Source organism: Trematomus bernacchii, unplaced genomic scaffold (assembly GCF_902827165.1).
Source record: "Trematomus bernacchii unplaced genomic scaffold, fTreBer1.1, whole genome shotgun sequence".
Taxonomy (NCBI): Eukaryota; Metazoa; Chordata; class Actinopteri; order Perciformes; family Nototheniidae; genus Trematomus; species Trematomus bernacchii.
The window spans coordinates 1,581,825-1,706,246 of NW_022987577.1; the positions used below are offsets into that span (position 1 = coordinate 1,581,825).

The 124,422-nt window shown below is 41.1% G+C and overlaps 6 protein-coding genes across 9 annotated transcripts in view; 2 read left to right on the forward strand and 4 right to left on the reverse strand.

The window, feature by feature from the left end:
- LOC117479786 (E3 ubiquitin-protein ligase TRIM39-like) overlaps positions 1-6,257 on the reverse strand; it is a 7,515-nt gene extending 1,258 nt beyond the window's left edge. Inside the window, exons 1-2 of the mRNA XM_034126868.1 lie at positions 6,175-6,257; positions 1-664 (exon numbers count right to left, since the gene is read on the reverse strand). The exon at positions 1-664 is cut by the window's left edge and continues 1,258 nt beyond it. Of these exons, the coding sequence (XP_033982759.1) occupies positions 1-655 (655 nt within the window). The 5' untranslated portion in view covers positions 656-664; positions 6,175-6,257. The remainder of the gene's footprint in view (positions 665-6,174) is intronic.
- A 4,172-nt stretch (positions 6,258-10,429) lies between these two features.
- LOC117479783 (E3 ubiquitin-protein ligase TRIM39-like) lies at positions 10,430-23,991 on the reverse strand. Its single transcript, XM_034126864.1, has 2 exons — positions 23,875-23,991; positions 10,430-12,980 (listed from the first exon to the last, which is right to left on the reverse strand). The coding sequence occupies exons 1-2, from the start codon at positions 23,941-23,943 to the stop codon at positions 11,304-11,306; spliced, it is 1,746 nt and encodes a 581-aa protein (XP_033982755.1). The 5' UTR covers positions 23,944-23,991; the 3' UTR covers positions 10,430-11,303.
- An 18,941-nt stretch (positions 23,992-42,932) lies between these two features.
- Positions 42,933-59,951, reverse strand: LOC117479784 (zinc finger protein RFP-like). Of its 3 annotated transcripts, none has more exons than XM_034126865.1 (3): positions 59,835-59,951; positions 55,693-55,849; positions 42,933-45,659 (listed from the first exon to the last, which is right to left on the reverse strand). In XM_034126865.1, the coding sequence occupies exon 3, from the start codon at positions 45,648-45,650 to the stop codon at positions 43,989-43,991; it is 1,662 nt and encodes a 553-aa protein (XP_033982756.1). In that variant the 5' UTR covers positions 45,651-45,659; positions 55,693-55,849; positions 59,835-59,951; the 3' UTR covers positions 42,933-43,988. The 3 variants fall into 3 exon arrangements, with proteins under 3 accessions (XP_033982756.1, XP_033982757.1, XP_033982758.1); XM_034126866.1 differs by having other exon boundaries at positions 55,693-55,861; XM_034126867.1 differs by lacking the exon at positions 55,693-55,849.
- A 14,124-nt stretch (positions 59,952-74,075) lies between these two features.
- Positions 74,076-79,055, reverse strand: LOC117479765 (E3 ubiquitin-protein ligase TRIM47-like). 2 transcript variants are annotated; one of them, XM_034126844.1, is made up of 3 exons: positions 78,927-79,055; positions 78,692-78,767; positions 74,076-76,493 (listed from the first exon to the last, which is right to left on the reverse strand). In XM_034126844.1, the coding sequence occupies exon 3, from the start codon at positions 76,482-76,484 to the stop codon at positions 75,318-75,320; it is 1,167 nt and encodes a 388-aa protein (XP_033982735.1). In that variant the 5' UTR covers positions 76,485-76,493; positions 78,692-78,767; positions 78,927-79,055; the 3' UTR covers positions 74,076-75,317. The 2 variants fall into 2 exon arrangements, with proteins under 2 accessions (XP_033982735.1, XP_033982734.1); XM_034126843.1 differs by lacking the exon at positions 78,692-78,767 and having other exon boundaries at positions 74,077-76,493; positions 78,927-79,054.
- A 2,830-nt stretch (positions 79,056-81,885) lies between these two features.
- slc7a10b (solute carrier family 7 member 10b) lies at positions 81,886-107,134 on the forward strand. The gene is made up of 11 exons (XM_034126948.1): positions 81,886-82,149; positions 89,930-90,134; positions 92,508-92,659; positions 95,995-96,120; positions 97,355-97,508; positions 98,854-98,977; positions 99,812-99,915; positions 101,115-101,211; positions 101,353-101,502; positions 104,103-104,280; positions 106,589-107,134. Exons 1-11 carry the CDS (start codon positions 81,939-81,941, stop codon positions 106,717-106,719), a joined length of 1,632 nt encoding a protein of 543 aa, XP_033982839.1. The 5' UTR covers positions 81,886-81,938; the 3' UTR covers positions 106,720-107,134.
- A 4,151-nt stretch (positions 107,135-111,285) lies between these two features.
- LOC117479849 (tRNA-dihydrouridine(20) synthase [NAD(P)+]-like) lies at positions 111,286-121,621 on the forward strand (the record flags this gene model as incomplete). The annotated part of the gene is given in 10 exon segments (XM_034126949.1): positions 111,286-111,404; positions 112,386-112,539; positions 115,812-115,857; positions 116,677-116,768; positions 118,701-118,744; positions 119,099-119,159; positions 119,258-119,305; positions 119,452-119,517; positions 120,450-120,520; positions 121,535-121,621. Coding segments are annotated over 9 exon segments (629 nt in total), but the record flags the coding sequence as incomplete, so codon positions are not given.
- Between the last annotated feature and the right edge of the window lie 2,801 nt (positions 121,622-124,422).

Below are 124,422 nucleotides of genomic sequence, written 5' to 3' on the forward strand. Positions count from 1 at the left end.
GAATCTTCAGTCGTCTCTTCTGGATCATCAGCTGAATTTCAGCATCTGTCTTCCCCAGCTCAGCCTTCTTTCCTTCATATCCTTCTTTCAGAGGAACAACATCATGTGTCTTGTGGTCTGAATAGGTGCAGAGCATGCAGACACACACCTGGTCGGTCTTACAGAACAGCTCCAGCAGTTTATCGTGCTTCACACACATCCTGCCTTCCAGGTTCTCTACAGGGTCGATCAGCTGATGTTTCTTCAGGCCTGCCCTTGTCAGGTGAGGCTCCAGGTGAGTCTCACAGTAGGACTCCAGACACACCAGGCAGGACTTCAGGGCCTTCAGTCTGGTTCCAGTGCAGGCGTCACAGGGAACTTCTCCTGGTTTGACAACTTGTTGCTCTGAGCTGCTGCTGCTGGCTTTCTGTTGAGCTGACTGTCTGAACTGAGCAACCATCTCAGAGATGAAAGTGTTCACCAGCAGTTCAGGTCTTGTGTGGAATAACTTTTTACAGTTGGGACACTGATAGGGGACTTTAGAATCCCAGTGTTGAGTGATGCAGGCTTTACAGAAGTTGTGTCCACATGGTGTGCTGACTGGATCAGTGAACACATCCAGACAGATGGAGCACAGAAACTGATGTTCAGTCAGCAGACAGCTGGCAGCAGACATGTCTACAATCTGAGGACAAAAAGGAAATATTTGATTATCTGTTTCCTGAAAAGTATGACAAGTTAATACAAAACAAATGACTGTGATTTATTCAGCCAGGGCTTGGCTATTGTTGAAGTAGTACGACAAAGGTCCAAAGCTTAATTCATGTAGGCTATGGACGTAATGTGCCTTTCTGTGTGCAAAATAAAATGGTTCACAAATATTGATATTCAATGTTTTAATATGCTATAACTAATGGTATAGTCAAATGTTCTGGACAAACAGGGCAGGATTTAGGATTCAAGATAACGCCTCGTAATCTCTGACTGCCAAAAATGTTCATCTGGAAACCCGACAATAAGCAGTGACGTAAAAACAGGGGGGTATAGCATTAAACAGGAAACTACCTGAATTAAACTTAAGACTTTGGTTAGGTTGGCTAACCATAGCTAGCGACTATTATGTTGTTTTCAAACTACTGTTATTGCTAGTTGAATTCATCATTTTTGCATTTTGAGCTATTTTCCAAAATCCTATGGAGAAATCCCGTTGACTGAGACGAGGGAACCCGTAGTGGTAAAATGCTATCTCACTTCCGGGCTTCAGGACTCATCACTGCACCACTCTATTGTGCAGCTCGTTAAGGGTTAGAGTGTGTGATGTCACAGCTAGAGTGGAGGAGAGCTTGAAATTTGCCTTCAATCTTTTTCGTCAACCTGCCATAACTCCCAAACCCTACACTCCTTGGACATCATTGTTCATGAAAAACTTAGGAAAACCTCTCTTACGCAAAACAATTCAACAAAATGCCTAAAAAGTAATTGCAATGCATTTGAGCAGTAACAATTTTGATTAAAATCATTTCACTTTTCTTCCTTTCTCCGCTAAGTTCAGCAACACACTCACTTGGTTTCTGTAGCTAAAAGCAGCTACAGAGACCATTCATAAAATATTCAGCTTTTTCAACATTTTCAGCTAAATTCAGCAACAAATGTGCACAGTTTACAGCATTCACACGCATTTTCAGCAGGAAATGAATTTTCCCATTACAATGCAATAAAAAGAGGTGTGTCCTATTCAGCCAGTGTAGTTATTTGATCTATATCTGATTTTGAGTGATTAGGTCACATGACCTGGAAGTTATTGAAGAAATATGCTAGTTTTCCCATAAAAAATATCAATAGAAAAATATTTAAAGGGGACCTATCATGCAAAATGCACTTTTGTACGTCTTTTATACATGAATATGTGTCCCCGGTGTTCCAGGGAACTCACCAAGTGTCAGAAAACACAACCCTCTCTATTTTCCTCCATACCCAAATCTCTAAAAAAGGGGCTGCAACGGATCTGATAAAAACTGATCCAGATTTGAACACTGTCCTGACGTCAGCGCTACGGCTATTGGGCCAACTCCACCAATCAGGAGGAGACAGCCACGGCCATTGCCGTTCGAAAGCGCTGGAGACGCTGTAGTACATATGCCAGGCCTCTAGGTGGTGCTGTTCTCACTGAATCTGCCCTTGCTAAAACAGAGCTAAAAAATGTCAAATTGAGCAAAATGAGGCATGGCTAAAATGCATGATCTGTTTGGTATTTTGAAAAAAAAAAAGTATAAATATGCCTTATATAGGTATGGTCCTACACTATATTATTCAAATATAGCATGATAGGTCCACTTTAAAGTATTCAAATGCAAAATAATTGGTGTGTTCAACAAATGTATGCTCTAGAGTGGATTTGTTTCATATTCACACGATCGGGGAGCTGTCGATTTATTAAAAAGAACATTGTTCTTGTGTAATTGAAAAGTCATTTGTTGATTGTCCCTAAATGAAAGCCTTGTTTCGCGGAGAAGATCTCGCCGTCGTAATACAGCCAAGAGCAGGGGAAACTGACGCTGCTGGCGGGTCCGCAAATGTCGATTATCCAACCTAAAACTAACTTCACCGCGGTGGACAAAGAGTGTAACATCCCGTCATGTCTGTTGATTTATTCATGTCATGTTAAGTTAGTTAAAGGAAACCTATCATGCTATATTTAAATGATATATTGTAGGGCCATACCTATATAAGGTATATTTATACGTTTCTGTTTTCAAAATACCAAACAGATCATGCATTTTAGCCATGCCTCATTTCGCTCTATTTGCTGTTTGCTGTCTACGGGTCTGATTCTGCTGACCACGCCCCCCTGCAGGAGAGGGGAGCCGTGCTCTGATCAGCTGCTGGGCTGTCAGAAGAGGGGGAGAAAAAGAGATCTCCGTCCTCCGTGTTTTATTATATAGAGTCGTTATTCATTTGTTTTAAAGCTCAATAAATAACAAAGAAGACCTTTGACCGGCACTTTTCTAATTTTGTCCGGAAGATTTAAACTTTAACGGACATCTTGACCGGCGAAAGAAACTGAAACTGAAACTCTAACGCACGGTCCCCTCGTTCCTTGGAAGAGGCGGAGAGGTGGGTGTTTGTCATCTGCTGGTGGACTAACCGGAGAGAATTACAGTGCTTGCCTCGACGGGGAGGGATTGCATTGAATTAAAGCAGCGGGAGCAAACGCTTGCCTCGGGGAGGGAGAAAGAAAGCCACAGCGGAGAATAAACAGAAAGGTAACCATGGTAACTATGGGCGGGAAGTCTTCTTCGCTGCTTTTGTGGCAGACTACAGCGCCACTTACAGGCCTGGCATATGTACTACAGCGTCTCCAGCGCTTTCGAACGGCAATGGCCGTGGCTGTCTCCTCCTGATTGGTGGAGTTGGCCCAATAGCCGTAGCGCCACCGTCCTGACGTCAGGACAGTGTTCAAATCTGGATCAGTTTTTATCAGATCCGTTGCAGCCCCTTTTTTAGAGATTTGGGTATGGAGGAAAATAGAGAGGGTTGTGTTTTCTGACACTTGGTGAGTTCCCTGGAACACCGGGGACACATATTCATGTATAAAAGACGTACAAAAGTGCATTTTGCATGATAGGTCCCCTTTAATCAGGTTCATGTTATTTGTTTCATGTTTAGTTCATAGGCTATGAACATAGCCCAGGGTAGATTTATGTTTAGGCAAGTCTCTTTGTTCACCTGTCTAGTCCTGTCACTGCACTTCTTGTTTTATTTTGGTTCTTACTTTCTCTCTCTTTTCAGAGCTCTCCTGCCCTTGTGGGTCTTCCTCCCCGTGTGACTTTCAGTAGTGATGGGCAAATGAAGCTTTGAATGAAGCATCGAACCACTTGGACAATTGTTTCGAAAATAGGTTAATTTCTCGAAGCTTCAGTTACAGCGACCTCTCCTGGCGAAGTGCAAGGCTGCAGTGGGTTAACGTATCTTAACCTTGAAAAATATTCGATGCACACACACACTAAGACTGAATATCATGTTCTTATTGCAATTAAAGATTGATAATTGTGTGTATTGGGTTATTGAGAAGAGAGTGCTGGACAATGTGGCATTGGTTGGGTGTGCTTGTGTAATTATGGCAGGGGGTGATTATTTGGGATGGGGAACACTCAAAGATCTTTATTGAGGTAGTCTACATTATTCTTTTTATTTTGTATTTTTCTAAAGGCATTTTTTTGGGGGCCTTTTATCAGTTATAGTATTAAAGTTGAAAAGGGGACATTGATTTAAGTTCATCCAGTCCAGGATTTGAACCAGTTGAGCGGAGGTCTTCGCCGCATGCGGGCCGCCGGCTCTATCCACTGGGCTATCTATTCTTTAAACTATAAAAACATTTTTTTAATACTGATAATCGTCTTTTTGTTCACAACTTCTCCACATTTTGAAGTGTTTCCCGAGCCAGAACGACCTATCTTTCTTCCTGGCTTGCTCTATAATGATCCAATACAAATGCAATACCAACAACAACTCAACAGCAACAACGCAAACTACGACAACAACCCACACATTGCGCATTGTTTAGAGTGGTTATAAAGTGTTGAAGCGCTCAAATTCGAAACTGTTTCAACCTGTCACCTGTCAGAATCGAGACGAGGCAGTGCATTGAATCGCGTGATTGGACCGCGAACCAGTCAAGTGATTCATTCAGGAAATGAAGCAGTTGCTGCTTCAGACTTCATATGTCACGTGATTTGAAGCAAGCTTCAAGTGCCGTGGTTCATTGTTTATTAATGTGTTTCAGCATTTACCGACCGCTGCAGTGCTGCTCTTATTCTCCCGTTAGCTCCGGGTTAGCTCACACGGCAGCGTCCGCTGTAAAGTATTCACTGTCCGACTGTCACAAGCAGCAGATACATAAGTGAATGTGTTTCAGTATGAATTGACGCTGTTTGGCATCACAACGCTGTTATGGAAGTTTCTCTGGTATAAAATGGGTGATGTTAGCATAGCAACCGAAGCTAAACTGACTATCTTGACTACTTGTTGTTGCTATCCTATTGTGGCACATTTTACCGGCATATTTTTCATTATGATTCTACTTGTGATAGTCGGACATGACAACCTGTGCAGCCCATGTATTGATTCCATCCGATAGCTGCTATAATACAAAACGTCTGCCTGCTCTCCACAATGATCAATAACAGCGAACGGATGGTCAAAGTAAGGTACAAATAAACAGAATCACACGAAGCCTGGTTAGTGTTGCCTGACTTTATAAAGTGTGTTTTTTTTAACAAGTGTGTGGTTGCGTTCTAGTCACTTTCTCAGCACTACTGCTTGTTACAACTTTTATTTGCCGTACTCTCCATTAACTGTTGGCTCAGGTTAATCTCGCCCCCCTCCGACGTAAGCGCGACGTATGCGGTTCTTGCTTCTAGGCCGACCATTTTTTGGTGCTTGAAACTAACTGGATTCTGGAGCTTCGAGGCGGCTCCGCTGCGGTGTGAACAGGAAGAAACGGTGCTTTTCAGGCTCTAGCTCCGAACCGGCCCTGAAACCGCGTTGGTGTGAAAGGGGCAGAACTGTCAGCCACCTGTGTCCCAATACCTATTGTATATATAGTCCTCGTCTCCCTTTGTCCTGTGCCAGTTCATCTTGTCTCACCAAGAGAGCCAGCTTTTCATAACAAGAGACTTTTGTAGCAAGTTTTCATCGTCAAGTTTATTTAGTTCCCATGTTTGAAGTTTGCTTTTCTACGTTTTGACTCATGAGTGAGTTTTTGTTTGTACCTTGTCTTTATCCAAGTCAAGACCTTTTAGAACAGCAAACTTATTTTTGAGTCGTGCATTTGAGTCCAAGTGTCTGTGTCACGTTCCTAACAGAGAGGAAGGAAAATCAGAGAGAGGGAGACAGCAGAGAATCAAACACATACGCAGAAGAAAATGTGAACGCTAATACCAGGAAACCCCCACAGCAAACCTCAGTTAAAGAGAGGAACTTCCTGTCTGACGTTGAGAGCAAATACTGGTTGTTGAAACGCAGTAAATATCCTCAGCTGTGCTGCCGTACAAAGACAAACTGAGAAACTCTGACAGAAAGCATGTGAGGCCTGTTAGCTTTAGCATGAGTTCATCTGGAGTCACTGTTCTCTGGATATAGTTGAAACTAAATGTTGAGCAGATATTCAGTTGGTGGTCTCGTCTCTGTACTCACCGGGGTTTGGCAGAGATCCTGCTGTGGTGTTCAAGATTAGTTTAATGTTCCTTTAAGGAGAAATAGAGAGCCTTGTCTCGACGGCAGCTCTGCTCTCGATCAGAAATACTTTCATTCAGGAAGTGCCACATTGCAGCATTCCTCTCACTGTGGCTCTCTGGGGGGAAATCTAAAATCAGTAAAACATACTCTTTATTCAAAGTCCTCTGTGGGCAGGGCTGGGAAAAGTATTCAGATTGTTTACTTGAGTAAAAGTGGTAATGCCACACTGTACAAAGACTCAATTTCAAGTCAAAGTACTGCATCAAGAATGGTACTGAAGTTAAAGTATTTAAGTACCATTAGGAACATGTACCGGAAGTTTTTCCTTGTACGATGTGAGGGTCTAAGGACAGAGGGTCTAAGGACAGAGGGTCTAAGGACAGAGGGTGTCGTATTGTCATACTGATATTCTGTACAAACTGTGAAGTCCACTGAGACATAACATTTGTGATATTGGGCTGTATATAAATAAACATTGATTGATGTAGTAGTAATAGTAAAAGTACTCATAGCAGAATAAACTAATATTCCCATATTTAATTATGCATGTATTCATTAATTCTCCTTGTATTTATTTATTCCTGTATTTATTTGGATGATTATTTATTATTTTATAATTGTATTCCTGTTTTTATTCATACATTAATTTATTATTTCTTTATTTATATATTTTTTATATTTAAAGTACCTCTAAAGTGTACTTAAGTACAGAGTAAATCTACTTAGTTACTTCCCACGTCTGGTATTAATTTACACCAAAAATAGACTGCTATAAGTTTTGTTATACCAAGGTGTACTTATCAGCTTTTTGTTTTGACTGTGTTTGTCTTCTTAGTGTCGTGGCTTCCTTCCTTGTTTTTCTTTCAAGCCACTAGACGCCTTCAACAGACATTTCTAACTCGTTTTCTTTCCTTTATATTACTTAGAGTTGAAGAGTTGCTTGGCCTCCGATGGTTTGGATGATATTGTGCGATGTGTTTGTTCAAAATAAAATAACAAACTCCACTACATGTATTGAATACCTTTAGTTACTTCACAGATGTGGATGAATGATGTGAAATATAATCAAGTGTTAAATCAGACTTTAGTTCCACCTGGAGTAAATCCACAAGCTACCCTGCAGTATACAAAGTCATTCAAACTAGCTGCACCTTTACCAGCTTTGAGAACACTTTCATGATCAATCATTATGTGAGGAAGCACACACACTCCCTCACTAACATTTGGCTTAACTATTTGTTTGTTAAGAAAGGTAGTACATGTTTCTTCAGAGTTGACTTTATTTCAGTTAAAGTTATAAAAACAGTTTACATAGACAAATCAATCAAATGCATCTAAATTAATTTTTCAGTCTTTAAAACAGACAAGTAAGGGATAATGTGCAGCGACGCGGTCATTATGGGGAAAAGAACACCGACAGGCTGATCAGGAGCCCGACACGAAGCGGAGGGATCTAGATCTGCTAAGGTGTTAATAATAATAATAATAAATTCTATTTATATAGCGCTTTTCTAAACCCAAAGACGCTTTACATTTGGGGAAGGGTAGACAGACAAGGACAGGCAACAAAACAACAACAAAACAAAAACAAAACAGAGAAAACAAAAAAACAAAAAAAAAAACAGAAAGCAGTCAGGAGGAAGTGGGGGGTGGGGGGGTGGGCTTATGGGTATACAGATTTGAAGAGATGGGTTTTGAGGCGGGACTGGAACAGGGTGAGGGACTAAGACTCACGGAGGTCTTGGGGGAGGGAGTTCCAGAGCTTCGGGGCTGCCACAGAGAATGCTCTGTCCCCAAAGCTCCGGAGTTCTTCATAATGACCAAGTCGCTGCACATTATCCCGCTTATTACATGGCCACATTCTCAACAAAGTAATGATATGACTCCCACTATTAATTGAAATGCTTTTATGGATTTAGAAAATGATTTTATTGATTTAAAAAATAGTTGTATGTATTGATTTAAATTGACATGCATCCGCTAAGGAAAATAGTCCGTTGTTACCGTTTGAAAAACGTAGCAACGGCAGGAAGGCGGAGCTTTTTGATTACAGATTTGAAAACATCGTTGCTTGCTTTAAAAGTAGCACAATTCATTATGTCAAACCTTGGGAAGTATCTAGATATCCCTGCCCTAATGCCAAAGTCACTGCACACTGAATATGTGTCGCCGTTTGATGTCTATGTCTGGACCGCTGCGTAAAAAGGAGAGTTTCTGCCCGTTACTTCTCCGCTGTTTCCTTGTCGCTCTTGTCTTGTCAGTTAGAAAAGCAAATGCAGTTTGCTTTTCGGCCAAACTGTATCCACAGTTAAATCGAACAGACTTCTTTGTGCAGATGTGAGCGTCCTTAACAACGGTCAATAAGTCCTTGACAGCGGTCTGTCTGTTCTGGATTAACAACGTGTCACGTGTTCTGAATTGACCAATCAGAATCGAGTATTCAACTAAGCCATGTAATAATCACAAAGTAATCAGTGATTACTTTGTTCAGTCCTGGAAGCCATCTTGTGCCAGGGCTTGGACGTGATTGGTCAGGAAATGTGTGATTGTATGAGTGTCAATTAGGTTAAAAACTATCCGTTTTAAGCAGACCTTGTTGTTTTTGAAGGAATAATATTTATGTTGATGAAATTATGAATTACTTGTAGACAACAGTGTTTAATTCTGTATGTAGTGCCGAGAGATGGGAGTTGGAGGCGGTGCATCGAAGGTGCAAAAGGTAGCTTTATTGTGCAGCAGAAACACACATGTTGTCGGGTCGGAGCAGAAGAGAAGGGAAGAAGAGAAAGGAGGGCACACAGTAGGTACACAGGAGGTACAGTCACATATATGTCCATGCGGAACAATACCCCCAACCTGTAGTTCCATGAGTGAATTATGTATCAATCAGTGATCACTACACAAGCCCCCCCAGAATTCAACCATGGACACAATCCTCGCGTCCGAGAGGAAGCATCACAGGGGCCGAGGAGGGTGGGGCCGCAGGCGAGGGCCGGGCCATGGAACGGGCCGTCGGAAGGAGAGGGCAGGAGAGGGCAGGAGCCCCAACGAGGGCGAGGGCATCCCCACCGGGGGGTGGGGGGCGGGCAGGAACGGGCCGTCGTAAGGGGGCCGTCGTAAGGGTGCCGCAGTAGGCGTCGTGGCGAATGAAGAAAACATCCGCCAGCCATAGAAAGCTGGGTCGCTGTGCTGCGACGTAGGGACGGGCGTGAATATCCCGGAGGTCCCCAGAAGGGAGGAGCGCTGCCCGGCCGCAGGCGAGGGCACAGCGGCGGCGGGCACGAAGTCCTCGGGAGGAAGGAGCCATGGATAGGGGAAAGGCCAGACGGGGTCCAGAAGTGCGCCACCCAGGCGCCGATGACAGCGTGGGCGACGTCCGAAGCCGCCGTCGAGGTGAACCGTGAGCCGCGGTTAGAGGAGAGGCCAGGCAGGGTCCCGAAGCGCACCACCCATGGGCCGATGAAAGCATGGGCGACGTCCGAAACTGCCGAGGCGAGGGAAGAGGCCGGACAGGGTCCCGGAGTGCGCCACCCACGGGCCGATGAAGGCATGGGCGACGTCCGGAACCGTCGAGGCGAGGGAAGAGGGGAGACGGGGTCCAGAAGTGCGCCACCCAGGCGTTGTCGAAAGCGTGGGCGACGGCCGAAACCGCCGTCGAGGTGGTGAAACAGCGAGAGTGTCCACACGAGGTCAACCGTCTGGTCGAACCTCCTCTCAGGCACCAGAAAAAGCTCAAAAGGGTCGTCCTGTTCACGATCAAAAACAGGTAGGTGAAATAGTGAGAGGATCCACACGAGGTCAACCAGGCTTGGTCGAACCTCCTCTCCTTCATTTAGCTGACGCTTTTATCCAAAGCGACTTACAATGACCAATTACAGGGACATTCTCCCTGGAGTAACTAAGGGCTAAGTGCTTTACTCAAGGGCACACTAGTGGTGGCGTTCCAGGCGGGATTTGAACTCACGACCTTCCGATCTTCAGCCCACCTCACTATCCATTAGACCAGGGGTTCCCAACCTTTTTTCCCAAGAGCCCCCCAAAATTACTCCTGTTGGAAGTTGCGTAGTTCAAAGTATAATGAAGTCACAACAATCGTAAGTAAAGCCATTGGATGTCTCAACAAATCAAGTAATGCTTTATAGTTTCAGCCATTGTTAAGCTTTGATATCTACTATATCTATGATGTCTATGTCTGAATGAAACACAATAAACACTTTGCTTTGCTTTCATTTTTTTTATTTAGATTATTATGATCCCCATTAGCAGAAGCATGATCATTTGCACTCCTTCCTACGTCCATTAACATACTTTAAAGTCATTGATTCCACTCTAAAAACACAGATTTACAGCCTTATCAACACCTCATCCCGTCATAACAACAATAAATCAAAGATAAACATTATTATCATTATCAACCATGAACAACATTTTAATCAAAACCATTCTTAATAATTAATAACAGACATGTTCATGCTAGTAAAAAGTAATTCATAAAAAAATACATCCTTTTCTAAATGGCCTTGACTTTTAAAATGTCAATGATATTCTTTCAATTCCAAGAAAATAGAGTTTTAAAGAATAACTCTGTTATTATATGGTTCCTTACACCATAAGTGATATGGTGTAATATTACCAATATTCCATATTCTTCTGAACAATGTGCACCGGCAATTAATGCCCCCCCCCCCCCAATGCTCTGAGCATGACTGTTCCTTTGAGTAATGAGTGCCGCTGATCAACTCTTGTGATGTATTCAAGGATCAGACAGGTGAAGGCTTTGCCCTCGGCACCATGGACATTTAGGGAACTTTTTATGCTTCTAATTTCTAAGAACATATAGTTTTATGATAATTTAACAGTCTTAAGAAAGGTAATCAATCATTAGATTAATGAGACTGTATTGAATAATATAGATCAGTGCGCTGTCCTTGGTTATAAGTAGTAGGACATATGAAACATCAAAGACATGTTAACAGAAAGAAAATAAGCATCTGATAGATCAATGAAAACCCTTTACATCACCAGTTAATACACATTTCTTAAATTAAATCATAACTAATCCCTCTGTGGAAAATCCACAGTTTTTTTTACTCTGTGTGATGGACAGGAGTGATGATCAGACGGTCAATCTTTATATTCCCTAAGATGCACCCTACCAGGACTAAGACAGTTTTCCGAGTAATGAAGCATGGGTAGAGTTTCTCTTTGAAGCGGCAGCCAGTGAAGGAGTAGATCAGAGCTGCAGAACCAACATCATAAAAGGAGACCAGACCCTCCTCATAATCCACAAACACCCCCACCTTCTTAGGTGGAGACTTCAGAGAGAGACGGACTGCAGGGTCAGCGCAAGCGTAGAACTTGTTGAAATTACTCAAACCTATGGTCCAGAAACCATTCTCAGGGATCAGTGTGATCTTTCCCTTCCTGTTGATCGACTCTCTGGCCACTCCTAAAGTCCAGACAGACACACTTTGAACCTGAACCTCGTAATAAAATCTTGGTGAAGAGAAACTCTGCTTTCCTAACACAGAGTAACTATCATCAAATCTCTTTGGATTGTTTGGGAAATTCTTCTTCACTTCACCATGTTTAACTTGTTTTCCATCATCAGACAGGATGAGTGCAGGATGTGCTGTATCAGGATCAAGAGTCACCTCCACCTCATACTGCTGGACCCTCTTCAGCTCCACCTCGAGCAGCTTCTTCATCTGTTTACTGAGCGTCTCCTCCAGCTGAGTCACAGCTCTCCTCATAGTCCCCTCATATGAAGGTGGACGGACCCTGACTTCTGTCCAGTTCTTGGTGGGTGGAGCAGTGTTCAGGGACGTGAAGCTTTGGAGGAGGTGGAGCTGGTCTTCAGAGCGTGAGAGCTGCTCCACCTCAGAGCTTCTCTTCCTCAGCTCAGAGATTTCCTGTTCCAGCTCTTTGATGAAGCCTTCAGCCTGTTCCTCTGTCTCTCTCTGCTTCTCTTTGATGGTGTCGATGAGCTCGGCCTGGCTTCTCTCAACAGACTCCTTCAGAGCGGTGAAGACCTGAACACCATCTGCTATCTCTCTGTCTGCTCCTTCCTTACTGAGCTCCACTGAGCGATTCATCTCCTGAATCTTCAGTCGTCTCTTCTGGATCATCTGCTGAATGTCAGCCTCTGTCTTCCCCAGCTCAGCCTTCTTTCCTTCATATCCTTCTTTCAGAGGAACAACATCATGTGTCTTGTGGTCTAAAACAGTGCAGAGCATGCAGACACACACCTGGTCGGTCTTACAGAACAGCTCCAGCAGTTTATCGTGCTTCACACACATCCTGCCTTCCAGGTTCTCCACAGGGTCGATCAGCTGATGTCTTTTTAAGCCTTTCTTTGTCAGGTGAGGCTCCAGGTGAGTCTCACAGTAGGACTCCAGACACTCCAGGCAGGACTTCAGGGCCTTCAGTCTGGTTCCAGTGCAGGCGTCACAGGGAACTTCTCCTGGTTTGACAACGTGTTGCTCTGAGCTGCTGCTGCTGGCTTTCTGTTGAGCTGACTGTCTGAACTGAGCAGCCATCTCAGAGATGAAAGTGTTGACGCGTAGTACAGGTCTTCTGTCGAAATCCTCTTTACAGTTGGGACACTGACACTGGACATTTCTATCCCAGTGTTCAGAGATGCAGGCTTTACAGAAGTTGTGTCCACATGGTATGGCGACTGGATCAGTGAACACATCCAGACAGATGGAGCACAGAAACTGATCTTCAGTCAGCTGACAGCTGGCAGCAGACATGTCTACACTCTGGGGATAAAAAGGAAATTGTAATTACATATATTTTGATTATCTGTTTCCTGAAAAAGTATGACAGGTTAAAACAAAACAAATTGCTGTGATATATTCAGTCAGTGCTTGGCTATTGTTGAAGTAGTACGACAAAGGTCCATGTTAATTTGATCAAAGCTCAATTCATGTAGGCTATGGACATAAAGGGCCTTTCTGTTTGCAAAAGAAAATGGTTCACAAATATTTATATGCAATGTTTTAATATGCAATAACGAATGGTCTAGTCAAATGTTCTGGACAAACAGGGCAGGATTTAGAATTCCAGACAACGCCTGGAAACCCGACAATAAGCAGTGACGTAAAAACGGGGGGTATTGTAGCGTTAAACAGGAAACTACCTGAACTAAACTTAAGACTTTGGTTAGGTTGGCTAACCACAGCTAGCAACTCTTACGTGGTTTTCAAATTACTGTTATTGCTAGTTTAATTCATAATTTTTGCATAGTTTAGCTGTTTTTGTTGTGCTAATGTTAGCTAATGCTAATGTTTGTTTGCTCAAATGGGCCAATCTAGCTAGCATTAATTAACATTAGCAAATGTATTCACCTTGTGCTTTGCCAGCTGTAGTGCGCTTCCAAATAGCCTTATAATGCCAGCTTTACTGTTATTAATTATAACACTTATGCAGGCTAGAAAATAACCATTTAGATTAGGATATGTGATTAGTACGGTGGCTGAGAGGTGCAATCGACAATTACAAAGTGTGAAACACTTTAACAAAGCTTGAGACAAATTTACATTTTATAAAACAAAATTACATTAACAAAACACTTTTACCAAAGAAAAAACTATTTAACATTAACAAAAACAAATTAACAAGATACGAAACACTTTTACAAAGCTAGAGACAAATTTACAAGTGTTGAAACACTTTAACATTTCCCGAAACACTTTAACAAACTAGAGAATCAAACCGGAAAGGGAATGCCCATCATACCAGAAGTGACGTGCAAGTGATTGACACAAACTTACGTTTGTTTTGGTGGATAGACCGCCGGTATGGACGGTACGAGTGTGTTTATGGTCGTTAAACATATTTTGTCCGTTCTGTGGAAACCACCTGGGCCAAGTGACATGGTTTTGCTCATCACAATACACTTTCTCTTACGCAAGAGATACGTTCTCGTGCACACAAGAAAGTTACAGGTTCGCCAAGTAGGAAGTGGAGCTGTGAACTGCCCGATTATTACGCCTTATTATTCTATTTATGAAGGAGATGTCCGGTCACCAGGGTGTGTGTGTGTGTGTGTGTGTGTGTGTGTGTGTGTGTGTGTGTGTGTGTGTGTGTGTGTGTGTGTGTGTGTGTGTGTGTGTGTGTGTGTGTGACACTGGCATTTGTTTTCAGAAGATATTAAGGTCGCATTCACCCCAGCCTTTTATAGTCCGGTTGAATTGAACCCTGGTGCGTTTACCCGCTTGGTGCGGTTCTTTGGGTCGGTGTGAACGCAGTCCGAGACCTCTGAAGTGAACTAAACAACCGGACTCTGGTTCGTCTAAAAGAGGTGGTCTCGGACCGCTTGCTAGTGAACTCTGGAGCGGTTCATCGCTGGTGTGAACGCAGTCCGCACCAAAACATAGGAAGCGTAGTATTTATGAGTCACAAGAACGCGGGTGTCTTCAAAATCCTTAGCGAAAGAGTGAACCAGAATGAAGTGTTGAACAGTGTCGTGTAAAGTAAAAACAACTATCAAACTAAAAACTATACATAAAAGTCAGAGCCACCTGCCGTCGGTGAAACCCCCTCCTTACTGCAGAACGTCTCTCATTATATGTGTTATAATGTTTTGTATCGCACGTTGTCTGATTATATAATCATATGCGCCGTTGCTGTAGATATGCTCTCCAGATAAACAACAGCATGAAAATGACCTGCCGATGCTCCATGGCGGAGGCTCCGGTAGAAATTGCCGGGATTTGCGTTTGTACCCCCGTAATGTCTGATCAATCGTTGAACAGCATTTCCGTGCACATGACTTGTGTTTAAAGTTTATAGTCCGTTTGAATTGTGCCCGTGTGAACGCAAACCGAACCTTCTGAAAAATGAAACAATGTAACAAACGGTCGTCTGGTGCGCACCAGAGAAGCGGACTATTAGGTGTGAATGCGACCTAAGATACTGTCGTCCGTTCCGGTACTGCGGTCAACTCAGCCGTCTCTCGCGTTTGCTTGGTCAAATCAGCAGCTTTTCATTTTTGAGTGCGCAATTAATCGGGCCTTTACGGTAATCCCCGAGAAGCGGCACATAAGTTCTTAATAAAACTGACACTGTTTGACTCAGTCCTAGTTTGACTGCTACCAACAATAAAATGAACTACTTTTAACGTGTACTTTTTGGGTGATACTCTCTCAAAGTCCCCTCCTGAGAACAAAATCATGCCACTTCTGCTATATTTGATGAGAGATCAAATGATTTTTAGCCATAAGTTCTGAATAAAATTGGTACTGTTGGACTCAGTACTTGTTAGACTACAACCACAAATACAATGAAGTACTTTTACTGTGTACTTTTTGAGTAATACTCTGCCCCCACAGGGCTCAGTGCTGGGGCCGATCCTGTTTTTAATCTATTTATTACCTCTGGGTCATATCATCAGACAACATAACATCAACTTCCACTGCTATGCCAGGGACGCGGGAAGTCAGTCAGAGCTGGGTGTGCGGGGGGCGGGGGGATTTCACACACGAAATGCAGCAGGTTTTTTTCTAATCAGAAGACGATTTATTGTTGATTGAGACGCAGCCGGGTAGCAATAACAACGCACTTGAACTTTATAGTTTTACCAGATTGTATAACAATAACAGATGTAGAGTTAACAGAGATTAAACAGATTAAAACGGAATAGGCCTACATGAATAATCATAGGTTTCTTACAGTGGCAATTTACACATTTTACACAATTGCACATTTTTGTGAATTCGGCTGTGCGATATGCTCGAAAAGCGCTAAATGAACGTATTTATTTATTTTATTTAAGTGAACACAGAGCAACCATCCGAAAATATCAATAACGAGTAACTCTGAACTTCTCTCTGACTCTCTCTTCGCGCACACAGCATAGGCTACAGAACACCGAAGGTGGTCTTGCGCTCAGGGGTGGTGGAAATATGTCACAGTCTGTGCAGTCATTTGTTCCTTAGCAACAGCTTGTGAGAGCAGCGCATTAATTGGTGTTCGTTTTAATGCTGCCAGTTTGTTGACGGCCTGTGTGTTGATGGGACTTCTCATGCTCCCTAAATGTTTCCCCTGCCTTTCGCCAGTTGTTAATCCCTCCTTTAACAAAACTCCCATCCCTGTTCTTGTCTGCACTGACGAGCTTCTTTTCTATTGCAGAGCAACAGAAGAAGCACACCGCATTATCATTTTATTTTATATAGTGAAACCATGTCCACTGTTTAAACCAGCCTGAATTGAAGGATCGGGTGAATGTTTCTTGGGCTGGCAAGGCTCTTCATCGAGGGCAACTGAGTTGTTGTTAGCTACTGGACGGGGGACAACGTCGTTAACAAGAGCCGCGGCCGCGGGTGTTCTCTCCTCCGGGTTGCTGGAGTGACAGTTGTCTGTGTCCACCTGCAGGGACTCCGAGTCGATAGGGTTTTTTGGTTGTTTGGCTTTGGGGCCATTAAAGAAATCTAATATTTGTTTTTGAGACATACAGATGGAGCATCTTATTTCAGACTCCAGCATACAGCTTCCTGCCTACTACCAGCCAGTTACCTGCCTAAGACCTGCCAAAGACCAGTATCTGGGAATGTTAAGCCCTCCCACTATTTTCCAAGAGCGCGTTGCCAGATTTTCAATTTCAGGATTTAACCAGGAGATGGCGCTATATATTAAATAACTATGGCCAAACTAAGACTTAGTTTTTCACAAGAGAAAATGCAGATATTATATAAAAAACTAAAGTTAAAATCTTGTTTTTAATGCCCCAAGAGCAATAAAAACACTTGTTAAAAAGGTCCTGAGTGAGGCTTTCATAAATTGCATTTAGCTGACGCTTTTATCCAAAGCGACTTACTATTTAATAAATGATAAATGATTATTCATAACAAATATGAGTGATGTGTGATTATTATTCATGCTATATACTGATATAGGGCTAAGTAAGCAATCAATCCTGCAAATTAACCCTTAGTTGTTCAATATATTTATTCAGACAATGTGAGTAGAAATACAGAAATTCTGCTCCCACCTAAGGCCAACGTTGCAATATTACAAAATTTCCCTAAAAACGTACCAAAACGTAAACATTTTTAAAACTCATTTCTGCTCCAGAGGCCAGGGGTTAAATTGGGATTTGATATGTGGGGGGGCTCTATTAGAAGGTGCGACGGGGGAGGGGGGAGAGAGTTAGACGCTCGTGAATTGTCAACGGGGGGGGTTGACAACAGAGCATCGTCCTATGGGCTTAGCCCCGGACAGGTACAACAGGTATTCACTCAGAGGGGGGTAGGTACTGCTGGAAAAAGCTGTGTGTGAAAGTTTAAATCTTCCTTATTGAGCTTTAAAACAAATGAATAACGACTATATATAATAATAAATAAACACCGGCTGTTGTTATGCCTGCTGTAACGTTAAATTACTCCGTTCTCCGCTTAAGTAATTATGCCGTTACAAGCTTCATAGTTGTATTTATCATCTAAATTTGCCGAAACAAGTTTAATATTCTGAAAGCCAAGACTTTGTTTATTTGAAATCAGAAGAAAACAAACTGTAACGGACCCTGCCGTGTTATCTTGATATTTCCGGGCACAGACCCTTTCATACCGGCAATGCGCGATAGAAACAACAGGAACTGCGACAGCATAAATATGCGAACACAAACCTACAGACTGCTGGAGAAGAGATATCACAGGGGGGGGGTTGGGACACACACATTCCGATGGCCAATTAGTTTTAAACAAAGAGTATAGCCTACTCAACATAGGGGGGTGGGGGCTGGTGAACGGTATGGTCAATGTTTGTAAACACTGTGACATTTTGACTTTATTTGATCATTTCAGTTAAAAACTAACGTTCATATTTCTCTTTTTGAGAAGATAAATATGAATATGTTAGTGGCTGACCCAGCCCCATGGTCTGTCACAGTAGTGCGGGAAAGAGAAGTGCACTGTTTTGCCTGGCTGGACCTGTAATTTACAGGAAAGGAGTGCACGCTACTAAAGAGACACGCTACCATGGAAACCAAACAATGGTGTTGCTGTATTGAAGTCCGAGTGGAAACAGTCATATTTTGAGCGTTATGTTAGAATGAAACAGCCAGGTCGTGACTCACAAAAAAAAAGTGTTACTTCACTAACTGTAAGCTTGTCACTCATGCCCCTTTCACATCGGCGCTTTTCCAGCTCCTGCTCGAAGCTGGAGCTGGAAAAGCGCCGGTTTTTCCTGTTCACACCGCAGCGGCGGCGCGTCATAGCTCCGGAATGCGGTTCACTTCCAGCTCCAAAAAATTGTCGGTCCAGAGGCAAGAGCTTCGGAGCTATGACGCGGCGTCTCTTACGTCGAGGCGTGCAGGAAAACTTACTTTGACCATCCGTTCGCTGTTATTGATCATTGTGGAGAGCAGGCAGACGTTTTGTTTGTTATTATAGCAGCTATCGGATGGAATTAATACATGGGCTGTACAGGTTGTCATGTCTGACTATCACAAGTAGAATCATAAGGAAAATACGCCGGTAAAATGTGCCTGTAGAAAACGGCTTAGCAAGTAGTCAGTTTAGCTTCGGTTGCTATGCTAACATCACCCATGTTATACCAGAGAAACTTTCATAACAGCGTTGTGATGCCAAACAGCGTCAATTCAGACTGACACACATTCACTTAAGGGGAACTGGGGATATGTATCAGCTGCTTGTGTGACAGTCAGACAGTGAATACCTTAGAGCCGTGTGAGCTAACCCGGAGCTAACGGGAGAATAAACTCCCGTGGAAGAGCAGCCAGCACTGCAGGGGTCGGTAAATGCCGCTGAAACACATTAATAAACAATGAACCACGGCACTCTGGAGAAAAGTATAAGGTTGGAGAAGTCGTTATTTAATTTAATCTGGCTTCGTATGATTAAAAGCAACACGATCATCGACCCGACGCAGTCCCCGGCCCGTTGTTGTTGTGGGAGAAAATCAGCGACGTAAACGGTGACGTCATGACGCAGCAGCGGCAGCTCTGGGCGGTGTGAACAGAGCGGGAGCTGAAAAGGGAAACCGGAGCTGAACCAGAAAAGCTCTCGCTAGGAGCTAGAAAGGGAAAAGCGCTGGTGTGAAAGCCGCATCAGAGTAACCTACAGTTAACTTAACTGTTGGAAAAGAAAGATCAGGGGGGGGAGAGAGAGCTGTGGGTGATGGGCCATTAGGTGTGTAAACACACCGCTGAGAGCTGCTGTTTCATTCTGACTGTTTAAAAAACGGTAACAACGGACTATTTTTCTTGGCGGATGCATGTCAATTTAAATCAATACATACAACTATTTTTTAAATCAATAAAAACATTTTCTAAATCCATAAAAGCATTTCAATTAATATTGGGAGTCATGTCGTTACTTTGTTGAGAATGTGGCCATGTAATAAGCGGGATAATTTGCAGCGACTTGGTCATTATGGGGAAAAATAACACCCAGGGATCAAGATCCCTCCGATCTTGATCTGCCTGACAAGGCTCCATTAAAATATAAATATTTTTAGTGAATTACTGAGTTTAGGCACGTTAATAACATTTTAATGAAGTTGAATACAGTATATTCATATTTGTCAGTGATTTCATGTCAATTCGGCGAACATAAACATAAATGATCGTGGTGAAGATGATGATTAAATTAGGATTAAAAATCGAGAGCCGGCTGCATTTCCTCTTGTTCGTTTTTTTCGACTAAACAACATTATTTTGTTAAATAACAACATGGTGATGTTTTGTAAATGATTACATGTCTTATTTAGCACAGACTATGATCCTATCCGTGACATATGGATCTTAACAAAGATCTGCTATACATTAGTACCAGACATACTGTACATTGTGGTGATTGACATTATTCACCCACGGATCTATGGGTTGGGGTATTGTTCCGCACGGACATTTTAGTGAACCAGACCAGCTGTTTCCGCCGGTCTTCGCTTCCCGGGCATGAAGTTGTTTACATGTGTGTTCAGATGCTAAATAAAAGTTTAGCTTGTACTTTTGATACCCCACCTCCGACTCCCGTCTCTCGGCACCACAACATCCAGTTTACTGTATCGAAGTTGATTTCACATGAGCGATGTCGAACATTGAAAAGTCCTTATAAAATTACATAAAACATTTTCCATAAAAAAGTTGATTCAAGAACAAATCTCTGTTATTAGATCAGTACTTTTCTTATATGACTATTATTGCTAAATTTGAAAGGTCTTTACCAGCTTTGGAATTATATATATATATATATATATATATATATATATATATATATATATATATATATATATATATAGCACCTTCTGCCATCCCATCTCTACTGACAATCATTAACACTTAGATTTTATGATATCGTAAGCATCGTCAGTGATTGACTTGAACACTGAGAATGTATTTATTAACTTCAGACATTTGAAATATTTAAAATCAGATGAAAACAAACTGTAACGGACCCTGCCGTGTTATCTATGATTACTATGCCTTACTGTACATTCATAATTTCAGCCGGAGGGAGGTGGGCGGCGCTGCGGAGGAGCAGATTGCGAGTGAGGTGCCTGTTCTAAACGAACTATTACAGCTGTTATAAAGCATTAAATAAAAAGTCATGAAAGAGATAAGGAGGAGAAAAGGTTTAAGGAAGTAAGCAAGGAATACAGAATGTCGAAATCCTCTGTTTCACGCGATGTCGAACATTGAAGACAGAGGACGGCGGTCCCCCAATCTACACAGCGGGAGAAAGAATATCATAAAGCAGATCGGAGGAGACATCACGATCTTCCCACATTAGTGCAATTCACCTATACTTAACCCCAAATAAAAGAACCCAATAAAAACAGTTGTTAAATAATAGTGAAGTCACGTTGTAATAATAACATCTCTCGGTTTGAGTGTTCTTTTTCTGCTTTGCCTAAAGCCACTGTGTCAAGTGTCTAGTGACTATTTCTCTTAGCGGATGCATGTCAATTTAAATCAATACATACAACTATTTTTTAAATCAATAAAAACATTTTCTAAATCCATAAAAGCATTTCAATTAATATTGGGAGTCATGTCGTTACTTTGTTGAGAATGTGGCCATGTAATAAACGGGATAATTTGCAGCGACTTGGTCATTGTGGGGAAAAATAACACCCATCCTGATCGTTTCAATGAAGTTGAATACAGAATATTCATATTTGTCAGTGATTTCATGTCAATTCGGCGAACATAAACATAAATGATCGTGGTGAAGATGATGATTAAATTAGGATTAAAAATCGAGAGCCGGCTGCATTTCCTCTCGTTCGTTTTTTTTCGACTAAACAACATTATTTTGTTAAATAACAACATGGTGATGTTTTGTAAATGATTACATGTCTTATTTAGCACAGACTATGATCCTATCCGTGACATATGGATCTTAACAAAGATCCGCTATACAGTAGTACCAGACATACTGTACATCCAGCTTACTGTGTCGAAGTTGATTTCACATGACTCCAGTGTGGAACCCCACTGCACCCCCTGGTGGATCAATGATCCATTGCAGCTGGCTTCACAATAATTAAATGTATTTATCACGGGGGCGGTATCAAGTCAGACTGGGGGCCGGCTCTTCATCATGGGCCGATCACGGGCCGATCACGGACCAATCACAGACCAATCACGACCCTCGCGTTTCAAACTGTCCAAAATAAGACGCTCCATCTGTAGTTGTAGCAATACTAGTAGCAGACTATTACTTGTCAATCCAACCTCCTCAACCGGGATTTTTCGGAAAATATCATAACAAAAAACGTTGGGCGCAAAAAAATCACAGTTGAGGAGGTTGAATTGACCAGCAGTAATAGTAGTCTGCTACTTATTAATGATATTTTCTATATATCAACCATTTAAAAAACAACCATGTTTTATAGACTGCTTACACTAAAATGCTAACTCAAAATAAAACTTTTGTATTGATTTGTTTAGTGAACTTTTTGGCGTTGCAGTTACAACTCTCCGCCAACAGATGGGGGTGCTGCAGCCCCCTCAGCACCCCCCCTTCCCGCGTCCCTGTGCTATGCTGACGACACCCAGGTCTATATCAAAACACAACCCAATACCACCAATACTATCCAAACACTAAACACCTGCCTGGAAGACATTCGCTCCTGGATGACCACCAACTACCTCCAGCTCAACAGCAGCAAGATGGAGGCAATCCTGATAGGCATCACCGACCAGCTTGCCAAGGCCGCCAACATCAGCCCCTCCCTTGATGGTCATCTCATTTCTCTCTCCTCCGTTGTCACCAACCTCGGTGTAAGTACAATCAAGTATTTTTACTCTGTACTTTTTGAGTAATACTTGGTTAAACTCCTGTCCTGAGTAAAATAATTCATAGTTCATATACAATACAGGAATTATTGTACTCATGACGGGAGTTTGACCGAGTATTAATCAAAAAGTTAGTGTTAGTCCAAGTAGTACTTAGTACTGACTGAGTCCAACAGTATCAATTTCATGTAGAATTTTTTGCAAAAAATCATTTTATCCCTCATCAAATATAGCAGAATACATGAATTACCAGTACCAATTCTATTAAGAACTTATGGCTAAAAATCATTTGATCTCTCATCAAATATAGCAGAAGTGGCATGATTTTGTTCTCAGGAGGGGACTTTGAGAGAGTTTCACCCAAAAAGTACACGTTAAAAGTAGTTCATTTTATTGTTGGTAGCAGTCAAACTAGGACTGAGTCAAACAGTGTCAGTTTTATTAAGAACTTATGGTACAAATTATTTGTATCGCAAATAAAGCAGAAAAAACATGCATTATTTTACTCTTGTAACCGCAGTACCGGAACGGACGACAGTATCTTAATATCTTCTGAAAACAAATGCCAGTGTCACACACCCACACATCCACACACACACACACACACACACACACACACACACACCACACACACACACACACACACACACACACACACACACACACACACACACACACACACACACACACACACACACACACACACACACACACACACACACACCACACACACCCACACACACCACACACACACACACACACACACACACACACACACACACACACACACACACACACACACACACACACACACACACACACACACACACACACACACACACACCACACACACACACACACACACACACACACACACACACCACACACACACACACACCCACACACACACACACACACACACACACACACCACCAGACATCTCCTTCATAAATAGAGTGTGTGTGTAAAAGGCACAGCTCCACTTCCTACTTGGCGAACCTGTAACTTTCTTGTGTGCACGAGAACGTATCTCTTGTGCAAGAGAAAGTATATTGTGATGAGCAAAACCATGTCACTTGGCCCAGGTGGTTTCCACAGAACGGACAAAATATGTTTAACGACCATAAACACACTCGTACCGTCCATAGGTACCGGCGGTCGATCCACCAAAACAAACATAGGCCCAATCCCAAACCACACCCTACACCCTACCCCTATACACTACCCCTCCGTTTGCGCGGAGGGTCCGCCACATTAAGTGCTGTTCCAAACCAACGAGTGTGGAGCGGTGTGGAGGGGGAGTGGGTTATCAAGCCGTCAAACAGCGAGTCTGCATCGGTGCTGACTGGGGACCGGTCACCATAGATATGTATAAAGGCTAGATGACTCACCCGCGCTGCTGGCCAATGGAGACCGACGTTGCCACATGGCGGCCATCTTGCAACAGGCAGCTCGCTCATTCATAACATTGGGTGTTTCTCAATGTCGAGTACGCTTGCTTGGTAGCACATGTCTTCCGAGCGTCTTGCTTCAGAAGCTAGGCAAGAATACTTCCTGGCATTCGGAAAACAAAGAGTGGAACAGGCTAGCAAGTGTGCAGGTGTGCGTCATATGAGAGGCCCCGCCTCTTACATCTTCTGCCACAGATTTGGGGAAATTGGTCCGTGCGCAAAGCATTCTGGGGATTTTAAGACTGCGGAGTCTACACATGTGCAGCCTCGAAATTTCTCCAAACGAAGTACGCCGGGCTCGGTAGATTTCCAAGTATGCTGGAGATTGGAACAGTCCTTCGGCGGCACTCGATGACGTAGTATGCTTGAAATAGTGGCTCTGGAGCAGCTTTACTCGACATTGAGGAACACCCAGTATGTCTATGGTGCACTATTGAAACAACCATAGCTTGCTCAATTTCCAACCAATTTTCAAACAGTTTGGTTTGTTATAAACATCAAAGATGTAGTTATGATACTGCATACTTATAATTATAATCATGGACTTTCATATAAAAATAACATTAAGCAGATAGCTATACACAAACACAAGGTATTTATATAAAATATTTAACGGTATATATATATATATATATATTTACATTTATTTTATTATATTGTTAATATTTAAAATATATTTATATTTTATACAAATCGGTCTCATGTTGCCACTCTGTAAGCCAAGAGTTGTTAATTTAGCAATGCCTTAGCTTGAAGAACAGGGACACAACTAATGACAATAGCAAATGGTGGTATATTATTTAGATATTCACACCTTTATCAGAAGAACCAAACCAACATAAAATGATCTCACAGACAGTAGGTCCTGGCCAGTTCTGTCTCATTTATCACAATTATTTTGACATGAAATCTTCATATCGCCCAGTTTTGTATTTACGTTACCACTTCACAGTACGGTGCGCTGAGTTCTTGTAGTCGAAAAAAGCCCAAGAAGAACAACTTGGTGTGGTGTGGAGGGGATGTAGGAAGCAGGGGCAGTTGGGGAGAGATGGGGCTTCAAGGTTCAAGGTTATTTTATTTTGTTTTAAATGCCAATGATACACATACCCTTTGAAGATGAGCTGGGAAGTTGAATATTGTTGGCATAACACCATCTTTAAGCCGGACAGTCTGCTCCGTCCTGTCAAAGTCCTCACTCCTGAAGTGCTCACTGCAGAGCAGTGTCCTGCCAGAGGAGACAATACCGTCCCTTCTTATGGCAACTTCCCACTGCCTCCTCCTCTCTCCGGTTTTGGGAAACCTTAAAAACATGAGAAAGGTAGCCAGATATATCAATTATTGTCAACATTTTCCACCCTTCTTTCCTTTAACATTAAGGGTAAGAACAAAAATACACACCGAAATTATCATATTTTTGGGGTAATTTTATGTATGTATGTATGAAATGTATGTATACTTTAAGAATAAGACAACCACACTAAGAGTTATAAAAAAGGTGTCCAAAAGAAACATTAAATAATTGTGTAAACAAATGGTAACAACATATTCTAAAAAGCCTGGGTCAACAACAATCTTGCAATACTATTATCTCACATAGCCCCGCTGTTTCTGTGTAGCAGGACTTGTATTGTACATACATCCACTAAGTAATTAACGATTATCCTAATTATAGTCATAATATTGTCATATCTCACAGGTGAAAGGTGATCCCACGGGTTCTTGTTTCGAGACTACGGCGATTAGAGCATCCGTAGGCTGCACAAAAGTCAGGCATCTTCACTGATAGGCGTACTTCTGTAAACACAAAGGCATATATATATATGTATATATGTATATGTATATGTATATGTGTGTGTGTGTGTGTGTGTGTGTGTGTGTGTGTGTGTGTGTGTGTGTGTGTGTGTGTGTGTGTGTGTGTGTGTGTGTGTGTGTGTGTGTGTGTGTAGCCTGTTATTGTCTCATTATACCGCACTGTCAATGAATTAAAGTAAATCTATAAGTGGTCATGAACACATCTGTCCATCAGACTGAGGGCTGCTGTGCCTCCTGTCATCATTAATGGACGTCTCTTTAAAATGACCGCTCAGAGGAGAGGAGTTCTCATTTCTCTAACCGCCTGCTGCTTCCCCTCCTCTCTCCTCGGCTCCCCTCCTCGGCTCCTCCGCTCGCATCTCCTGTGGGTGGGACTTAAGTCTCGAGGAGGGGAGTCGAGGAGGGGAATTTGAAGACATGAGAACGGCCCCAAGTGTCTGTGTCATGTTCCTAACAAAGAGGAAGTAAAGGAAAATGAGAGAGAGGGAGACAGCAGATAATCAAACACATACGCAGAAGAAAATATGAAAGCTAATACCAGGAAACCCCCACAGCAAACCTCAGTTAAAGAGAGGAACTTCCTGTCTGAAGTTGAGAGCAAATACTGGTTGTTGAAACGCAGTAAATATCCTCAGCTGTGCTGCCGTACAAAGACAAACTGAGAAACTCTGACAGAAAGCATGTGAGGCCTGTTAGCTTTAGCATGAGTTCATCTGGAGTCACTGTTCTCTTGATATAGTTGAAACTAAATGTTGAGCAGATATTCAGTTGGTGGTCTCGTCCAGGGGCGGACTGGGACTAAAATTCAGCCCTGGAAACTGACCCAGTCCGGCCACATGAAATGTCAAATGTTAGAAATCCGCTGTTTATTATTTAAAGTTTGACGTCCGATTCGCTCTTTTTTTCCTCTCTCTACACAGCTCCAGTTTGGGCATTGGCCTGTCATCAGATTTAATTTTTAGTTGCTGCTGTAGCGGAAGTTTAGTAAAATTATTTTTGATGAAACCCTCCATAATTGCACTTGCTTCAGTTGCTTGCTACTTTATAAGGGCGGTGATGACAGTTACAGTACGAACTGAAGTTGAGGCAAGGGAAGCCAGCCGCCTCTGGATTGGCCTTAGCATGGCCCTGACCAATCACAGCTTGGCAGGGGCATGACGTGAGCCTCATCTGATTGGTCAATCCCTACATTTTTTCAAGGTAAGCCAATTTCGGCTAGCCTCCTCTCGCAACAGAGTGCAATCTACTGTTTCACCATAACATTTAGAGGGGTGCTGTTTCACTCTTTTTAAAATACTCAATGAGAATGGGGGAGAGATGGGCCGGCAGCAACACACAGCACAGAATAATTACCGAAACTAAACGAAGTGTTTTTATTCATGTATTAAAATTATAATTACAATCCAAAAAAACAGGGGAAGCCTGGCTTCCCTTGGCCTCCAGGAGAAAACGCCACTGAGTTCAAGAGATAATTCTCACCCACCTCTTGCTCTTGCCCTGCACTTGTATGTGCCAGTTGAGCTGGTTCTTCCACCAGCTCAACTCTCTGTCCCTCATCATGAACACAGGAGGCTGCTGTATATCTGAACTCGCCCTCATCATTCTCTTCATCATCTTGCACTTGTTCTAAGCTGCTGATAGTGCTTGTAGCAGCGCTGCTGCCAAAAAGGTCTGTCAATTTGCATCATTTATATGCTTCACCTGCGAGTGACTTCACCTTTTTTTCTCTTGCCTTCTCAGCCCCACCTTTTTCTTTTCGTTTTCTTAGATTTGTATCCATGTTTTTTCATTCTCCCTGTCTGCCGCGGCGTCTAATCCCTTCTCTTCGTGTGGCCGGTCTTTTTTCTTCTTCGTGTGTGATTATTTGACAGATAAGAATCACACAACTGCATTAGCGGCCGCTGTCGCCCTCTGTCGGCCGTCAGCGCAACTTAAATGATGACGTTAAACAATTTTATTTTAAAGGGCCGGCCGGCCGTCAACGGCCCTTGACGACCGGCCGTTCTGTGGTTCTCCAGATTCTACAGATGGCCAGTCCGCCCCTGGTCTCGTCTCTGTACTCACCGGGGTTTGGCAGAGATCCTGCTGTGGTGTTCAGGATTAGTTTAATGTTCCTTTAGGGAGAAATAGAGAGCCTTGTCTCGACGGCAGCTCTGCTCTCGATCAGAAATACTTTCACTTTCATTCAGGAAGTGCCACATTGCAGCTTTCCTCTCACTGTGGCTCTCTGGGGAGAAATCTAAAATCAGTAAAACATACTCTTTATTCAAAGTCCTCTGTGGGCAGGGCTGGAAAAAGTTTTCAGATTGTTTACTTGAGTAAAAGTACTAATACCACACTGTAAAAATACTCCATTTCAAGTTAAAGTACTGCATCAAGAATGGTACTGAAGATAAAGTTTGTCAGTACAATTAGGAAAATGTACTTAGCAGTAAAAGTAGGCTACTCATTGCAGAATAAACTCCAAAAATATAGGGTTTATTTTATTTTAATATTGCCATATTTAATTATGCATGTATTAATTAATTGTCCATGTATTTATATATTCCTGTATTTATTTGCACGATTATTTATTATTTTATAATTGTATTCCTGTTTTTATTCATACATTAATTTATGCATTTCTTTATTTATACTTATGTTCCTATTCATCATATTTCACATAATTAATCCGTACAGCAGGGGTGGGGAACCTCCGGTCCCCGGGCCGTATACGCCCGCGAGATCATTTGGTACGGCTCTCGAGGTAATTTATAAACACACGCAAAAAAGAAAAAAATGAAAGAAATCTAGACCGCAAAATAATTAAACATGCGAGTGCCTGTTTTTCCTGGCCAAGTTCAGGGTCCTTGAACACAACACGAGCCTAACACGTGGTGTATGTCTCGTCTGATAGGGGTGCAGTTCTGACGGAGAGCACCAGAACGCGGCTCCAACACTTCACAAATGTCAGTACCCATAAGGAGCCGTACACAGTTTGTGCGTGGCTGTGTCTTTAGTTGAAAGCCCAGTGGCGATCTGTTCATCTGTCATACCAACACACTCTCACTCCCTAAGCGTCCAGGAGCGACGCTTGGTCAGGGTCCCGTGGCGTCCAGTTGTGACGCGCCGAGGCTCCTTCAGCTTCATAAACGGACGCAAAGAGCTTTCAACTGATTGCAATGTATTCCCATCTGCAGCGATATTTGACGCTCAGGGAAGCACGGCATTCGTTTGTGTCGGAGGCTGTTAAAGGCAATGTGAGCGTCCATTCCCATTGGATAACGGAGAATTGTACACCCGGAAGTAAGTATTCTCCTTACTGTCGATTGATTTGACAGTGATATCTCCACTACTCATCAACTCAAAAACACCAGATTATCCTTGTTAATTAAACGACATTGATAGGTTTTAGTGTGCAATGCTTTTGCCACGTTTTCCCCTTCAATTCTGAGAAACAAGTCGTTTTCTATGAGTTTTGGATGGCCGAAGACATTACATTACCCAAAATCCTCTGTAGCAACCATAGACTATAAAAAAATTAAATAATACATTATTCCGAGTGTGCTTGCTTTTCTCTTTGAAAGTCATCACATAACGGCATTGTAATACACGTTTCGGCTGCATTAAATATGACATATCTTCTGTAGTTAACTCTATGTATAGAGCCCTGATGACAAGACTTCTAGACAAACAGGAACTGCCGCCAAAACTGAAAACTTGACGTGGATCTTAAATATATAAGCAATTAAACAACATCTTACATTTCTTTTCACACAATACGTCTCCTTGCAGTATCAACACTAATTCGGCTGACTTTTATATTTGATCCAATTGGTAGATAGGCTGTATTTATGTCATAACGGTGCACAGCTGATAGAAAGGGACACCTACTGGTTAAAGCACGTTATTGCATTTTATAATCGAGCCTCGGCGCGTCACAACTGGACGCCATGGGACCCTGACCAAGCGTCGCTCCTGGACGCTTAGGGAGTGAGAGTGTGTTGGTCATACTGATCATACAGTCAATAACTTTGTTGTTATTAGCATCTGGTTAGCTAACTATGCTAACGAATATAAGAAGCTTTTTCTCCAACCAGTGAGGTAAAGGCACATCTTTATATGATCATTATAGTTATAAAAAAACAGGAGAATAAAGTAAACAGGTATAAAATACTATATGACAGTAAAAAAAAGTTGTTATTAATAAACAAGAATACAGTTTGAAAGGGGAGTGATTTGTAAAATATCTATAGAGAAAAAGAAATCTGCTTCCAGTTCTGTTTCATATGGGTGTTGAGAGATGTTTCCATAGATCTCTTAATGTTGCTCTCAAAGTGCACCAGATTGATGCTTTGAAGTTCAACATTTTAAAAAAAATCTTCCCGGGGGAACATGCCCCCGGACCCCCCTAGAGGAGGTTAGGTCCACCCCCCACTTAAATCATGTCCACATGGATAGGAAACTAAATACATTTGCACACATCTTGTGTCCATATCTTTCTGTTGTGGTGGTCATGCCACACCGTGCACGTACATGCGCGAGTCATGGTAAGATATCTGGATTAAGAGGTTGCTTTTTCTTTGCACAGCATGAAAGAAAGGCCAAATGAATGGGCTGTGATTTTAGTATTTTTAAGCAGAGGTCAATAATTTGTACGGCCCTCGGAGGATGTTGGAAAAATTGCCCTTGAGAGCAAAAAGGTTCCCCACCCTTGCTGTACACAGTAACTAAAGGTATTAAATACATGTTGTTGAGTAAAAATACACCATTTACCTCTGAACTGTAGTGGAGTAGAAGAACAAAGTAGCATAACTTGGAAATACTCAAGTAAAGTACAAGTACCTCTAAAGTGTTCTTAAGTACAGAGAGTAAATCTACTTAGTTACTTGCCTCCTCTAGTATTCATTTACACCAAAAAATATACTGCTATATGTTTTTTTATACCAAGGTGTACTTATCAGCTATTTGTGTTACTGTGGCCGTTTCTCAATGTCGAGTATACCTGCTGCAGAGCCACTATTTCAAGTATACTGCGTCTTTGAGTGGCGCCGAAGGACTGTTTAAATGCATGTTAAATGCCCAGCATTCGGCGCCACTCGATGATGTAGTATACTTGAAATAGTGGCTCTGCAGCAGGTATACTCGACATTGAGAAACGGCCCCTGTTTGTATTCTTATTGTCGTGGCTTCCTTCCTTGTTTTTCTTTCAAGCCACTAGACGCCTTAAACAGACATGTTTAACTTGTTTTCTTTCCTTTATATTACTTACAGTTGAAGAGTTGCTTGGCCTCCGATGGTTTGGATGATATTGTGCGATGTGTTTGTTCAAAGTAAAATAGAAAGCTCCACTACATGTATTTAATACCTTTAGTTACTTTACAGATGTGGATGAATGATGTGAAATATAATCAAGTGTTAAATCAGACTTTAGTTCCACCTGGAGTAAATCCTCAAGCTACCCTGCAGTATACAAAGTCATTCAAACTAGCTGCACCTTTACCAGCTTTGAGAACACTTTCATGATCAATCATTATAAAACATATCATATATATTATTCTGAAATGGACCAATCTGCACAATGACTACTTTTACTGTCGCTACTTTAACTATATTTTAATGATAATACTTTTGTACCACATTTGTATGTAATTTATTAAAATAACGACTCCTTACTAAATTACAGTGCTCTTTATTTAACATGTTAAAGATTTAGTAAAAATGTGTGATTTCAATGAATTTAGAGCAGATTATTACATGTATGTAGTAAAATAAAATTCTGCTGGTATTAAGCTGTTTATTTGTGTTTTATTCTCCCTCATGGCATGGCCAATGTTATGTTTTATCATTGAGTCTCTTAAAGTTCATATCTTCAGAATAACCCAAACTCTTTTTAAATAACACTTTTCTTTAATGTTCTTAACAGATATGAATGAAACCCATATAGGCTGCAGTTTGTAATGAACTCCACCAGAGGGCGTCATCAGATATCAAATCAAATCAAGTTTTATTTATAAAGCACATTTAAAAGCGATTTTTGGTCGAGCCAAAGTGCTGTACATGTAATAAAAACACATTACTACAATCACAATAAAAGACAATAATTTACAACTGAAATATAAAAAACAAAAACACAAGGAAAAGTCAGGAGTCGTGCTCCGCTCTGACTAGAAGGCCAGAGAGAAGAAGTGTGTTTTTAGTGTAGATTTAAAAACCCCTAGGGTCTGGGCCGACCTCACATGGAGGGGCAGAGTGTTCCAGAGCCTGGGGCCAGCTGCTGCGAAGGCTCGGTGCCCTCGGGTTTTGAGCCTGGTCTTGGGCACTACCAGCAGCAGCTGGTCAGCAGACCTTAAAGCTCTGGCTGGGGTGTAGCGCTGGAGGAGTTCAGCTATATAGGCCGGAGCCAGCCCATTTAGGCCTTTAAAAACAAATAAAAGGATTTTAAAATCAATTCTGAACCGAACTGGAAGCCAGTGCAGTGAGGCCAGAATTGGGGTGATGTGGTCACGCTTTTTGTGGCCAGTCAGCAAACGTGCAGCTGCGTTTTGGACTAGCTGCAGGCGTTTAATTGAGGCCTGATCCATACCCACGTACAGAGCGTTGCAATAGTCCAGTCTTGAGGTTACAAAGGCGTTAATAACCCTTTCTAAGTCTTTAAAAGATAAAAAGACTTGGTTTTGGCCAATAGTCTTATTTAAAAAAAGCAGGATTTGACTACGGTGCTGACCTTTATTTAACCAGATAAAAACATTGAGATAAAATCTCATTTTCAATGCTGACCTGGCCAAGAAGGCAGCAACATTACACATAACACATAACACAAACATATAAAATACAGAGAACATAACTAAGAAAACAAAAGACGAAAAAGCAGTCACTACATTGTGCACATTAGGACAGTAAGAAAAGTACACTACCTGTTACTGCAAGAGCAGCTGGTGGTGAGGACTTCAGACAACTTCAATTTAAAACATGAAATAGAGACAAGTGCCCTCAGTTTAAGGCGTGATTGAAGGTCATTCCAAGACCAAGGACCATAATAAGAAAGACTCCTTTTTCCAGCCTCAGTCCGCACAGTAGGAACCTGGACCCGTATCCAGGCACTGGATCTGAGGTTGTAAGAGTCGCAAACTGGGGCAAATCTGACACATATGTAGAGTGGAAGCTTACCTAAAATGGCTTTATACATTAATAAAAACCAGTGCTGCATCCTACGCATAGTAAGTGAGGACCATCCAGTTAGGCTATACAGTGTGCAATGATGAGTCCTATAGGGTGCATTTGAATTGACCTGCTTGTCGAATTTAAAAGTGCTAGTGAAGGTCACTCCAAGGTTCATGACAGAGGGGAGGATGTTTTCATCGAGAGAGCCCAGAATATCAACCGGAGAGGCTGGAGGTTGGGGTCCAAAAAAGATGACCTCGGTCTTGCTCTCGTTGAGGTTAACGAAGTTTTTGCTCAGCCAGGATTGTATCTCTATCAAGCAGTCCATCAACTGCTGTAGTGAGCAGTGGCGCCCGGTCCATAGGGGCGCTAGGGCCCCTCCTCTTCCCATATTAAAAAAAAAAAAAAAATATATATATTTTTTTTTTTATTTTTTTTTTTAATGAACAAGGTAAATATTATATAATTGGTATCAGTAAAATGTATAATCTACAATAAAATCTCGTTTAAAATTGTGTTACGATGTCTAAAGTTACTGATAAGTCACATGTTTCCTGCCTGGCCTTGCCCGTGTACCTTCTCTCGTCTGGGCGCTAAGAGAGGAGCCCTCAACCAGTGCAGCAGCAGCCACTAGCAGCTGACTGTTGCTATCTGTAACGTGTAAACTATGCCGCGAAAACATAATTTCAGCCAATCAGCGTCGTCAAATATGATGGTCACAGGGCTCCTACGTGAGCGCCCGGTGCAGTCTGTGAGTTGTTTGGACTCGTATCCAAGGAGACAAAACAGGAAGCTGTCATACACTCTGGAAGCTACAGCTAATGAAAACTCCGTTTTTGACATAAAAATGGAATTATGGATCATCAATCATTTTTCAAAGTGACAGACACATTGGATTAACCTATGGATTAACCTTCAGCTGCGTTTTTCTCGTTTTTGATCAGAATTGTTATTCTGCAAAAGGTGAGCATATCTCCATGTTTTGCTACCTAAAGCTACGTCGTGTGATGTCTGTATTTGCTTCCCCTGTCGCGAGTTCTGATCGCTCAGTGATGATACTTATATTTCTAGAATATGTGGAATCTCAGCTTGTTTTGTGAGAATTGAGCCTTGGGGCAGTGTACAGTAAAAAGAGGATGGGGCCCAGAATCGAGCCTTGGGGAACCCCACAGGTAAGAGGGGCTTTGGCAGAGGAGAAGGCACCTAGCTGCACTGAGAAGCTACGGTCTGTCAGGTAGGACCTGAACCATGCAAGGGCAGAGCCTGTGATGCCAGCGGACTGTTCAAGCCGTGACAACAGGATGCTATGGTCCACAGTGTCAAAGGCAGCTGTCAGGTCTAACAGCACCAAGACAGCTGGGCTACCTGAGTCGGCGGCTAGGAGCAGATCATTAAAAACTCTTCAAAGGGCTGTTTCAGTGCTGTGCATGAGTTTGAAGCCAGACTGAAACTTTTCATGGATTCCATGGATGGTTAAAAAAGACTGCAGCTGGGCGTAGACTACTCGCTCCAGGACTTTAGATAAAAAAGGTAGCTGGGAGATGGGCCTAAAATTTGCGAGAATGGAAGGGTCGAGATTTTTCTTTTTAAGTAGTGGCTGCACCACGGCATGTTTGAAGGCAGCTGGGACACATCCTGAGCTAAGAGAGGTGTTTATAAGTAATAAAATACTTGCTCCAACTGAATCGAAAACGTCTCTGAGAAGGCGAGAGGGAATGCTGTCTGAGGTGCAGTTTGTCGGCCGCAGGTGCTTGACTACATCCGAGAGAGAAGAGAGGGATACAGGCTCAAAGTGGTCGAGGACAGCAGGGCACAGAAAAGGAGCAGGATCTAGTAGCACTAGTGTGGGCTAGCCTAAGAGCAGATACCTTTTCAATAAAAAATGTAAGAAATTTATCACAGAGAGTAGTCGATGGCACAATTATCACTTTTAATCTTCAAACTTTTGCACTAAGTCAATTAAATGGGTTTTTGTATATGTTGTTTTGTATTAACCTGTATGTGTACATTATTAAATGATGTGGCAATAATGGTTATGGGTTTGCAAGCCCGTTTCAATAAAGCATCCACAGTAAGAACATTAATTAGCTTGCATTAAATGTCACTTTTTGATGATAACTAATTCAAAGTATAATGAAGTCACAACAATCCAGCCTGTCCTCCTCCAAATAGGTCGATTGTTCAGCAGCTTATTATGACCTATAGTCACGTTTTAAAGTTTAGCACCTCTAGTGGTCATGTAAGAAACAACAATTTGCAGCATATGGGCTGATGCACCCGTTGACTGCAAATGTTCTGGAGGGTCGTTATTCACAAATAACCCTCTCTGGAAAATCCTAAATTGTAGGATAGTTTGGCCATTAAAATGCTTTTTGATTAGATTTCTAGCGAGAAGTGTATATTGTACTTTTAGAATCTACGTCCAGTGGATGTGTAGGATCTATAGTTTGATAGATATTACGAAGATGATTTGAGGTCTCGCCAGGAGAACGTGTATATACTACGTCTTTCCCCCTATTCATTTCTATTGACGGCAGCGTCCATGTAAAGTTAGCGTCAACCCTCACGGGGTGAAAACAGTATTTACGGTCTCAAAGTTTTCATAATAAAACCGGAAGTATTCCCCTCACTGTCAAATGATTTTAGTGATATCTGAAGTACTCTTCCACTAAAAAACATCAGTTTATCCTTGTTAATTACACAACATTGATTGATTAAATGGTGTACAATGCTTTTGTGTTTTTAACCTTCGATTCGGAGAAACAAATAGTTTTTAGGATGGCCGAAGACACTACCCCAGCTAGAAATGTTTGGTTCTAAAAACATTCTGAGAATGTTACCATTCACTGTTCTAGGAATGTTTTCAGCGGGAAGTTTTCTTTTGGTTCCCAGAATGTTCTTCTGAAAGGTAGGATAACGTTCTCTAAAAACATTCTCAAAATGTTTAGTGATAACCAGTGGTGTAGTGGGGATTTTTTTACTGGGGGGACGCTATTTTAATTAGGTCATCCCAAACAATGCCACACAAGTGCGCACGCGCGCTGTGCACTCACAAAACGGGCAGACAGATCCACAGAAACTACCGGTATGCTTACTCCTACTTTCGTTACTGTACTGCAAAAAGCAGACGGCGCTGCGCTCAACACACACACAAAACCATGGACACACTGGTACATAAATTACATAAACAATTTATAGGCCTAAATTCAGACAGACAGCGCTGCTTCTCTCTCTCTCTCTCTCTCTCTCTCTATCTCCACTTTCAAAATCTATTTAAAACTCATAACAAACAAACAAAATTCCCAAAGTTATCCTGAAATTAACTTATTAAATAAACGAAACGAAAAATATAGCCTACTTATGCAAACAACATTGAATCTGGACTTGAAATTATTCTGATTAGGCCTAGCCTACATTGCAAATACTGTAAGCAGACAGCGCTGCCACACACACACACACACACACACACACACACACACACACACACACACACACACACACACACACACACACACACACACACACACACACACACACACACACACACAGATTGAAGACTGATAAATCCAAAATGGATGAACAAACTTTGCAGCCCAGTTTCCCAGCTTTGCAGTCTATCCACGGGTATGCCTCGTTTCCTCCGCCACATCTCCTCCGTCCATACCTCTGGGAAAGGTGAGCTTGAGCTAGCCAGGGGAACGTTGCTAGCGCAGCGAACGTTAACGTTAGTGCTAGCATTATCCACATCTTTAGGCGGCTCCTCTGATGATGTAGTACTAGTAGCAGCTTCACTTGTAGCTTCGGTGCTGCTAGCCTCTTTCTTCTTGTGAATTATATTCTTTTTAGAAAAGAAGTCAAGTAAAAAATGTTTGCCTGCCATTATAGAGCTTTTTCGTTAGCGTTCTTGAGGGAAAGAGCTGCCGCAAAATCGGCGGGTGGCGAACTGGCTCGCCGTGGGTGTGTCACTGACCCCCATAATGTATTATGTTTTTGTCATTATTACAACAAATACACACTTGCAACTGATAACACTGGCAATGATTTTATATTTTTTAGACTATTGAAAAAAAGATCATGCTCCAAATAAGTGGGGGTACGGCGTACCCCCGCGTCCAACGCCCACTACACCACTGGTGATAACCATCTTAAGATGGTTTTGATAACCTTAAGATGTTTTTGATAACATTGTTAGAACATTATGCCCTACTGTTCTTAAACCGTTTTCAGCGGGACGTTTTATTTTGGTTCCCAGAATGTGTCACGGTTTTGGGTTGTTTTCATTTTCCACCTTTTTATTTTGAAATGTTTTCCTCCTTGTGTCTTCTCTGTTCCTTCTTCCTGTGTTTGCCTTCCTGTCGTTAGTTTCCCTGGTGTGTCTGATTGTCTGATTGTGTTCACCTGTTGCCCTTGTGTTTCTGCCTCCCTTACCCCAGCTGTGTCTTGTCTTGTGATTACCCCTCTCTGTATTTAGTCTTGTCGGTTCATTGTCTCTCCTGTCTCCCTCCATGTTGGTCACGATCAGTTTTTGTGCTACCTATGTGTTTCATGCCATGTTTTTGTTCAGCTTTTAAAATAAAGCTTGCTTTTTGATTTCTGGAGGTGCCAGCATGGACCGTGTTGTTAGCATCTGGTTAGCTAGCTGCGCTAACGGACATAAGGAGCTGTTTGTTCCACAAGAAGCTGGAGGAGAGTCCTCTCCTCTCAGACTGAGAGACTCAGGTGAGCTAAAGGACTCTCTGAGTGTTTAGATACATAACTTTAGTCTAAGTTATCTCAGTTGGTCTCAAACGGTTTGGTCACAAATTATTCAAAAGATTATTTCCGCGGCACACCTTCATATGATCATTATAGTTATTAAAAAAAAAAGAATAAAGGAAAAACAGTTATGAAATACTATATGGCAGTAAAACAAGAATAGAGTTTAAAAGGGGAGTGATTAGTAAAATATCCATAAAGAAAAAGTACATCTTATTACAGTTCTGCTTCATATGGGTGTTGAGAGAGGTATCCATAGATCTCTTCATTTTGCTCTCAAAGTGCACCAGATTGATGCTTTTAACTTCAATATTTAAAAAAAAATCTTCCCGGGGGAGCATCCCCCCGGACCCCCCTAGAGGAGGTGAGCCCCCCACTCATAAAAAATACCACTTTACCCCTGCCTATATGCCGTAAGCTGATTATCGAGCCTTCATTGTAACAGTCGCGGGTGTACTGTGTGTGTGCGTGTGGGGAGTGTTGCAGTAAAAAATGCCACTGTAGTGCTGCCGCCACTGTGGGCTAAGCCCCGAATGTTTTCAGGTCCAGGCGACGCCCCTGGTCAGGACCTCGACACAAACTGATGAACCCAAATGCACGACCCAGAGACAAAGTCTTGAATGTACTAACATTTTTTATTTATTTTCACAGGTCAGGTAATCCCTCTTAACAGAGTAGGTGGTGGAAAAAACAAAGCGCTCACAAGGAGGGAAAAACTAGCGTAACAAAAAGAGGACTTAATAAAAACTTTAAGCAAACGAAAATAAACAAACATAACAAAACCTGACATGAGTGAAAAGCGATCCTTTCAGAGCTGAGGCTTGGCACGACCAATCGGGGAAACAAACGAGACGAACTGACACAGGACAGGGGAGAGACAGGACTATTTAAACATGAGGTGAGTGGGAACAGGTGGAAACAATCAGGGGCGGGGCAGACGCTGATGATGGTGGGAAAAACACACAGGGGGAGGAAGAAACAGGGCCTGAAATGAAAGACAAGAGGTAAGTACAGAATAAAACAGGAAATGACAGACAAAATACATAAACATAACTAACACATTTGACGAGACACAACAAACACACAAATGGTGTTCGTTTTACTACCATGTCTGAATTAATCTATAGATTTAAAGCTAATCTGAATTTAAACATAACATTTCAGGGGAAAAAACTGACTTGACGTAAGTAACTATCTGGGGAAGTTGTGAGGTGCTATGTTTTTTATCCTTTTCACCTGCAATGCCTTGGTAAATGCATGCAAATTAGCACATTTTAATTAGGCCTAGTTAACGCCTAATTTGCATATCAATGTGGCGATTGTGATGACGTTATTAGATACACATTTTATTGTATTCACCTTTAGTGTCTCCGCTTAAGTACAGTAGGCTACATTAGCCTGTTTGCCCATGATACATTGCCTTAGCTAAACCTTGAGCTAACTTATCCATTAGCTAGTAGCCTACCTTAGTTGCCTATATTTGTTTTTGTCATTTAGCTAATTAGCTGTAAACTTGAGGCACTGGCAGTTTAGTAATTAATCACCACTCACCTTCAGAATAAGCCAAGAAAAGCCGGCATAACATGGGACAGTAAAGTGGGAGGTGCTGCTACCTGTCTGTCTGAAGTGACTGCCGATGTTCGCACCGCTGTGTGCGAGACGTGGAGGGAGGGAGGAGGGAGGGTATAGAGAGCTACGGAACTTCACAGTCTAATCTCCCGACCTGATATTTTTATTTTGTATTTAATCAATATATTTTTGGAAAGAGAAACTGCGCAAACGGCAGTAGATATATATTAATTTATTAAAAAATAAAAAAGGGGGAAAAAAGGGCACTTTCTCTGGAGGAAGAAAAAGGGCAGGGGCTCAAGCCCACTTTGATGTGTATGTGTGCACATGCCTGCCCCCCCGTGTCAGCGCGACACGTTAGTGGCGAGTTCAGACCCGACGGGTAATAATGGATTATGACGGACATTTTACGATCCTGTCCGTCATTAGGGTTAGGGTTAGGGACAACGAAAAAGTCTAACGCCACCTCTGTGGGACAGAGAGATATGCTTTGGCCATGGGTGACAGCAGTGGGTAAAACTGTGCATTGTCTCTCCACCACTTCAAAAACAATACAGTTTTTGCCAAGAAGGTGAGGCTTATTGACAGGGCGAGATATAAATATACAGTTGGTACTTGTCAATGTCTCTAGGTATGTAAATGTATCCCTGTAAATACGATGTCCTTTTGTGTTATCTGTTGTTTTATGTTCATGTTGTAACCTACTTGCTGCCATGTTGGACAGGTCTCCCTTGAAAAAGAGATCAATGATCTCAATGGGACCACGATATACCGCGATATTTAACCAGTAGGTGGTGCGGGTTAAAAAACTGTCAAGTTTACAGTGTTAATACAATAAATGATACTTTCCAGTATAAGTTTACAGTTTAGTTTATGACGGATGTTTTGATATAACACCAAAACCGACTGAGATAGTCTCTGCAAAGCTGCATTCTTAACATGACCCAGTGGTCTAGTTAATAAAACATAATAATATCGAACATAATATTACTATTAACTTTATTGTGAAATTAAAACGGTAAAGAAAAATACAGTTTCAGTCTCTCAATTTGAAGCTTATGCATTGTACCATGAATCTGTATAGACCTGTAACAGTCAACTGGTGAGGAGTTGGAAAGGTAGTTTCTGAAGATGTTACAAATAACACACAGCATACAATAGCTGCTTTCACACCAAGTACTTTGCCGTACTTAGTGCCGGCACTTAGTGCCCCGTACCAATCGCGTTCACACCGGAATAAGTTCCCTGAGGGAAGATTACGCAAATGAGCCGCTGACGTCACTTCGTCTTCTTCTGCTTTGGGTTTACTGGCAGGCCGCAAACAACTTCACGGTGTATACTGCCACCCGGAGTCCCCGGAGTTGGGGACTGGCTTCAGTAGAAGCTGCTGGGAGTCCCAGCAGCTTCTACTGAAGCTTTCCGAGTAAATCGCCAGAAAGCCGACACCTTTTTTTTTTTGTGTTGCCATAAGTTATTCTCTCTCCGTTGGTGCGTGGGGCTAATGCTAATGCTAATGCTAATAATGCTAATGCCACAAATACAATGGCGGCTTCACAAAACTTTTCAGAGTTTTACGGGGCGTGGTTTGCAATTCGCCCAGCCAATAGAAATTGGTACTTTTTTGGTACTTTTTTGGTACCACCTCTCTAGCAGGCACTAAAAATGGGGGTAAAAGTTCCCGGCACTAAGTACTCTTTTTGGTGTGAACGCAACATAAGGGGTACCAACGGAACTAAACGGGAAAAGTACGGGGAAAAGTACTCCGGTGTGAACGCGCCTAATGCCATAATAACTTTCTATTATTAGTGTAGGACACTTATGTATGTATAACATCTGAAGATGTGTAGTTTTATTCATGTTATCACATTATTTTACAGGATATTGCTATATTATTTCACATATTGTAGTTCTACACATTAATATCTGATTCTGGCTGCCTTACACTGGCTCCCTATAGAACACAGGATAGCATTTAAAATGATTATTCTCGCCTACAAAGCCCTTAATGGGCAGGCGCCATCTTACCTTAAATAAGTCATTATAGCCTACTGTCCTACTAGGGTATTGCGTTCCAAGAATGCAGGGCTGTTGGTTGTTCCTAGAGTTTTTAAAAGTACAATGGGAGCCAGAGCCTTTTCTTATCAAGCTCCACTTTTGTGGAATCAGCTTCCAGTTTGTGTTCAGGCGGCAGACACCCTATCCGTTTTTAAGAGTGCGCTTAAGACCTTCCTTTTTGATAAAGCTTATAGTTAGGGCTGATTAGATTCAGCCCCTAGTTTTGCTGCTACAGGCTTAGACTGTCGGGGGACACCTTACTTCTTCCTTCTCTCTGTCTGTACCTGTGTACTCTCATGTTCCGAATAACCCAGCTTCCCCCAAATGTCTTTTTGGTGTCTATCTACGCTGGGATCCTGAGTCGTGATCTGAGTCCTGGACTTCGAGTCGTGGCTGAACCTGTCACTGTGGTCCTGCCTGACTCTCATCATACTGCTTCCCTGATGGCTCCCACAGGATTGTTGACATCCTCGTGGATTCATCTTCTTATTATAGACACATGCATTTCCAAACATTTGGTCTACCTATGTTGTAAATGTGTTATTTTTTCGATTTACACACGGCATCTATTGCACGTCTGTCCGTCCTGGGAGAGGGATCCCTCCTCTGTTGCTCTCCCTGAGGTTTCTCCCATTTTCCCCTTTAAACTGTGGGGTTTTCCTTCTTTGGAAGTTTTTCATAAGTGATATGGTGTAATATTCTTCTGAACAATGTGCACCGGCAATTACCGCCCAAAGCTCTGAGCATGACTGTTCCTTTGAGTAATGAGTGCCGCTGATCAACTCTTGTGATGTATTCAAGGATCAGACAGGTGAAGGCTTTGCCCTCGGCACCATGGACATTTAGGGAACTTTTTATGCTTCTAATTTCTAAGAACATATTGTTTTATGATAATTTAACAGTCTTAAGAAAGGTAATCAATCATTAGATTAATGCGACTGTATTGAATAATATAGATCAGTGAGCTGTCCTTGGTTATAAGTAGTATGACATATGTTAAACATCAAAGACATGTTAACAGAAAGAAAATAAGCATCTGATAGATCAATGAAAACCCTTTACATCACCAGTTAATACACATTTCTTAAATTAAATCATAACTAATCCCTCTGTGGCAAATCCACAGTTTTTTTTACTCTGTGTGATGGACAGGAGTGATGATCAGAGGGTCCATCTTTATATTCCCTAAGATGCACCCAACCAGGACTAAGACAGTTTTCCGAGTACTGAATTATGGGTAGAGTTTCTCTTTGAAGCAGCAGCCAGTGAAGGAGTAGATCAGAGCTGCAGAACCAACATCATATAGATTGAAGGTTACACTGAAAAAACTGAGACAAAAATATTAGGTTCAACTTAATATTATTGCTTTCAACTAACTTAGTTTTCAACTAACCCTGTCAACTAACCTTTATTTGTGCAATTGGTTGACATAATATATTTAATTGAAGTCAACATTTATTTTTTTTCAGTGCACACTGGCCAAATATGTGCATGTCTCCACAAAATGAGGCGTTACAATATACCAAAATGATATAATAGTAAAAAAACAATGAAGCACCTTGAAGATTGTCCAGTATAATCTTGATAACAGAAATCATTATTTAACATTATGTGTAGTTTCAGTTGTTCTGATATCTATATCTTGATAATAAAAAAAAACACACTTTAATTTTTCTTACCTTTATTGTGCATTTACAGGAAAAAGAAGAAACATGCTAAATGATTTTGTCATGTTCATACGATAGTGCTCTTACATTTACTTTATTATGATCCCCATCAGCAGTAGCATGAGCAATGGCTATTCTTCCTGGGGCCAACACAAACTGTAAAGTCAAACACACATTTACACACTATAGCCTTATAATTACAACTCAACACAATAAACCAAGCAGGTATTGGACACAATAAATCGACTTTGAAAAAGAAACAGAATTATAGTTTTTACAATCATTATTAAGCCAAAGACATCTTTTTACATCCTTGATCTTAATTTGTATAATTATCAACCCTTCGCTTTCACACATTTCGCCCCAATAAAACAGGGCTTTAAAAGAGAACTCTGTTTACATTTGGTTTCTTACACCATAGTCCCATGTATACAAACACCAATATTACCAATATTTCATATTCTTCGGAACAATGTGCACCGGCAATTAATGCCCCGCCCAAAGCTCTGTGCATGACTGTTTCTTTCAGTAATGAGTGCCGCTGATCAACTCTTGTGAGTTATTCAAGGATCAGACAGGTTCTAATTTCTAAGAACATATTGTTTTCTGATGATTTAACAGTCTTAAGGAAGGTAATTGGGTAGTGGTGGTCTAATGGATAGTGAGGTGGGCTGAAGATCGGAAGGTTGTGAGTTCAAATCCCGCCTGGAACACCACCACTAGTGTGCCCTTGAGTAAGGGGGGCACTAGTGATTGGTGCCAATTACCAATTGGTCCCTGTAATTGGTTATTGTAAGTCGCTTTGGATAAAAGCGTCAGCTAAATGAAATGTAATATAATCAATCATTAGAATAATGAGACTGTATTGGATAATATAGATCAGTGTGCTGGCCTTGATTCTAAGTAGTAGGACATATGTGAAACATCAAAGACATTTGAACAGAAAGAAAAGAAGCATCTGATAGATCAATGAAAACCCTGTACATCACCAGTAAATATATATGTATTATATTAAATCATAATGAATCCCTCTGTGGAAAATCCACATTTCTTTTACTCAGTGTGATCGACAGGAGTGATGATCAGAGGGTCAATATTTATATTAGATAAGGAGAACAGGTCAACGAGATTTTCCGGAATACTGAAGCATGGGTAGAGTTTCTCTTTGAAGCAGCAGCCAGTGAAGGAGTAGATCAGAGCTGCAGCATCAACATCATAAAAGGAGACCAGACCCTCCTCATAATCCACAAACACCCCCACCTTCTGAGGCTGAGACTTCAGAGAGAGACGGATATCAGGGTCAGCACAAGCTTCGTACTTATTGTCATCCCTCAAATCGATGGTCCAGAAACCATTCTCAGGGGTCTTTGTGATCTTTCCCTTCCTGTTGATCGACTCTCTGGTCACTCCTAAAGTCCAGTCAGACACACCTTTAACCTGAACCTCGTAATAAAATCTTCGTGAAGAGAAACTCTGCTTTGCTAACACAGAGTAACTATCATCAAATCTCTCTGGGTTGCCTGGGAGATTCTTCTTCACATCACCACAGTTTACTTGTTTTCCATCATCAGACAGGATGAGATAGGGATGTGCTGTATCAGGATCAAGAGTCACCTCCACCTCATACCGCTGGACCCTCTTCAGCTCGACCTCAAGCAGCTTCTTCATCTGTTTACTGAGCGTCTCCTCCAGCTGAGTCACAGCTCTCACCACAGTCCCCTCATATGAAGGTGGACGGACCCTGACTTCTGTCCAGTTCTTGGTGGGTGGAGCAGCGTTCAGGGACGTGAAGCTTTGGAGGAGGTGGAGCTGGTCTTCAGAGCGTGAGAGCTGCTCCACCTCAGAGCTTCTCTTCCTCAGTTCAGAGATTTCCTGTTCCAGCTCTTTGATGAAGCCTTCAGCCTGTTCCTCTGTCTCTCTCTGCTTCTCTTTGATGGTGTCGATGAGCTCGGCCTGGCTTCTCTCAACAGACTCCTTCAGAGCGGTGAAGACCTGAACACCATCTGCTATCTCTCTGTCTGCTCCTTCCTTACTGAGCTCCACTGAGCGATTCATCTCCTGAATCTTCAGTCGTCTCTTCTGGATCATCTGCTGAATGTCAGCCTCTGTCTTCCCCAGCTCAGCCTTCTTTCCTTCATATCCTTCTTTCAGAGGAACAACATCATGTGTCTTGTGGTCTGAAACAGTGCAGAGCATGCAGACACACACCTGGTCAGTCTTACAGAACAGCTCCAGCAGTTTATCGTGCTTCACACACATCCTGCCTTCCAGGTTCTCCACAGGGTCGATCAGCTGATGTTTCTTCAGGCCTGCCCTTGTCAGGTGAGGCTCCAGGTGAGTCTCACAGTAGGACTCCAGACACACCAGGCAGGACTTCAGGGCCTTCAGTCTGGTTCCAGTGCAGGCGTCACAGGGAACTTCTCCTGGTTTGACAACTTGTTGCTCTGAGCTGCTGCTGCTGGCTTCCTGTTGAGCTGACTGTCTGAACTGAGCAGCCATCTCAGAGATGAAAGTGTTGACGCGTAGTACAGGTCTTCTGTCGAAATCCTCTTTACAGTTGGGACACTGACACTGGACATTTCTATCCCAGTGTTCAGAGATGCAGGCTTTACAGAAGTTGTGTCCACATGGTATGGCGACTGGATCAGTGAACACATCCAGACAGATGGAGCACAGAAACTGATCTTCAGTCAGCAGACAGCTGGCAGCAGACATATCTACACTCTGGGGATAAAAAGGAAATTATAATTACATATCTTTTGATTATCTGTTTCCTGAAAAGTATGACAGGTTAAAACAAAACAAATTACTGTGATATATTCAGTCAGTGCTTGGCTATTGTTGAAGTAGTACGACAAGGGTCCATGTTAATTTGATCAAAGCTCAATTAATGTAGGCTATGGACATAAAGGGCCTTTCTGTGTACAAAATAAAATGGTTCACAAATATTGGTATTCAATGTTTTAATATGCAATAACTATTGGTCTAGTCAAATGTTCTGGACAAACAGGGCAGGATTTAGGATTCCAGACAACGCCTCGTAATCCCCGACTGCCCAAAATGTTCCATGATGTCTGGAAACCCGACAATAAGCAGTGACGTAAAAACAGGGGGTATTGTAGCATTAAACAGGAAACTACCTGAACTAAACTTAAGACTTTGGTTAGGTTGGCTAACCATAGCTAGCAACTCTTATGTGGTTTTCAAACTACTGTTATTGCTAGTTGAATTCATCATTTTTGCATAGTTTAGCTGTTTTTGTTGTGCTAATGTTAGCTAATGCTAATGTTTGTTTGTTAAAATGGGCCAATCTAGCTAGCATTCACTAACATTAGCAAATGTATTCACCTTGTGCTTTGCCAGCTGTAGTGCGCTTCCAAATAGCCTTATAATGCCAGCTTTACTGTTTTTAATTATAACACTTATGCAGGCTTGAAAATAACCATTTAGATTAGGATATGTGAATTTACCGCTGTATGAAGAGGCCAGTCAGCTTTAAAAAAGCATGTCAACAATGTTCTTATAATTAATCTCACTGCCAGCTCGATAGTTAAACCATATGATGTTAAATAATGTTTATATTTTAAAAACAAGAGCTAACAAGTTGGCGAAAGCTAGCTAGCTAGCTTGTAACATGGGTAGCTATTGCTATAGATAGATAGATAGATAGATAGATAGATAGATAGATAGATAGATAGATAGATAGATAGATAGATAGATGGATAGATGGATAGATAGATAGATAGATAGATAGATAGATAGATAGATAGATAGATAGATAGATAGATAGTTAGTAGGGGTGTAACGGTATACGTATTCGTACCGAAAATATTCGGTATGGGCCCTTCGGTTCGGTACACGTGTGTACCGAAGTGTATGGAACGAATATAACCATCCATCTTCTCCCGCTTATCCGTGGTCGGGTCGCGGGGGTAGCAGTTCGAATATAACAGAGACGACAGAGGAGAGTTGCAGGAAACAGTATAGGAGGAGGAGAGGACGCTGGCGCTTGTTTGTTCGCCGCTTCTCCTACGCCTCAGAGTTTTTATCTGCTTTTAAGCTATAGTTATATGGCTAAACTTTGAGTCTGTTTAACAAGTGCTTTTATATCTTAAACCTTGTGATTATTGACGGTTTTGGACCTGACAGCTGTCGGGACTCACCTGCTGTATCGCCCAAATTCACCGACTATCTCCGGCTGACTGCTTGCCTCTCTCCCGCTACTACTGTGATAGCAGGCGGACTCCCAATCCTCTGTTTCATTCCCAGACGTGAGGTATACTAACGGCATAGCCTTCCAGCTGTCTCGTTGCTGTTAGCCCTCGCTGCTAAGCACCTTTTTCCAGTCCCCACTCAGCATGCCCAAACGCCAAATCCGCTTCAGGAACCTGAGGAACATCAACCCGGACACCATGACCCTGGACCTCCAGCATCTTTCTTCCGCCAACTTCTCATCAGTAAATGAGTCAGTTGCATATTACAACCAGTCCCTTAACAGTCTCCTTGATCTGCACGCCCCCCTCAAAACCAGGATGGTCACCTTCTCGCGCTCAGCCCCTTGGTACACCGGCGAGCTGCGGAGAATGAAGACAGCTGGGCGTATCCTTGAGCGGCGGCTCAAGGCCTCAGGACTCACTGTTCACCGGTTAGCCTATCGTGAACACCAGAAGGCCTACGCACAGTCCCTCAGAGATGCACGGTCCCAGTACTACTCCTCCCTCATCAACAACAGTAATGGAAACTCCAAGCAACTCTTCTCCACCATAAACCACCTCCTCAAACCCCAAAGTCCTCTACACTCCGACTCCACTGAGAAGCAGTGTAGCAACTTCGCCACCTTCTTCACAAACAAAGTTGACACCATCCGCTCCCTCCTCTCTAGCCCCTCTGCACCTCCAGTTCCAACTGCTGACCCACAGCTTGGGACAACTCAGCCTCTTCGCTGTTTCACGGACATCTCTCAGCGAGAGGTTGAGGGCATCGTTAGGAGGATGAAGCCCTCCACCTGTGTCCTGGACCCCCTTCCGTCAGCTCTTGCGAAATCGTACATCTGTACCATGAGCCCCATGATCACTAAGATCGTAAACCTCTCTCTCCAGGCTGGCCATGTCCCCTCTGCCCTAAAAACCGCTGTCATCAAACCTCGTCTCAAAAAACCCTCCCTTGACCCGGGAGTCCTGGCCAACTACAGACCCATTTCCAACCTTCCTTTCCTATCAAAGGTGCTGGAAAAACTAGTTGCTGCTCAGCTCCAGGACCACCTAAACTCCAACAACCTATTTGAGAAGTTCCAGTCTGGTTTCCGCTCAGGCCACAGCACAGAAACTGCCCTGGTCAGGGTCACCAACGACCTGCTGATGACGGCTGATGCTGGCTCTCCCTCTCTCCTCATCCTCCTCGATCTCACTGCAGCTTTTGACACCGTCGATCACGGCATCTTCCTCCATCGTCTGCACTCCACCATCGGACTCTCTGACTCTCCCCTTGACTGGTTCAGATCTTACCTCACCGGGAGAACAGAGTACGTCTCCTTGGGCGAGGCAGAGTCGGGTACCCACAACGTCACCTGTGGTGTCCCTCAAGGATCAGTTCTCGGCCCCACCCTCTTCACACTCTACATGCTCCCCCTTGGCTCTATCATCAGCCGACATGGAGTATCATTCCATTGCTACGCTGATGACACCCAACTGTACCTCAGGATCAACCCTACCTCCTCTGCAGCCCTGCCTTCACCCACACTCACTGCCTGCCTGGAGGAGATACAGGCGTGGATGAAGCAAAACTTCCTGAAACTCAACAGCTCCAAGACCGAAGCCATTATAGTTGGCACCCCACACCAGGTTCGGTCATCCACCATCACCACCATCACCTTCTCCGGCCAGGACATTACCCTCTCCTCAATAGTCACCAACCTGGGTGTTAAAATGGACGCCCATCTGACCTTTGAGGCCCACATTAAACAGCTGTGCAAGAACTCCTTTTATCACCTCAGGAACATCGCCAAACTCCGCCCCACACTCACTCTGTCTGACGCCGAAAAGCTGGTCCACGCCTTTGTCTCCTCCAGGCTGGACTACTGCAATGCACTCCTCATCGGGATCCCTAACAAAAGCATCCAGAAGCTCCAGTACATTCAGAACAGCGCTGCTAGGATCCTGATGAGGGTGCGCAAATATGATCACATCACCCCCATCCTTAAATCACTACACTGGCTCCCCGTGGAACTGAGGATCGAATTCAAGGTCTCCGTCCTCACCCACCAGTGTGTCCATGGAACTGCCCCTCCCTACCTCAAGGAACTCCTCACCACCCATACCTCCTTGCGGACCACCCGCTCCAGCAACTCCAACTTGCTCAAACCCCCAGGACTAAGCTCCGTACCATGGGAGACCGGGCCTTCTGCTCGGCTGCCCCCAGTCTGTGGAACGCTCTCCCCGACCACATGAGAGCACCACAGAGCGTGGAGGCTTTTAAAAAAGGCCTCAAAACCCATCTATTCAATAGAGCCTTTGCCTAGACCTTTTTACCACCCTTTTATTTTTATTTTATTTCTATTGTTTGTTTTTTATTGCTTTTTATTAATTCTACCGTGTTGTGTAATGTTTATTTATACTGTTCATGCTCACTGCTTGTAGCACTTCGGGATTTGAAATAAAATATGAAGTGCTTTATAAATGAAACCCATTATTATTATTATTATTAATATAACGTTAAACGTAAAAAATTGAGAATGTGAACAACTTTTTGGAAGTAATCTCTGGTGCTGCGTCGCAGCATTCAGTGTAATTTGCTCACATTGGGTTCAACGCGTCATAGAGCGACCAAGTCATTTCATTGGACGAGAGGCATACTATGAGAGCTGGTCATAGGGATGCATTCAAATTTAGTCAGTAATTTGAGGAACTGTCGAAATGGCGAACACAGATAAAGTTGAGCTCGAAAATCCTCCAGCATCATTGAAGTCTCCGGTTTGGGAACATTTTGGTTTTGCAGTTACGTACAAGGATGACGGACAAAGACAGGTGGACCGAACCAAAGCTGTTTGTCGGCATTGTTCAACTAAAATTGGTTACGTGGCTGGCAATACATCAAACTTGCACACTAATTTGAAAAGGCATCTCCCGAACGTGAATATCACCGGTACCAAAAGGAAAATGACTGAAGTGCAAACCCAACTCCCACTAGCATTAAGCCTCCACCACTCGCAAAAAGTTCAGACCGAGCCAAAGCTATTACAAACGCCAAATATCTTTATGTTGCCATGTTAGCAAAGCGCTACCTGGCTGCATCTGCTACCTCTGTCCCTAGAGAGAGGGTGTTCTCCACAGCAGGAGACATTGTTAGTGCCAGAAGATCTGCCCTTTCGGCAAGCAATGTGGACAAGTTCATCTTAAAAAAAAACATGAAAATACAATGACAAGCAAGCAAGTCCTAATGTCAAACTAGTACAGTACAGTTCAAGTACAGATTATTTACGTTCATCGAAATGCTGCACCTTAATGTTTATTTTATTATATTTTGTATTTATTTGAGTGAATATTCACAGTTTAATAATAATTAAAAAAAATATATATATATTTTATGTTTTGTGATCATTTTTTCTGCTGTACCGAAAACGTACCGAACCGTGACCTAAAAACCAAGGTACGTACCCTACCGAAATGTTTGTGAACCGTTACACCCCTACTCATTACTGAAAGAAACACTCATGCACAGAGCTTTGGGCAGGGGGGGGGGATTAATTGCCGGTGCACATTGTTCAGAAGAATATGGAATATTGGTAATATTACACCATATCACTTATGGTGTAAGGAACCAGAGGTAAACAGAATTATTTTTTAAAACTCTATTTTCTTGGAATTGAAAGAATATAATTGACATTTTAAAAGTCAAGGCCATTTAGAAAAGGATGTATTTTTTTATGAATGACTTTTTACTAGCATGAACATGTCTGTTATTAATTATTAAGAATGGTTTTGATTAAAATGTTGTTCATGGTTGATAATGATAATAATGTTTATCTTTGATTTATTGTTATTATTAAGTAAGTAAGTAAAACTTTATTTATATAGCACCCTTCTCAACACGGATGTACAAAGTGCTTTACAGTACACAGGACACAATTCAAAGTACAACTATAACATGTAGAATAAAAGGCATAAAACAGCAGCAGGTAATACATAGGATAAAACACTAATAAAAGACAGCCACTAACTCACCTCCTCCGATGCCCCAAAGGCCTGTCGGAAAAGGTGGGTCTTTAACTGCCCCTTAAAAATCTCTATTGAGGCAGAGGCTCTTAGTTTCTGGGGGAGTTTGTTCCAAAGCCTTGGGGCCACCGCCTGGTTCGGGGCACCCTTAGGAGGCCTTGCTCAGAGGACCTCAGATAGACAGATAGATAGATAGATAGATAGATTGATTGATTGATTGATTGATTGATTGATTGATTGATTGATTGATTGATTGATAGATAGATAGATAGATAGATAGACAGATTGATTGATTGATTGATTGATAGATAGACAGATAGATAGACAGATAGTTAATGTTTGATAGCTAAATAGCACACTTACAGGTTAATTGATTATTTTGGGACAGTTTCATATGTCTTCCTGCAGTCACTAACAGAGGATGGATGATGTAAAACCATTTGATCACGCAGTGTAGCTGAGAATGAAACTCATTGTTTACAATGCTGCTTGTGCTAGACCGGAAGAACTAACACATATGCATATGCACATAGGAAGTATGGAAAAGGGGCTTGGCTACTACTAATTACTTTCTGCAAAACATTACATTCCCAGACTATATATAGAATAAGTTACAGTAATATCGAAATATTCAATTTCCACCCTAACACTGACGTTGTAACGCAATTTTTTTTTTATTGGGGATTATCATTCGGTGTACATTTGATTTTCAATGTTGTCCTGTGTCTACGTATTTAACACAGAATCTGTTTAGGGAGATTGTCATACCATGAAAATCATATACCGTTTCAACCCTATTTAACATAAGTGTCTGCAAAACAGAAGAAACACAGCGCTCTGTTCAAAGACTTTAAGTGTCAGCTTGGACAAAGAGTGTAACATCCCGTCATCAGTGGCGGCCGGTCCATAGGGGCGCTAGGGGCGCCGCCCCACCTCTTCCCATATTGAAAAAAAAAATAAAAATAAAATTAAAATAAAAAAAAAAAAGAATGTTTAAAAAAAATATATATATTTTTATTTTTATTTTTAATGAACAAGGTAAATATTATATAATTGGTATCAGTAAAATGTATAATCTACAATAAAATCTCGTTTAAAATTGTGTTACGATGTCTAAAGTTACTGATAAGTCACATGTTTCCTGCCTGGCCTTGCCCATGCACCTTCTCTCGTCTGGGCGCTAAGAGAGGAGCCTTCAACCAGTGCAGCAGCAGCCACCAGCAGCTGACTGTTGCTATCTGTAACGTGTAAACTATGCCGCGAAAATATAATTTCAGCCAATCAGCGTCGTCAAAGATGACGGTCACCGGGCGCCAATGTCAGCGCCCAGTGCAGTCTGTGAGTAGTTTGGACAGTGACTCGTATCCGGTTGACGCAGTAGTTGATGAGGATGGCTTCGTGTGCAGGTGGAGTCTCCGGACCTCGGTCCCCGCCTAATTCTGTTCAAGAGCTAATCTCCAATCCTTTCGAAAGGAGAAGTTTGGCAGATAAATTGTTGCTTAAAGACCTTGGACCGGACCAACCCGATTTGAATATATCGCAGCAATCTCGTGAAAAAGACAAAACTTATACACGAGGCTTCGCAAGTAGCTGGTACACAAAAAAGGCTTGGCTAGCTGGATGCAAACAGGTAAATGCTGTCTTTTGTTTCCCATGCTTGGATATCACTTTATATGTAGAGAGGAGGTTTCCCATGGTTGTTAGAAGTTTATTAATAAGTGGGCATTTATCACAGAAGTGATTGTTCTGTCTCCACGTTTGTTGCATTGTCTGTGATGTATTTTCCAACGGTTATAGCTCCTGTCCTGTCCCAGCAACACTACACGGTTTGCAGCTCCACCACATTTTTGGTTTATCTTCGGTGTCGCTTAAAATCTGCTTCCCATCGGACTAAAACCTCCACGTAATCTGAAGACAGATACTTGAAGTTATTTAAACCTTTTGCAAACTTTATGTTCTTTCTTGCTCTAGCCTTGCCAGTTACATTGTACATAACACATATATTATCATTATGCTAAGTGGTTGTTCGTGTTAGACGATGTAGCTTTTTCATTTCTGAGTTATTGCTATATGTAAATAAGCCTGTTTGTAAATAATCCTCAGAGAAACAAAGAAAAAACACAATTTATGACATTTTGTGCTGTGGTTATTTTTTTAAATTGCATTTATTCACAGTTCAGTTTGAAATGCTGTAGTGACTTGTATTGAACCACTTAAATATTTATAATTAATGCTACTGTAAAGATGCTATTAATTTTATATCTCACATGCAGTTCACTGTAAAGCTACTTGGTGGAGGTGTTGGTTCATAAAACATGAACAGTTTTAAGAAAGAAAAAAACAGACTAGTTCTGAGAACACAAATTCCTGGTAAAGTAGTAGATGTTCAGGTTGATAAATAATATTTTCCACACTGAAGATTATGGAGGTATTGATCAGTCTTCTCATATTTTTAAGCCTCGATTTCTCCTTTCCCCCCCCCTCTAACATCACCAGAAGTCATCATTTAAGGGGTCATTTCTCGAAAAAAAATTCCGGGGGGAAACCCCCCGGACCCCTCGGGTAGGTCACTTACGGTACGTCAAGAGCCCCACCAAAAAAAAAGACCACCGGCCGCCACTGCCCGTCATGTCTGTTGATTTATTCATGTTTTGTTCAGTTAGTTAATCAGGTTCATGTTATTTGTTTCATGTTTAGTTCATAGCCCAGGGTAGATTTATGTTTAGTCAAGTCTCTTTGTTCACCTGTCTAATCCTGTCACTGCACTTCTTGTTTTATTTTGGTACTTACTTTCTATCTCTTTCAGAGCTCTCCTGCCCTTGTGGGTCTTCCTCCCCGTGTGACTGTCAGCCCCTCCCTTGATTGTTGCCACCTGTGTCCCAATACCTCTTGTATATATAGTCCTCGGTTGCGTTCGAATACTCCAAAAAATCAGCTCCTAAGTTCTAACCCTATCGTCTATCCCTTGACCTCTGAGTGAAAGGTCACGGGGTTAAGGGATAGTGGATAGGAGAATTCAAAAGGACTTCGGAGAAGAGACTGCGGTACTTTAGAGAATCGACTGCACTTCCACTATCCGACGTGTTTATGATGCGCCAGCGGAGGTCATAAATGTGCGTCTGCTGCTGTGGGGAAACTATGGAAACTACAGTTTTCTATACAGCGGACTACAACATGGATGTTTAATAAGAACGAGGGACTACTGTAAACTCATCTAGAGACTCTGCACCGTGCTCTGATGCTGTTGTGCTTTATGAACGGGGACAACAGAGAAACATATTCTTCATGACCAAAGTTGGAATTGAAATAAAAAAGGAAAGTGAAACTTATGCTCGTCACCCTCTCCCTCCGGTCCACATTAATACAAATGATCCCAATACGTATGATTGTATGAAAATATCTTAAAATCAATACAAATGTATTTATTATAAACGTTAGTCCTTAACATCTATCACTGTGTATATCACCATTCAAACATATTTTAAAAGTTGAACAAACCCCACACAGCTCAGTAAAGACTGTGAAATGTTGACTTTATTTGATCATTTCAGTAAAAACTAACGTTCATATTTCTCTTTTTGATTATAATACTGATGAACGTTCAAAACAAAGCACTTTGGCAACTTACCACATACGTTTTAAAATGCTTAATAAGCACCGTAACTTTTATGATATCATTTCACGGTCATAATCGGTTGTTTCCGTGAACGGCCGACTGTTGTGTGACGGCAAATGCTGCGGCCGCAAGGCATTGTGGGGCAGCATTTTCTCCTCTCCTTTCGGTTAGGGAGGTCCAGTGGTTCCTAAGCTAAAGGAGGTTAAAAGGAAGTTTGAAACCTCCTTTCCTTTCATTTAGAGAATTCGAACGGCACTTATCATGGCTGCCACTGAGGGACTTCCGGGTCATTTCACTCCGTTAGGAAGGTTCCTAAGCTAAATGGACTATTGGACCGCAACCCCGGTCTCCCTTTGTCCTGTGCCAGTTCGTCTTCTCTCACCAAGAGAGCCAGCTTTTCATAACAAGAGACTTTTGTAGCAAGTTTTCATCGTCAAGTTTATTTAGTTCCCATGTTTGAAGTTTGCTTTTCTACGTTTTGACTCATGAGTGAGTTTTTGTTTGTACCTTGTCTTTATCCAAGTCAAGACCTTTTTGAACAGCAAACTTATTTTTGAGTCGTGCATTTGAGTCCAAGTGTCTGTGTCACGTTCCTAACAGAGAGGAAGGAAAATCAGAGAGAGGGAGACAGCAGAGAATCAAACACATACGCAGAAGAAAATATGAACGCTAATACCAGGAAACCCCCACAGCAAACCTCAGTTAAAGAGAGGAACTTCCTGTCTGAAGTTGAGAGCAAATACTGGTTGTTGAAACGCAGTAAATATCCTCAGCTGTGCTGCCGTACAAAGACAAACTGAGAAACTCTGACAGAAAGCATGTGAGGCCTGTTAGCTTTAGCATGAGTTCATCTGGAGTCACTGTTCTCTGGATATAGTTGAAACTAAATGTTGAGCAGATATTCAGTTGGTGGTCTCGTCTCTGTACTCACCGGGGTTTGGCAGAGATCCTGCTGTGGTGTTCAGGATTAGTTTAATGTTCCTTTAGGGAGAAATAGAGAGGATTGTCTCGACGGCAGCTCTGCTCTCCATCAGAAATACTTTCATTCAGGAAGTGCCACATTGCAGCATTCCTCTCACTGTGGCTCTCTGGGGGGAAATCTAAAATCAGTAAAACATACTCTTTATTCAAAGTCCTCTGTGGGCAGGGCTGGAAAAAGTATTCAGATTGTTTACTTGAGTAAAAGTACTAATACCACACTGTAAAAATACTCCATTTCAAGTCAAAGTACTGCATCAAGAATGGTACTGAAGTTAAAGTATTTAAGTACAATTAGGAAAATGTACTTAGTAGTAAAAGTACTCATTGCAGAATAAACTAATATTCCCATATTTAATTAAGCATTTATTCATTAATTGTCCTTGTATTTATTTATTCCTGTATTTATTTGCACGATTATTTATTATTTTATAATTGTATTCTTATTTTTATTCATACATTAATTTATGCATTTCTTTATTTATATATTATGTCATGTTCCTATTCATCATATTTCACATCATTGATCCAGATCTGTACAGTAAGTAAAGGTATTAAATACATGTAGTGGAGTAAAAGTACACCTTTTACCTCTGAACTGTAGAGGAGTAGAAGTACACAGTAGCATAACATGGAAATACTCAAGTAAAGTACAAGTACCTCTAATAAGTGTACTTAAGTACAGAGTAAATCTACTTGGCTACTTCCCACCTCTGGTATTAATTTACACCAAAAATAGACTGCTATAAGTTTTGTTATACCAAGGTGTACTTAGCAGCTATTTGTTTGTACAGTGTTTGTATTCTTATTGTCGTGGCTTCCTTCCTTGTTTTTCTTTCAAGCCACTAGACGCCTTCAACAGACATTTTTAACTTTCCTTTATATTACTTAGAGTTGAAGAGTTGCTTGGCCTCCGATGGTTTGGATGATATTGTGCGATGTGTTTGCTCAAAATAAAATAACAAACTCCACTACATGTATGTAATACCTTTAGTTACTTTACAGATCTGGATGAATGATGTGAAATATAATCAAGTGTTAAATCAGACTTTAGTTCCACCTGGAGTAAATCCACAAGCTACCCTGCAGTATACAAAGTCATTCAAACTAGCTGCACCTTTACCAGCTTTGAGAACACTTTCATGATCAATCATTATAAAACATATCATATATATTATTCTGAAATGGACCAATCTGCACAATGACTACTTTTACTGTCGCTACTTTCACTATATTTTGATGATCATACTTTTCTACTTTTACTTGAGGAACATTTTGAATGCAGGACTTTTACTGTAACAGAGTATTCCTACACTCTGGTACTTCTCCTTTTACTGAAGTACAAGATCGGCGTACTTCTACTTTTACTCAAGTACAAGATCGGCGTACTTCTACTTTTACTCAAGTACAAGATCTGAGTACTTCTACTTGTACTCAAGTACAAGATCTGAGTACTTCTACGTTTACTCAAGTACAAGATCTGAGTACTTCTTCTTTTACTCAAGTACAAGATCTGAGTACTTCTATGTTTACTCAAGTACAAGATCTGAGTACTTCTACGTTTACTCAAGTACAAGATCTGAGTACTTCTACGTTTACTCAAGTACAAGATCTGAGTACTTCTACTTGTACTCAAGTACAAGATCTGAGTACTTCTTCTTTTACTCAAGTACAAGATCTGAGTACTTCTACTTTTACTCAAGTACAAGATCTGAGTACTTCTACGTTTACTCAAGTACAAGATCTGAATACTTCTACTTTTACTCAAGTACAAGATCTGAGTACTTCTTCTTTTACTCAAGTACAAGATCTGAGTACTACTACTTTTACTCAAGTACAAGATCTGAATACTTCTACATTTACTCAAGTACAAGATCTGAGTACTTCTTCTTTTACTCAAGTACAAGATCTGAGTACTTCTACTTTTACTCAAGTACAAGATCTGAATACTTCTACTTTTACTCAAGAACTAGATCTGAGTACTTCTACTTTTACTCAAGTACAAGACCTGAGTACTTCTTCTTTTACTCAAGTACAAGATCTGAGTACTTCTACTTTTACTCAAGTACAAGATCTGAATACTTCTACTTTTACTCAAGTACAAGATCTGAATACTTCTACTTTTACTCAAGTACAAGATCTGAGTACTTCTTCTTTTACTCAAGTACAAGATCTGAGTACTACTACTTTTACTCAAGTACAAGATCTGAATACTTCTACTTTTACTCAAGTACAAGATCTGAGTACTTCTTCTTTTACTCAAGTACAAGATCTGAGTACTTCTACTTTTACTCAAGTACAAGATCTGAGTACTTCTACGTTTACTCAAGTACAAGATCTGAGTACTTCTTCTTTTACTCAAGTACAAGATCTGAGTACTACTACTTTTACTCAAGTACAAGATCTGAGTACTTCTACTTTTACTCAAGTACAAGATCTGAGTACTTCTACGTTTACTCAAGTACAAGATCTGAGTGCTTCTACTTTTACTCAAGTACAAGATCTGAGTACTACTACTTTTACTCAAGTACAAGATCTGAGTACTTCTACATTTACTCAAGTACAAGATCTGAGTACTTCTTCTTCTACTCAAGTACAAGATCTGAGTACTTCTACGTTTACTCAAGTACAAGATCTGAGTACTTCTTCTTTTACTCAAGTACAAGATCTGAGTACTTCTACATTTACTCAAGTACAAGATCTGAGTACTTCTTCTTTTACTCAAGTACAAGATCTGAGTACTACTACTTTTACTCAAGTACAAGATCTGAGTGCTTCTACTTTTACTCAAGTACAAGATCTGAGTACTACTACTTTTACTCAAGTACAAGATCTGAGTACTTCTACATTTACTCAAGTACAAGATCTGAGTACTTCTTCTTTTACTCAAGTACAAGATCTGAGTACTACTACTTTTACTCAAGTACAAGATCTGAGTACTTCTTCTTTTACTCAAGTACAAGATCTGAGTACTTCTACTTTTACTCAAGTACAAGATCTGAGTACTTTTACTTTTATTCAAGTACAAGACCTGAGTACTTCTTCTTTTACTCAAGTACAAGATCTGAGTACTTCTACTTTTACTCAAGTACAAGATCTGAATACTTCTACTTTTACTCAAGTACAAGATCTGAGTACTTCTACTTTTACTCAAGTACAAGATCTGAGTACTTCTTCTTTTACTCAAGTACAAGATCTGAGTACTTCTACTTTTACTCAAGTACAAGATCTGAGTACTTCTACTTTTACTCTAGTACAAGATCTGAGTACTTCTACTTTTACTCGAGATCTGCGTACTTCTACTTTTACTCAAGTACAAGATATAAAAATATAGTTTATAATTTCTCATTTGGCGTGCATCTCTTTTTCTGGGGCCAACAAACCGGTTGTAACCATGGTAACCAGCATTTAAATGTATTTCCCTTTGAAACATGTGGGTGAACGGGTCCGACTGGTCTGCAGTGTGAGCTTGTTGATTCACAGATAAAAACAGCGTTCAGTTTTAAAATACATCTGAAAGCTTTTCATTTAGTTTAGCAAGAGTCAACGAGCTCTCAGTTTCCTGTCAACGCCATTTCTGAATATTTCCAAAGATTTGACTCAGTTTTTTAATAGTATAAAGTTTAATAGAGATGTTTTGAGACTAAAAAATAGTAGTTTGATCACTCTTCTCTCTCTGTAGTTTTACATCGTTCATTAAGGCTGTCTGACTGATCCCTAACTGCTGAAAGTCACTTTTAAAACTAACGTTTGTATTCCAGCTGCTTGTTGGTTATTAAACTAATAGTAACAACGCATTTAGGCTAAACTTAACTAATCATATGCCTTTTTGCAGTAATATCATCTGGAGCTTGATGGTTCTTGTTAACATCACAATTGTGTACATGTGTAAGATCCTAAATAAATTCAATAGAAAACCATTAAAAACACAATGTGTCCATCTCCATTACTGTCACATCATACATTTATTCATAATATAAAAATACCATGCTGCTTATTTTGCTATTAGAGTCAAATCATATTTAAAGAAGGCTAAATATTTTTAAATGCCACTTTAATGTGTAGTGAGTCGTTGTGTTTCTGCAGTGCACTCACCAGTGTTTGCAGAGGTTCTGCTGTGTTGTTGAGAAGAAGCTGCTGGATTCAGTTGTTTCTTCAGAGAAACAGAGACGCTGTCTGGACTGAAGCTCTGCTCACACTAACTTTACCTTTCCATTTCTGTGAAGTTATAACTCTCGTGTTTCAGTGTTGCTCCTCCTCTCAGTGGCCCGTCGCAAAGAGGAAGTGGAGGGGGAAATATTCAAATAATTTCATGAAGCTCAGCTCAAGTTCAAGCAGGAAGACTGGGAATGCATTCATCCACTCCACAGCTGCATGTCGTTAGCTCATTATTGGCATCATCTTTGAACCAATTACATTTCACCTCAATCTCCAGCAGCCAATCATCATGCTGCAGTCAAACTTTAAAATGGTTCTCCTGCAGTCAGCTGTGATTTCAGGCATTTATACTGCGGCCCACCTCCACCCCATCCACCTCCACCCCATCCACCTCCACCCCATCCACCTCCATCACATCCAGTGCCAGGAGAGCTAATCCAAAAACCACACCTCCTCAAATCCAGATCTTCAGCCTCCTCTTCATCACACCTCCTCATCAAATCCAAATATCCAGCATCCTCTTCATCCCTCCTCCTCTTCAAATCCAGAGCATCCTCTTCATCCCTCCTCCTCATCAAATCCAAATATACAGCATCCTCTTCATCCCTCCTCCTCATCAAATCCAGATCTCCAGCATCCTCTTCATCCCACCTCCCCAAATCCAAATCTTCAGCATCCTCTTCATCCCACCTCCTCATCAAATCCAAATCTTGAGCATCCTCTTCATCCCACCTCTTCATCAAATCCAAATCTTCAGCATCCTCTTCATCCCACCTCCCCAAATCCAAATCTTCAGCATCCTCTTCATCCCACCTCCTCATCAAATCCAAATCTTCAGCATCCTCTTCATCCCACCTCTTCATCAAATCCAAATCTTCAGCATCCTCTTCATCCCACCTCCCCAAATCCAAATATTCAGCATCCTCTTCATCCCACCTCCCCAAATCCAAATCTTCAGCATCCTCTTCATCCCACCTCCTCATCAAATCCAAATCTTCAGCATCCTCTTCATCCCACCTCCTCACCAAATCCAGATCTTAAACATCCCCACCAGTCTCTAGACCCCGGGGGGGGGCGTTTTCTTATTTTACTCACGGCTGCATTTCCCCCTTAAAATATACGATATCAGGGTCGGGGTCTAATAACCAAAGACAATAACCCTTCCTATCATTTGGCGCATGTGTCAATAAATGTTCTTTAAACCAAAAAATGAAGTCTTTCCTGATTGAAATTAAGTAAAAGATCTAATACCATACTGAAAATACTCCAGGACAAGTCACAGTTTGGCACTATTAGTAAAATCAAATCAAATCAAATCAAATCAAGTTTTATTTATATAGCACAGTTTTAAACGATTTTTGGTCGAGCCAAAGTGCTGTACATATAATAAAAATACCCTACAGTAAAGACACCAGCACAGAAAAAAAAAAATACACTTCATCAAATCTAAAAGTAATTTATCGTGCAGTAAAAAGTTGAGTCAGTGCTTTACTGTTTTAATCTGAAGAGTAACTCAAGCTAGTGGAGTAGAAGTATGAGGTTGTATAGAAAATGGAAAAAGCAAGGTACAAGTAACTCAAATGTATACTTGAATAGCAATTGATGGGCTCTGCTGATCATAACTGTGTGCATCTATTGCCCATATACAAAACAGTTTTGAAGCGAGAGAAAACATTGACAAAGGACATAAATGTCTGGACAGAAGAATCTGTAGCCTGTTTGCTGGAATGTTATGACTGCACTGATTGGGATATGTTTAAAGAGTCTTGTGGTGCCGACTTGGATGAACTTGTTGATGTAACATGCTCATATACTGTACTGTACATGATTATTCCGTGTAAGCAAGTCAAAATATACCCAAATAACAAACCATGGGTGACCAAGGCGGTTAAGTCAGCATTCAGAAAAAGAAACAAGCTTTTAAACAGGGAAGTGCCTCTGATCTGCATAATGCTAATAGGGAACTTAAAATAGAAATTCTGAAAGCTAAACAGAATTTTAAATCTGATCTACAAAACAAAATGGCTGCAAACAACCTTGGCTCAGTCTGGAGTAGCATGAAAACCATAACAGGCCTCCGGGAAACAAAGAATAGCTGCCATGTGACTCTGGATGGCTTTAATTCAGATGTTGAGTTTGCAAATGCCCTACATTTTTTCTCGATTTGACACATTTGATTTCAGTAATAATATATCTGAACTGAAGCTTAAACTTGAAGACAACAAGCATTTTAACATAGATCAGAGGGAAGTGGAAAAGGCCTTCCGTTTAGTAAAAATAAATAAGAGTCATGGACCTGACAACATCTGCGGTCGTCTACTTAAACTTTGCGCAAAAGAACTTAGCCCTGTGTTCCACTACATTTTTAATATGTCTTTACCATAGACTGTATATATAAATGGACGTAGGGTCCGTGACGTCACCCATAGGATTCTGCAGAGTTGCCGAGAAGCCCTTAGTAGGCGGAGTCGGCCAATAACGGCTCGACAGTGACGTCAGAGTTCCACTCCAGCCTGCTCCAAATAAGGGCAAAGAGGCGGAGCCGAGGCGGGACCTGCTGCCTCCGAGCTAGAAGTAACAGAGCTAGCTCAAGCTACCAAGCTAAGCTAACATGCTCCCCATCTGCACACTGCCGTCGCATTGTACGTTTCTAAGGTAAGCGGACATGAGACTATTCAGCAAAACTATAAATAATAATCTAAGTTATTGAGTTTTTAGCATAATACTTCAGAATCTTAAAATCCCTTAACGTTTCTATGCAATGTGCTAAATGCAACACTGGAATCAAGCAAATATTAATATGTTTGCCTGACATTAGTTATTAATATTTTGATATCACTTAATTATATACGTTTAAAGGTAGGGTAGGTAAGTTTGAGAAACCGGCTGGAGATACACTTTTTGTTATATTCCATGGAATGCTCTTAACATCCCGATAGCAATGAATATCTGAAGTGCTTTGACAAAAAATCCATAAAAACATTTCATCAGTGGAAGCCGTGGTACTGTAAAAAGCACGACCAATCATTTTAGCCGGCCCGGCTAAAATAACTGGATGGCCTACCTGCCTGTCAGCCTTCCATCTGTGCACAAACTGATCTCGTGCCCTCATTGGTCATGTGCGCGTACGTGTGTGTTGGAGGAGGGGCTCTATAAGGAAGTGGCAGATTTTCTCCGGTTGTGTATTTTCAAATTCTAGCGATCTCGAGCCGGTTTCTCAAACTTACCTACCCTACATTTAATACATTTAAGTCAAGCTAAGGTACATGTGATGGTAGCTAGTTCAACCCGGTATCACGGCAAGACGTGAACATGTGACGATCTACCATGCTGGGAGACGTGAATATGTCACGGTTTCGTCTCTTCAAACGTGACAGTTACACGGTATTGTTAACATGGCCCAACCAGTGGAGAATTACCCGGAAGTGCTAAGCAAATGGTCTACCGCGCCTATTGGTCGGTTTTTATTGTCAAAATTAGATGTTTTTAATTTATTTTTTAATCGTCACACTTGATTTCGCCGATTTTCTTGTTGCCCTAGCTGGTCGACACCTCTTTTAGCAGAAACAAAGGCTACATTAATGTATTAAATCGATGTTAATCCATGTGTGTGGATCATAGACTGGTGTGGATGTGGAATTAACGGACGTGACGTTGTGCGATTGCGTTGCCAGGCAACGCAATTTACAAACTCTTCAACTACAACCCTAATTATATTTAAAAACATTTTAGAAGGCCTCACGAAATACTTTAATGTAAATTCAAATGTAAATGTGAAGGGGTGTGTGTAATGTATGTGGTGATTGACATTATTCACCCACGGATCTATGGGTTGGGAGTATTGTTCCGCACGGACATTTTAGTTAACCGGACTTACTGTTGATGTGAAATCCGGAAAAAAATACGTTATACACCATAACGGTGCACAGCTGATATAAAAGGACTTGTCGTTTTTAAAGATATTACTGGTTTTCTTTGAATATAAGAATGTAAATACTGAGTTGAGAGAATAGTCAGGGGATTTGGGTGATGGGAGACACATCTATGGATTCAGAATTGCAATAGCTTACTGTTAAATGACGGATATACCTTTCTGTCTGTGATGTTTTACAAATCAGATATTAGAAGTAAAACATGTGAAATAGTATAGCAATATCCTGTACAATTATGTGAAAACATGAATAAAACTACACATCTTCAGATGTTATACATACACAAGTGTCCTACACTAATAATACAAAGTTATTATGGCTGTGTGTACCTTGTGTGCACCGCCTAGTGGTTAAAGCACGTTATTGAATTAGTTGTGTATATGATATGTCAATGAACCTTAGAACTTCTTGAAATCTTGAAAGGGATGTGCAAAATAGCCATTATATACAGTCTTTAATTAACTATTAGTAGAGAATAACGAGTAATGAATATACTTTATAGGGATCTGCAGATAAATGTTTAGTCTTCTCAAGCAGCAACTATCAAATATCTCTCCTGATTGTTGGCACTTGACAATCACCTTTCCCTGAATTTTACTCAGGTGTAACTAAAGTCTGATTTAAGGGTTGTTTATATTTCACATCATTAATCAGAATCTGCAAAGTAACTAAAATAAATGTAGTGGAGTAAAAATACCAGGTTAACCTCTGAATTGTAGTGGAGTAGAATTGCTGTTTTGTTTAGTAATGGATATTGAATATGGAATAAAGGTTTTGACAAGACCTGGTGTAACAATAATCAAAAAGGACATTAAAAGAGCTCCAGATGTCAATGATCTAAACAAAACAGCACACCTGAAATGTATTAAATACTTTATTAAGGGCAGTGAATTAGTTTTTTCTGTATGTTTTTCAAATCAGTGTTAGACAGTAAGTGTCATAGACAGTGTTACATTGCTATTATTATCCTTAAAATATATATAAAACAAAACCACTTATGATCTTTTTTGTTGGGTGGTTTACTAATGACAGTTAATTCTGTTTCTGCTATTGATGGTTTCATTTTTGTGAAAAATAATAAAATAATCAAATGCAATAACGTGCTTTAACCACTAGATGTGCCTTTCTATCAGCTGTGCACCGTTATGGTGTAAATACAGCCTATCTACCAATTGGATCAAATATAAAAGTCAGCCGAATTAGTATTGATACTGCAAGGAGACGTATTGTGTGAAAAGAAATGTAAGATGTTGTTTAATTGCTGATATATTTATGATCCACGTCACGTTTTCAGTTTTGGCGGCAGTTCTTCCTGTTTGTCCAGAAGTCTTCTCATCAGGGCTCTATAAATACAGAACTACGGCAGATATGTAATATTTAATGCAGCCGAACCGTGTATTACAATGCCGTTATGTGATGACTTTCAAAGAGAAAAGCAAGCAAACTCGGAATAAAGTATTATTTTATTTTTAATTTTTTTCTTCGGATTTCACATCAACAGTAAGTCCGGTTAACTAAAATGTCCGTGCGGAACAATACCCCCAACCCATAGATCCGTGGGTGAATAATGTCAATCACCACATTACACACACCCCTTCACATTTACATTTTACATTAAAGTATTTCGTGAGGCCTTCTAAAATGTTTTTAAATATAATTAGGGTTGTAGTTGAAGAGTTTGTAAATTGCGTTGCCTGGCAACGCAATCGCACAACGTCACATCCGTTAATTCCACATCCACGTCTATGATCCACACACATGGATTAACATCGATTTAATACATTAATGTAGCCTTTGTTTCTGCTAAAAGAGGTGTCGACCAGCTAGGGAAACAAGAAAATCGGCGAAATCAAGTGTGACGATTAAAAAATAAATTAAAAACATCTAATTTTGACAATAAAAACCGACCGGCGCGGTAGACCATTTGCTTGGCACTTCCGGGTATTTCTCCACTGGTTGGGCCATGTTAACAATACCGTGTAACTGTCACGTTTGAAGAGACGAAACCGTGACATATTCACGTCTCCCAGCATGGTAGATCGTCACATGTTCACGTCTTGCCGTGATACCGGGTTGAACTAGTTTGTGCTCTTACCTGTGAGGCCTCCTCCAAACAGCATTATAACCAGACTGTACCATTAAAACTATAAGTACCAGTTCTAGATCCTTGACTTTAGACAAACAATTCAAAAGACAAAATGTATTTAAAGACCAATCTTTATTTGAAGGTGCCTCTTAACCTGAGATATTAGTTATACAGTAATAGTATTGACAATCTAAAAAAACTGAGCAACTCAACAGTCAACTTTATATTTTTAATTGTCTAAAGCATTAATTATTTTCATTTTCCCCTCTCATATTCAGTGTGGACGGATTGAGACAGCGTGGTGTCCAGAGAGCTGCAGAGACTTCAAGGAGAAACCTCCGTGTGATGGACGTCCTGCCTGTTGGTTTGGCCGGAGAGGACTGAGGGTCTTTCCTCAGCGAGGAGGACCAGGCCTGATGGAGGAGCCCATGCTGGGCATAGGTGATACCACCTGATCAGGCCTAGTCCGTCACTTTATTTGACTAAATGTGTTTACTTATACATTTAATAGGTTTACACCTTCTGTCCATATGTGCTTTTTATTTAAAACATGTTTGATTAACTTTTGGTTCAGATTTCAATAAATTGAATTTGTATTTGCACTCCTTTTGTCCATTATTCTTACTGAAAATGTTAGATTACACATTCACATCTGACTGAAGATTGGCCCCATTTATTTGTGACGTTGCAAACATACACGTTGTACAGGTACATGTTGTGAAGCTCATGAAGTGAGGCAAATAGAAATAATCAGCTGATGGAGTGTAGATGTGGAAATAGGTGCATCCGATCAGCTGACTTCACAATAAAAGTAGTTTCTTAGTGAATGTCCTGTACTGGTCTTCACATCTCATAACATCAGCTTTTAATTTTCCTCTTGGATGTTCTTCTTGACCCTCAGAGAAAGAGGAGATGCTGAATCGTGTCTTTCAGGCATGTCCTTTCCTAACAAAAATTACAGGAAACATAAAACATATTATTGCAGAACAAGTGTGTTATTTATGAAAGAGGTGTGCTTGTGTTTAGGGGCTGTAGATATAATTATTTTGTAATTGTAATGTTTTTTTTTTTATTTCAACAGTGAGCTACAAAGACAATCAGATTATGAATGAACAGTATGACATTCATCAACATTGAAATGTTATTATCAAAATAATATTGAACTGTTATTAAAACTTAGTGCAACTGTAGAAGCTTGCTCTGTTCTCTCACTGAAAGAATCACTTTTACCACGTTTTTACAGACAATATTGAGAGATAAATAGCAGTTCTCACTATGTGTTAAATAGCTTTGCCTTCAATACATTAAATTAGAATTAATTAGTAATATTGCTTGTTAACATCTAAATGTAACCCTTTGCATGGAAAAAACCCTCAACTTCACTGATGTGTAGGTGATCTAGTATTTAGTATTGTTTAATGGAATGTATAGCAGTGTATTAAAGTCAATACTTCATTTATTTAAACCAATATCTTTCTTGATTAGTTGTACAGTATGAAAAAAGAGTATTTGTACCTGTGCTGAAGTTCACTGCTGTGAGGAGTCCAGTTCTGTCTCTCACTCTCTGGTCCAGCCTGTCTGCATCACCTGGACACTTTAAACAAACAGATATATATGTAAAGAACCATGTGTACAAACAATATAACTTATTCTCTTCTGTTGAACATGTTGAACCAACCATATTGTAATATCTAAGTAATCATCTTGAAATATGACATTAATAATTGTAATATACACACATCTTATTGTGAGGTTGATTTCACATACACTACTTCGACGTTAGCTTGTCTACATACTTGAGCATAGCCAATTTAAATTAACTTTAGCGATGCATACAGTTCCTACCTACATAATAAAATATCTCTAAGTTACAAGGATGACCTTATTTTATCAACCTCAAACAGAAGCCGTTTGTTCTACAGTATTATCCCACTTAACGCTTAACACTTGTCTATTTCGTTTGAACCTTTATATATACAGTCTATGGTTTTAACTTGGAGGCTACGATTAGCATCGTTAGCACCGATGTAGCTACCACTCGTTTACACGCTAACACATCCATTACGTAGCTGATTAAAATCATAAACACATAAATAAAGTACTCGAATTTCACTTACCGCAAAACCGCATTCATGCACCGTCTGTTTTAACCGCAGAGCGAGTCACAATAGTCCGATATATAAGCATGAAGAACAAACAAACACGGCCGGGGTCAAGTTGTGTTCCCTGGATGAACTGAGCAGGCAGAGTCCCTGCTGCTTCACGGAGCAGCTAGCAGAGAGACAAGAAGCTAACAGCAGCAGTCACTTGACAGAGCTGTCACTCAATGTGACCACGCCCTAATTTATGCAAAAACTTTAAGACCTAATATAAATAAAAGGGTCATGTTAGAAAACAATTCACTCACAGATCCATAATCATGAAGGTGGAATCTAACTATATACATAATAATATTTATTGGATCCATGGGTAGAAACATGTTTTTTTAGGCTGTGAAATTGGGCATTTTAACATGGGGGTCTATGGAAATTGCTCCTTTCTGCAGTCATCGCCTATCGGCCAATATATGAACTGCAGTTTGTGGCACTTCCGTATTGGCGTCCCGGTTCTTCCCCAGAGTTTGCCGCTTGGGTAAAACGCATACGCAAACGCAATCACAATCGCAAAAAAGGCTTCCGTACACATGCAATAGACACCGGAAAGTGCCTGTTCACACGAGACAGCTCCGTTTAGCTCCAACCGCTGGAAAAGCTGCAGTACATATGCCGAGCCTGTACGTGGCGCTGTAACTTCCTCCACAAAAGCAGCAACTTCCTCCACAAAAGCAGCGAAGAAGAATGGTTGTCATGGTTGCACTTCTGTTTATTCTCCTTGGTGGGGGCCGAGGGAACCGGGCAGAGTTTTTCGCCGGTCAACGTGTGTTAAAGCTTAAATCTTCCGGACAAAATTATAAAAGTGCCGGTCAAAGGTCTTCTTTGTTATTTATTGAGCTTTAAAACAAATGAATAACGACTCTATATAATAATAACATAATAAAATACACGGAGCCTCTCTTTTTCCTCTCTTCTGACAGCGTCAGCGTCTGTCTCATGCAGCAGCTGATCCAGTAATGAGTGACCCGACAGTAAAAATAAACATATTTATAACTAGTTTAGGTAGTTTGAGAGGTAATTAAAATAGCTAAGGGTGGTGATCTGACTTGAAGTGTGTGTTTTGCTCCCGCTGCATCACAGCGGGAGGAGCTGCGTGTCTCCGTCCTGTCAGATTAGACTTCACTCGCGTTTATGTCAATATCGAGAGAAAGATAAATAATCTGAATTCAGTGTGCAGTGTACTTTGACGCGGGGGTGAGCAGCAGAGGTGGGGAGAGGCGGGGCTATTGCGTCATCATTATCAGAAAATGATCGTATAGGGCGTAATAACGGAGCCGTTGGACCCATAGATATGGTTGGACCCCCCAGAGCGTTGCGTATGCCGTTCTATCCACCTCGGGACCCGTTATCGTTACCGTAGTCGTTTACTGCCATATTCTGTCGTCAGGGTTGGGAGGGTTACTTTGTAAATGTAATCAGTTACTGATTACTGAATACATGGCTCTGAAAGTAATCCGAATACAGTTACAGTTACGTGTCTTAAAAAACGTAATCAGATTACTTTTAGATTACTTTTGGATTACTTTCTTTTTCCATCACAGATGGGTATGTTTTGGTGAACACAAAAAGCAAAAGGAAACTGAACGTGTTTTGACTGTTTTAATGGCTTATCAAGAGCACAACTGAAACATAACATCTGAAACGATGTAACAACATAATACACTTTTTGGGGATGCAGCTTGGGATGTGAGGAGTGAGGGACACGGCTTAGAACGAGCGTGTCGCCTTCTGTCCTGCCAGTGTTGGCAGGACATGAATTAAAATGTCGAACTTGGACTTCATTTTAAGGACATTTCGGCCAGGGGTGTTGAGCTATATTTGTTTAAGCACCGGATTGGGAAAACAGGAGAGTGTGTGCACTGTGCACCACTCTGCCTTGATCTATGAATTAATGTCCGTGACACTCACAGTATCTGCTGCCCACAGCTGTTTTATAGAAGGAAAACCTCCTTCACTTCATGAAATCTCTGCAGCACCAGGAGGCAGCGGGAGGGTTAACTCAGCCTCTGAGAAGAGGAGCGCGCAGTGCCTTTCACGCACCGCCTTTCACGCACCGCCTTCACTGTGTTTACCTTCAGAAAGAATCATTAGAAAGGCTAAAGAGCGACCGCAGGCTGATGTGTTTTAACCACACACACCTCTACACACACACACACGATTTAAATGCAGACTTTTGTTCCTCCATGTTTCGTTGTTATTGTTTCACTGAGCGGACCCGCACATTTTTTTCAAACGCTCCCTTTTTTTGGTCCATCTGCGGCGGTAATAGGTTTTGTGCGCTGTGATGATTCGGCTGTACCTTTAGTAATGAATATTAAATGTTGTGAGGAAATCTTTTCACCAATAATTCCAATAAGTAATCCAAAATGTATTCACTTCAGGTTTACGAAAGTAACTGTAATCAGATTACTCGTTTTTCAAATGTAACGCGAGCTGAATACAGTTACTTGATTTTTGTATTCTGATTACGTAACACCGTTACATGTATTCCGTTACAACCCAACCCTGTCTGTCGTCCTAGTATGGCCGAACGGTCTATATGACACAAAACTCTAACGGAAACTACCGTATGCGTCCCCGTGGGGCCTGGGCCTCAGAGCTCTCCTGCCCTTGTGTGTCTTCCTCCCTGTGTGACTGTCAGCCCCTCCCTTGATTGTTGCCACCTGTGTCCCAATACCTCTTGTATATATAGTCCTCGTCTCCCTTTGTCCTGTGCCAGTTCGTCTTGTCTCACCAAGAGAGCCAGCTTTTCATAACAAGAGACTTTTGTAGCAAGTTTTCATCGTCAAGTTTATTTAGTTCCCATGTTTGAAGTTTGCTTTTCTACGGGAAATCAAAAATCAGTAAAACATCAGTAAAACGTTAAAAGTCCTCTGTGGGCAGGGCTGGGGAAAGTATTCAGATTGTTTACTTGAGTAAAAGTACTAATACCACACTGTACAAAGACTCAATTTCAAGTCAAAGTACTGCATCAAGAATGGTACTGAAGTTAAAGTATTTAAGTACCATTAGGAACATGTACCGGAAGTTTTTCCTTGTACAATGTGAGGGTCTAAGGACAGAGGGTCTAAGGACAGAGGGTCTAAGGACAGAGGGTGTCGTATTGTCACTGATATTCTGTACAAACTGTGAAGTCCACTGAGACAAATGTAACATTTGTGATATTGGGCAATATAAATAAACATTGATTGATTGATTGATTGATTGATGTAGTAGTAGTAAAAGTACTCATAGCAGAATAAACTAATATTCCCATATTTAATTATGCATGTATTCATTAATTCTCCTTGTATTTATTTATTCCTGTATTTATTTGGATGATTATTTATTATTTTATAATTGTATTCCTGTTTTTATTCATACATTAATTTATTATTTCTTTATTTATATTTTTTTTATATTTAAAGTACCTCTAAAGTGTACTTAAGTACAGAGTAAATCTACTTAGTTACTTCCCACGTCTGGTATTAATTTACACCAAAAATAGACTGCTATAAGTTTTGTTATACCAAGGTGTACTTATCAGCTATTTGTTTTTGACTGTGTTTGTCTTCTTAGTGTCGTGGCTTCCTTCCTTGTTTTTCTTTCAAGCCACTAGACGCCTTCAACAGACATTTCTAACTCGTTTTCTTTCCTTTATATTACTTAGAGTTGAAGAGTTGCTTGGCCTCCGATGGTTTGGATGATATTGTGCGATGTGTTTGTTCAAAATAAAATAACAAACTCCACTACATGTATTGAATACCTTTAGTTACTTCACAGATGTGGATGAATGATGTGAAATATAATCAAGTGTTAAATCAGACTTTAGTTCCACCTGGAGTAAATCCACAAGCTACCCTGCAGTATACAAAGTCATTCAAACTAGCTGCACCTTTACCAGCTTTGAGAACACTTTCATGATCAATCATTATGTGAGGAAGCACACACACTCCCTCACTAACATTTGGCTTAACTATTTGTTTGTTAAGAAAGGTAGTACATGTTTCTTCAGAGTTGACTTTATTTCAGTTAAAGTTATAAAAACAGTTTACATAGATAAATTAATAAAATGCATCTAAATTAATTTTTCAGTCTTTAAAACAGACAATCACAAAGTAATCACCATTTCCTTTGTTCAGTCCTGGAAGCCATCTTGTGCCAGGGCTTGGACGTGATTGGTCAGGAAATGTGTGATTGTATGAGTGTCAATTCGGTTAAAAACTATCCGTTTTAAGCAGACCTTGTTGTTTTTGAAGGTACAATATTTATGTTGATGCAATTATGAATTACTTATAGACAACAGTGTTTAATTTTGTATTTAACCCTTCACTCCGCTTTCAGAACCATGACCTGATTGGCCAGGTTGGATTGGGAAGGCGGGCAGTCTCCTATAAATGTGGTTGGGAAGAGAGGGGGGGGGGGGCATGTGTGTTTGTTCCTTGCTGGTGAACGCAGCACCAGCATGCAGTTTGTGTTTCTGAGGATTAATGTTGAAGGCTAAGAAATAAAACGCCTGTTTATTTAGCAAGAAAACCCTCTCTCCACGTATTGTTTTTTCACCTGCACCTCACATTGTAACACATTATAAAACACATCATATATATTATTCTGAAATGGACCAATCTGCACAATTACTACTTTTACTGTCGCTACTTTAACTATATTTTGATGAGAATACTTTTGTACTTATAAAGGCCTCATTTTTATGTCATTCAGTCAGATAAGGACTCCTTACTAAATGACAAAGTGGCTCTTTATTTAACGTGATTTTGTAAAAATTAGTGATTTCAATGAATGTAGAGCAGATTATTCCATGTATGGACTTAAATACAAGTCTGCTGGTATTAAGCTGTTTATTTGTGTTTTATTCTCCCTCATGTTATGTTTTATCATTGAGTCTCTTAAAGTTCATATCTTCAGAATAACCCAAACTGTTTTTAAATAACACTTTTCTTTAATGTTCTTAACAGATATGAATGAAACCCATATAGGCCGCCGTTTGTAATGAACTCCACCAGAGGGCGTCATCAGATATCACTTTTAATCTTCAATCTTTTGCACTGATTCAATTAAACCATGGGTTTGTTGTTTTGTATTAACCTGTATGTGTACATTATTACATGATGTGGCAATAATGGTTATGGGTTTGCAAGCCCGTTTCAATAAAGCATCCACGGTAAGAACATTAATTAGCTTGCATTAAATGTCACTTTTTGATGACAACTAATTCAAAGTATAATGAAGTCACAACAATCGTAACTAAAGCCATTGGATGTCTCAACAAATCAAGTAATGCTTTATAGTTTTAGCCATTGTTAAGCTTTGATATCTACTATATCTATGATGTCTATGTCTTAATGAAACACAATAAACACTTTGCTTTGCTTTCATTTTTTTTATTTAGATTATTATGATCCCCATTAGCAGAAGCATGATCATTTGCACTCCTTCCTACGTCCATTAACATACTTTAAAGTCATTGATTCCACTCTAAAAACACAGATTTACAGCCTTATCAACATCTCATCCCGTCATAACAACAATAAATCAAAGATAAACATTATTATCATTATCAACCATGAACAACATTTAAAGTGGACCTATCATGCTATATTTGAATAATATAGTGTAGGACCATACCTAAAAGGCATATTTATACTTTTTTTTTTTCAAAATACCAAACAGATCATGCATTTTAGCCATGCCTCATTTTGCTCAATTTGACATTTTTTAGCTCTGTTTTAGCAAGGGCTGATTCTGTGAGAACAGCACCATCTAGAGGCCTGGCATATGTACTACAGCGTCTCCAGCGCTTTCGAACGGCAATGGCCGTGGCTGTCTCCTCCTGATTGGTGGAGTTGGCCCAATAGCCGTAGCGCCACCGTCCTGACGTCAGGACAGTGTTCAAATCTGGATCAGTTTTTATCAGATCCGTTGCAGCCCCTTTTTTAGAGATTTGGGTATGGAGGAAAATAGAGAGGGTTGTGTTTTGTGACACTTGGTGAGTTCCCTGGAACACCGGGGACACATATTCATGTAGAAAAGACGTACACAAGTGCATTTTGCATGATAGGTCCCCTTTAAATATTAAATTAATTAATGATTAATAACAGACATGTTCATGCTAGTAAAAAGTCATTCATAAAAAAATACATCCTTTCTAAATGGCCTTGACTTTTAAAATGTCAATTATATTCTTTCAATTCCAAGAAAATAGAGTTTTAAAGAATAACTCTGTTATTATATGGTTCCTTACACCATAAGTGATATGGTGTAATATTACCAGTATTTCATCTTCTGAACAATGTGCACCGGAAATTAATGCCCCAAAGCTCTGTGCATGACTGTTTCTTTCAGTATTGAGTGCCGCTGATCAACTCTTGTGATGTATTCAAGGATCAGACAGGTGAAGGCTTTGCCCTCGGCACCATGGACATTTAGGGAACTTTTTATGCTTCTAATTTCTAAGAACATATTGTTTTCTGATGATCTAACAGTCTTAAGGAAGGTAATCAATCATTAGATTAATGAGACTGTATTGAATAATATAGATCAGTGAGCTGACCTTGGTTATAAGTAGTATGACATATGTTAAACATCATAGATATGTTAACAGAAAGAAAATAAGCATCTGATAGATCAATGAAAACCCTGTACATCACCAGTATATATATATATATATATATATATATATATATATATATATATATATATATATATATATATTATATTAAATCATAACGAATCCCTCTGTGGAAAATCCACATTTTTTTACTCTGTGTGATCGACAGGAGTGATGATCAGAGGGTTATTACTATCCCTTTTGCAATTGAACCCCAAAAAGACATTGTCCCGAGTAGTGAAGTATGGGTAGAGTTTCTCTTTGAAGCAGCAGCCAGTGAAGGAGTAGATCAGAGCTGCAGCATCAACATCATAAAAGGAGACCAGACCCTCCTCATAATCCACAAACACCCCCCACCTTCTCAGGCTGAGACTTCAGAGAGAGAAGGATATCAGGGTCAGCGCAAGCGTAGAACTTGTTGACATCCCTCAAACCTATGGTCCAGAAACCATTCTCAGGGGTCTTTGTGATCTTTCCCTTCCTGTTGATCGACTCTCTGGCCACTCCTAAAGTCCAGACAGACACACTTTGAACCTGAACCTCGTAATAACATCTTCGTGAAGAGAAACTCTGCTTTGCTAACACAGAGTAACTAGCATCAAATCTCTCTGGGTTGCCTGGGAGATTTTCTTCACGTCACCATTTTTAAACTTGTTTTCCATCATCAGACAGGATGAGTGCAGGATGTGCTGTATCAGGATCAAGAGTCACCTCCACCTCATACCGCTGGACCCTCTTCAGCTTGACCTCAAGCCGCTTCTTCATCTGTTTACTGAGCGTCTCCTCCAGCTGAGTCACAGCTCTCCTCACAGTCCCCTCATATGAAGGTGGACGGACCCTGACTTCTGTCCAGTTCTTGGTGGGTGGAGCAGCTTTCAGGGACGTGAAGCTTTGGAGGAGGTGGAGCTGGTCTTCAGAGCGTGAGAGCTGCTCCACCTCAGAGCTTCTCTTCCTCAGCTCAGAGATTTCCTGTTCCAGCTCTTTGATGAAGCCTTCAGCCTGTTCCTCTGTCTCTCTCTGCTTCTCTTTGATCGTGTTGATGAGCTTGGCCTGGCTTCTCTCAGCAGACTCCTTCAGAGAGGTGAAGACCTGAACACCATCTGCTATCTCTCTGTCTGCTCCTTCCTTACTGAGCTCCACTGAGCGATTCATCTCCTGAATCTTCAGTCGTCTCTTCTGGATCATCAGCTGAATTTCAGCCTCTGTCTTCCCCAGCTCAGCCTTCTTTCCTTCATATCCTTCTTTCAGAGGAACAACATCATGTGTCTTGTGGTCTAAAACAGTGCAGAGCATGCAGACACACACCTGGTCAGTCTTACAGAACAGCTCCAGCTGTTTATCGTGCTTCACACACATCCTGCCTTCCAGGTTCTCCTCAGGGTCGATCAGCTGATGTTTCTTCAGGCCTGCCCTTGTCAGGTGAGGCTCCAGGTGAGTCTCACAGTAGGACTCCAGACACACCAGGCAGGACTTCAGGGCCTTCAGTCTGGTTCCAGTGCAGGCGTCACAGGGAACTTCTCCTGGTTTGACAACTTGTTGCTCTGAGCTGCTGCTGCTGGCTTTCTGTTGAGCTGACTGTCTGAACTGAGCAGCCATCTCAGAGATGAACGTGTTTACGCGTAGTTCAGGTCTTCTGTCGAAATCCTCTTTACAGATAGGACACTGACACTGGACATCAACATCCCAGTGTTCAGAGATGCAGCCTTTACAGAAGTTGTGTCCACATGGTATGGTGACTGGATCAGTGAACACATCCAGACAGATGGAGCACAGAAACTGATCTTCAGTCAGCAGACAGCTGGCAGCAGACATATCTACACTCTGAGGACAAAAAGGAAAATGTAATTACATATCTTTTGTTTATCTGTTTCCTGAAAAGTATGACAGGTTAAAACAAAACAAATTACTGTGATATATTCAGTCAGTGCTTGGCTATTGTTGAAGTAGTACGACAAGGGTCCATGTTAATTTGATCAAAGCTCAATTAATGTAGGCTATGGACATAAAGGGCCTTTCTGTGTGCAAAAGAAAATGGTTCACAAATATTGGTATTCAATGTTTTGTCTAGTCCAGGGGTCGGCAAGTAAGTTTGGATTCTACAGTTGGCCAGTCCGCCCCTGCTCACAAACTTCTTAAGATCCAAAGCTTTAGTGCGTTTTGAATCAATGCTGACAGTCTCTTCTCGGTCATTGTAGACCGAATGCTTCTCGTTTTGTGCCGTCCCATTCAAATGAAAATCACATTTCCATGCTCGCGCCAGGGCCGGGGGGGAGGGGTTACAAGGCTCGCGTCTTGTGCTGCATTCACTTGCACTCGGACATTAGGGATTTTCTCTCATAAATGTCCGATCAGCCAAAACCTTTCTTTCAAAACAAAGCTAATTTTCCGGGCCAAATATTATTGCTGGAGGGCCAACAATGGCCCGTGAGCCGCCTGTTGCCGACCCATGGTCTAGTCAAATGTTCTGGACAAACAGGGCAGGATTTAGGATTCCAGACAACGACTCGTAATCCCTGACTGCCCAAAATGTTCCGTGGCGTCTGGAAACCCGACAATAAGCAGTGACGTAAAAACGGGGGGTATTGTGGCGTTAAACAGGAAACTACCTGAACTAAACTTAAGACTTTGGTTAGGTTGGCTAACCATAGCTAGCAACTCTTATGTGGTTTTCAAACTACTATTATTGCTAGTTGAATTATTAATTAATACATTTTGCATAGTTTAGCTGTTTTTGTGTTACTAATGTTAGCTAATGCTAATGTTTGTTTGCTCAAATGGACCAATCTAGCTAGCATTCATTAACATAAGCAAATGTATTCACCTTGTGCTTTGCCAGCTGTAGTGCGCTGCCAAATAGCCTTATAATTCCAACATTACTGTTATTAATTATAACATGTATGCAGGCTTGAAAATAACCATTTAGATTAGGATATGTGTTTAGTTTACCAATATCATTTTGAGAATTTACGGCTGTATGAAGAGGCCAGTCAGCTTTAAAAAAGCACGTCAACAATGTTTTTATAATTAATCTCACAGCTCGATAGTTAAACCATATGGTGTTAAATAATATAGAAAAATAGATAGATAGATAGAGAGAGAGAGAGAGAGAGAGAGAGAGAGAGAGAGAGAGAGAGAGAGAGAGAGAGAGATAGATAGATAGATAGATAGATAGATAGATAGATAGATAGATAGATAGATAGATAGATAGATAGATAGATAGATAGATAGATAGATAGATAGATAGATAGATAGATACATACATACATACATACATACATACATACATACATACATACATACATACATACATACATACATACATACATACATACATAGAATCAGATAGTTAATGTTTGATAGCTAGGCCTAAATAGCACACTGACAGGTTAATTGATTATTTTGGAAAGTTTCATATGTCTTCCTGCAGTCACTAACAGGATGGATGATTTAAAACCATGTGATCACGGCAGTGTAGCTGAGAATCATCTCTAATGAAACTCATTGTGAATAAAGCCCCTTTGTATTGTATTGTTTACAATGCTGCTTGTGTTTGGGAAGAACTAAGAACATATGCTTTCGAACCGGAAGTAGGAAAAAGGGGCGTGGCTACTACACATTATTATCACCAGACTATATATAAAATAAGTTACAGTAATTTTGAAATATTCAATTTCCACCCTAACACTGACGTTGTAACACTGATTTTATAAATTGAGGATTATCATTCGGTGTACATTTGATTTTCAATTTCGTCCTGTCTACATATTTTACACAGAATCTGTTTAGGGAGATTGTCATACCATGAAAATCATATACCGTTTCAACCCTATTTAACATAAGTGTTAAAAAAAAAAAAATCCACCACGAGTTCTGGCAAAACAGAAGAAACACAGCTAAATAAAAAGTGCTCTGTTCAAAGAGGAAGTAAAGGGAAATCAGAGAGAGGGAGACAGCAGAGAATCAAACACATACGCAGAAGAAAATATGAAAGCTAATACCAGGAAACCCCCACAACAAACCTCAGTTAAAGAGAGGAACTTCCTGTCTGAAGTTGAGAGCAAATACTGGTTGTTGAAACGCAGTAAATATCCTCCGCTGTGCTGCCGTACAAAGACAAACTGAGAAACTCTGACAGAAAGCATGTGAGGCCTGTTAGCTTTAGCATGAGTTCATCTGGAGTCACTGTTCTCTGGATATAGTTGAAACTAAATGTTGAGCAGATATTCAGTTGGTGGGTCTTGTCTCTGTACTCACCGGGGTTTGGCAGAGATCCTGCTGTGGTGTTCAAGATTAGTTTAATGTTCCTTTAGGGAGAAATAGAGAGGATTGTCGCGACGGCAGCTCTGCTCTCGATCAGAAATACTTTAACTTTCATTCAGGAAGTGCCACGTTGCAGCTCTCCTCTCGTTGTGACTCTCTGGGGGGAAATCTAAAATCAACTAGAGAATGCAATTCCTGAAGAAATTGCTTGTGGGAATGCTTTATGCTGAAAACTTGACGCTGAATTGCTATGCTGAAATATAATGTGTAAGAAGAAAGTGAAGAATTTAGATTGAAATGATACATGAACACTGGGGGCTTGAATGTGTGATAAGAGAAGAAAAGAAAGTAAAAAAGCTTGGAAAAGCAGCAGAATATTTGAACCGTGTTTGATGGTGAGCATTGTGTTGCCATGGCAACGGCATTTGAAGAAATCTCAAAACTGTCCCGTAGATGTCTACCCGGCTGGACTGTTAGCACACATGTGAAGTTTAAGCACTTTTTGACAATTTTCATAGGAGTTATAGCAATATCGTGTTTTATTGCAAGAGATGCGTTGCCATGGCAACAGCTTTTGAGGAAAACTCACTAATGGAAGATAGACATGTTGAGGGCTGGACCATTAACTGTCATCTGAAGTCTGGTGGTGTTTTGACCATTTTCATATCAGTTACGACAACATCGTGTTTTTTGGCGAGGGATGCGTTTCCATGGAAACAGCCTATGGTGAGATCTCAGATTTGGCGTAGAGCTGTTGAGGCATGGACCGGTGATATACAATCGAAGTTTGGGGACGATCGGACCATGTCCATTGGAGTTACAGCGACATCGTGTTTCATGGCGAGTGATGCGTTTCCATGGAAACGGCATATAATGACACCCTATAATTGACATAGAGTTGTTGAGGGCCGGACCATTAACCATTATCTGAAGTCTGGTGCTGTTTTAGGCCATTTGCATAGGTATCACGACAACATCGTGTTTTATGGCGAGGGATGCGTTTCCATGGCAACAGCCTATGGTGAGATCTCAGATTTGGCGTAGAGCTGTTGAGGCATGGACCAGTGATATACAAGCAAAGTTTGGGGGACGATCGGACCGTGTCCATTGGAGTTACAGCGACATCGTGTTTTATGGCGAGTTTCCATGGAAACGGCATATGATGACACCCCATAATTGACGTAGAGCTGTTGAGGGCAGGACCATTAACCATTATCAGAAGTCTGCTGCTCTGAGCATGTCAGTTGGAGTTATGACATCATCGTGTTCCATGACACAGGTGTTTATATTTGAGCTAACGAGGTGTCCAGAGATCAAAGGTTTCCATGGTGATCAATGAGAGGAAAGCATGTTTATTGTTCTGAATGAGAGATAAACCTCTTACATGTGAACGTTTTGTTGAAGAACCGTAACAGATATCGGTGAAATTTCAAAGTGTGAAGCATGTCAAGGAAGTTGAGCATCTGAAGTGTACTTTTTGTGTACTTTCGGGTTAATAATGTGGCCTTTTTGGCAGATTAACTAAAGGTGTGCGGCTGCTGTGGTGGGGAAAGATGAGGCTGAACTTACAATGGAGTTTAATGGAGACATGTTGAAAGTTTTTGTCACTTCATGCCCTCAAGAGGCATTTTGTTTAATTATTTTGTTTAATTAAATTTTATCTTTCAAGCTACGTTTCTCATGAAAAATGATGTCTCAGGAATGTAGGGTTTGGGAATTATGGCAGGGTTAAAAGAAAATATGAAGGCAAAATTAAATCTGTCCTCCACTCTAGCTGTGACATCACACTCTCTAAAATCTGAAGAAGGCCTCTTTACCAAGGTCTGAACAATGTTTAATATCTCTAAAAGTAAGAATCAGATTTAAAAGTTGTGTTACACGAATAATGTCAGAAAGATGTGTAACATTTTAAAGTTGGAATGAGGTTTCTGAGTGAAAGTATGAATGAACAGTTAGCAGTTGAAGTTGCATGAAGATTGTTGAAGTCTGAAGAGTTCTCCATTGACTTCCATGTTAAAAATGTGATGAATTATGGGATGAATCTCTGGAATTATGAAAGTTATGAATGAGAAAAGTAATAGCCATCGATTACCGACCGAGCTGAACGTTTTGATGTTTGAACGGAGTTTCTGCAATGTTCAATGTGGGAGAAGAAGAGGTGCAAAATAACTCGGCGGAATAATAAAGAATTTCGTGCGTAGCATAACAGATAGTTGGAATGCTGTGTCAAAAATAAAACATACTCTTTATTCAAAGTCCTCTGTGGGCAGGGCTGGAAGAAGTATTCAGATTGTTTACTTGAGTAAAAGTACTAATACCACACTGTACAAATACTCAATTTCAAGTCAAAGTACTGCATCAAGAATGGTACTGAAGTTAAAGTATTTCAGTACAATTAGGAAAATGTACTTAGTAGTAAAAGTACTCATTGCAGAATAAACTAATATTCCCATATTTAATTATGCATTTATTCATTAATTCTCCTTGTATTTATTTATTCCTGTATTTATTTGCACGGTTATTTATTATTTTACAATTGTATTCCTGTTTTTATTCATACATTAATTCATGCATTTCTTTATTTATATATTATGTCATGTCTGTACAGTAAGTAAAGGTATTAAATACATGTAATGGAGTAAACGTACACCTTTTATCTCTGAACTGTAGTGGAGTACAAAGTAGCATAAAATGGAAATACTCAAGTCAAGTACAACAAGTACCTCTAAAGTGTACTTAAGTACAGAGTAAATCTACTTAGCTACTTCCCACCTCTGGTATTAATTTACACCAAAGATATACTGCTATAAGTTTTTTGTATACCAAGGTGTACTTATCAGCTATTTGTTTGTACAGTGTTTGTATTCTTATAATTGTTTTGGAGCTGTAAAAACACAGCGGGGAGAGAAGGGGGGGAGAGCAGGTTCCTCCCGGTGTCCCTGAACGCCTCACGGAGAGTGCAGGGTATTTAACATTCTGCCCCGGACAGCAAGCAGGTTGTTGCGCATGCGCAGCCCATTGACCGTGCATGAATACGGAGCGAGGAGAGGACAGCAGCACAGGGAGGACCAGGAGGACATGGAGGGACCCATCTGCACCCCCGGGGAGAAGAAGAAGAAGAAACATGAGGAAGAGGAGGAGGAGAAGAAGAAGATCCCGGACAGGGTGACTCTGAAGAAGGAGATTGGGCTGCTGAGTGCATGCACCATCATCATAGGTGAGAACAAACATTATAGGAAGAGGAGGGGGTGGGCTGGGGGGGGTGGGGGCTTTACTCTGAAGAAAAAACAGAGATCACTTTATTCTGAAGAACTTTAAAAAAACACATCTTTGTTTCTGCAGAACTCATATATTACAAACTGGTGTTGACAAAATATTGGACTTGAGTAAAAGTATAAGTACTCAGATCTTGTACTTAAGTAAAAGTAGAAGTACTCAGATCTTGTACTTGAGTAAAAGTAGAAGTACTCGGATCTTGTACTTGAGTAAAAGTAGAAGTACTCAGATATTGTACTTGAGTAAAAGTAGAAGTACTCAGATCTTGTACTTAAGTAAAAGTAGAAGTACTCAGGCCTTGTACTTGAGTAAAAGTAGAAGTACTCAGATCGTGTACTTGAGTAAAAGTAGAAGTACTCAGGTCTTGTACGTGAGTAAAAGTAGAAGTACTCAGATCTTGTACTTGAGTAAAAGTAGAAGTACTCAGATCTTGTACTTGAGTAAAAGTAGAAGTACTCAGATCTTGTACTTCAGTAAAAGGAGAAGTACCAGAGTGTAGGAATACTCTGTTACAGTAAAAGTCCTGCATTCAAAATGTTTCTCAAGTAAAAGTAGAAAAGTATTATCATCAAAATATAGTGAAAGTAGAGACAGTAAAAGTAGTCATTGTGCAGATTGGTCCATTTCAGAATAATATATATGATATGTTTTATAATGATTGATCATGAAAGTGTTCTCAAAGCTGGTAAAGGTGCAGCTAGTTTGAATGACTTTGTATACTGCAGGGTAGCTTGTGGATTTACTCCAGGTGGAACTAAAGTCTGATTTAACACTTGATTATATTTCACATCATTCATCCACATCTGTGAAGTAACTAAAGGTATTAAATACATGTAGTGGAGGAAAAGTACACCGTTTACCTCTGAACTGTAGTGGAGTAGAAGTACAAAGTAGCAGAACATGGAAATACTCAAGTAAAGTACCTCAGATTTGTACTTAAGTAAAGGTAGTTCCCACCTCTGGTTGTGTTAAGTGCTTACGTGGCTGAAATATCTGAAGTCCAGGATGTCAGGCAGAAGAACATTGTCTGCTGGAGCAGAACGGACAGCAGGCTGCTTCAAACACACCTCAGCTCAGTCAATACATCAGGGGGCCGTTAGTATTCATATGAACCTGCAGGAGGTCATGGAGAAATGTCTGGAGAGATCCAGCTCTAAGATTTCTCACAGAACTTCAAGCAAAACGTCACATTTTTTATTCCATTAACAAGTAAGACCATCCGGGAAATGTGAAGTCATTTTTTAAACATGAATAATATTTTTTGGGAAAGTGCGGCCTTTAAAGTGAAACTTGAATAGTTTTTTTTTAACAAGGAGACATTTTTCGGAAAGTGGGGACCTTGTTGTGAAAATTAAGTCATTTTAGAAACCTTTTTGGCAAGTGTGGTATTTAAATTTTGAAAGTGATTTTTTTTTATTTAGTTAATTTCTTTATTAAAAACAATTTAAATTAAAGCTTTTTTTGTAACATTAGGAAATATTTTTGAAAATGCGGTTTTCAAAAGTGACAAAAAAAATAATAACAATTCATTTGAAAATGTAGGATTTAAACAGAAAAGTTAAATAATTTGTTGAAATGTAAGTAATTTTTGAGTTTTACATTTTTTTTAACATTTTTTTTAACATTTCTGTAATTGTTGTATAATGTTTTGAAAATAATAGTTTTTTTTTGTCATTTTTGGAAAGTGTGACATTTTTTAATAAGGTTAGTTCTGAAATGTGAAAACAATAAATAAAGCTTAAGTCATTTTTAAAACATAAACATTTTTTTAAATGTTATTTTTCCTAAAGTTTGGAGTTTTACAGAAAGTAATCCGGACAAAGAAGACATTTCAATTATTTTTTTAAACTTAAAGGTAGGGTAGGTAAGAATGGAGAAACCAGCTCGAGTGCGCTCAAATTTGAAACTACGCAACCAGAAAGAATTCTGATTTCAAGGTCACCTATTATGCAAAATCCACTTGTTCATGTCTCTTCTACATCAACATGTAACCCTCTGTGTTAAGAGACTCTCTTGCCAAAACGTTGTTTTGTCTTGTGTAACCATTAGCCAATCAGCAACCAAGGTAACCCCCCCCCCCCCCACCTTATCACCTGAATCTCCTCCTAGAGCACCATTGAGTTCTTTGTAACCAAATCTCTCTCAGAGGGGCGTGGGGAGGGGCTCCTTATTTTCATCTAAAGTAACAGACAGAGAATCAGCACTTTGGAAACAGGGCTGAAACAGAGGGGATTATGGGTAATGCTGCAATGATCTGTTTGGTGTTTCAGCCAATCAGAGACATGTTCTGTATATATCTGAGACCTATACTATATTGATGAGAAACAGTATCATAGGGGACCTTTAAAAGAAGTGAGAGTCTCCTGTGAGTTTTGTGGAGAGCTAAAGTCTGCTTCTCCATGTTCAGTCAGAGTCTGGGCACAGGGAGCAGACCTCAGGAATACAACAGAAGATCAGGAATAAACCACTCTGAGCTTTATAAAGCGTAGTACAGAGAACAGAGAGAGGTCCTGTGTGCAGAATGCTGAAGCACCTTTCCTTTCACACAGTGTACGCTGCAGTCACTTCCTGCAACAACATTCTGTCCCGTCAAATATAGTCTTATACTCTGATTGCCTTTTGCTCTGTTCAATTGTGTTTAACAGAGACGTATGTTAAGGGTTTACATTTCAGGAGGGCAAAGGAAGTGTAAAAAGAGGTTTAATGATGGGATGGAGGACCAGCTGTTTCCTCTCATGAATATATAGAGAGACTGTAAGCAGTGACAGTTGCTCCATTTAGGAAGGAAGTAGGTAACGGATAAATAAACAATTACATAGTTACAATTATGTATATAACCATATAAAAGTAAGGATTTTCAATATAAACATACAATAAATAAAAATATTTGTATAAACAGAAGAGCTTAGAGTAACATTTCCAATACAAAATATATATAATAATATATATAAACACCTAAAAATGTATAAACACAAACATTTTAAGTCCGAAAAAACAATAAAATCAAATATAATTTTGGAAAGTTGGAAAAGAAATGTCCAAAAAAAAGAATCATAAAAAAATACATGAATACAAACACAGAAAGTGAAATAAACAATGTTATTAAAAGTATTTATCTATATACCAGAAGTTAAACATCCAACAGATTTATATTGATTAACTATAACAAGTTCAAGTAAAAGTGTGCACATTGTACTACAATACATATCCTAATATGTACCGTGGTGTATGTATTGCACAGTTTGAAAAGGTTTGGCTGCTCGTGGTGCACTGAGCTCTGGTGCCAGACACAGTTAGTTAAATGTGAACCCCGGAGTATTTCCTGGTGCTGGTGATCCCCTCCCCTGGATAATTTATGTCGGGTTATGTAATGGCCGTCTGTGCCACTTGGCTGCCTTCTGCCGTGCTACTGGTAGCGCTGTAGTGTGAATGCGTGGATGTGCTGGTACTCTACACTGCATACTGAGGCTCTGTGCAGCAGGGATTGTCCCTGCTGAGTGATGGCCTTTACTGCCTTCTCTAACTCACTCTGAGCTACAGCGCTTTGTCTCTTGATGCCCTGTAGAAACTCAGAGGGGAACGGTTAGTGGAGTTGAACGTATGTTAGCAAATGCAACAAGTTAGCTGAAGTTAGCAGCATCAGATGAATCATGGAACGTAGGGGAAACATACTTTACCGCCTTCTCCAACTCACTCTGTGCTACAGCGCTTTGTCTCTTGATGCCCTGTAGAAACTCAGAGGGGAACGGTTAGTGGAGTTGAACGTACGTTAGCAAATGCAACAAGTTAGCTGAAGTTAGCTTTAAGTTAGCTGCATCAGATCACGTTGACAAATTGAAATTCAAAAGTTAAAGTGCCCATGTCATGGCCATTTCCACTGATCATAATTACATTGTTGAGGTATACTAAAATAGATTTATACTGTGCAATTTTCCAAACTCACATTGGTTTCGCATACAGCATCTCTGTAAAGTATGTGTATTCAGCAGTATTCACTCTCTCCACTAAACGACTCGTTGGAGCTCTTGCCCCCCCCTCCCTGTGAGCCTAGTGTGCTCCGATTGGTCAGCTCGGCCACTCTGTTCTGATTAGTCAACCACCAGAGAGGCTCCGCCCATGTCTAACAGTGCTTTTTCCGGCTGCTCTCAGCCGAACATCAGTCTTATCATGGCGTCGGTACAGCGGTATATTTTATACGCCAACTAACCGAACTGTACCTACAACTATTGTTATAGAAGAGTGTGACGGCCCCAGGGCCTTTGTCTTACGATGGGGTGGAGCTGAAGAGGCTAATCAGCGCGATCACGGACACCTGGCCGGAGCCGAGGTGCTAGCCAGCTGCCCGGAGTCAAACGGCGGCCCCTCTCTCTCTCCAAAGCAGCTCAGCGATCCTCTCCCCTCACCACCTATCTCTGCATTTACCACAATAAATGTGCCGTGGTTTTGTAAACTCGTGTATGTCTCCTTGTCTTTCCGTTGTGGCCTACGAGCCGGTCATAACAAAGAGTAAGTTATTTTTACCCGTTATAAACTACTACTGTTTGATGAGAAATCAAATCATGGTTTGCTATATATGAATGATATGTTATAGGAGCAAATAATTCAGGGAAGAAAGGATAGGCCTACTAAGTATTTCCATTAAACTTTATTTTTAGAAATGTACAAAATGAACGTAAATATACATATATACACGGTATATCGTCAATTACTCCCCGTTGTCGGCATCTTGCTTATAGCAGCCGGGGCTTTTTGAGACGATGCCTCAGTGTGGTCGTCCAGTCATGTATTGTCCGGCAGGATCTGGCTGGACGAAATCAAATGCAAATCACAAAATATTAGAGAAACTTAGTTGTTTTAGATTCGTTAGTAGTAGTTGTGGTAGGAGTGTGGATCTATCTAATGAACAGCTTGCCTGCTAATATGCTAACCTAGCTTTGTTTACCTTGGTACCAAACATGATATGAACGGTAGCTTCGGAGGAACGGCAACTATAATGGAGTGTAATAAAACTACTATGAACAAAAGTTAGTGGTTCATATTAGGCTAGCAATAACGTGTTTATAATTGCATTCTTCTACTGGTAGTCTGCTACGTTCGGTCATGCAATGTTTCCCGCTAGCATGTATAGCTAGCCTCGTTAGCTATACATGCTATCAGCGTCGGAGGAAAGCCAACTGTAATGTACCGTCCTTTGGGGGTCTGTGAGCGGGCAAAGAGAGGGGATTTCCCCGTTGTCTCTGCTGGAAGTGTGAAATAAACTTAGTTGTTTGATGTTCGTCAGCTTGCCAGCTGGATTACAATGCTAATCTATGTTTGCTAGTTGTTCAGTTGTTCAATATGCTATACTATACTATGAACAACAGATAGTGTTTCATATTAGGCTATCAAGCACATGTTTACAATTGCAATCTTATATGGGTAAAAACAATGTTTTTCCGAGCAAACTCATGTCTAGCTCTTAGTAGCCTTGTTGTTTAGCTCGGTAGCATACACGCTCGGAACGCCAGCTATAATGTAATTACGTTTCGCGACTGACCGTACGGTAAATCACCAGGAGTATACTGTCTATGAGTATTTCGTGTGTGAATGCAGACATTCTCCTGCTATGAGATACATGTATGTAAGGCCATCTGCTGATATTAGAGTTGATATGGAAACGCTAGCAACTTAGTTAGCACAGTTAGCACTGGCTTAGCAGTCCGAAACATGTTTACACATTTAAACAGTCGTGGTAGATACCTTGTTTGATAAATACACAAATAACAATGCAAACTTACAGGTTGTGTACCCGAATCTTCCCCTGCTCCAAACGGTCCAAACAAACTAGGAATAGCATCGTCCTTCAGTTTCAAATGCTGTGCATATCCGGCCTCAAACTGGGCAATGTTTTGGAAGCTTTCGTCTGTGAAATGCCGCGCACACAGTAACGTTCTTCGAACCTCTGAAGGAACAGTGTTAAAAAGAAATTTCAACCTCTGACTTCGTCGTGGTTCTTCCGTCGGTAGGACAAACAGCTCAGATTTCTCCTCACATTTCAGGAAACAGGTCATTGGCATTGGCATGACTGGATCGATTGTGAACTGAACCAGAGCTTCCAACAGTAAATGTTAGGCTGGCAGAGGGTGCGGCCAGCGCCGCTGGGTGTGGCCATAGCTCTTCGGGATTGGTCCATTTCGTTCCGGGTACCGCATGACATCAGGCCGTACCCGGAACTAAATGGAAGACTCAAATGGGCAGTGACGTATCTCCAACGAGGCGTTTTGGGGAGGTATTTTCTGTGTTAGAGTTTTACTCGCTACAGGGTGTACTTTGAGGGTTTTGACTCTGCACACCGTTTACATGCATAAAAACCTTCATAACACACAAGGGGACGGGTAATAAACGGAAAAGCATGACATGGGAGCTTTAAGGGGAAAGTCATTTTTAAAAAGTGAAAAAGAAAGACGTTTCTTGGAAAGTTAGGGAGTTTTTCAAAGAGTGAAATACATTTAGTGAAGCTGAGGGTCCTGAGGAACATACGTTAGGAAACGCAACAAGTTAGCTGAAGTTAGCAGCATCAGATGAATCATGAAATGTAGGGGAAACATTCTTTACCGCCTTCTCTAACTCACTCTGAGCTACAGCGCTTTGTCTCTTGATGCCCTGTAGAAACTCAGAGGGGAACGGTTAGTGGAGCTGAGGGTCCTGAGGAACGCACGTTAGGAAACGCAACAAGTTAGCTGAAGTTAGCTTCACGTTAGCAGCATCAGATGAACCATAAAACTTAGGGGAAACTTACTTTACCGCCTTCTCTAACTCACCTTCAGACATTTGTTGAAGAGTAAAAGAAAATGTCAAGAAGATGTTGGAAATAGGTAGCTATGTTAGCAAGCGTTGAACTTCTTTTAATGTTTGTCTTTCTTCTTTACCTAAGGAATCTACGTTAGCAATTGCAACAAGTTAGCTGACGTTAGCTTTACGTTAGAAGCATCCGATGGTTTAGGGTAAGGGAAAGTTATTTTTGAAAAGTAAATGTTAACCGTCCTTTTTGAATCATGAAACTAAGGGGAAACTTACTTTACCGCCTTCTCTAACTCACTCTGAGCTACAGCACTTTGTCTCTTGATGCCCTGTATAAACTCAGAGGGGAACGGTTAGTGAAGCTGAGGGTCCTGAGGATCGTATGTTTGGAAACGCAACAAGTTAGCTTAAGTTAGCTGAAGTTAGCTTTACGTTAGCAGCATCACATTCCACAGGGGAGAAGGGGAAAGTCATTTTGGAAAAGTTAAATGTTTGAAGTCCTTTGAAACATGAAGAGGTCCTCAGGTTTGAGTCTATCCACCCATCCATCCATCCATCTATCCATCCATCTATCCATCCATCCATCCATTCATCCATTCATCCATCCATCTATCCATCCATCCATCCATCCATCCATCCATCCATCCATCTATCCATCCATCTATCCATCCATCCATCCATCCATTCATCCATCCATCTATCCATCCATCCATCCATCCATCCATCCATCCATCCATCTATCCATCCATCCATCCATCTATCCATCCATCCATCCATCCATCCATCCATTCATCCATCCATCCATCCATCCATCCATCCATCCATCCATCTATCCATCCACCATTTCCATATTCTGGATAATAAGTATTTTATTTCTGGGAACTCAGAAACAGAAAACATACAGCTTTCAGTATTTAATACCTGATCCTCCCTCTCCTCAGGGAACATCATCGGCTCCGGGATCTTCATCTCTCCAAAGGGGGTCCTGGAGCACTCTGGCTCGGTGGGCGTGGCCCTGGTGGTCTGGGTGATGGGTGGCTGCATCGCGGCGCTAGGCTCGCTCTGCTACGCTGAACTGGGCGTCACTATCCCCAAATCCGGAGGAGACTACTCCTATGTGACGGAGATATTCGGAGGTTTGATGGGGTGAGTGGAGAGCCTGTTCTAATGGACAACAGTACAGGGATGAGGTGTTTTTGTAGTGAGACCCTGAAGGCAGCATCTCCCCGGTTCTATTCACAAAAATGCAATCGAGATGTTCCATTGGATTATTTTTTGAAAATAATATAATAAGAAATAATAAACAAATAATGTTGGGCTATAAAGGAACTACAGCACGGTCACATGACTTCACGTCACCACCGCTAAGCTAAAGGTGGCTAATGTTGGGCTATAAAGGAACTACAGCACGGTCACATGACTTCACGTCACCACCGCTAAGCTAAAGGCGGCTAATGTTGGGCTATAAAGGAACTACAGCACGGTCACATGACTTCACGTCACCACCGCTAAGCTAAAGGTGGCTAATGTTGGGCTATAAAGGAACTACAGCACGGTCACCTGACTTCACGTCACCACCGCTAAGCTAAAGGTGGCTAATGTTGGGCTATATATAATAATAATAATAATAGATTTATTTTATATAGCGCCTTTCAAGGGACCCAAGGTCGCTTTACAACTAGTATAGGAAAAAAACAAACATAACAAAACAAAAGTCGGACAGACAAAACAACAGATCGATTAGGGGCCGAAAGCCTTTGCAAACAGATTGGACTTGAGGGCCCTTTTGAAGGCGTCTAGTGTGGGGATGTTGCGAATCTCCGCAGGGAGAGCGTTCCAGAGGGTGGGGGCTGCCACACTGTAGGCTCTGTCCCCGAAGGTTCGCAGTTTGGTGCGGGGGATGATAAGCAGGCCAGAGTCTGAGGACCGCAGGTTCCGGGGTGGGGCATGTGGGTGAAGGATGTCCGATAGGTACTGGGGGGCAAGGGCATAGAGGGACTTGTAGGTGAGGAGGAGGATTTTGTATGATATACGGGACTTGACCGGCAACCAGTGTAGGTGGATGAGGGTGGGAGTGATGTGCTGCCACGGCTTTGTGTGCGTGAGTACCCTGGCAGCACAGTTTTGGACATACTGGAGCCTGTCCAGGGTTTTTTTGGGAACCCCGAACAGGACACCATTGCAGTAGTCCATGCGAGTGGTGACAAATGCATGCACGAGGGTTTCGGCAACCGACTCCGAGAGTGACGGTCGGAGTCTGGCAATGTTCCTCAGGTGGAAAAAGGCCGATTTGGTCACAGATTTGATGTGGGAATGGAAGGAAAGGGTGGAGTCAAGGATGACACCCAGGTTGCGGGCTTCAGGAGATGGGGAGATGGAGCAGCCGTCGACCTCAAGGATGAAGTCACCAACCTTCTGGAGCAGGGCCTTGGGTGCCACAACCATGAGCTCTGTTTTATTGCTGTTCAGCTTAAGGTAGTTGGAGGACATCCATGTTTTGATGTCATGCAGGCAGTTGATGAGAGACTGAGGGGGGAGCTGGGAGGATGGAGTGGTGCTGAGATACAGTTGGGTATCATCAGCGTAACAGTGGAAATTGAGTCCATGATGTCGGATGATCTGGCCGAGGGGGAGCATGTAAATGGTGAACAGGAGGGGGCCAAGCACAGAGCCCTGGGGTACACCGTGGTGGACTGGGGCCGTGGGTGAGTTTGAGCCACTGATGGAGACAAACTGTTTCCTGTTATGGAGGTAGGATGTGAACCAGGACAGCGCTGTGCCAGTGACACCTAGGAGGTCTGAGAGGCGGGTGAGGAGGATGTTGTGAGAGATGGTGTCAAACGCTGCAGAGAGGTCCAGGAGGATGAGGAACTACAGCACGGTCACATGACTTCACGTCACCACCGCTAAGCTAAAGGTGGCTAATGTAGTGTGTGATGACGTTTTGTCGTCTCTTTTAGACACTTGTTAGCAACCGGAAGTGGCTCAGTCAGTAGGGGCTTGGACTGGGAGCTGTAGGGTCGCTGGTTCAAGTCCCCGGTTCAAGTCCCCGACCAGACCTAAAATATGGAGTGTGGACTTCTACTTGGAGAGGTCCCAGTTCACCTCCTGCCCTGCTGTGGTGCCCTTGAGCAAGGCACCGGACACCCCCCTTCCCCCCTCACTCCCATTGCTCCCCGGGCGCTGTACAATAGCTGCCCACTGCTCCTGGTGCTAGACTCCTGGTACTAGGATGGGTTAAACCATGTGTGACCATTACATAGGGGTTCATCCCTCCGATTCTATCGAACCTCTGTTTTTAATTGAGTTTAAGGGGTGTAGGGAGAGAGGGAGGAATAAAGAGATGTTGGAAAGGAGGGTTGAATGTTTGAAGAGTAAAAGGGACGAAGGGAAGGTGGTTCCTGACACCGGAGAAAAGTTGATTTAAAGGTGTCGTGAAGGTGTTGCCATGCTCCCAAACTTAAGCTAACTAATCCTCTTCATCACTGATTTGGTTTTCATTGTCTTCCTCTCTCGCAGGTTCCTGCTGTTGTGGAGTGCCGTCCTCATCATGTACCCGACCACGCTGGCCGTCATCGCGCTCACCTTCTCCAACTACGTCCTGCAGCCCGTCTTCCCCGACTGCGTTCCTCCGTACATGGCAACACGCATGCTGTCCACCGTCTGCCTCCGTAAGTGGACGCCTGAAGCCACGTATATATTCTCTTTTGCCATCTTTGTTTCTAAGTAAATGTTTAGAAAATCTGATATTTTTGTAGTTTGACGTGCAAGCTTTTTTCTAAGCTGCTGTCATATATTGCTCAGTTTCAACCCCAACATCAAGGGTGTATTAAAAAAAAAAAGACAAAACCTCCAAAATAAGATATTGTACATCGGATTTTTTTATACATTTAGATTTCTCTATAGCCTATAGGCTTCTGGAAGTGGGACTGTTAAATACCGTGATGCTCATTCAGGAGGAGGCTGCATGGAAGTAAACAGATGTAGAAATGAGAAACAGCTTAATTTCTTCTGTTTCTGATGCACTTTAGGGTGGATTGTGTATTTTGCGGCATCTTCATGACGGTTAATTTATCCTGATCTCTCCTCTCTAATGCTGCTGATGATAACACAGCTCATCAATAAACAACATGCTCCTCCTAGATGAAAGGAAAGGAGGTGTCAAACTTCCTTTATAACCTCCTTTAGCTTAGGAACGACTGGACCTCCCTAACCGAAAGGAGAGGAGAAAATGCTGCCCCACAATGCCTTGCAGCCGCAGCATTTGCCGTCACACAACAGCCGGCCGTTCACGGAAACAACCGATTATGACCGAGAAATGATATCATGAAAGTTACGGTGCTTATTAAGCATTTTAAAACGTATGTGGTAAGTTGCCAAAGTGCTTTGTTTTGAACGTTCATCAGTATTATAATCAAAAAGAGAAATATGAATGTTAGTTTTTACTGAAAGGATCAAATAAAGTCAACATTTCACAGTCTTTACTGAGCTGTGTGGGGTTTGTTCAACTTTTAAAAGATGTTTGAATGGTGATATACACAGTGATAGATGTTAAGGACTAACGTTTATAATAAATACATTTGTATTGATTTTAAGATCTTTTCATACAATCATACGTATTGGGATCATTTGTATTAATGTGGACCTTTGGTCATGAAGAATATGTTTCTCTGTTGTCCCCGTTCATAAAGCATAAAACAACAGCATCAGAGCACGGTGCAGAGTCTCTAGATGAGTTTACAGTAGTCCCTCGTTCTTATTAAACATCCATGTTGTAGTCCGCTGTATAGAAAACTGTAGTTTCCATAGTTTCCCCACAGCAGCAGGCGCACATTTATGACCTCCGCTGGCGCATCATAAACACGTCGGATAGTGGAAGTGCAGTCGGATTCTCTAAAGTGCCGCAGTCTCTTCTCCTAAATCCTTTTGAATTCTCCTATCCACTATCCCTTAACCCCGTGACCTTTCACTCAGAGGTCAAGGGATAGACGATAGGGTTAGAACTTAGGAGCTGATTTTTGGACTATTCGACCACAACCCAGGGAACTGAAACCTGAAGTATCTGCAGATGTTATTAAGCATCCTGCTGAGGTTCTTTTAGTTTTGAGGGGAAGTGGAAGCAGAAGAGTTTCTTCACCCCATCAAAAATTGAAATGTTCCCATAAAAAATGGATTGTATGAGAAAATAAATGCTTTATGAGGACTGTAGGGGCGAGGCAGAGATCATGCAGGATCTCAGTCACTGAAACAACTGAACCGTTGACTTTAATTAAATGTATTATGTCAACAGATTTCACATCAATGTATTAGGCTATAGCAATGATGTAATAGTAAGTTGAACCTTACAGTTTTTATTTAAACTTAATTCATTTTGTCCCCACCACTTTGCATTAGGATCATTTGTTAAAAAAGTTCTGAAAATAGTGTGCACAAAGAATTGAACACTTTGAGAAAGCTTTATTTGCACAACAGAACATGTTCAATCTGGAGGACTGGTCACATTTTCTGGGTGTATCTCGGTGACCCAAGTGGTGCAATTTTTGACATGCGACACGTTTAATATTAGTTATATTCGAATAGAGAATAGCTCATGTTGCCGTTGTTCAGCATGGAAACATTCATTAGCTAACAATGACATTATTGTTCTATTAATATAAAGGGAGGTCAGGTACTCTTTAAAACAGCTGCTAGTTATGGGTACTTTTTACTGAAGTACATTTCAAAGCCCTCTTTACTTTTACTTGAGTAAAGAAGTTTAGTCAGTACTTCTACTTTTACCAGAGTATTTTTAAACACGAGTATCTGTACTTCTACTTGAGGAAAGAATGTGTGTACTTTTGCCCTCTCTGTTCATGAGTAAATAACGTCTGGCTTCAAATCCCGTCTGCGGGGTGAAGCGGCGGGACTTCGGGGTGTGATTCCTCGCCTCTGACGCCATCATTCACACTTGTTTTTGGATCTGGACGCTGAAACGTGAGCTCTAAATGTAGGGATGGTGGGGGGGAACGGAAGTGGTTTGTTTAGCGGGGCTGACAGCTTGTCTTTGTGTCGGAAAGCGAGGCCACCATGAGAGCAAAGCCGGTGACAATGATGGACGAGGTGAAACAATCGCCCTGCCCTCCCTCCATCGCCCGTTTCCCACATTCCTGCCTCCCGGGGCAACTGGCCGCCCACCAGAAACACACCAGAAACCATCAACGGTTACCCAATGGCAATGGTGCTGATATATTTAAAGGGACAGTTCACCCCAGAGTCAAAAAACGCATATGTTTCCTGAGTGTCATGAGTGTTGGAGATGTCTGCCTTCTGGTTATTGTGCTTAAAGCGCAAAAAAAACATGGAAAAGAGAGTTGATTTAAATGGATATAATGGAAGATAATCCATAGTTAGCAGTTTCAAGTGGTCTATTTCCTGTTTACCAAACTACACTGACAAACCATATCATCTTAGCGGTGGTGACGTGAAGTCATGTGACCGTGCTGTAGTTCCTTTATAGCCCAACATTAGCCTCCTTTAGCTTAGCGGTGGTGACGTGAAGTCATGTGACCGTGCTGTAGTTCCTTTATAGCCCAACATTAGCCTCCTTTAGCTTAGCGGTGGTGATGTGAAGTCATGTGACCGTGCTGTAGTTCCTTTATAGCCCAACATTAGCCTCCTTTAGCTTAGCGGTGGTGACGTGAAGTCATGTGACCGTGCTGTAGTTCCTTTATAGCCCAACATTAGCCTCCTTTAGCTTAGCGGTGGTGACGTGAAGTCATGTGACCGTGCTGTAGTTCCTTTATAGCCCAACATTAGCCTCCTTTAGCTTAGCGGTGGTGATGTGAAGTCATGTGACCGTGCTGTAGTTCCTTTATAGCCTAACGTTAGCTTTTTACTTCAGAAAGTGGTGTTAATATGTGGAGATTATCCTGCTGAACAAAACGTGTAAGTATCATAAATGTTTGTTTGACAGACCAACACAGTGTTGATCTATTTCTGATTGTGTTGAATTGTGTTTTCTGCTCAGTGCTGCTGACCTGGGTGAACTGCTCCAGCGTCCGCATGGCGACGAGGATCCAGGACGTGTTCACGGTGGGGAAGCTGATGGCGCTGGGTCTCATCATCGTGGTCGGCCTCGTCCAGATCTGCAACGGTAACACTCACAGAATGTTATGTAACAAGAGTCCTCTCCTGCTGATGTTCAGGTGTATATCAGTATGTCGTGTCTCTACTTTAAAGAGTCCTCTCCTGCTGATGTTCAGGTGTATATCAGTATGTAGTGTCTCTACTTTAAAGAGTCCTCTCCTGCTGATGTTCAGGTGTATATCAGTATGTAGTGTCTCTACTTTAAAGAGTCCTCTCCTGCTGATGTTCAGGTGTATATCAGTATGTAGTGTCTCTACTTTAAAGAGTCCTCTCCTGCTGATGTTCAGGTGTATATCAGTATGTAGTGTCTCTACTTTAAAGAGTCCTCTCCTGCTGATGTTCAGGTGTATATCAGTATGTCGTGTCTCTACTTTAAAGAGTCCTCTCCTGCTGATGTTCAGGTGTATATCAGTATGTAGTGTCTCTACTTTAAAGAGTCCTCTCCTGCTGATGTTCAGGTGTATATCAGTATGTAGTGTCTCTACTTTAAAGAGTCCTCTCCTGCTGATGTTCAGGTGTATATCAGTATGTAGTGTCTCTACTTTAAAGAGTCCTCTCCTGCTGATGTTCAGGTGTATATCAGTATGTAGTGTCTCTACTTTAAAGAGTTCTCTCCTGCTGATGTTCAGGTGTATATCAGTATGTAGCGTCTCTACTTTAAAGAGTCCTCTCCTGCTGATGTTCAGGTGTATATCAGTATGTAGTGTCTCTACTTTAAAGAGTCCTCTCCTGCTGATGTTCAGGTGTATATCAGTACGTAGTGTCTCTACTTTAAAGAGTCCTCTCCTGCTGATGTTCAGGTGTATATCAGTATGTAGTGTCTCTACTTTAAAGAGTCCTCTCCTGCTGATGTTCAGGTGTATATCAGTATGTAGTGTCTCTACTTTAAAGAGTCCTCTCCTGCTGATGTTCAGGTGTATATCAGTATGTAGTGTCTCTACTTTAAAGAGTCCTCTCCTGCTGATGTTCAGCTGTATATCAGTATGTAGTGTCTCTACTTTAAAGAGTCCTCTCCTGCTGATGTTCAACTGTATATCAGTATGTAGTGTCTCTACTTTAAAGAGTCCTCTCCTGCTGATGTTCAGGTGTATATCAGTATGTAGTGTCTCTACTTTAAAGAGTCCTCTCCTGCTGATGTTCAGGTGTATATCAGTATGTAGTGTCTCTACTTTAAAGAGTCCTCAAGTGTCATTTCTATTAAATAATTGTCTAATATGAATGCATGATATTTTGTCCTGCAGGGAACTATGAGGCTCTGACTCCTCAGGTGGCGTTCTCCATGGAAAGGACTCCGACAGTCGGTCAGATCGCACTCGCTTTCCTTCAGGCGTCCTTCGCCTTCAGCGGCTGGAACTTCCTCAACTACGTCACGGAGGAGGTGGTGGAACCCAGACGGTGAGCATATATACGCTATCAAATATATAAACGCTTCTCTGCATCTTTCTCAACATCCTCCATCCATTTGATCTCATTGCTTTGCTTTCTCACATTGTTCTGGGCTTTTCCTTTTACCTGTTACCCAATGGTACTGATATATTTAAAGGGACAGTTCACGCCAGAGTCAAAAAACGCAAGTGCTTCCTGAGTTTCATTAGTGCTTAAAGCGCCAAAAACACATGGAAATCTCAAATAAAGTTGAGTTCAATCGATAAGATGGAAGAGGATCCACAGAGAGCAGTTTCAAGTGGTCTATTTCCTTTTTACCAAACTACACTGACAAACCATATCACCTTAGCAGGGGTGATTTGAAGTCATGTGAACGTGCTGTAGTTCCTTTATAGCCCAACATTAGCCACCTTTAGCTTAGCGGTGGTGACGTGAAGTCATGTGACCGTGCTGTAGTTCCTTTATAGCCCAACATTAGCCTCCTTTAGCTTAGCGGTGGTGACGTGAAGTCATGTGACCGTGCTGTAGTTCCTTTATAGCCCAACATTAGCCTCCTTTAGCTTAGCGGTGGTGACGTGAAGTCATGTGACCGTGCTGTAGTTCCTTTAAAGCCCAACATTAGCCACCTTTAGCTTAGCGGTGGTGACGTGAAGTCATGTGACCGTGCTGTAGTTTCTCACTTCTCCGGTGAGCATATATACGCTATCAAATATATATACGCTTCTCTGCATCTTTCTCAACATCCTCCATCCATTTCATCTGCTTGCTTTGCTCGCTCACATTGTTCTGGGGTTTCTTTTGGTCTTAATCCAATCGCTGCAGATACTTTGATATTGTGGAAAATGTGATGTTTCCCTTTGACTTGCAGAGAGTTAGGTCAGAAGATCAATACCATTCTCACATTTGTGCATGAAATATTGATGTGGTTACTGGAAACGGGGGGAACAGCTATCCAGCATCTTAAAAGTGTACAAATTAGATTTCAATTCTACATTTAGCATCCAGCAGTTTCTATGTGCTGGGAACCCCTGCTATACAGTTCTTAAAGGTCTCCTATTTATACTATTTTTAGGCATATATTATTGGTCTCAAATATTTAAAAATATATAAGTGGTTTGCTCGAAATACCAAACAGATCACCCATTCTAGCCTCAAACCCCTCTGTTTCAGACCTGTTACTAAAGTGATGATTCTGAGACAGCAGCTTTAAAAAAAAAAAATTATAGGAGACCTTTAAATAAAGCTTTTGGGTTCTCAACATTTCAGGGTTCGCTCAGCTGGCAGCTAGAGCTTCATGCATGCTGATGCTTTTATTTTTGGTTTTGCCGGTGTGATGTGTGCATGTGTGTGTCAGGAATCTACCTCGTGCCATCTACATCTCCATCCCGCTGGTGACCGTTGTGTACACACTCACCAACATCGCTTATTTCTCCTCCATGTCGCCCGAGGAACTGCTGTCCTCCAACGCTGTGGCCGTAGTGAGTAACCGGAGAAAATAACACTCAGTTATGGTCTTTATCTCAGAGAGGGGCCATATCCTGCTGATGCTCAGGTGTATATCAGTATGTAGTGTCTCTACTTTAAAGAGTCCTCTCCTGCTGATGCTCAGGTGTATATCAGTATGTAGTGTCTCTACTTTAAAGAGTCCTCTCCTGCTGATGTTCAGGTGTATATCAGTATGTAGTGTCTCTACTTTAAAGAGTCCTCTCCTGCTGATGCTCAGGTGTATATCAGTATGTAGTGTCTCTACTTTAAAGAGTCCTCTCCTGCTGATGTTCAGGTGTATATCAGTATGTAGTGTCTCTACTTTAAAGAGTCCTCTCCTGCTGATGTTCAGGTGTATATCAGTATGTAGTGTCTCTACTTTAAAGAGTCCTCTCCTGCTGATGTTCAGGTGTATATCAGTATGTAGTGTCTCTACTTTAAAGAGTCCTCTCCTGCTGATGTTCAGGTGTATATCAGTATGTTGTGTCTCTACTTTAAAGAGTCCTCTCCTGCTGATGTTCAGGTGTATATCAGTGTGTAGTGTCTCTACTTTAAAGAGTCCTCTCCTGCTGATGTTCAGGTGTATATCAGTATGTAGTGTCTCTACTTTAAAGAGTCCTCTCCTGCTGATGTTGAGGTGTATATCAGTAAGTAGTGTCTCTACTTTAAAGAGTCCTCAGTGAAGATATGGCAATGAAAACCTTAAGAAACTCCTTATGGAGGAACACACTACACGAGAGAGTAAACATCACGGTAGTCAGGTAGGAACATTTCCATAAGGATAAAACCATGTGTGATGTTGTAGTGATTGTGTGTTCTGCTGTCAGACGTTTGGAGAGAAGCTGCTGGGGATGTTCTCCGTCATCATGCCCATCTCCGTGGCTCTGTCCACCTTCGGAGGGATCAACGGATACCTGTTCACCTCCTCCAGGTGAGACCCTCCCCGTTGGGAAAATAGTGAACCTACTCTTCCAACATCAGAGTCCACATGATAACAAAGGTATCCCAACTGTAGCTGTGTACATGACAGGATGTATGATTACCTAGAAGAGCATCAGGACTGTTTGAGGCATATGATAACTATGTGATTAACATGATGATTCAGCCTCTATGGAGATAGACATATGACAAGCATGATCATTTCTGACGTGGAGCTAATCTGAAGTAAACATTGAATACTGCTTTCTATTCCTCCATCTTGTGACTGTGTAACTCCCTCTCTTGGATATCAGCATGTGAAGGACACTGTTCAGGAACTAGTTGATGCTCTGTATGTGATGACTACTTCCATTCTGGAGAGGATCACAAATACATGGATCCTGAGATTCAAGCTCAAGCCGCGAACGAGTGATTATTAACAATTTTAAGTATTCGGAAAAAGTCAGAATTTTGAGATTTTTTGGAAACTCAGAATTTTGGGGAAAAAAACAGAATTGCTTTGATTTTTAGAAAAAGTTAGAATTTTAGAAAAAGTCAGAATTTTTAGAGTCATATTTTTGAGAAAAATCTGACTCTTGAGGAAAAGTCAGAATGTTGAGAAAAAAACTGAATTTTGAGATTTTTGAGAGAAAGTCAAATTTTTGAGAAAAAGTCACCATTTTTGAGAAAAAGTCAGATTTTTTGAGAAAAGTCAGCATTTTGAGATTTTGAGAAAAAAAACAACAAATTCTCTTTTTTAGTTTTGACTACTTCCATTCTTGAGAGGATAATACATGCATGGATCCTGAGATTGAAGCTCAAGTCGGTGACCAGTGATAATTGTCTAACACTCCCTTACCTACCACACTCCTGAATTATATAAACAGTGATCACCGCAATAAACCGTATTTATTTTGTCTTAATGTACATTATTTAATTTCATATTCTGTTCTTGTACATATCATATCATATTTACATGTATATAGACTTCTTGCACTATTTATTTTTCTCTACTTTATTATATGTTGCATTGTTGGAGGAGCTCAGGTCAGAAGAATTTCATTGCCATTTCTACTAAGTAGCTTGTGACAATAAAACCTTTGAATCTTTGAATCTTGAATGCTGCTCCGGAGGACTCGTTGTACTGCTTAAAATACTTCTAATGCTACTGTACTTTATTAATGTACTTAGTTGATTTATTTTGTCCTTCAGGTTGTGTTTCTCTGGCGCTCGAGAGGGTCACCTGCCCAGTCTGTTGGCTATGATCCATTATAAGAACTGCACCCCCATCCCCGCTCTGCTGGTCTGCGTACGTACAACCCAATGAGATACTGTAACATGGCTATGTAACACTCAATCATACACAATCTAATTATGCATTTTATTAAACATTCAACAACACTTTCAACAAAGAAAATCGTATCTTATCTTAAATATAATATATTTTCAGTGTGCTGCCACCATAGTGATCCTGTGCATCGGAGAGACTCACAACCTGATAAACTACGTGTCTTTCATCAACTATCTGTCGTACGGAGTCACCATCGCAGGCCTGCTGTATCACCGCTGGAAGAAACCCAACATTTACCGACCCATCAAGGTACCGCAACGCTTCAATATATCCATTAAAGGTCTCCTATCATGCAAAATGCACTTTTTGATCAGAATCAGAAACAGTTTTATCACCAGGTAGGTTGACACGGGGGAACAACGGAGCTGATCCAGATTTGCGTCCGATTTGACGTAATATCGGAAATGTGGGCTAGAATGAGTGATCTGTTTGGTATTTTGAGCAAAACACTTCATAGACACGTGTTTTATATATCTGAGACCTATAATACATGCCTGAAATTTAGTATAATAGGAGACCTTTAATCAAACTTTACTGAAAGTATGGACTGGAGCCAAATCTGGGCCAAAATGTTTGATCATTCGAAAACATTGTCACTGGCATTAGTTTGGATTTACTGACAATCACGGAGGAGTGTATAGAAAGTGTTTAGCAATATTTTTCGGGATACCTACAATTCCTGAAGGCAACATGACGACGTAAGGCCTGTCACTCACAGTTAAGCCCCGCCCCCCCATGCAAAATCAAGGCTGAAAAAAGTCTGAAAAAAATGGTCTGAATCTGGAAGCGTAAAATCTGCAACTGAAAAAAAGAATGACTAAAATATAAAAATATAAATGAATGTGAAATGTGAAGAAAAAAAATGTTTTAATCAAATTAAGTACTTGGTTTTAATTTGAAGTACTGTTTAAACCCATGAATGTTTCCCCCAAAAAAGAAATTAAATAATATTCAACCTGAACTTTTTATAAAAATACTTGTTTTTAGTTTGAACACATCATTTGTATTTTCCAAAGTTCAGGATAAAAACTTGAACTTGCTCAGATTTAGCTCCATAAAACAAAGCTGTGTTTTAAGTACTTGTTTTAATTTGAAGTTGTGGTGGATCCGATGTAACACTCACAACATTAGAGAATAAAACAAAGAGGAATCAATCAAACGCAGACACAGAGATGGTTGAAGTTAATTATTATATTACTGTACAGCAGGGGTGTCAAACTCAAATACACAGTGGGCCAAAATAAAAAAATGGGTACTAGTCGAGGGCCGGACTGGTTCAATGTTTATTGCAGAACTTATTGAAATGAATTTATTGCACATATTAAACCTGGAACTAACAAAGCTTAAATGATTGCCTATAAAAACAACATTAAACATGAAATAATCAGTTGCATTAATTTCTTATGGTTCTATCTGCAGCTTTTCCAGAGTCATTTCTTATGATTACATTTCTCCACAGGCCAACAACAGCTTCAAAAAAACAATTCCCCTCAAAGAACAAACCAAACATGCCCTGTTGTCGTGAGAAAGAAAGTGCAGAAGGAAACATCCATTAAACTCAGTGTGCTGCTCTGTGATGCTAGCTCAAGCCAGATACTTGGCATCTCATCTTGGGTGCAAGTTCATCAATGTTTGGCGTCAGGCTCTGAGCTGAGGAACTCCTCAGGATGGAGTGAAGGTGTGCGTGCAATATACCGGCGGGCCAGATCTAATAGTAATTCGAAATTATCCTGCGGGCCGAAATTAAATCCACCAAGGGCCTGATTTGGCCCCCGGGCCTTGAGTTTGACACATGTGCTGTACAGCATTATAAGAGACACATTACCTTTCAACGAAGCAGTCAATAGCGTAACGTCCCTACATACTAAGGGAATCTCACAGCTTATATGCTTCTCGAAACTGCATGCGTAGTTGAACTGTGACCTGACAGAATATTGTATTGCATTTTCTCCTCGGTCTTTAAATAATTCCAGGATCCATGACACTTTTCTCCGCTAATACCTTATGTAGAGAACTGTTGGCCACAGAAGTAGAGTGGTGCAGGAATGAGTCCTAAAACCCGGAAGTGAGTCAGCATTTCACCACTTCCTGTTTCCTGGTCTCAGAGCCAATGGGATCTCTCCATAGGATTTAGGAAAATATCTGTAAATAAGGTCTGTGGTTGAGACACATTGAAGAGACGGATCACGTTTTGTTCTAGGACATTAAATCCATCAGCAGTGACCCCACTGGTGATTTCTGAAGAGTTGACGTGTCTGAAAAACGATGGTTGTTACCAAGTGGCTGAATAGGACTACAGAAGTTGAGGTCGTTGTACGTCATTACGCCGAACACGTAAACACTCCTCTAAGTTAGTTTGCCCTGTTCTGCTTGAAAGCAAGTCCCTGCCTCCTGCTAACTGTTCAAACAAACGCTTCAACTCGTACCATTTAGAATCTGTGTGTTTGAATATGGATCTGAAGTTGGCGTGACGTTGAAGTCGTGCTGCTGGACTCGCCTGTAGTTCCTTTATAGCATAACGTTAGCATTTTGCTTCTGGAGATTAGATTTATGATTCAAACATTATAAAAGTAGGGTCGACATGTGGAGATGATCCGACTGAACAAAACGTGCATTAATCAAACAGCTTCGTTCTCCACAGACATTATTTTTTACAATATTCCAAATCCTATGGAGAAATCCCGTTGCTTTTTGTCGAGGGAACCAGCCGCTTCCTTCAGGGTCGAACTACACAAATACGTCATCACTGCACCGCTCTATAGGTATGCCTCTTTTTGGAAACCAAATGAGTAACCCACACGTTATGGCTTTTACAAAGTTCTGTTTAATCCCATGAATGTTTTCCCCAGGTGAGCCTGCTGGTGCCGCTCAGCTACCTGCTGTTCTGGGCTCTGCTGCTGGGCTTCAGTCTGTACTCGGAGCCCGTGGTGTGCGGCGTCGGCCTCGTCATCATGCTCACCGGCGTGCCCGTCTACTTCCTGGGAGTCCACTGGAAAGAGAAACCAAAGTGCATCTACAAATTCATCGGTGAGTTGTATATGACCTCTACATACGGCTACATACTAAATAAATCAATGACTTGAAACGCTTATTGATCCAAAATAGATAGATATATAGATAGATTAGTACTTTATTGATCCCAAATTGGGAAATGTTTGCACTGCAGCAACATAAAAAGACAAGCCAATGTAGATAAGAGAAATTAAAACACTAGAAATAAACAATCCAAAATATTTCTTAAATAGAAATAAAATAGCATTAAAAAGTAAAAAAATATACACATGGAAAATATACATGTGGAAATACACATTTACAGTAAAAAATATAAAGCAGGATATTACATTAATTGTGCAAGGAATAGATTATTAAATATTAAATTGAATGATTAAAATGATTTTACTTATTTACATTTGTTAAGAAAAGGTAGTCCGTCCCACTTGTTAGTTGGACAGTTTTGCCCCTTTCACACCAACGCGGTTCCAGGGCCGGTTCGGAGCGAGAGCCTGATGATAAGCACAGTTTTTTCCTGTTCACACCGCAGCGCAGCCGGCTCTTTTCCCCGAAAACCGGTTCTTACCAAGCTCCAAAAAATTGTCGGCCTAGAAGCAAGAACCGCATACGTCACGCTTACGTCGGAGGGGGGCGAGATTAACCTGAGCTAACAGTTAATGGCGAGTACGGCAAATAAAAGTTGTAACAAGCAGTAGTGCTGAGCAAAGTGACTAGAACGCAACCACACACTTTATAAAGTCAGGCAACACTAACCAGGCTTCGTGTGATTCTGTTTATTTGTACCTTACTTTGACCATCCGTTCGCTGTTATTGATCATTGTGGAGAGCAGGCAGACGTTTTGTTTGTTATTATAGCAGCTATCGGATGGAATCAATACATGGGCTGCACAGGTTGTCATGTCCGACTATCACAAGTAGAATCATAATGAAAAATACGTCGGTAAAAAGTGCCTGTAGAAAACTGCTTAGCAAGTAGTCAGTTTAGCTTCGGTTGCTATGCTAACATCACCCATGTTATACCAGAGACACTTTCATAACAGCGTTGTGATGCCAAACAGCGTCAATTCAGACTGACACACATTCACTTAAGGGGAACTGGGGATATGTATCAGCTGCTTGTGTGACAGTCAGACAGTGAATACTTTAGAGCCGTGTGAGCTAACCCGGAGCTAACGGGAAAATAAACTCCCGTGGAAGAGCAGCCAGCACTGCAGCGGTCGGTAAATGCCGCTGAAACACATTAATAAACAATGAACCACGGCACTCTGGAGAAAAGTATAAGGTTGGAGAAGTCGTTATTTAATTTAATCTGGCTTCGTATGATTAAAAGCAACACGATCATCGACCCGACGCAGTCCCCGGCCCGTTGTTGTTGTTGTTGTGACGCAGTTGGGGAGAAAATCAGCGACGTAAACGGTGACGTCATGACTCAGCAGTGTCAGCACCAGTCGGGCTCTGAGCGGTGTGAACAAAACGGGGTCTGAAAAGAAGAACCGGTTCCGAACCAGAAAAGCTCTAGCACGGAGCTAGAACGGGAACCGCGTTGGTGTGAAAGGGGCATCGGTTGTTGTTCCCTTTACGGCCCGTCCACACAGCAGCGTTAAAAAAATCTTGGAGGTGGGCGTATCTGAAGCTTGGGGATTTTTTGCGAGCAAGGCACCAACAACCAATCACATGAATCTCCCGCCCGCGACATACGAAGCAAAAAAGCCCGAAGTAAACTGGATATAAACTCCCCAAACAGGCGAAAACATACCACTGTCTCTGCCACCTCCCTCCATGCCTGGCTCCTCCGGTTTGTATCCCGGTAGGTAAATAGGGACTGGTCATAAAGCACCGGGTGATTCGCTACCGCTAATTTCTCCTCCATGTTTTGGAATATGAGGAAATGGACTGCGGTATGTCTCTCCCAGCATACACGCCGTTTGATTGGCTAGAGCTTGAACTGTCAGATTTGCATACACGGGATTTGATTGGCTGACGCTTCCACCTCAGCTTCAAAAGTTGAACATTGCTCAACTTTGAATCCTGAAAATCCTGAAAATCCTGAAAATCTCCGCTCTGCTTCCCACAATGCAGTTCGGTGAAAAGTGAGGCAAAGTGACGTCACCCCATTCAAAGTGAATGGGCAGAAGCGTTCCAAGATTTTTTTAACGCTGCTGTGTGGATGCTCCGTTAGTGTTTACTTCCTGTCTGTCTTCTTCTGCTGTTCATTTTGAATCGATTATTCAACTTTGCCTAATAGTAATTGTACTCAAGTACAGTTTCTGATTGTACTTCATTACATGTGTTTAATCTGATGTATTTGTGTGTTTTTCTGCAGAGAGAGCGACGTACGTGGGCCAGCGGTTGTGTTTCGTGGTTTTTCCTCAGATCGACCCCATCGAGAACGAGCACCCTGCAGAATGGACTGACCGTTCTTCAGGCAGGAGCAGTTTCTCCGCCAACTCCTAGAAACTTTTCCTCCACATACACGAGGACCTTTTGTTTTGTTTGTTTTTATTCTGTGTAAGTTGAGACACTTCCTCCGGCTCCGGGCACTTCCTGTCTGACCTTTGACCTTCGGAGACTCTCTGCAAGTCGAGTGGAAACGTTTTTATTTTCTTCTCTTTTTGCTACTAAGTCTTCAAGTTACAACAACCTAATGCCAGCAGCTGTTGAAAGTGACTTTTATTCACATTTTGGACCCTTTTTTTTCTGACAGTACTCTGAGCGACTGGCGGCTTTTTCTGCTGAAAGTTTCCGCTCTTTTTTCGTGCCTTAATACGTTGGCCAACAGCTACAAGCGGCCCAAGACATTTCCATCAGGAGAAACGCGCTGCACAGTCTCCAGCTGTGTGCGTCACTCTTTAGTGTCCCCCGGTCTCCCAGCTGTGTGCGTCACTCTTTAGTGTCCCCTGGTCTCCAGCTGTGTGCGTCACTCTTTAGTGTCCCCCGGTCTCCCAGCTGTGTGCGTCACTCTTTAGTGTCCCCTGGGTTGCATTCGAATAGTCCATTTAGCTTAGGAACCTTCCTAACGGAGTGAAATGACCCGGAAGTCCCTCAGTGGCAGCCATGATAAGTGCCGTTCGAATTCTCTAAATTAAAAGGAAAGGAGGTTTCAAACTTCCTTTATAACCTCCTTTAGCCTAGGAACCACTGGACCTCCCTAACCGAAAGGAGAGGAGAAAATGCTGCCCCACAATGCCTTGCGGCCGCAGCATTTGCCGTCACACAACAGTCGGCCGTTCACGGAAACAACCGATTATGAACGAGAAATGATATCATGAAAGTTACGGTGCTTATTAAGCATTTTAAAACGTATGTGGTAAGTTGCCAAAGTGCTTTGTTTTGAACGTTCATCAGTATTATAATCAAAAAGAGAAATATGAACGTTAGTTTTTACTGAAATGATCAAATAAAGTCAACATTTCACAGTCTTTACTGAGCTGTGTGGGGTTTGTTCAACTTTTAAAAGATGTTTGAATGGTGATATACACAGTGATAGATGTTAAGGACTAACGTTTATAATAAATACATTTGTATTGATTTTAAGATCTTTTCATACAATCATACGTATTGGGATCATTTGTATTAATGTGGACCGGAGGGAGAGGGTGACGAGCATAAGTTTCACTTTCCTTTTTATTTCAATTCCAACTTTGGTCATGAAGAATATGTTTCTCTGTTGTCCCCGTTCATAAAGCATAAAACAACAGCATCAGAGCACGGTGCAGAGTCTCTAGATGAGTTTACAGTAGTCCCTCGTTCTTATTAAACATCCATGTTGTAGTCCGCTGTATAGAAAACTGTAGTTTCCATAGTTTCCCCACAGCAGCAGGCGCACATTTATGACCTCTGCTGGCGCATCATAAACACGTCGGATAGTGAAAGTGCAGTCGGATTCTCTAAAGTGCCGCAGTCTCTTCTCCTAAATCCTTTTGAATTCTCCTATCCACTATCCCTTAACCCCGTGACCTTTCACTCAGAGGTCAAGGAATAGACGATAGGGTTAGAACTTAGGAGCTGTTTTTTTGGAGTATTCGAACGCAACCCTGGTCTCCCAGCTGTGTGCGTCACTCTTTAGTGTCCCCTGGTCTCCCAGCTGTGTGCGTCACTCTTTAGTGTCCCCTGGTCTCCTAGCTGTGTGCGTCACTCTTTAGTGTCCCCTGGTCTCCCAGCTGTGTGCGTCACTCTTTAGTGTCCCCGGGGTTGCGTTCGAATACTCCAAAAAATCAGCTCCTAAGTTCTAACCCTATCGTCTATTCCTTGACCTCTGAGTGAAACGTCATGGGGTTAAGGGATAGTGGATAGGAGAATTCAAAAGGATTTAGGAGAAGAGACTGCGGCACTTTAGAGAATCCGACTGCACTTTCACTATCCGACGTGTTTATGATGCGCCAGCAGAGGTCATAAATGTGCGCCTGCTGCTGTGGGGAAACTATGGAAACTACAGTTTTCTATACAGCGGACTACAACATGGATGTTTAATAAGAACGAGGGACTACTGTAAACTCATCTAGAGACTCTGCACCGTGCTCTGATGCTGTTGTTTTATGCTTTATGAACGGGGACAACAGAGAAACATATTCTTCATGACCAAAGTTGGAATTGAAATAAAAAAGGAAAGTGAAACTTATGCTCGTCACCCTCTCCCTCCGGTCCACATTAATACAAATGATCCCAATACGTATGATTGTATGAAAAGATCTTAAAATCAATACAAATGTATTTATTATAAACGTTAGTCCTTAACATCTATCACTGTGTATATCACCATTCAAACATCTTTTAAAAGTTGAACAAACCCCACACAGCTCAGTAAAGACTGTGAAATGTTGACTTTATTTGATCATTTCAGTCAAAACTAACGTTCATATTTCTCTTTTTGATTATAATACTGATGAACGTTCAAAACAAAGCACTTTGGCAACTTACCACATACGTTTTAAAATGCTTAATAAGCACCGTAACTTTCATGATATCATTTCTCGTTCATAATCGGTTGTTTCCGTGAACGGCCGACTGTTGTGTGACGGTAAATGCTGCGGCCGCAAGGCATTGTGGGGCAGCATTTTCTCCTCTCCTTTCGGTTAGGGAGGTCCAGTGGTTCCTAAGCTAAAGGAGGTTATAAAGGAAGTTTGAAACCTCCTTTCCTTTAATTTAGAGAATTCGAACGGCACTTATCATGGCTGCCACTGAGGGACTTCCGGGTCATTTCACTCCGTTAGGAAGGTTCCTAAGCTAAATGGACTATTCGAATGCAACCCGGGTCTCCCAGCTGTGTGCGTCACTCTTTAGTGTCCCCTGGTCTCTAGCTGTGTGCGTCACTCTTTAGTGTCCCCTGGTCTCCAGTTGTGTGCGTCACTCTTTAGTGTCCCCTGGTCTCTAGCTGTGTGCGTCACTCTTTAGTGTCCCCTGGTCTCCCAGCTGTGTGCGTCACTCTTTAGTGTCCCCTGGTCTCCCAGCTGTGTGCGTCACTCTTTAGTGTCCCCTGGTCTCCCAGCTGTGTGCGTCACTCTTTAGTGTCCCCTGGTCTCCGTTGGGTTTTGAGCTACCTGCGTTTTTCTTTACTTGCAACACGTTTCTTTTAATGGAAGTGTTTTAAGACGTGGTCGCCCTCTGTACAAATGCATATTCAAAAGATGTTTATTAACTGATTCTATGTTAGATTTTTAATATATTCTGCTTTGTGTATTGCATTAGATTATCAAAAAGCACTTTGGTCTTCCATCGTCTGTGTTCTCTCATTTTGCACAAAGCATCATCATCATCATATTCCTTGTTAATTAATATGTGTATTAATATTTGTTTAGTGTTAACTTGACCTGCTGCTACTCTCATATCACACACTCTGTTGGAATCAGCTGATTTAGTGTAGACATGCTTACAAATCCCTGGAGCAAAATGAGATTTAAAAAATGTTTTATTGGCAGCATTTATTTTTGTATTAATCCGTGCTAATGCAATGTGTGACTGAGAAACAAATTGGGCCGTTTTTACAAATATTACCCATTGGTTTTTGGTTGGAAATGAATCACTTTGCTCAACTTCCAATAACTTCTGACCCTGTGTGGTAAATTAAAATGTCATGTTTTAATATAGCCCTTTTTAAAATGTTTATTAAATCATTATTTTATAAAACTGTGCCTGTGTCTGACACCTAAAAACCGAAACATGTATGTGTATGTAAAACTCAATAAAGTATGGAAGCCCATAGGGAACGAATTCATAACTCCACATCAACATTAGGATTTTGGTGTTTTTTAAGTCAAATTATAATGCAATAATCCAAATGGAAATTGAAGAACATGTCAAATTCAGTTTATCTTTTTTATTTGTGAGACGTAAACATTGCCTGCATTAATGGAACATTACGTTTATTGCATTACATTTTTAAATATATTTGAATTAATATTTTTTAATACTGTCAAATGTGTAGCATGTACAACTTTGAACATTAAATGTCAAACCGTGTTTCCATTTTAATTTTTTATTTGATTGATTTTTTACATTTTCATTCTGAAGTTTACATTGTTGTTAAGTCCTTTATTGGTTTCCATAATAATGCTTAAGTACTTTAAATATATTTCGATACTTTTACTTGAGGAACATTTTGAATGCAGGATTTTTACTGTAACAGAGTATTCCTACACTCTGGTACTTCTACTTTTACTAAAGTACAAGATCTGAGTACTTCTACTTTTACTCAAGTACAAAATCTGAGTACTTCTACTTTTACTAAAGTACAAGATCTGAGTACTTCTACTTTTACTCAAGTACAAAATCTGAGTACTTCTACTTTTACTCAAGTACAAGATCTGAGTACTTCTAGATAGATAGATAGATAGATAGATAGATAGATAGATAGATAGATACAGTGACGTTTTTATATGTACAAAAGTGGTGGGGCACAAACAACTTAGATGTGTATATATAAGTTTCTGGTGCTTTTTTAAACACGTAAACAAATGACGTCATCCTGAAGTTCATTCGTCTTACCTTTGAGAGAGAATACTCAGCAGTTCTATGTGCTGCTGATCTACATGGCAGGGATCTATGATGACGTAGAGGTGCAAACAGGAAGTAAAAACAGCACGCTTCATGTTTCCTCCACACGTTTCAGCTGCTGTCGTCAGTGTTCCTCTTCATACATGCTGGTGAGTTCATTCACTGCAAACACAAACATCGCACACATCACCATTAGCATTTACACCCGCCTCGCGACTGTATTAGTGCCTGTTTCACCTCGGGTTGTGCGGAAATTAAAGGAGCAGCTAGCATGTTAGCATTAGCATAAATGATCCACCAAACTTCATTGAGAAAAATCACATTTTAATCTTTAATAGCAGAAAAAACTGACAGAAAACAGATGTATTAAAGGTTTACAGTTTGCTGTAGCTTTGATGTTATTTCGGCATACTTCGGGGTCAATAGTTACTTCTACTTTACTATAAAATCTTAACTTTTATCTGAGAATATCTATATCATGTTTTTCTAGTTTTTTTAATTGATTTGTAATTCTTGTACATTGACTGCATTTTCTATCCATCTAAATTATTTAAAGTACAGTATGCAGAGGTGGGAGAAGTACTCAGATCTTGTACTTCAGTAAAAGTAGAAGTACTCAGATCTTGTACTTGAGTAAAAGTACAGTAGAAGTACCAGATCAGCGCCTCAGTATTGCCCTCATACTACATTTTCTAGAAAAACCCTGTACTTAAAGGTGGGGTAGGTAAGTTTGAGAAACCGGCTCGAGATACACTTGTTGTTATATTCCATGGAATGCTCTTAACATCCCGATAGCAATGAATATCTGAAGTGCTTTGACAAAAAATCCATAAAATAATGTCATCTGTGGAAGCTGTAGTTCTGTAAAAAGCACGACCAATCATTTTAGCCGGCCCGGCTAAAATAACTGGATGGCCTACCTGCCTGTCAGCCTTCCATCTGGGCACAAACTTATCACTGATTATACATGTGGCATAATCTGCTAATGGTCGACCGAATCGAAGAATACATTGCTTAAAATGAGTTTCCACGTTAAAGTCCACAGTTGTTGTTGCTTTGTTGTTTTTTAACTGGAGTTAGGTGGACTAATCTCACAACACAAACTAACAGCGGTGTGTATTTGTTTACAGATTGTGTCGTAGAGGCTGTTGTTATCTGAGCGTCTCCCTGATGGCGCAGCTGAGCTTCAGGAACATCACGGCTCTGGCTCCGATGGTCCGGGTCGGCACGCTCCCCATGAGGCTGCTGGCGCTGGATTACGGAGCTGACGTGGTTTATTGTGAGGTGAGGATGGAGGCTTTCACTGGGAGACAAATACAACATGAGTACGGAGGTTTTACAGAGTGGTGCAGGAATGAGTCCTAAAACCCGGAAGTGAGTCAGCCAGCGTTTCCGCCAGAGGGGCGTCTTGCCGTCATTTGACGCCTTTATTCTGCTCGGAACGCCCTGAACTCGAGCCGAGGGCGTCTAAAAAAAATTATAATTTGAGAGAAGATCGAGAGTTGTTATCGCTTGAAATGACGAAAAGGGACAAGGCCATCCCTCTGTTGGAGGGGCAAAGCAGTCTGGTGGGATTCTTTTCCACGCCAGCAAAGCGTGTTCCTGGGACGGAAAGTGTACTCTCGGCGAGCCCTGACGGGGGGTGCTAGTGGAGCACGCGCGTGAACTGCGAGCGCCGGAGCCTCGCAGCGGCGAAACTGAGGCTCCGTGGTAAACTGTGGTAACATGAAGAGCCGCTTCGGAGCCGAAAGAGCCGGCTCTTCTTAGTGAGCCGAGCCAAATGATCCGGCTCACTAAAAAGAGCCGGAATTCCCATCACTAATACGTAAAGAGATTGTATCTATAACTTAAGGGACGGCTCAATTCAAAATTCAAGTCACTTGACACGAGTGGCTGAATAGGACTACAGAAGTTGTGGAGGTCGTTGTACGTCATTACGCCGAACACGTAAACACTCCTCTAAGTTAGTTTGCACCTGTTCTGCTTGAAAGCAAGTACCTGCCTCCTGCTAACTGTTCAAACAAACACTTCAACTCGTACCATTTAGAATCTGTGTGTTTGAATATGGATCTGAAGTTGGCGTGACGTTGAGGTCGTGCTGCTTGACTCGCCTGTAGTTCCTTTATAGCATAACGTTAGCATTTTGCTTCTGGCCATTAGATTTATGATTCGAACATTATAAAAGTAGGGTCGACATGTGGAGATTATCCGGCTGAACAAAACGTGCATTTATCAAACAGGTTGGTTTTCCACAGACATTATTTTTTACAATATTCCAAAATCCAATGGAGAAATCCCGTCGCTGAAGACTTTCCTTTTTAATAAAGCCTATAGTTAAAGGTCTCCTATCTTTCTATATATCTGAGACCTGTGATATATGCCTACAAACAGCATGACAGGAGACCTTTAAAGCTTGTTTAAGATTACCCTACATTGTCCTCCTGAGTCCTACGTTTTATGGCATCTTCATTTATAGATTTGTATTATTGTTTTATTTTTGTGATTTTTCTTGTATTTCACTTTCTTTCTTATTATTATTTTCTTGTACTTGTTAAATAATGAGAGCATTTCTCAAAACGAGTTCAAAGTCACGGTTTTCAGACACTAACTTGTTCTTTTTTAGAAAGATGAGTTATTATTTTTTCAAGGTAATTATTATAAGGTACTGCGTAATTATCTTAACATATTAACTATTTATATATATTAATATACACTCATTATTTTGACATTATTTACACATTATCTGTAACTTTTTGGACATACTGAGTCCTTTTATTGACATTGTAACTTTATTATAGAATACCAAGGTCTCATCCACACCTGTAGTCCGCTTCTCAGACGACAGTTTGTTACTTCGTTTCATTTTCAGAAGGTTCAGTTTGCGTTCACACGGGCAAAACTCAAACGGACTATACACTTTAAACACAAGTCATGTGCTCGGAAATGCTGTTCAACCATTGGTCAGACATTACGGGGGTATAAACGCAATTTCTACCGGAGCTTTGGAGCATCGGCAGGTTATTTTGACGCTGCTGTTAATCTGGAGATCAACAGACTCTAGAGGACGGGCGTATATTTATATAATCAGACAACGTGCGTTAAAGCACATTATAACACATATAATGAGACGTTCTGCAGTCAGGAGGGGCGTTTCACCGACGACAGGTGGCTCTGACTTTTATGTATAGTTGACGGAGCATTTTTACTTTACACGACACTGTTCAACTCTTCATCCAACACATCCGCGTTCTTGTGACTCGTAAATACTACGCTTCCTATGTTCTGGTGCGGACTGCGTTCACACCAGCGATGAACCGCTCCAGAGTTCACTAACAAGCGGTCCGAGACCACCTCTTTTAGGCGGACCAGGGTCTTCAGAGTTCTCGGGCTGCGTTCACGCCGACCCAAACGAACCGCACCAAGCGGGTAAACGCACCAGGGTTCAATTCAACCGGACTAAACAAGGCTGGTGTGAATGCGACCTAAGTCATCATTTGAGATGGATAAGTCTTTGTTTTAGTAATTATTTTTCTATTTTATTCGATATACTCACTCATTATTTGGTTAAACTGAGTTATTATTTTAAGACACTAAGTCATACTTTGAAAATAAGAAGTCATTATTTAAAAATAAATGTGTGGTTTTTATTGGCTCATTATTACTTGAAAATGTGTGTGACTCATTATTTGGAGAAATCTTATCATTATAATAACTAACAAGATATTTTAAATTATATTAATATTTTTCTTATTTCGGCGAAAACCTGCCTCTATAGAGAGGCGAAGTCACGCCCATCTACTTCCGCCCCATGGGACCTTATTTCTGAAAAATTATGTATTGAAGTCAATGGGGAGAGAAAACTTATCTTTCGATCCCGTTTGAATTGTGCCATGAATTACACATATGATGTTTGTCAATCTTAAAAAATCATTTCCATGTCAAAAAAGTCACAGTTTGTCGTAAAACTGTTGAAATATAAGACTATGAAAAATACGCAACTAGAAAGACTACAAATCCCAGAGTCGCGTAAGTGACGTCATTAACGTTACACATTACACTCGTGTTACTCACCTTGTAAAGCCGGTCCCGCATGCTGGCTCTTAGGAACCGACTCACTCCCCTTGTGTGTATGTACAGCTCTCAACACGCCCAGACTTGGAGTGATTTTCACCTCTTTTAATACTTTCCGCTTCATTCTGAAAGAAAGAGGTGAAATGTGCCAACGTGACGGCCATCTTGGTGTTGGTGACGTATGCAAGACCAGAGATGTAGTTCATTGAGCGTTTCACACAAAAAAAAGTGTTACTTCACAGTTTTACGACACATTTTTATTTTTTTGACTTGCAAAATTATCTTTTAAATTGACAAACATCATATGTGTAATTCGTGGCACAATTCAAACGGGATCGAAAGATAATCTTTCTCTCTCCATTGACTTCAATGCATAACTTTTCCGAAATAAGGTCCCATGGAGGTTCACCGGAAGGGGAGGGACTTCGCCACTCTATACCTTTTTAGAGTTTTAAATGTTTTTAACTCTGTGTCGTCGGTTTCAGGAGTTAATCGACATCAAAATGGCCCAGTGTGAGAGGGTGGTGAACGGTGAGTCTCTCAAACCCTTTTTATATGTAAAAAAAAATACATTAAAAAACAATACACGCATACAGAAATAGCTTGCTTACCTAGATAAAAGTACAAAAGTATTAGCATCAAAATACACTTAAAGGGGACCTATCATGCAAGATGCACTTGTGTACGTCTTTTCTACATGAATATGTGTCCCCGGTGTTCCAGGGAACTCACCAAGTGTCAGAAAACACAACCCTCTCTATTTTCCTCCATACCCAAATCTCTAAAAAAGGGGCTGCAACGGATCTGATAAAAACTGATCCAGATTTGAACACTGTCCTGACGTCAGGACGGTGGCGCTACGGCTATTGGGCCAACTCCACCAATCAGGAGGAGACAGCCACGGCCATTGCCGTTAGAAAGCGCTGGAGACGCTGTAGTACATATGCCAGGCCTGTAGATGGTGCTGTTCTCACTGAATCTGCCCTTGCTAAAACAGAGCTAAAAAATGTCAAATTGAGCAAAATGAGGCATGGCTAAAATGCATGATCTGTTTGGTATTTTGAAAAAAAAAAAAGTATAAATATGCCTTATATAGGTATGGTCCTACACTATATTATTCAAATATAACATGATAGGTCCACTTTAAAGTACCAAAAGCAAAAGTACTGAATACGTATTCCTTTAATTTTAATTTCTGGACTCTTTTATACTTTGAATTCTTGTATTTGTTTGCATGTTTTATAGATATTTAGTATTGTTGTGAGCCTTAGAAAAAACCTGCTTCACTTTAATTATTGTTTATATGATGAATAAAAACGTTAAACTTATTTTTGTGGCGTGTTTTCTCAGAGGTGCTGCACACGGTGGATTTTGTCGCTCCAGATGAACGAGTGATGTTCAGGACGTGTGAGAAAGAGAAGGAGAGAGTCGTCTTCCAGATGGTGAGCGACGGAACACTTTAAAGAGTCCTCTATAAGAGTATATAGTGTCTCTACTTTAAAGAGTCCTCTCCTGCTGATGTTCAGGTGTATATCAGTATGTAGTGTCTCTACTTTAAAGAGTCCTCTCCTGCTGATGTTCAGGTGTATATCAGTATGTAGTGTCCTCTACTTTAAAGAGTCCTCTCCTGCTGATGTTCAGGTGTATATCAGTATGTAGTGTCTCTACTTTAAAGAGTCCTCTCCTGCTGATGTTCAGGTGTATATCAGTATGTAGTGACTCTACTTTAAAGAGTCCTCTCCTGCTGATGTTCAGGTGTATATCAGTATGTAGTGTCTCTACTTTAAAGAGTCCTCTCCTGCTGATGTTCAAGTGTATATCAGTATGTAGTGTCTCTACTTTAAAGAGTCCTCTTCTACTGATGTTCAGGTGTATATCAGTATGTAGTGTCTCTACTTTAAAGAGTCCTCTCCTGATGATGTTCAGGTGTATATCAGTATGTAGTGTCTCTACTTTAAAGAGTCCTCTCCTGCTGATGTTCAGGTGTATATCAGTATGTAGTGTCTCTACTTTAAAGAGTCCTCTCCTGCTGATGTTCAGGTGTATATCAGTATGTAGTGTCTCTACTTTAAAGAGTCCTCTCCTGCTGATGTTCAGGTGTATATCAGTATGTAGTGTCTCTACTTTAAAGAGTCCTCTCCTGCTGATGTTCAGGTGTATATCAGTATGTAGAGTCTCTACTTTAAAGAGTCCTCTCCTGCTGATGTTCAGGTGTATATCAGTATGTAGTGTCTCTACTTTAAAGAGTTCTCTCCTGCTGATGTTCAGGTGTATATCAGTATGTAGTGTCTCTACTTTAAAGAGTCCTCTCCTGGTGATGTTCAGGTGTATATCAGTATGTAGTGTCTCTACTTTAAAGAGTCCTCTCCTGGTGATGTTCAGGTGTATATCAGTATGTAGTGTCTCTACTTTAAAGAGTCCTCTCCTGCTGATGTTCAGGTGTATATCAGTATGTAGTGTCTCTACTTTAAAGAGTCCTCTCCTGCTGATGTTCAGGTGTATATCAGTATGTAGTGTCTCTACTTTAAAGAGTCCTCTCCTGCTGATGTTCAGGTGTATATCAGTATGTAGTGTCTCTACTTTAAAGAAGTCCTCTCCTGCTGATGTTCAGGTGTATATCAGTATGTAGTGTCTCTACTTTAAAGAGTCCTCTCCTGCTGATGTTCAGGGTGTATATCAGTATGTAGTGTCTCTACTTTAAAGAGTCCTCTCCTGCTGATGTTCAGGTGTATATCAGTATGTAGTGTCTCTACTTTAAAGAGTCCTCTCCTGCTGATGTTCAGGTGTATATCAGTATGTAGTGTCTCTACTTTAAAGAGTCCTCTCCTGCTGATGTTCAGGTGTATATCAGTATGTAGTGTCTCTACTTTAAAGAGTCCTCTCCTGCTGATGTTCAGGTGTATATCAGTATGTAGTGTCTCTACTTTAAAGAGTCCTCTCCTGCTGATGTTCAGGTGTATATCAGTATGTAGTGTCTCTACTTTAAAGAGTCCTCTCCTGTTGATGTTCAGGTGTATATCAGTATGTAGCGTCTCTACTTTAAAGAGTCCTCTCCTGCTGATGTTCAGGTGTATATCAGTATGTAGCGTCTCTACTTTAAAGAGTCCTCTCCTGCTGATGTTCAGGTGTATATCAGTATGTAGTGTCTCTACTTTAAAGGGTCCTCTCCTGCTGATGTTCAGGTGTATATCAGTATGTAGTGTCTCTACTTTAAAGAGTCCTCTCCTGCTGATGTTCAGGTGTATATCAGTATGTAGTGTCTCTACTTTAAAGAGTCCTCTCCTGCTGATGTTCCAATAGGAGTGTTACATAGTGATGTCACTAAGTTCCTGAAGTTAACAAAGGAGAGAAATAACATGTATTTTATTTGTCAGGGAACTGCTGACCCGGACAGAGCGCTGATTGTTGCCAAACTTGTGTGAGTTCAAACTTCATCTTTTGAACTTTAAAAATCGGTGTTTTGTTTTAATCGCATGTGTGATCAGCTCCCAAACAGGAAAAGACTCTGGAATTCAGAAACACTCTCAATTAAGAAATGTAAAGAAAAAACAAAAAAGGGCATTTTTGAGCGTCTTCAAATGGACATGGATAAAAAAGACTAATTGTTATTATAATTAGTACTTTATTAAAGAATGTGAAGTGTAGTGTCAGTGGGTACACTTACCAAATCTGCAGGGGATCAAATACTTATTTCCTCCACTGTGTATAAGTATGTGAGGAAATGGAATATTAAATATTAGATTGAATATAAATGTAAAATGTCGTCCTGCAGGGAGAAGGATGTGGCCGCCATCGATGTGAATATGGGATGTCCCAAAGAATACTCCACTAAGGTGAGTTTCCTCTCAGTATTAAACCTAAAGCTCTGACCTTTGACCTCTGTCTGACACCTCTGTCTGACCTCTGTCTGACCTCTGTCTGACCTCTTTAGGGCGGCATGGGAGCGGCTCTTCTGTCCGACCCCGACAAGATCGTGGCGGTGAGTTGTTTTCACTTTTTAATATTTATAAAGTAACCTAACGATCCAGCAGCTCTCTGTACACTTTCTAAATGCCATGGATTCTAAACATACAGAAACTCAGCAGAGAGGATGACGATGTGAAGTAAAACTTTAAATACCTTCAGATCCTCAGGACGCTCGTCACAGGAGTGTCGATCCCCGTCACGTGTAAAATCAGGATCCTGCCCACGGTAAAAACATCAGTTTATCATTTATCATGTTTTCATTTCTGCACCTGGAGAATAAGCATGTCTCTCTTTATGTTACTCTATTATATATTATCTGAACATTTAAAGGTCACCTATCATGCACAATCCACTTCATGTCTCTTCTTCATCAACATGTGTCCCCTCTTCTTCATGTCTCTTCTTCATCAGCATGTGTCCCCTCTTCTTCATGTCTCTTCTTCATCAACATGTGTCCCCTCTTCTTCATGTCTCTTCTACATCAACATGTGTCCCCTCTTCTTCATGTCTCTTCTACATCAACATGTGTCCCCTCTTCTTCATGTCTCTTCTACATCAGCATGTGTCCCCTCTTCTTCATGTCTCTTCTTCATCAACATGTGTCCCCTCTTCTTCATGTCTCTTCTACATCAACATGTGTCCCCTCTTCTTCATGTCTCTTCTTCATCAACATGTGTCCCCTCTTCTTCATGTCTCTTCTACATCAACATGTGTCCCCTCTTCTTCATGTCTCTTCTACATCAACATGTGTCCCCTCTTCTTCATGCCTCTTCTTCATCAACATGTGTCCCCTCTTCTTCATGTCTCTTCTACATCAACATGTGTCCCCTCTTCTTCGTGTAGCCATTAGCCAATCACCAACCAAGGTAACCCCCCCCCACCTTATCACCTGAATCTCCTCCTAGAGCACCATTGAGTTCTTTGTAACCAAATCTCTCTCAGAGGGGCGTGGGGAGGGGCTCCTTATTTTCATCTAAAGTAACAGACAGAGAATCAGCACTTTAGAAACAGGGCTGAAACAGAGGGGATTATGGGTAATGCTGCAATGATCTGTTTGGTGTTTCAGCCAATCAGAGACAGGCTCTGGATATATCTGAGACCTGTGATATATTGATGAAATAACAGTATATAACAGGGGACCTTAAACTGTGCTTCAGGTGGAGGAGACGGTCAGTCTGGTGCGGAGGATCGAGGAGACGGGCGTCGCCGCGGTGGCTGTTCACGGCAGGTAAACAACCTGAAATATCGTGTCAGATATTATATTTCGCTGAGGGAATATCAAAGCTTGTGAAAGACAACCAAGTGTCTCATTAAAAGCTCTTCATCACAGATGTTGAAACTGCTAGAAGTGGAGCTTGATATTATACTTTTTCACTCACAATAAGTGTAACGGAGCGTCCACACAGCAGCGTTTAAAAAATCTTGAAACGCTTCTGCCCATTCACTTTGAATGGGGTGACGTCACTTTGTCTCACTTTTCACCGAACTGCATTGTGGGAAGCAGAGCGGAGAATTTCAGGATTTTCAGGATTCAAAAGTTGAGCAATGTTCAACTTTTGAAGCTGAGGTGGAAGCGTCAGCCAATCAAATCCCGTGTATGCAAATCTGACAGTTCAAGCTCTAGCCAATCAAACGGCGTGTATGCTGGGAGAGACATACCGCAGGTCATTTCCTCATATTCCAAAAAATGGAGGAGAAATGAGCGGTAGGGAATCACCCGGTGCTTTATGACCCGTCCCTATTTACCTACCGGGATACAAACCGGAGGAGCCAGGCATGGAGGGAGGTGGCAGAGACAGTGGTAGGTTTTCGCCTGTTTGGGGAGTTTATATCCAGTTTACTTCGTATGTCGGGGGCGGGAGATTCATGTGATTGGTTGTTGGTGCCTTGCTCGCAAAAAATCCCCAAGCTTCAGATACGCCCACCTCCTAGATGTTTTAACGCTGCTGTGTGGACGGGCCGTTAGTGCAATAAGGGTGAGTTATACAAGTGATTTCCATCTAAGGAGCATTTGAAAAGACAACTGGTCTCGACTAATGCAAAGAACACCAGCTTACACTCATCTTTAAACTCTGTGTCACTTGGGAAGAGTTTAGAAATAATATTTAATGTAATAAATCAGATTCACAGTCACAGCTTTAATGTGTGGTCACTTTGCTCTTCCTTGTAAAAAGATTCTCGACTTTGAATGTTATAATTTAAGTTTTTTAGGTGCTTTATTGCTCATTTTGTTGTGTTTCAGGTTAAGAGAAGAGCGTCCCCGCCATCCTCTACACTGCGACTTCATCAAAGCTGTGGCTGAAGCCGTCTCCGTCCCCATCATCGCAAAGTAAGGACTCTTTAAAGTAGAGACACTACGTACTGATATACACCTGAACATCAGCAGGAGAGGACTCTTTAAAGTAGAGACACTACGTACTGATATACACCTGAACATCAGCAGGAGAGGACTCTTTAAAGTAGAGACACTACATACTGATATACACCTGAACATCAGCAGGAGGAGGACTCTTTAAAGTAGAGACAACTACACACTGATATACACCTGAACATCAGCAGGAGAGGACTCTTTAAAGTAGAGACACTACATACTGATATACACCTGAACATCAGCAGGAGAGGACTCTTAAAGTAGAGACACTACACATGATATACACCTGAACATCAGCAGGAGAGGACTCTTTAAAGTAGAGACACTACATACTGATATAACACCTGAACATCAGCAGGAAGAGGACTCTTTAAAGTAGAGACACTATACTGATATACACCTGAACATCAGCAGGAGAGGACTCTTTAAAGTAGAGACACTACATACTGATATACACCATGAACACTCAGCAGGAGAGGACTCTTTAAAGTAGAGACACTACTACTGATATACACCTGAACATCAGCAGGAGAGGACTCTTTAAAGTTAGAGACACTATACTGATATACACCTGAACATCAGCAGGAGAGGACTCTTTAAAGTAGAGACACTAATACTGATATACACCTGAACATCAACAGGAGAGGACTCTTTAAAGTAGAGACACTACATACTGATATACACCCTGAACATAAAGCAGGAGAGGACTCTTTAAAGTAGAGACACTACATACTGATATACACCTGAACATCAGCAGGAGAGGACTCTTTAAAGTAGAGACACTACGTACTGATTATCCACCTGAACATCAGCATGGAGAGGACTCTTTAAAGTAGAGACACTACATACTGATATACACCTGAACATCAGCAGGAGAGGACTCTTTAAAGTAGAGACACTACACTACTGATATACACCTGAACATCAGCAGGAGAGGACTCTTTAAGTAGAGACACTACATACTGATATACACCTGAAACATCAGCAGGAGAGGACTCTTTAAAGTAGAGACACTACATACTGATATACACCTGAACATCAGCAGGAGAGGACTCTTTAAAGGTAGGATCACTACACCTACTGATATACACCTGACATCAGCAGTGTGAAGAGAGAGGACTCTTTAAAGTAGAGACACTACATACTGATATGACACCTGAAACATCAGCAGGAGAAGGCTCTTTAAAGTAGAGACACTACATACTGATATACACCTGTAACATCAGCAGGAGAGGACTCTTTGAAAGTAGAGACCCTAGCTATACTGATATACCACCTGAACATCAGCAGGAGAGGAATCTTTAAAGTAGAGGACACTATCTGGATATTACACCATGAACATCAGCAGGAGAGGACTCTTTAAAAAGTAGTAGACACTATACTGATATACCCTGAACATCAACAGGAGAGGACTCTTTTAAAGTGAGGACACTACATACTGATATACACCCTGAACATGCAGAACAGGAGAGTACTCTTTAAAGTAGAGACACTAAGTACTTGATATACACCTGAACATCAGCAGGAGAAGGACGTCTTTAAAGTAGAGGACCTACGTACTGATATCACACCTGAACATCAGCAGGAGAGGACTCTTTAAAGTAGAGACACTACTACTGATATACACCTGAACATCAGCAGGAGAGGACTCTTTAAAGTAGAGACACTACATACTGATATACACCTGAACATCAGCAGGAGAGGACTCTTTAAAGTAGAGACACTACATACTGATATTACACCTGAACATCAGCAGGAGAGGACTCTTTAAAGTAGAGACACTACATACTGATATACACCTGAACATCAGCAGGAGAGGACTCTTTAAAGTAGAGACACATACTGATATACACCTGAACATCAGCAGGAGAGGACTCTTTAAAGTAGAGACACTACATACTGATATACACCTGAACATCAGCAGGAGAGGACTCTTTAAAGTAGAGACACTACATACTGATATACACCTGAACATCAGCAGGAGAGGACTCTTTAAAGTAGAGACAACATACTGATATACACCTGAACATCAGCAGGAGAGGACTCTTTAAAGTAGAGACATACATACTGATATACACCTGAACATCAAGCAGGAGAGGACTCTTTAAAGTAGAGACACTATACTGATATACACCTGAACATCAGCAGGAGAGGACTCTTTAAAGTAGAGACACTACATACTGATATACACCTGAACATCAGCAGGAGAGGACTCTTTAAAGTAGAGACACTATACTGATATACACCTGAACATCAGCAGGAGAGGACTCTTTAAAGTAGAGACACTACATACTGATATACACCTGAACATCAGGAGAGGACTCTTTAAAAGTAGACACTACATACTGATATACACCTGAACATCAGCAGGAGAGGACTCTTTAAAGTAGAGACACTACATGATATACACCTGAACATCAGCAGGAGAGGACTCTTTAAAGTAGAGACACTACATACTGATATACACCTGAACATCAGCAGGAGAGGACTCTTTAAAGTAGAGACACTACATACTGATATACACCTGAACAGGACTCTTTAAAGTAGAGACACTATACTGATATACACCTGAACATCAGCAGGAGAGGACTCTTTAAAGTAGAGACACTACATACTGATATACACCTGAACATCAGCAGGAGAGGACTCTTTAAAGTAGAGACACTATACTGATATACACTGAACATCAGAGAGAGGACTCTTTAAAGTAGAGACACGATACTATATACACCTGAACATCAGCAGGAGAGGACTCTTTA

Excerpts from the sequence above, each read along its gene's own strand:
- LOC117479783 (XM_034126864.1), bottom strand. The coding sequence starts at position 23,943 with ATGAGCGAGCTGCCTGTTGCAAGATGGCCGCCATGTGGCAACGTCGGT. Across the intron at positions 12,981-23,874 it reads TCCATTGGCCAGCAGCGCGG|AGTGTAGACATGTCTGCTGC; the intron begins GTGAGTCATCTA and ends TTTTATCCCCAG.
- LOC117479765 (XM_034126844.1), bottom strand. The coding sequence starts at position 76,484 with ATGTCTGCTGCCAGCTGTCTGCTGACTGAAGATCAGTTTCTGTGCTCC.
- slc7a10b (XM_034126948.1), top strand. The coding sequence starts at position 81,939 with ATGCGCAGCCCATTGACCGTGCATGAATACGGAGCGAGGAGAGGACAG. Across the intron at positions 101,503-104,102 it reads ACATTTACCGACCCATCAAG|GTGAGCCTGCTGGTGCCGCT; the intron begins GTACCGCAACGC and ends TGTTTTCCCCAG. Across the intron at positions 104,281-106,588 it reads GTGCATCTACAAATTCATCG|AGAGAGCGACGTACGTGGGC; the intron begins GTGAGTTGTATA and ends GTTTTTCTGCAG.
- LOC117479784 (XM_034126867.1), bottom strand. The coding sequence starts at position 45,650 with ATGTCTGCTGCCAGCTGTCTGCTGACTGAAGATCAGTTTCTGTGCTCC.